The sequence below is a fragment of the Ambystoma mexicanum genome, chromosome 11, assembly GCF_040938575.1.
Source record: "Ambystoma mexicanum isolate Mex_15411 chromosome 11, UKY_AmexF1_1, whole genome shotgun sequence".
Lineage (NCBI taxonomy): Eukaryota > Metazoa > Chordata > Amphibia > Caudata > Ambystomatidae > Ambystoma > Ambystoma mexicanum.
In genome coordinates this window covers 1,239,033,929-1,239,178,107 of record NC_090934.1, presented here as the reverse complement: position 1 = coordinate 1,239,178,107, position 144,179 = coordinate 1,239,033,929, and the positions used below count along the sequence as shown (strand labels likewise).

General features: G+C 47.2%; 1 protein-coding gene across 2 annotated transcripts; it reads right to left on the bottom strand.

Moving 5' to 3' along the window:
• Positions 1–58,055: 58,055 nt before the first annotated feature.
• On the bottom strand, positions 58,056–121,945 carry ADPGK (ADP dependent glucokinase). Of its 2 annotated transcripts, none has more exons than XM_069624614.1 (7): positions 121,083–121,945; positions 67,620–67,845; positions 66,756–66,818; positions 65,694–65,814; positions 64,401–64,597; positions 64,201–64,299; positions 58,056–61,421 (listed from the first exon to the last, which is right to left on the bottom strand). In XM_069624614.1, exons 1-7 carry the CDS (start codon positions 121,292–121,294, stop codon positions 60,864–60,866), a joined length of 1,476 nt encoding a protein of 491 aa, XP_069480715.1. In that variant the 5' UTR covers positions 121,295–121,945; the 3' UTR covers positions 58,056–60,863. The 2 variants fall into 2 exon arrangements, with proteins under 2 accessions (XP_069480715.1, XP_069480716.1); XM_069624615.1 differs by having other exon boundaries at positions 58,056–61,418; positions 121,083–121,944.
• Between the last annotated feature and the right edge of the window lie 22,234 nt (positions 121,946–144,179).

Genomic DNA, 144,179 nt, shown 5'->3' with positions numbered 1-144,179 from the left:
TCCTTTGAACCTTCGTAACCTGATTGGTTTTACAGGTTTACTTGGGGGAGTAACCGGTGGTGTATTTTTTCCCATATTGTTTTGAGCTATTTTCAATTTTTTTGGGAGTGGACCGTCTTCTATTTGAGCTATCGGTGGACTTGAAAAAGGGTGTTGGCTCGAGTCCTCACTCACTTTATTTTGGTGTTTTTCATTTGAGCCAGATGTTTCGCCTGGTATGTTTCTCGTTTTGCCCCCAAAATCAGGGGCTTCATCCAGGTTTTTCGGCAATTCACGAGCCTCGTAGTCCTCACGCAGCTCGCAACTTGGGAAGCCCTCCTGGGCGTCCGCCCCAGGGGAATCGGCAGCACTCTCCATCACCTTCGGTCCATGGGTCTCCACCAGAGGGCGCACGGCTACCTCTGGGTCCCAACCAGTCGCCTGGCTCTCGCCTTCTCTCGCTCGCTCCCGCAAGTCCGCCCCTCCCGTCTCCCCCGGAACCGACACCGACCGTCCTCCGACGGGCGGCAAAGGGTCCGCGGTCGACCGGGGGCCGCTCTGCGTGTGAGAGGCGACACCCGCGCCACCTCCCACCGGCGAGCCGATGTCTCCCGTGCGGGAAGAGCACTCAACGCCCCCCGACGCCACTATAGCTTCGCTCAGCCGAAAAGAAGCCTTCACGTCAGAAGGGTCATGGATATCCTCCAGCACAGGCAAGTTGGTATTTCTGTGCTCCGTCTTACGATGTGCGGCCAGTGTGACCATAATTGTCTCGCCCCTTGAGTCCTCGCCTCTGGCGCTAATAATATTAGTCTGGGCGCCCTGAGCGGGGGAAGGCGTATTCTCCGACATCAGCACCTGTTCCTTGACCCAAATAGTTTTCGGACACGAGCCTCCCAGGCTCCCAGTGCCTACAATTTGGTCGTCGTCGACATCATGGTCATCGTGGCCATGGCAAAGTGTTTCCTCAATGGTGCGTTTCTTTGCCAATATTTCCTTGTTGTTAGTCAAGTTTGTGTGTTTTGAATGAGTTAACACTTTCCCAATACTCAGAGGCAGAAATTTGCCCTCTTCAGCTCGAGTACGGGAACGGGAGCTCCGTTGGTGCAAGTCTTTACCGCACTCCGGTGAGTGAATCATGGGGCACAAAGTAGCGTCCACGGCGTCCATGACTGCCAAGACTGCTACTCTGCCGCTACTCCGCGGCCGCTCCGCGGAGTCAGGAGGGTTTTAACTGGTCTGGTCCGGTTTGCACTGTAGACACTGTAGACAGACTGTAAAGAAAAGAGCAGCCTGCAGTCACTGCCAAGACTGCTACTCTGCCGCTACTCCGCGGCCGCTCCGCGGAGTCAGGAGGGTTTTAACTGGTCTGGTCCGGTTTGCACTGTAGACACTGTAGACAGACTGTAAAGAAAAGAGCAGCCTGCAGTCACTGCCAAGACTGCTACTCTGCTGCTACTCCGCGGCCGCTCTGCGGAGTCAGGAGGGTTTTAACTGGTCTGGTCCGGTTTGCACTGTAGACACTGTAGACAGACTGTAATGAAAAGAGCAGCCTGCAGTCACTGCCAAGACTGCTACTCTGCTGCTACTCCGCGGCCGCTCCGCGGAGTCAGGAGGGTTTTAACTGGTCTGGTCCGGTTTGCACTGTAGACACTGTAGACAGACTGTAAAGAAAAGAGCAGCCTGCAGTCACTGCCAAGACTGCTACTCTGCTGCTACTCCGCGGCCGCTCCGCGGAGTCAGGAGGGTTTTAACTGGTCTGGTCCGGTTTGCACTGTAGACACTGTAGACAGACTGTAAAGAAAAGAGCAGCCTGCAGTCACTGCCAAGACTGCTACTCTGCCCCTACTCCGCGGCCGCTCCGCGGAGTCAGAAGGGTTTTAACTGGTCTGGTCTGGTCCGGTTTGCACTGTAGACACTGTAGACAGACTGTAAAGAAAAGAGCAGCCTGCAGTCACTGCCAAGACTGCTACTCTGCCGCTACTCCGCGGCCACTCCGCGGAGTCAGGAGGGTTTTAACTGGTCTGGTCCGGTTTGCACTGTAGACACTGTAGACAGACTGTAATGAAAAGAGCAGCCTGCAGTCACTGCCAAGACTGCTACTCTGCCGCTACTCCGCGGCCGATCCGCGGAGTCAGGAGGGTTTTAACTGGTCTGGTCCGGTTTGCACTGTAGACACTGTAGACAGACTGTAAAGAAAAGAGCTGCCTGCAGTCACTGCCAAGACTGCTACTCTGCCGCTACTCTGCGGCCGCTCCGTGGAGTCAGGAGGGTTTTAACTGGTCTGGTCCGGTTTGCACTGTAGTCAGATTGTAAAGAAAAGAGCAGCCTGCAGTCACTGCCAAGACTGCTACTCTGCCGCTACTCCGCGGCCGCTCCGCGGAGTCAGGAGGGTTTTAACTGGTCTGGTCCGGTTTGCACTGTAGACACTGTAGACAGACTGTAAAGAAAAGAGCAGCCTGCAGTCACTGCCAAGACTGCTACTCTGCCGCTACTCTGCGGCCGCTCCGTGGAGTCAGGAGGGTTTTAACTGGTCTGGTCCGGTTTGCACTGTAGTCAGATTGTAAAGAAAAGAGCAGCCTGCAGTCACTGCCAAGACTGCTACTCTGCCGCTACTCCGCGGCCGCTCCGCGGAGTCAGGAGGGTTTTAACTGGTCTGGTCCGGTTTGCACTGTAGACACTGTAGACAGACTGTAAAGAAAAGATCAGCCTGCAGTCACTGCCAAGACTGCTACTCTGCCGCTAATCCGTAGCAAATGGGGATTTGCGGGCAGAATGGCACACAAATTCCCGTTTTTTGGGTCAAATAATTCCATGAATCAGCCCCTCGGCCTTTTGTCTGCAAGCATCACACTTTTTCATTTGGGAGATTTTTTGTAGCTGGCTATGACATCATCTGGAGGGGGCACTGACTTGCAGGTGTTTTTAACAATTAATCATTCTTCAGTTATTCTCAATACAAATATAGTTATTTGTGTACATTCTTCCTGAACTCTAGACAATTGTGACAACTAAGCTATCTGTCTTCCCACATTGTTCCAGAAGAGTCAACAATTCGCAGAGGCTCTTTCCAAATGAGATGTAAAAAATATGTTTGACTTTGTTGTTAATAGAAAACATTTGAATCATTAAATCGGACTGCTAATCACTTTTGGAAGTCTGCACCTGGTATCAGTGTTTCTATATGCGTAATGCGTACATAACGTCCAAAGGGCATACATTCCCATCTGGTGAAAGCTAAGCAGCCTTGGGGAATTTGTAAATTAGCCAATCTGTTCTTCCCACTATTTTTGGTTAACTTTGCTTGAACTGACATTCATATCCCATTTCTTCTGGAATACTTCTGATTCTTCGCAAGATTATGAAGAAAGGGGGAGGACAGTGGGAGAAGGTAAGCTATGCTTCATAGTGACTACTTCATGAACCTTTTGAGCCCCACTCCCATGCATGACCAGCGAGCATCCCTGTATGGGATGAGGTACACTATCCCATGAAGTGGGGCACATTTGAAACATCACATAGCCAGTGTTTCAGGCTGCTGGCTGTTAGCCTACATGAGCTACTGCACAAGATGGGATCCTGGACCGGGAAGGGATAGGATACAGACGGCTTAATAGAAAGAACATGTCCAAGGAATAGTTCTGGTTTTGAAAGCCGGGGCTTATTTAAATATGTATTTATCTATCGGCTTAGCACCCTCATGCAGAAAGCTGCACTGAGCTATGCTAAATGTTACACAGGAACCTAGCAGCGGAAGCGAACTACCACTAAGTACTAGATGACGAATGAGACCTGTCATTAGGAATACATCTGACAGTAGCAGATGTGATTATTTACAGAGCAAACAGTGTTATTGCATCAGCCATTTAGGTTTAAAGGTAGTTTGCTCTACATGCATTAAAGGCTGGAGAGTTATGAATGTGCACATGGCGCACACAGCGTCAGCCATAGTGGCATATGCAGGGTCGTTCTGTGATAGAGGGAGATTTTGAACATGCTCAGGAAGTGGCAAGCAGAGGGTGTCCCAATGGATGGGTGTACAGATAAAGCAGAACATGACTCTGGAGGGATTTGAGTCTTGTTACACATATATATATATATATATATATTTGCATTTATAAAGCGCACAACAGCCCTTGGGAATCGTGGCGCTGTTACAGAAGGCTTACTTAGTTACATCAGTGCTTGCTTAAACGTACATGTTGCCTAACCCGATTGTGCAGGGCAGCAGCAGCATACAAATGCAGAAAGTCAGTTTAGGTGGCACAAACATGTTCCCCATCCCCATGTTGCATGGTGGCAGCAGCATACAAATGCAGAAAGTCAGTTTACGTGACACAAACATGTTCCCCAACCCCATGTTGCATGGCGGCAGCAGCATACAAATGCAGAAAATCAGTTTAGGTGACACAAACATGTTCCCCAACCCCATGTTGCATGGTGGCAGCAGCATACAAATGCAGAAAGTCAGTTTAGGTGGCAGAAACATGTTCCCCAACCCCATGTTGCTGCCGTCAGCATTACAAATGCAGAAGTCAGTTTAGATGGCACAAACATGTTCCCCATCCCCATGTTGCATGGTGGCAGCAGCATACAAATGCAGAAAGTCAGTTTAGGTGACACAAACATGTTCCCCAACCCCATGTTGCATGGCGGCAGCAGCATACAAATGCAGAAAGTCAGTTTAGGTGACACAAACATGTTCCCCAACCCCATGTTGCATGGCGGCAGCAGCATACAAATGCAGACAGTCAGTTTAGGTGGCACAAACATGTTCCCCAACCCCATGTTGCTGCCGTCAGCATTACAAATGCAGAAGTCAGTTTAGATGGCACAAACATGTTCCCCAACCCCATGTTGCATGGTGGCAGCAGCATACAAATGCAGAAAGTCTGTTTAGGTGGCACAAACATGTCCCCCAACCCCATGTTGCATGGCGGCAGCAGCATACAAATGCAGAAAGTCTGTTAAGTGGCACAAACATGTTCCCCAACCCCATGTTGCATGGTGGCAGCAGCATACAAATGCAGAAAGTCTGTTTAGGTGGCACAAACAAGTTCCCCAACCCCATGTTGCCTGGCGGCAGCAGCATACAAATGCAGAGTCAAATAGGCGGGCATAGCTTTGAAGAGAGGGAAAAGGGGAGGGGGGGGGCACACACAACATCACAGGCGACCATGGGGGCACACACAACATCACGGGTGGCCATGGGAGTGCTGGGGGACCCACACAACATCACAGGCAACCATGGGAGGGTGCTGAGGGCCACACACAACATCACAGGCGACCATGGGGGGGCACACACAACATCATATGATGAGGTGTTAGTCAGCACAAGGAGCAATCAGCGATGTAAGTTTGAAGACAGGCAGAATAAGGATGTGTATGCTAATGTGACATGAACATTAATAACCCTAGGGATACTTCTTAGTCCTGGACCTGTGATTTTAATTGAACTTATCTCATGAATGACAAAGTTCCCTGTCTGACGTTTGGAATAGAGGGTGTGCAGTTAGCTCCTGGAGCAGCACAGAGAGGATCCCCTGGCCTGCCCCCATGCCCTGATAGACAGGGGGGTGTCAACGGAAGCTATGACAGGCCCCTGCCCCCTTTTAGGGGAGCCCAAGCTGGGGCAGTGTAGCCAACCTCAGGCAACTTTAGGGGGCATCCATTTCCAAAGTGGCACATGAGGCTTAGTACACAAACCCCATGCAGTACCAGGCTTCCCAGAACAAGATGGAATGGTCAAGCCTTCAAATATTCCCAAGGCGCGATGTGCATCAAAGCAGGTATGTGGCAAGTAAAATACAGGCACCCGTGTGGTGTGACTGTGCAAATTACAATGAGCGGTCCTGCAACAAACCTCATTGTTCTTGCTCAGGGAGTCTCAGCCGCGCTGCTGGCAGCTGCAGGAGAGGAAGCGCAGGGGAGACCAGAGCGAGGCAGCATCTGTGTGGGCCGTCTGTTCTGTGACATATCAGCTGGAAACCAAGAATCCAAGATGGTAACCAGTGGACTATAGGCTCGGCCTGCCAAAACAGCCAATCCTTAAGCTGGGGTGATACCTCTAAGGTCAAATCAGAGGACAAATCCCAATGGAAAAATAAGAATGTCGCACTGCATGGTTTCTTATACAGAGGGGGACATCTCAGAGCAGGATTTGAGGCCAAGTATGGGGGTTTGGAGGTGGAGTAATCGTGGTGTAGGAGAGATTTGGAGGTGAAAGGAAAAGGTGGTGGAGGTCCAAGAGAAGTAGTCCGAAGTAGGGTTGCAAAAGTGAAGGTTAACAAGTAGGTGGAAAAAACGATCAGGAGGTGGTGAAGGGGAACATGGGGATGGAGAGGAGTATCAGCAGGAGGAACTCAGACATGGCCCGAAAGGAGGAAGGCAAACAAGAGGTGGCTGGAGGAGATAGCGGGAGAGGCGAGAAGTAGCTTGAAGTTGACGATCAAAGGGTAGTAAGGAAGAAGCAGACACTCCTTAACGTTGAGGGGTATGAGTGGAGGATGGATGGAGGGAAGAGCATGTGGCAGGGCAGTGGGTGTGAAAAAGCCATTCTGGTACATCAAAGAGGTACACAAGGATGCGTATTGGGAACTGGAGTCAGGACCCCAAAAGAAGGTGAGAGAAAGCAAACCAGCCCAACCTGTGTAGAAGCTCAGCTGACCAGCCTTGTGAAGGAAGCTCTGGGGCTCCTTTTCACCTCACCCCGCACACCACTGCTACCCATGCTAGATGTGCAGGCACATGCAGTTCCCTGAGTCTCGGGCAACGCAGTTCTCCCAGGAGTCGAGGAAGAGATGCAGAGGATCTGAACCTACAGGGCAAAGCACCAAAAAAGAAGCGCATGGACACACAAACCCACAAGACTGTGAATGCCTGACAAAGAAGAATATACATCCCAGGAAGACACCTAGAGATTTTATTGTTTGCACTTCAAGGCACATAAATATGCCCTGCTGTTGAGTTGTATTGTTATTAGTTGGTTCCTTTGTGGAAAGATTCCTCATACATTAGTACATTTAAGCCTATTTCCCAATGTCCACCTTACATTCATCCTACACGGCTTCTAGACACCCATCTAAATCGAGTGCCTCATAAATGGCATAACTTCAGGGACAGCTTTGCTGCCTAAAGCTTGAACTTACCAGACCTACCAGAACTGTGTGATCTAACAGATAGCTCTATAGTCTAAGCCAGAATATAGATGGATGTAGCTTGATGACTAGATCTGCTGTGTATGGATTGGGTGTTGAAGCAAATGAACTATACATGTTTTCTGCTGCCGTGGGCATACTTGACAAATTTCCCTATCCTTCTGAAGGGAGCTCCTTTTTTTATGCCGAAAATGGTTGATATTTTCCGGAATTCTATTTACTTTACATTTTCCTGCTGTCTCTTTGTAGTATGACTGGATCCCACCTCCAGTCTTCTCTTAAAGGAGGATAGACGCAGGCGAGTCCATGTCACTCCGACACCACTTTTCCCTTCTTGAGGTACAAGCCAATACATCTATATAACAGGCTAAGGATGTTTAAGCAAACTCTCACCACTAGGCTTAGTATGGCTCGTCACATGACATCTACGCCCCTGCGTCATGCACCACGATCAACAAATGGCATCATAGAAAACACACACCAATGGATTGCAGCAGAAAACAAGGGATTGAAACGCATGGACAGCAGTGTGATGTCACGTGCACAACGGGAGACCGGGGTCACGTGACGGGGCGGGGACATTGAATAAAAGAATCACCGGAACTGGGGTTCAGCCCGGGTTTACGCAGTTTATCAGCCTGTTGTGTCTCTTTTTGCTGCACTGCGCGCTGAGGCCCGGGCAGGCCCGTTAATGCGACGAGGGGATCTCCTCAAGTCCAGTGCTGATACCCGCTCACTACCGTCTCATTTCAGCAGCTGCCCACCAAACCATTCCAATAAGGGCCACAGAGTACTAACATCTAGGTGCATCCACCAGAAAGGCACGATTCATGCACAATCGAACTGATAATTTTGGCATGCACTCGCCCACACGTGCCACGTACTGCACGCTGAAGTCGAAAGAGGCGAGTCACCGCTCGACATAGCACAACATGTCGAGCCCAAATGCAAGCCCAGCGAGTCCCGGGAGCAGCACTGCTGACAGGAGAAGCAATCCATTTAACATGGAAAGACAAGATCCCGCTCAAACCACACTTCTGGGGCCATTTGACCCCTACACCATAGGAGCAGCACTCCAGTGGGGCATATCGCTACAGCAGTTTGAGCTGCAACTAGAGGCGAGAGACGTCATGGAGGACAAGAAAAAGCACACACTCCTCAGGCTCAAGATTGTAGCAGCAGCACTACGCCTGTTTAACATGCTCCCCAACAACAGTACCGCTGATGATTACAATGCAGCTAAACTAGCACTAACCAGGAAGTTCAAACCAGATCTCAACCCTGACTATGAGAGATTCCATTTCTGCATGGTCAGACAACATGAGAAAGAAACCATGGACAACTCCCATGCAAGACTAAGAACTAGCCGCAGGGTGCGAATTCCCCGACAAAGAATTTGCAATCCGCCTCCAAGTCCTAAACGGGCTATCGTCAGAGAAGCTGCAGAGAGCCATATTGTCAGAGAAGAACATTTCGCTGTCTCGCATTCTCGAGATGAGACGGCTTAGAGAACGTACGGATGACCAAGTTGCAGTAATAGAAGCCGCGCTTCAACGCCTACCACTAGACAGCTCCCAACAAGGTGAAGAAATCGCAGCCATAAAAAGGCGGCAAGCCTATCGAGAACAAGAAGACAAACGCTCAGACTACTCGAGACCCCCCATGCCCACAAATGCGGAATGACACATGCAAGTGGTGTGGCGGCCCATAGCACAGAGGTAAACTGTGCCCAGCATGGAGTGTCACATGCCGAAAATGCAAACGCTTAAACCATTTTACGGTCATGTGCCTACACCACCCTAGCTCGAAGGAAATGGACCGAAACAGCATGACCACCACAGACGTTTCACTTGGCAAGTGCAATCCCGCCAATCAAGAGGAAGAGGAAGGGCGAGAGCAGTCGACAGCTCACAAAGATCACCCAGCAGCAGCGAAAGTGAAGAAAGTGTCTCACCAGACAGACGCAGCAAGGAAAGGCAGAAAATACCAAGCAAGAAAGAACATCGGGTACACATGATAGCCGCAGTAAAACCTCACAGAACAAATCATGGAAAAACCAAGGGACAGAGGAAAACGACCTTCCTGCACAATCATATGTGATGGAAACCCCACGAGGGTAGTAATTGACAAGGGAGCAACTGTCAATGTGATGCCCACTCACGCATTCAACAAACACAACCCTAGACCGGAAGGAAGACAGGAAGGTGCAACTGTTTGCATATAGCTGCAAGAATCCGCTAACGGTGAGAGGGTCGTTCCGGTCGAACCTGTCCTATGACAAAATCTCCTGCCGAACAAGAATCTACATTGTAGATGCAGGCTTAGAGACGCTCCCTAAGCTGCCGAACACCAGAGCAGCTACACCTGATCCAATTTGCCTTCAGCGTACAGCCGACAGAGATCGACCACCTTCTCAAAAAGCACCATTGTGTATTCCAGGGCATCGGATGTCTCGGGGGCAGGACCATCAAGCTGCATATCGATCCAACGGTAGAGTCAAAAAGCAGTTTGGCATTGCCGGGTCCCTTTTCATATGAGGGTGGCAGTCGGAAAGGAGCTTGAAAAGGTTGGAAAAATCTGGCATCATTGAAAAAACATCAGGCCTGACCCGATGGGTTTCACTGATGGTAGTTGCACAAAAACCAAGACAGCCCAACGCTGTAAGGATCTGCATAGATATGAGACTGCATAATGTTGCCGGAAGAGAGCGGCAGGTTACACCAACCATTGACGAGCTGATTGTCGACCTGACAGGGGCAAAGATCTTCATCAAATTGGTCCTCAGGTCAGGATACCACCAAATGCGACTTGCGAAAGAGTCAAGAGACCTAATGAAGTTCTCTTTCCATCTCGGCCTCAGAAGGTATAAACGTTTGAATTTTGGAATATCCTCGGCAGCCGAGGTATTCCAGAATGAGATCCGCAAGGATCTGAATGGACTCGAGGGAACCACAAACATAAGCAATGACATCATTGTTTGTGGGACCAACACCAGCGAACACCACGACCGATTTGCAGCAGTCTTACAGCGGCTAGAAGAAGCCGGACTCATGCTAAATGTAGAAAAGTGTGAGTTCTGCAAAGAAGAACTCTGTTTCTTTGGGTACTTCTTCAACTCGGAAGGAGTGCCGCCAGACCCAGCAAAAGTAAGCCTCAGAAAGAACGCCAATGGCCCCACCTGAGCCACCGAAGTGAGGAGCTTCATGGGAATGGCAAAGTACTGCGCAAGATTCATTCCCGATCTTGCCACCCTTGCAAGCCCCTTTGCGAGAACTAACACAAAAAGACAAGAAGTGGGAGTGGACGACCCAGCACCAACAAACATTCCAACAAATTGAAGACTCAATGTACAGCACCACAACCATGGCGTTTTTCAGCGTAGAGCGAACAACTGAACTTTTAGTAGACGCCAGCCCCTTGGGACTAGGAGCTGTTCTTACTCCGGCAGATAGAGACGACAACATACGCCCTATAGCCTTCGCCAGCCGCGTACTGACCAAGAAAGAGCAAAATTATGCATACATCGAAAAGGAGGCACTGACGATCCTTTGGGGGCTGCCGCCACTTCAAATTCTACTTGTTAGCAAAATCGGCCAAAGTTTCCACCGACCATATCCCACTCATCCCCATTTTCAAAGGTTCTGCGTCACATCCCCCTAGGAGGATCGAAAAGTGGATGTTACAGCTATAACCCTTCAACATCGAAGTGGAGTACAGAGCCAGCGCAGACAACCCGGCAGATTATCTCTCCCGCCATCCGCGCCCCCGCCACAGTGCTCGAAAAACAACATGCATCAGAAACAGAAGAGCATGTGCGCCATGTCGCATGAGCCCGACCACAATCTCTCACTTTGCAAGGAATAGCGGACGAAATAAGAACAGATGCCTCACACGCACCATACAAGCAGTCCAGACCGGGGACTGGAAGAATTACCTGACAGCAGTAGCGCAACGGACACAAGCAGCCCAAGAAAAACTGCGGGCACTGTTTGGGATCCACCACAAATTCACTATATCAAATGAAGGGGTGCTGTTAAAGAGACACAGCATCATTCTACCAACCACGTAAGAGGAGAGAGTGCTGAAATTAGTACACAGCGGACACCAAGGCATAGGGAAGATGCAATCCTACTTAAAATCCAGGATGTGGAAGACGCGCATGCAGCAACGCGTGCTGAGCATGGTCGAAGCATGCACAGCATGTCAATTCCCAAGGAGGCTGGCGGCCCCGGAGCTGATAACTAGTGCCCCATGAAGCAATACACAATGGGAATCGATAAGCAAGGACTTCTGCACCATAGCTGGTGAAGGATATTTTTTATTCCGAGTTTAGCCACTCCCCAGAAGTAGAACATGTAAAATCCACAAATGCTGAATCGGTAATCACAGCACTTGAGAAAGTATTTGCAATACACGGCATTCCCGCCAAACTGAAGAGCGACAACGGCCCACCGTTTACCAGCCAAGAGCTAAAACAATTTCTCAGAGACCTGAGCATCAAGCACAAGAAAATCACACCCTACTGGCCGTAGGCCAATGGTGACGCGGAAAGTATCATGGGGTCCCTGAACAAAGTCATACGTATTGCCAAGGAAAACAACCACCCATGGTTAGCAGCCATATACCGGTTCCTGCGAACCCACCACCAGACTCCCCACATGTCAACCGGTGTGAGCCCCGCTGCCCTCATGTTTGGGGTACCGATCCAAACAGAGCTCCCCATGCACCTGAGATGGATATCCCCAGATCCTGACATACTCCTTATCGAGGACAGGAGGGTCTGGAGAAACGACCAAGAAAGTGAAACACGCCATGCCCGACACAGAGAGCTACAGCCGGGAGACACTGAACAAGTAAAGAACAGGGCGCCCTAAAAAGAAAATGACATTAAACTTCGAGACATGCCCGTTGACTTTTCGTGATGCCAAACACAGCATGATAACAGCTACCCGTGGAGAGGAAGTAGTGACCAGGAATGTGTCCCACTTCAGGAAGGTCCCAGAGACAATGCGGAAGGAACATCCAGGACACCAGGCGACAAGGGATGATCCGCCCGCGCAGCCTGAGGCGGTGGAGCAGACAGCGGAGGAACCGTCGTCCCAGGAGGCAAGTGATGCACCTCGCCTCCAAGACACTACTAGCCCAAGTTTCCCCAGAGCAGCAGAGACTGAGAGGGTTCACCCTCGCTACCAACTGAGGGAGAGGCCAAAGCCGTCCTCCCGTCTCCATGGGTATGTCCGCCAAGGGATATACTGCAGAAGAAGAGAGGCAGGACTGCGCCAGTAGAAGACTTCAGGTTCGGACACATGTTGTTTCAACATTCCAAGTTTGGGAGGAATGTGATGTCACGTGCACAAAGGGAGACTGGGCTCACGTGACGGGGTGGAGACGTTTAATAAAGGAATCACAGGACCTGGGTTTCAGTACGGGTTTATGCATTTTATCAGCGTGTTGGGTCTCTTTTTGCTAGGTGCCAAGGCCCAGGCAGGCCTGTTAATGCGACCCTGCTCTCCCGCCAAACCGGAGAGCTGCCCCAATCCCTAAACAGAACAAACAACAGCAGATGGCAGCATGCACACACACACACAACGTGGCATGATGCACAAAGACTCCACAACAGCTGACGGCGACACAAACCACAAGAATATAAAGGAAGCACACACAGACACCAACAACAGATGTCAGCACATACACCACTATAACAAAAGATGACCACAAGCACACACCAACGAGGGATGGCAGCATGTATGCGCAAACACCAACACTCACAGATGGCAACTCACACACCATACCTACAAGGGATGGCAGCACATGAAACACAGTGACAGGTGGCAGCACACACACCTAACAGAAAATGTCAGTGGGCACCCCAACTGAGGCTGACAGCAACATGGCCCAAGGACCACACACAAAACACCCTCCGAAGACCGGAAGCCAGATAGGAATACTCAACCATGTCCAGTTCCACAACTGGCCACACCCAGCTAGATTGGCGTATCCTTGGGTCTGCACACATTGCCTCCGGATGAAATGCAGTAATCTAGCCCTCATTTCCTCTGCCATTGGTGCTCTCTCAGAGGACTTCGAATGTATGCTGGTTACGTTTTTACGCACATAATACAACCAGGGACGGGGGGTGCTGCCTCGTGTGCCAGCTGGAAGTGCAATGTGGCTACGCGGTCTGCTGCACCACATGCGATGGAATACTGGATTTGTAGAACTGTACTGATACATGTGTCGAGTGCAGTAGCCTGTTCTTCCTTACGCAGATGGTGCTAAAGACGAGCACCGCACTAACACTGTTTGTCTAAGGATGTTGGGCAATTTCTAAACGAGATGTCAACATTTGTAGACCAGGCAAACATTTGTAGACTATTTGCACGTCTCATTTAAAATAAAGGAATAAGACACGACTCACACATAAAGCTGGCCACACCCTGGGTAAATCGAAGCTCGTTTCAAGTGTAACACATTTCTTCCTGGTCCGTGCATATCTCAGCCCTCTGCATATTTTATGAAAGGGCAAGCCAGTCCTTCGTAGGCCTTTGAAGGCTTTCAGCAAATCCCCTTTTTGTGGTCACTGTTTAACTCCTTTAGGACGTTTTATTTCTTGCTATAACTATTCTGCAAATAGGATTCCATCATCTTGAATGACTCGGCCTAATGCAGGGTCTGTGGGGAAAACATCTTAAATGATCATGATTAATCTATGTTGTGCACCACCACGTGCTCACACCCTTGCCTTCTCCAGAACGAGATCTCAAGAACTGCAGTTGTATCTGTGTGTCTTTCTAATTGTGGTTCGTATCAACACGAGTGCAGTTTGTAGGTGGGCCACCATTGATTGCGAGAGGAAAAAGTGTGTTTAATGCACACTGTGTGATTTCAAGCACTCTGTCCATAAATAATTCAGACATATGTCCCCTCTTGAATGAAACCTCATCATGCCCTTACATCCCCTTCATCCTTCTGGAGGATCAAGCTATGAATTTCAGACTGAGGCAAAGTTTGAGAGTTCCACCGCTGCCCTTCAAAGTGCCTTATGGACATCACGGCTGCAGGGAAGTATACAAATTCTGTATCTTATTACCCTTATATGCTACTCACCACCATGTTATTTTCAGAGCTGGCTGTGCCACCCTGACTCTTACTAGCTAATCTGCAGCTTATTCTCGACACAATGTTTTCTGCCATATCCATTTTAGCCAAGGAAAATGGTTGCCACCCCAACAAAGGGGATATCGATAAGAATCAATAAAGTAATTAAGTAATTTCATGGTACAATATTGGCTTCGTTAATCAACCCACTCCATTCTTAATGAATTGCCACTTAGTGGGCAGAATTGCAAAGTGATAGCAAATACTTATATATCCTCTTGTGCGCCCCGTGACTCCGCATAAATCTCCTATACCCATCACCCACTTTGCTCTTGTTATCTCCATACTGAAACCGGTTAGTAACAGTCCTGTGCATTAGGCATCTGGACACCCTTTTAATCGGAATGCATGGAACAATAAAGACCTAGCATGTGAGGTAGTTCTTTATCCTGTGTGTTCTCAGGAATTACAAAGCCTTTGCCAAAGATAGAGGAGAGCCCTTGGTCTTGTCTCGGTACCTGGCTAGATAGTGGTTTTGCTTGCTTACCCATCCGTTTCCATTCTGGATCAATTGCTGTCCATGTTGTTATCTGCTCCCCTCAGCCCTTGCATTCAAAAATATATATCGGAGACCTCTAAGGGGCTTTGGAAAATGGCGGCTTGCTCTCCAGCTTCCCTCTTCCCGACTTTCGAGAGATGAGAAAGAGCAGACACAGGTAGTCCTTTTGCATAAAAAGTAAAGAACCGTGGCGGAAAGGGTCCTGAGCAACCTATCTGACCCTGAGACAACAGGACAGCTGAAAAGCAGCGCAGTGCATAATCAGCCGTCCCGTCCCTCACTGCCTAATCTGCGGCTGCAGAACCACACTCTGCATCGGTGGGGTGACCATCGTGTGCAGTTGCCTATGCCAGACAAGATACGTAGGGGGCACAACCACCACGAGCCCACCTGTGAGCTCCACACCCCATGGAAGAGCCACTACAGTGCATTGGACGCTCTTCGACTGGCAGAGGAGATCTGCATGCGTCCCTAGTCGATCTAACAGGGTGAATGGGTGCAGTCGAGAATAAAGTAGAACACCTGGAAAATAAGCAGCTAAATGCGGACTTAATAGAGATGCACCTAGACGTCCAGGTGACAGAATTAAAATTGAGGGGAGAAGTGACACTAAAGATGGATGACATAGAGTACAGAGGAAGGAGAAATAACATCTGCATCCTAGGCTTCTGGGAGTCGGGGGGTCAAGGGGGAAGGCCCGACCCAAGAGGAGCGAAAAGTGCAGGATATTGTTAACCTGCTGTTTGAAGTAAAAGGGAGCAAAGAGATGCAACTGCAGCGGGCACAAAGAGGGGACAAGCCATATGGTTCAGCGCCCCGATAAAGACAAGGCCAAAGTGCTCACGAAGACACAGATAAAACAGGCCATTGAGTATGAAGGCTCACGCGTCAAAGTGCACCAAGATCTATCCAAACTGACACTGTCCCGAAGACGAGATTGCCAGCCACTCACAAAGTGGCTAAATGAAAAGGGTATCTGATATCGCTGGGCATTCCCCTTTGCCCTGCAGTTTGAGATGGAAGGGGTAGAGTACCGAATTACCTCAGCCGAAGAGGCAGAACAGGCTATGCGCCACCTAACTTCGGACCTAGAGATGGAAGAAGAATGACAGTCAACCCCGGTAAAGAAGAAGGACAAGTGATACCCACCAGACAGGCTCTTCCTGCTGAAATGCACAACATCCCTCACTTTCTCTCCTTCTGCAAACGTCTAAAAACCTTTTTATTCTAGTGTCCCTGGGAGCTCCTTTCCTCTCGTCTTTCTAGCACCTTGATGCCTTAACTGGTCTTGTTCATGCTTTATTAAGTCGCTGTAGAATACAATACAAGATATTGTAGACAGGGAACAATACATGCATGCAGAGGGGTAGTATGGAGATGAGCTACTTGAAGGGATATGGAAAAAGAGGGCAGAGCTTAAGGCACTTCAGATGGGCGAGACCCTGGGCAAGCTACGGTACCTCCGTCAGAAGTATTATGAAAAGTGGGAAAAAGCAGACACGCTGTGGCCGCACGACTACAGGCTCAAAGAGCAGACAGATGGGTGGTGCGACTGGAAGATGAACTGGGTCAAGCTGTAAACGCCCCCACCGATATAGCGGAACAATTTGCCATATACTAAGAAGGGTTGTACACACCGGTAGAAGTGGCCCCCCAGAGAAACTCCTGATGAGTACCTCATGGGGGGGGGGGGTGGAAATGGAGACCCTAATAGGCCTGGAAATCGAGTCCCAGGAGAGCCCCATAACTAGGGAAGAAGTATCAGCTGCGATGAAACGGCTCCCCAGTGGGAAGGAGGAGGAGTATACAATAGGGTTCTATAAACAATTTGCAGGCATCCTACTGACACATATGACCAGGCTGTATAACTCTATTCTGGAGACCGGGGTCACTCCAGCCTCCATTAGTAATGCACTCATAACAGTGCTCCCCACGGAGGGTAGATATCATACGCTGTGCCTCTCCTACTGTCATATATCCCTGCTTAACGCTGATGAAAAAATCTTCACGTGTATTCTGGCGTCCCGCCTAGAAGCTGTGCTCCCGTGGTTGATACACCCAGACCAAGTAGGGTTTATTGCAGGGAGGCAAGATACAGATGCCATCAGAAAGACCCTAGACCTCATAGAACACGTATCGGCCATTCCAGGGGAATATGCTCTCCTCAGCCTGGACGCTGAAAAGGCCTTCGACCGAGTAGAGTGGAACATTCTTTTTGCCGTACTTTGTAAAATGGGGTTTGGAGAAAGGATGAGGCAGGCAATAGGTGCCATATATGCAGCCCCAAAGGCACAGGTGGTGGTAAATGCAAGGTTCTCCCAGCCATTCCCCTGGGCAGGGGCACGAGGCAGGGTTGTACGCTATCGCCCCTCTTTGCCCTTTCAATGGAGCCGGTTAGTACACAGCTGAGGCGATATGAACAGCTAACGGATATCAGAGTAGGTTCAGTAGAGCACAAACTCAGCCTATACGTGGATGATATACCCCTTTACCCCTCTAATGTCCTCACATTGGGGAGGGCGGTACTTCAGCTATTGACAGACTATGGGTGTGTAGCAGGGTTCAAGGTCAGTCTCAGTAAGTTGGTCCTGTTGCCACTGGGATGCGTGGGGTGAGAGGTCAGCAGGGAATGGGAAGAGCTGGGGTTCCCGTTAGAACAGGCTAGTTTGAAGTACCTTAGAGTACGAATACCTAGAGAGCTAGACGACCTCTATGTGACCAATTATCCTCCTCTGCTGGGCCATCTATTCGAAGACCTATAGAGGTGGTCTAGCCTTACGGTATTCTAGATGGGAAAGCTGAACGCTATAAAGATGACGGGTTTACCCAAATTATTATATTTCTATTAGGCGTTGCCCATTGCAATACCAGATGCCCACTTTGACGAAACTAAACGTAGACTCGATAAATTTGTTCGGCAGGGCCTAAAGCAGAGAGTGCCATACAATTGCTTATTCAGCCAAAGGTCAAGGGAGGAGTGGGACTTCCAGACCACTGCCTATACAGGGCTGCGCAGTTTCACGCCCTGGTCCCACACCTACGGCAGGAGGAGCAAAAACTATGGGTGGAAATGGAGAAATACATGCTCTGCCGGGTCACCAGAGGTGAGTGGGTGTGGGCCCCCCGTGTAGCAGTTCCAAAACTGATGCATCAGCACAGTGTACTGGGCCCATAATGGGTCCTATGGTGGGACAAGAAATAAATGAGAGGGGTAACCACGTGGCCTTCCCCAATGAGCCATATATGGGCACCCCCAATCTGGGAAAACATCCTATAACACCCCAGATTTCAGGACTGGTTTGAGGCAGGACTGGAAAGAGTAGGTGAGGTGGTGAAGGCCAAGGGATTCATAGGCATACAGGAGTTGGAAGAAGGGCTGGGTCTGGGGACGCTCTCAGTGTTCAGATATGTCCAACTCAGGGGAGCCCTGACATCCCCAGAGTAGAAGGAGACCCTACAGGGGGAGCCAACAGCAACAGAAAGCATATTGGGAACTGCAGCCTCCTCGAAGAGCCTGATCTCAAAACTGTACCAGGCCTTACTGGAAGCCAGGGGATATGATAATGAGATGCACAAGAGGTGGTGGGAAAAGGATAGGTGGACAGAAATTACCACCCGGCAATGGTCCACGCTATTTAGAAATGTGCACAGGACATCAATAGCCTGCCAATACAAAATGCATGGAATCAAGTTACTATGTAGGTGGTAATGGGACCCAGTGAGGTTATCCAAAATGTACAAGCGCGCAGACCCCAGGTGCTGGTGCGGTTGCGACATAAGGGCCGATTACTGGCACATGTGGTGGAGTTGTGAAAAGGTGCAAGGCTACTGGAAGGAGGTCCTGGGGTGGATAAAAAGCCTTGATGGGGTAGAAAGGTGCCTCGACACCTGGCTGATTTTGTTTGGGTTAGAAATACATGAAGGGTGGGGGTCCAGACTGCTGCACATGGTGCACTTCCTCCTCCTGGCAGCGCGTGCATGCGTGGCAGGGGGCTGGAAAACAGTCAAGCTCCCCACGAAGAAGCAATGGGCTCTGAAGGCAAAAGACATCTATGAAATTGAGTTATTAACAGAGCAGCTACGCAACCAAACCTCCACCTCAGCAATGGAATGGGCCCCCTTGAATGATAAATACAACCCTGCCCAAGCCACTCAAGGAGCAGGAACTGACGTGTGAAGGCTTAGCTAGAGGTTATACGACCAGTAAACATGAAGGAACAAAGGCCAAGGCCAACCTCACATTCTAACAACCACAGGCGTCCTGCCAGCATTATTCACGAGGAGAAATGTGCACAGTTGCAGACTAAAGAGAATTAAGGTGCAGACATTTCCAGTTATCCCAACGGGAGGGTGGGGGGGATGGGGTACTGGGAGGGTTCAGTTTAGGGAAAGGAGGGGGAACTCAGTTTAGTGAGCGGGCAGACGCCTTACTTTTGCTTAGGCTTTTTTCTCCTCTTTCTCTCTTCTTTTTTTTTTCCTTTGCTTTATGTATTCAAAAATAGTAAAAGACTAAATTGCAGGCAAATGCCAGACCTGTCATTGACTATGCTCTGTTTCTCAATTTGCATATATCCAACTGTGCATTGCAATTTTATGCCAATAAAAAAATATATTTAAAGAACAAATATATCCCTGGGACGGAAACTTTCTAACAAGCACTGTTGTGTGATTCCATGTAGCGGAAAGAGGTAGCCATACCATATTGCTTACACTCACCATTAGCCCTGGGTGTAACACTTCTGTGATCCAAGGTCCAGAGTGATCACTTACCATGTCCATGCATTCTTAAACTAATCCTTGCTTTCATTGGACAGAATCAGATTTATCTTGTAATCAATCCATTAAATCAGGAGTACACATTTGATTTACAACTAGCACTTTGCTTATGATAATGAGTACAATATCCAGAGTGAACCATCCATGCACCTGCAGGTTCCTAGATCCTTGTTGCACGCTGTATTTAATGTATCTGTTTGGGAGAGAAAAAAAGACTAACAGTAGCAAAGAGAGTGAAATGGGAGCTTTCTGCAGAGGCCGGTAGTAAGAGTGCTATATAGCTTGGTATAGTTGCCCTATGTAAGTACAAAAAAATAAGAATATATAAAATGATGTTTGTACAGGCCCAACTGTAGTCCCTCACTCTAGTGACGAAGGATAACATCTTAAAAGTGTGATTCAAAGAGGTTCCCAATAGTCTGACATTTTAACAATCTATAATCTGACATTTTAGAGATCCAAAAGTAGATGCTAACAACATAGCATCATCCAGAGACATTTACACATCGGCAGAACACTTTTGAACAGCCAGCAGCCCCAACGGGCCATCGCGAAAATTCCTACTTTCCGTGCTTTAAACACGTGGCAAAAACAACCAAACCCTAGCCTTGAAAAGGACCCTGAGGGGTCGAAACATGTGTCGGCTGACCACTTGTAATATAAAATAAAATGAAGTAAAACCAAATGTGTAGATATGAAATCTTTCTAAAGTCAGCGCAAAGTATCCAGGTACAGACTAGCTTCACTCCCAAGAAGAGGTGTGGGCAGCACCTCTACCAACCCGTGACCGTGCAGCTAGTAAGTCTAGGCACCAGTAGACAGTAAGACAAATAAATATATAAAAACTTAAACTGATAGAGTGAAGGGCATGTGGAGACTATGATTTTGTGCCCAACCTTCCTTTCCATATCAACATAGTATACTGATGAGCAATGGAAGTGTGACAAGTTTGAAATGTGCATAATTTGGCAATGAGGAAGGGTTATAAAAAAAGTCAACATCCTCCAAACAGGTCAGACAAACTATATTGTTATAGAGAATTTAACACAGAGTCCATAAGCACAAACCATATTCCTTTATCTCACAGTAAATTGTACCATTCCATTCCACTCACACCAGACCACATGCAAGTATGGCACACCGAGGGGCGGTTGTTAGGGAGAATTTTCATTTCTGTGCTAATTCCCTTCCATCTTAGAGACCCACAGCTCTTTTGCTGGACTTGGGACTTTTTAATTTTAACTCCTGAGTGAGTGGGCCCTTTTGATCCCTCCCTCCTCTGTTTTTCCAGGACTAGGATTTTATGTTTTCTCTGTTTTTGGACTCTGACAAACTCCATAGGAATCTGCCTTTTGTATAGTGACACACAGCACCCTCAGTGCAGTGTCACTGAGAGATCCCTTGGATTTATCTTAAGGTTTAAATACCTTTTCTTGGGTAAACTACTGTTCCCAAGAATAGTAAAGTGAAATCGATCTTACTTACCATTTTACTTTGTAGGTCCAGCAGCCCCTTATTGTACTTCCTCGTGTAAAATGTTTTGTTACACTTACTACTTTAAATGGCTGGTGGAAGTGGTTTACTTTTTACTACCAGTGTGCATTTTTACTGCATGCTGAACACTCAGCTGCAGTACTGCAGTACAGCACCCATGGGTGACCATTTTGTCAAAATTGCCCCTCTCCTCTTTTTTCGCCATTTTCTTTTTGTAAGGTCTTCCTTGGCTTTTACTCTGTAAATTGAGACAGGTTTGAGCCCTTTGTGCAGCAATCTCCTGGACCTCGAAGTGACCGGTGAAGCCCTGCTGCTGTGCTGACCTCCTTTTTCAAATTGACAGAGAAGCTCCGGACAGAACAACTTCTCCCCTTGGGCTGTTGAGACCAACTAGCCCCGAGACAAACTTCACTTTGGCGCAACCTCCGACTTGCTGTGCCTCTGCCATGCTGCAGAAGCCCAATGCCAGGGGTCGAGTGTCCATCATAGAGTGCAACGTCTTCCTCAGACCGAATCCACACAAAAGCTCCAGGAGCCTCATAAGGACCCCATAGAAGCAGGAAATCCCGATCCAGAGTCCCTTCACCAGAGTCCAGGACTGAGGGAGCAAGGAAAGTCCAACAGGGGACATTCGTTCTGCATCAGTGCTGTTTGAAAGGTGCTGAAACCACGAAGAGCTGCTGAATCTAAGAAAATCCATAGCGGACGAAGTCCTCTCCCGAGTCCTGCCACAGGAGCTCACCAGACGTCCTCCTTCTTGTCCCCACGACTGAGGCCCAGGAACAAAGGTCTGCTTGGCTGTAGCAAGGCAGAATCCAGCTGGAACACTTTCTTCAAACCAGGGGTACTGTGGGGGATTGGGTTACTTACCTTATTGCTATAAATTATGCTTTATCACTTGAGAAGTGCACTGGCTTAACTTTTGGAGTTGATCTCAACTCCCCTTGCACCGGCTTAACAGCTTGTGTTCCTCCAGTGATTTTCTTGAACTATCTGACTTTGTGGAAGACTTTATCCAAGAAGAAGAGCATCAGAACTATTCACTTAGTCCATTTGACTTTGGCTGTCCGGGCTCCTTAAAGACACCATTCTACATCTATTGACTTTGGCATTGCTTGTCCCCTCGTAGGTTGTACTTTGTTGAACACTTTCACTGCTGCCAAAGGCTTACCTAGATTTCATTAGACGATTCAAACTGTCTTCACATTATAAGAAAGTGTGTTCTAACCTTTCTATTTCCTTAACGCTTCTTTCCCGAAACCCACAGTCTAAAAAGTATATTGGTGTTTAAGATAAATGCAATACTATGCTTGTTATTGAAGTCAATTTGGGGTGAAGGAGAAATGTATTAGCATGACCAAAGAGTATTCACCAACTTTGTTGACTTAGTAAAGCGATTCCAACATTTTCTTGAGTGTTACAAACAATTGCCTCTTTTTAAAGAATGCTTAACTAAAAGTAATGTGCAAATAAATAAATAAATAAATAAATAAATAAATAAATAAGTAAGTAAGTAAGTAAGTATAACTGGAACCTTAAGAGTGTAAGTTTACTTGGTTACTTGTATTGACTGATTTCCTCTGTACAGCTCTTCAGCTCACAGTTACCTCTCTTAAGATAGGTCTGGCTGCTCAGTCACACTACCAACTTGTGTAGTACAGACCTTTACCAAAAGGTGGGTTACCTAATATCAAGCAGATAAGTCTTGTGTAGTCTCACCCATTGTGAATGCACCATTATGTAAAGCAAGGGGCCTGCCTCTGAAAGGAAGAAAAAGTGAAGTTCTTGCAAGGTTGTTAAATCACCAAAGTATGGAAAGTAGGCCTGCAACACCTACTAACCAAAACGATATGGAAGGGAATGATGAAGATGATAGTTTAGAGTTAAACTCCGATCTGCCAGAAGAGTCAGATGGGCGTGGGGGGGGGGGGCTCAAGAAGTGAGCAACCCTATTCCTGCCTCAATGCCTCAGCCACTTCCTATCCTGACCCCACGAGGTCCAAATCTAAGCCAATAATACATATCACTTGAAAGACTAAGATTAGAGCTTGAATTAAAAAAAAAAACTGAAGTACACTCTGAAAGCAAAAATCAGGAGGTGAAACTCAGAAAGAGAAATACAGAATGACATGGAAATGAAAATGATGTCCCTTTATTCTGCTTCCTTTTCAGGGTCTTCTGGGTCTACTAGTCCCAAGAGACTTCACCTACCCAAAGAAGCTGTAAGTATGTATGATCCTAAACTTGATGTGTTGGATTTGTTGAGTACGTTTGAATACACCTATAGTTTACAAGAGACAAGAGGGAATGATTTGATTGCATGGCACATGTCTAGGCTCCCCCAGAATGGTTTTGATGCTGTTATGGAGTTGAGTGCCAGTGACAGAAAAGACTATGGGCCTCATTACACGGTAGGCGGTGGACCAAGGTGCTGTTAGCACCTTGGTCCATGCCGGTAAATTACCGGCACCGCCTTGGCGGAAAGGGGAATTACCGCCCTACTCCAAGGTTGGTGGGGCGGTAATTCCCCCTTCCACCATTGCCCTTCCCCATTCCCATTTTTGCCCCATAGGGCATAATGGGAATGGGGAAGGTGCTAATTACGGTACCGCAAATTTGCGGTGCCGTAATTAGCACCAAGGTCCCTTTGCGGGTTGGGTTTTAACGCCTGCAAAAAGCAGGCGTTAAATTCCCCAACCCGCAAAGGGACCTCGTAGTACGGCAGTAAGGGTTAACGGTCACCGTTACCATTAACGGTGACCGTTAACCCTTACCGCCGTCCATGTAATGAGGCCCTACGAGTTAGTTAAGGTGGCATTAATAGCCAGATTTGGGAAGACTCCTTCCCAGTACCTTAAGAGGTTTAGGACCTTCAAAAGACTGATGGTACCCCTTGGGCTACCTGGGTATGTGGATGTGTGAAAAACGTAGATGGTTGGGTTAAGGGTTACAGAGCGAACTCCTTTGAAGGAATGAGAAACCTTTTTGTTACTTGAGACTATTTTTGATGCCTGCTCTCCTGAGCTGAGACAACACTTGGCTGACTAAGGCAATTGATCCTAAGTAACTAGCACACGCTGCTGACTTATGGGAAGCTAACAGGGTCACTCCTAAGTATTCTGGGGCTACTCACAAGGAGGAGGGAAGACAGCACAAAAAAGAGGGTAAAGAAATGTATAATTCCATCCACCCAAAAGAGGGCCACAAACATTATAAGGGTAGATCCCATCGGAAGCCTGTCAGGTCTACTGAACCCTCAGTTGCCAAACCAGAGGGATATCAACAGATACCCCCATTCTCAAGAGCATTTGGTAAATGTTGTGTATGTGGGTCTGTGGATCATGTGAAAGGGGATCCCAGATGCAAGGGTAAATCTTCAGGGGTCCACACTGCCTCCTTAACCTCCATCCCTGAGGGAGAAGCACAAATGGCTAGTGCAAACTTGTACCTACTGGCCGAAGAACGCATTGAAGTTCAAGTAAGTGTATCTTTAGTGTGCTTGGGTCTGTGGGAACAACAGAATGTGGATGTTTATAACACCATCCCAAATAACACCAAAGAGTATTATAAGGACAGTGTACGTGTAGATGGTCAGGAGACTCCTGCCATTAGAGAGACTGGGGCAAGCATAAGTAGTGCTGGCTTCTATGCTTCCTAAATGTAACACTTTTTTCCTTCAAATGTGTATCTCCATTTTGTGTATGCATTGGTCAGGGAGTAGATGCTGTTAGCTTTCACATGGTGCTTGCAGGATCAGACCATTGCTCTGTTTCGCTGTCCTGGCTTGGAACATTCCTGGTTCATCTGGACCATTGTGGCACTTCATCCTTGTGATCCCTCTCTCTTAGGATCTATCAATGGAAGGGAGAGTTTGGTGGAAATTCTCATTTTGATTGAACATCTTTCATCAGCAACACAAAAGGTACATGTAAAAGCTTTGTTTTTCAGGACACCCTTTCAAGGTGACTCGTTCCCTGCTACTCACTGGACCGGGAAGCATTTCTCAAATACGGCTTCTACTACCATTGATGCTAAGGATCTGCCACAGCCTAATAATTGTAGCAATCCTGAGGGCTAGCTTTGTCAGTCTCCTTCTTACCCCTGAGCTGAGGTGCCTGATGACCTAAAGAGAGGGTTGTGAACCCACTCAGGCATTGCATGGAGGGTTGTTAAAACCTATGCATACGCCACTTCCCTTGTACAGGTCACGGGAGAATATTCCATCAGATTCCTTGGGGAAGATCCACTCTACTACAGCAGAGGCGGTGACCACAGCAACCTCTGAGGCCAGTGTGGTAGCATCTGACACACAACACAACCCTCCTTCCACTTTCTTCTGGCCCTTACCAAAGTCCCACAATCTGGAGGATAGATCCTTTTGGAACACCCGGAGACACTGTTTTCTGCCCTGCCAGCTACCATGGAAGATGTGCAACAGAAAGCTTTCTTGGGGTCTATCCCTTCCACAAGGTTGCCCTAGCACGCCTTTCAGGGTTGAAAAATTGATGCCTCCAAATCGCAAAGATTATTCCTCCAGCACTGCAGCAACCACTCTTTTCCCCCACTGCTCCCTGCTTCTCACAACCACCAAACAACTCAGCTGCCTTGCGGGCACTGCCCCCACCCCATATATCTACCAACTAGGGCTGTGAAGTCTTTGCAGTCATTTTAACAGAGTAACGGTACACCGAAGGAGGAGAAATTGAAGTCCCTGGAACCAGAAATGGCAGGAACAAGAATCCCATCATTGGGGGCAGGCAGAAGAGGACAGTAATACCTTTTCAACCTGATGTTATAAGGGAGGCCAAGAAGATATGGGAAACCCTCACTCAATCCTCCTGGCCAACAGAAAGACAGATGCCAAACACACTATCATTGCACAAACTCTTCGGAGGGATTGAACCTGTCCACTCATGGTTCTTTAGCACCACCTGCCAAGTTTGAAATGTGGTCTTCATCTCCTGCAGTCCACTCTTCTATTCTCCTGGGCCTGCTTAAGGAAGAGAAAAGTTGTGGATCCCATGGGGAAACAGAGTGTTTGAACATTGCGTTTCAGCTATGTCGTGCCAACTCATATGCCGTCTTGGAAGCCGGCAACATTAGTCTCTGGAATGATATTGCAGAGTTTGCTTTGGACCTCCCCAAGTCAATAAAGGCTTTTTTGGTTGGGATTGCAGGAACCAAGAGTTGCGATTGTGATAAGGCCAAGCAGGGGTTTGTCTAAATCCCTATAGAAAATGGAGGAGTATCTAGAAATAATAAGGATGTTCCCACAGCAGACTGTCAGAGATGGGCTAATACGAAGTAAGATCATTCTACCCAACTCCCCCAAGGATTAGTGGCCAAATCATATGACCTTTAACATATTCTTAAAGTCCTTGTCCCTCCAAGGGCACCCTAGTCTACAAAGTAAAAGGTCAAAGATGCATGCCAAAAGAAAGTTCCAAATCAAATCTTAAAGAGTCCTTAGCCACCTGGCTACTCTAACCTATGACATGAAGTTCTAGGTTGTGGCCAGCTAAAATGTTCACACATCCTATTAGCAAATGTTCAACCCTAATCTAGCACAACTAAAAAGAAAGGTTCTCACGAGATAATCCATCTAGGGTTATTGAGTTTAAACTCTTTAATTCTTCCTACTTTCTCAATATCCCTTGAGACATCTCCCAGGCTCCACAGGTTTGCTTCTTCAGTTCTAGCTCACCCTTCCAATATTAGCTTTCAGGTCTCCACCAGATCTTGTTTTTAATTTGGTTAACTCTCCCTACACCCTGTTCTCAGCATTCACTTGGTTAGGTCTCTCAATGACGTGGTTCACAGCACCATCAATATTTCTCACCCCCCTCATGCAGGGCCCTCTCTAGCCAGCTGATATTTGCACCCGCCTGCCAGGGGTTCTTCTCAGATATTAGCAGGATCAAACCTGGTCTTAGGTTCCATGCTTTCACCAACAGCCCTGCTGGCGAGGCAGTAGTGCGTCTGGCAGAGTTTAGACTATGTTAGTCTCAACAATCCAACATGGCTTCCCAGATGGCAGCGTCTGGTTCAGCCCTTATGCTTCATTCCAGTATTTGCCCCTTTCAGTAATGCTTTATAACCCTTTTCTCGGGATTGCTACTCTCTCTGAGTGGGATGCATTGGATCCTGTGATTGGTTTATTCTCTTTTGAATTTTCCATGTTCTTGTAATCATATTTCCCTTAGGTATTTCACAGTGGTCAGGATATGATTGCCTAAAATTAGATTCTGTAGTTGGGCCCGAGAATTTCTCAGCGAGGGCTGGTCAGCGCCATTTTGGAATAGTGTAGGTTCAGTTCACAGCTTAGCTGCAACCCACTTTCATCTCCTAAGTGGGGTAAAGCTTCCTACTGGTTCACGAGTTAACCGCAAGCACCCTTAGTCTGCAAGTATGTTATTTATTCAGCATGCCCAAAAACCTCTGTGCTTCGATGTTTTTGTTTCTTGAACGCTTGAGGGTACAGTGAGCCATGCTTCATGCTTCTCATAATCATACAGTTGTATGTTGGTTGCCCCAGGGGTTGCAAGTTCTCTCAGGCTATTTCCTGTGCCTCAATGAATGCTGGGACTTGAAGTACTGTGCCTAATTTTGCAGGATTGATTTTTCCATGTACAGTGTGTCTGTGGGATGGGCGGGCCTGCAAGATTCCACTCCCTGGGAGACAAACCGATAGCAGCCTTTTCAGACCGGTCACTAGCAACTCGCCCCCCTCATACAGCAAGAGGGGGAGTACGCTCACCTAACCACCTATGTACATTTTGGAATTCATAGCCGTCCATGTCGATACGGCTGCTTTTGGAAATGTACACGTCGCAGATGCACAAAAGAAAGTCGGTGCTCTTCCCCCTGGAAGGAAAACCACCTTTCCATGCATCAACTGTTTATGAACGCAACCAAGAGAAAGCCAACTTGGAATGCACCATTCGAGCTCTGTGCCCTTCCCATGTGATATACAACACAACCTTTACAGGATCTTTCCACCCTCCCCACTACGGACTGACCCGACACCAAGTACCCATGTGACTTGTTCCAGTTCCTTGGCAACAAAGCCCGCCTTCAATGAGGGTTTTGAGCTGGGAATCTGCACGTACCTGTGCTCTGGGCAGAGCCCGACGTAACATACGCATAGACTTATGGCCTTCTGTGTCTGCCAATCCAAATGGCTTGCTCTCCGCCGCCCCCCCTCGCTCCCTCCCCGCCGCCCCTGTAACATGGCTCATCAGCAGTCATGGCTCTGGCTTCACTCTGTCCTGGTCTCGTGTACATTCATAGCTCGTGCAGACATAAAATGCTCCCGGCTTGAACAGTTCCTTTATGCGTTTTCTCTCTTCATGTTGTGAAATTATTTCACAACCTGACTTGCAACCGCACTGCTGCCTGATCAGCTGATACTGGTACTCTAATCTAGTGGCTCTTGATCGAACACCCCCCACTGCTTCTGCTCACTCTTAGGAATCACTTGTCATCCATCTCCTCCATCAACATCCTTTGCAGTCTGGTCAAGGACACACGGGCACCTCTGGCTTTCAAAAGCAACCCGGACATCCTGAATGCGGCCACAAAGTACTGCATTAGTAATCAGTACTTCAGCAAACCGGTTTCTGTACAGGTAACCAAATGCGTTACCCTTCTCACCGGACTCTGCCCTTACCTTATACTTAGGCAAAACTAGGCATCAACTAAAACCTCTGCCCTACCCAACTTTCAGCTCTGACTCGACAGAAGGGTCACTTGATGTTTCATGATCCCATTGCTGAAGCATTTAAATGGCGCCAGGAAGTTGTTTCCACAGCTGCGGCATCCGCATCCATCGTGGGATCTCGATATAATACTCTCGTCCTTTGCTCACAAGCCTTTTGCACCATTGGCGTCTGTGGCTATGAGGTTGGTTACCATGAAGACAGCGTTTATGGTGAGGGCCCGGGTCACCTCAGCAAGCAGGCTCAGTGAACTGCAGCTGTTTTGCTAGGACAGTCCCTTCCTTATTTCCCCCCCCCCCCCCCAAGGACAGGGCAGACTTCATTTGGACACAGAAAGTACTCTGCACTATCTGAATGTCAGCATATCATAATATTAAAAAGACAAAGAAATGTTGTTCCTCCAAGCACCGCTTTGTCACCTACAGTGGTTCCACACCAGGGCAGAGAACATCAAATCCTTTCTTGCCTTCTGGGTGCTGTGTGTTTGAAATGGTACTTGCTCTAGAACATGATCTGCCCCTCTCCCGCAAGGGGACTTGACAGTCACCTGGTCATGGCGAAAGCATCCTAAGTGGTTTTCCCGAGGAATGCTCCTCTAAAGGTAATTTGCAAAGCAGCTGCATGGGCATGGACCACCCCACAAACCTTCTAGGAACATTACTTCTTGGATTCCAACTCTATCCATGTGTTCAGTTTTGGCAGATTATTTTTAGTAACATGCTAGGATGTGCTTGCCCTACTCCACATAACACGCTTTCTGGATAAAGGAATTCCAATAGTGTCGAAGGCTAATGCCTCTTCTTGACCCGAGCTTGATATAACATCTATCCACCGGAGTTGCAACTAGGGTTCTTGACTGGTCAATGATGTGCCACCCAGTGGTGAATGAAGCCTGGGCTGGCTGAAACTTTCTTATGGACCCTTCCGTGTTCTTCTTGAAACCATGCCCCCAGCCCCTCTACAACCAAGGTTTTGTTATTGAGCTAGTAACCATAGGGCTGGACACAACCACACATGGTATTGAACCAGTTCATTGCTCCGTCTGAAGCCTGCACTGCACCAACAAAGCATAGAATTAGAAGATACGTTAAAACCAATGCTGCCCTCTCATACCAGACTGCTCAGCAGCAGCATGCCTCATCCTTTCTCAATTGAACTGCCCCCTCCCCATTGCTCCTTCTAAGAGGGATTTCCCTGCCTCAAACAAAAGGATGTCGTCAGAATCTTCGCCAAAAACAAGTAGTCCACTGTCCTATGTCCCAAACCTATTTCTGTCCCTTAAACTTCAAAAGAAAACTATAAAGTAGGGTACACCCTGATTCCAAAAGTGTGGCTCCCTCCTTCGAGATGATTTTTAGGCAGTTTGTGAATGCTGGGGAAGTAGATTTCCCCTAGCCGTCACTAGGCTTTTCTGTATTGTTCCACACAGATGGGAAGGAGGTCTCTCTCCCCCAGACCTTCTCAGGCGATTTGCCTATAGTTCCAAACACAAGATTGGGAAGGTATCTCTTCCCCAAGCCTTTCTCAGGCTCTCTATCAACAGTATCAATATTGTCTGGATATCTACCAAAGGATTGATCTTCCTTCCTCTGGTCTTCTCATAACTTGTGCTAAAGGATCTCCTTCTCTTCCCCTGGTCTTCACTGGACTTTGATTAGAGAATCTTTCTCTCTTCGTTTGTTCTTCTTCAGTCTTTTGCCAAAGGATACCTTTTTCACCCCTTGTTCTTCTCTTCTGGTTATATGTCTCGCAATTAAGACCAGTTGATTATTCTGCCAGGCATTATCTTGCATGTGCAACTCTCAGCTTCTCAGTGTTTGCATCCCAGACCCCCTTCTGAAGTTTATAGTGTCTTTCGATCAGGCTGGTTCACTATCCTTTGGGTCTCTCTGGGGTTTCCCCTCACCCAATATGTCCTTTTTGATCGCTCTGCTTGGTCCCACTGGGGCAAGGACGTTCTGCACTTCCCCCAACCACCATCTCTGGGGTCTCCCAGCGCCTTCCTGGTCCTCCGCGTAGCTTCCAACTTGGTCCAGTAGGGTTCCAGTCCTCTGCAACACTGGTAAGCTTTGCCGGCTTCCCAAGGGCTATCACCGTCTGATCTCGTTGTTCAGTGGCTCCGCCACAATGGTTTCTCTCTGCAAGTCGGGTCCCGCCTGGACCACTCGGATGGCTGCCTTCTTGTCACCGGATGCCAGGTTACCCAGCCTTTGGGTAAGTCTTGGCTCTTCCCCGCCTTCTTGGTCCCTGCCTTCCCTCTCCAGGCGTACGGGTTTGCCGCGAGTCCTCTCTGTGCTGCTTCACTCCCCGTCTCAATGCACCTCATGGAAGATTGGCTCTGGAGTCTCAGATAGCTAGCATGTTTGTCTTTGTTTCGCGAAGGGCTCTTCATTGCCTTGCTCTTCCCCATGTCAGTACTTTTGTAGTCATCCATACTCACTCTTCCACATCACAGTATTGTCTACCTGATAGACAGGGCTGCTATGAATGAGGTAACTAACAGAAGAAAGAGGAAACAGGGAGGGTGGGGTTGCTTGGGCCCTGAACATGTTGTGTGAGCAATGCCTAGCGGCATGGTGGTTAACATACCACATGCTCCCTCAATGGTCTTCACCTCTCCCACAGAGGGGGTGCCCTGCTAAGGGATCCCCTCGCTGATTACCACCCCCAGGGCTACTATCGGGTGGTAGTCTCCCCTCCCTGGCCCCATGAGAAGGGTCCCCCTCTGGGGGAGAACTGACAGCATCAAGGGATTCATCACACAAAACTATTCCTTATTTTCTCTCCCTTCCCGCTACTCTGCTTTCTCATCCTCCCAATTTCTTGTACACCAACATGCCACTATCTCATCAGATACCTACATCTCCCAGCGCACCCACCTTGCACTGCATAGCCCTCAGTGCACCTACGCTCCTTCGGCTGTTAACCCACTTTACTTGCCAGTTGGCACACCTGTTCCCTTTCACATTTACTCTTGCTCATACGCAAGGCGCAACATCCGGTGTTGCATAGTTTCAACAGGTAGAGTCCTTGTAATGATCAAGGAGTGCCAAAATGACCACAGTCAACAGCAACTGACCTGGCACGAAGAGGATAAGTTACAGGAAGGTACAACTCCTGCAAGATTACCAGGCAGGTAGTTGGACTTGGGTCCACTATTTCTTAAAGAGTAAGGAAATCTTTTCCATCTATGTACCAAATGCAGTATTTATATCATCATCGAATGCTTGCCTTGGCCCACACTTTTAGTCAGTGTAACAAGGGCCTGCCTACCATTGGCCCACAACTTACTTACATTCCTATCCCGCAACCGCCTATTCTCCCATAGGGCTATTGCACTATTCATCTGCACAAACATCCAAAACAAGTAACTTGCCTAGACAACTATATGCCACCCCCCTGTAAACATTCACATTACTGCACCATTGCTTTACTGACAGACCCCCAGTTAAGAGATAGACCATTATGTTCCTGCTACTTTATTCAACTGATCATGTATGGTCTTGTGGATACCTGTGTAACCCAGGCACGCAGAGGATTACATGCAAATCCGTCTCCAGTGAACATATGACGTGAAATTAGTTATATTACATTAGATCCTAAACCGCTGGAAATTAAGATCAGTGCAGAACTGCACTTTGTGACAATCCCTGGTGCTAAGTAACAAAACATATTACTCCCCCCACCCCCCAGATCTAGAATTGACCAATTTGTTATTTATATTCCCAAATAATCAAGACATTGTTTTCTTGACAGTGAGAACTAATTTTGACAAGAGGAATCAATCTCTAAATGATTCCTATCACTGTATTTTTCATTTTGATATACTTGGCTACAATTCTGGGATGTTCAAAAATGAACTGTTCAAAATGTGGTTTAAGGTTGATTCCAAGATGGACACTGATAGGAGAGCTATGCGAAGGGGGGGCGGGATCTCCTTACTACCGGGGCCTTAAGCATTTCATTCCTTATCAATAAAGCTCTGCAGGCGTAGGAGAGAAGAGAAGGAGAGGTGACCTCCCGAGCGGTGCCCACAAGTCAGCTTAAAACTAACCGGAGAGGGGCCAGGAGGTCGGTGAGTCAGAGGAGATTTTGGCATGTATCGAAGGGCAGACTGCAGTGTGAGTGAATCGGCACTCAAAGGGGGAGAGGCAGAGGCGGTGGAGCCGGCGTTGTGTCCAGATGGAGGTGATCAGAGCAACAACGAGAAGGGCGAGGTCGGGGGGTGGAGGAGTAAGATCAGAGGAGTCACTGCAGGGTAGTCGGCCCGGCAGAGCTAGAGACCGTGAGGGGCTGCGGATCCCGCTGAGGCCACAGGAGATCACTTCCCCCTTCCCTACCGGTCTGGACACTCTTGCTGGAGAGGAAGGCACTGGCGACAGAGAGGAGTCGGCTGAGCAGCGCTGACCCTCACTTTTGGGGAACTTGAAGCCGGCCCCTGGCGGGTCGGCGGCCAGCCTGCGAGCTGGCAAGGCGCCTCATATTTACAAGGAGATAATGTCTGGGAGGACCTGGTTGCGGCCCCCCTGGCGGTCCTGAGGAGCCCAGTGGCAGCCAGAGCAGCGGGACCTGGTGCCCGCTACCTGGAGGGGACAGCCAGGGACTGGCAAGGTGAGACCTGGGCTGAGGCCAGGTGTGTGAGGCCAGGTGTTTTTCCTCCGTCCGGACCTCTGGTTGGTCCTCGGCAGCCCGGGCGTGTTGACAACAGCGGGAGGGCAGCATCACCGCGAGAGCGAGCAAAACCACATGCAAGTATAACCAGGCCATAACACCCCACGAGGCAGACTCGCCAACAAAGTCTGTGGTTCATACAGGCAGACAGCATATCCAGCAAAGTTTGACCCTCAGCAAGAGGTGCAAGGCGCCTCAAAGGAGTGCAGGGCCATGACCAGTGCTACCCAGGCCAGAGCAGTGCCAGACGCAGAACGCTAGGGAGGACCTGGAGGAGAGCCTGTGGCCCCTTTCTCCCGGACAGCCCCAACCTACAGATAGGGACCAAAGGGGAGCGTTGGTAACCGGGAGGGCACAGATCTGGAGCGCCCCCCCACCCTCATAAGAAGCAGCTCATGGGAGATGATCAAGCTATCAAGGGAGCGCAGACCATCAGCCCGGGGTAAGGGGCGCAGGACAGGGAGCAAGTTACTTACCTGTAACTGTTGTTCTCCACCATGGGTCTGGCATGGATTCACATGAAGATTCCCCTTCATCAGGCAGGGAATCCCTGGTAAAAGCAAAACAAAACAGTTTCACTTTCGTTTACAAACTGTCTTTCTCCTATACACCAATGACTGAGCTCTGGGTCATACTGCCCCCAGCCAATGAATGCCCTCTCCATAAGCCCCTCCTCTGGTAGCCATCTTCAGATTTGGTAGCACATAAAGTGGCAGTATGACCAAGAAGATCCTCAGAGGGGCAGGAGGGAGGGTTCGCATGTGAATCCATGCCAGAGCCACGCTGGAGGACAGTTGGAGGTACTTGTTCCTTCTCCAGCATGGGGTCTGGCATGGATTCACATACTCATGAATAAAGAATATATAGCAGAAAATATATACACAACCACGGGAGGTGGCAAGGCTCAACAGAAGCAATTACTCTTAACTCCTCACGAAGCTCGCCTTCAAGCAAACAGGTTGCGTAGCACTGTTTGACCGACTCTGGACTCCTCTCTGGAATCCCGGTCGATGCAGTAGAATTTCATGAAGGTGCACATAGACCTCCATGTAGCAGCCTTGCAGATGTCCAGCAGCGCCAGACCAGACAGGAACGCTGTTGTAGCAGTGATCGCTCTGCTAGAATGGGCTCACAGACGGCCAGGCAGTGGTCGGTTCGCCAACTCGTGACAATGAGTGATGCAGCTGGAGAGCCACCTGGAGATGGAAGCCTTGGATAAGGCTTTCCCATGGTTCACAGGACCAAAGTTCACAAAAAGCTGAGAAGTTTTCCGGAATCTCTTTGTGCATGCCACACAAAACATCAGCGCTCGAGCCACATCCAGCGAGTCTAAGCCCTTTAAGCTGGCGATGAAAACACAGGCAACACCAAGGGTTAGTTGGGCATGAATGAGGGGTGCGTCCACAGCACCACCAGTGTATTGTGGAAAGTCATATAGGGCCGCTTACAGGACAGGGCCTGGAACTCACCCACTCACCTGGCAGAGGCGATGGCCATGAAGAAAGCAGTCTTCAAAGAAAGAAACTTGAGAGGAGCTTGATGCATAGGCTTGAAGGGAGCCCCCCTGCCTAGTCAACACCACGTTGAGTTCCCACGCTGGCGCAGGCGCCTTCACTGGCGGGAACGATCAGAGTTCTTTATCAAACTCCTTCACTAGACTGTGTGACCACAGCGAAGACCGTCCTGGAGATCTGGTGTAGTGGGAGATAGCTGCCAGATGCACTTTGATGAAGGTGTGCGCCAGCCCCAACTTAGCCAGCGACAAGTACGGAAGGACTTGGGGGGGCTGTTACCCTCAGAAGGTTAATCTTCTGTGACCGGCACCAAGTTGCAAAGCACTTCCATTTGTGCCCGTAGCACTTAAGATTTGACGACACCCTGGCAAGGATTTCCCTGCAGCCTGCCAGCAGCTCGTACCCACCAAACTTTAATGCCGCAGGAGCCAGGCCTTCAGGTTAAGCAATCCTGGGTCGTGGTGCAGGTTTGCACCTCCTTCCCTGGCGAGCAGATCCACGACCACTGGTAGCTTGACTGTAGGTGCTGCTGACATAACGAGAAGGTCCGGGTACCAGATCTGCCTTGTGTACTGTCTGAGTTGACGGAGGACTCATAGTAGTAAAGGCAACAGAGGGCACGCGTACAAGAACAGGCTTTCCCACGGGAAGGAGAATGCGTGCCCCATGCTCCCCCCTTGCTGGGGGAACCTGCTGGTGAACCTCTGGCACTTGGTGTTTGTCAATGTTGCAAATAGATCGATCTGGGGTCTGCCCCACCTGAGGAAGAGGCTGTCCACTTGCTCCTACCGAAGCTCCTACTCATGGCAAGAGCACAGCTCCATGCTGAGAGAGTCAGCGACAGTGTTTTTCACTCCCGCAAGGTGGAAAGGAATGAGAAACATCCCCTCGGTGACCGCCCAGTGCCACAGCTCCTGTGTCTCCCTGGAGAGCACCGGGGATCTGGTGCTGCCCTGGTTTCTGATGTAAGACATTGTGGTGCTATTGTCCGTGAAAACCCTCACCACTTTGTCTTTGAGAGATGGAAGACATTACTTGAGAGCCCAAAACACTGCCTGCAGCTCCAGTACTTAGATGTGGAGCTCCTTCTCTTCCGGCAGCCACAAGCCCCTGGCGTGGAGACATCCGGTGTGGGCTCCCCAGCCGTCTCCTGGTACCGGGGGCTCTGGAAGTCCGTGCCTCCAGCGATGTTGTAGTGCACACCTCACCACCTTATCACTCAACGGAACTACTCGTCGAGAACAATCCTGTCTTTGAAGCTTCCAGGGTCCTGGATCCAACGGGCATCCAGGAATTCCTGGAGTGGTCACATCTGCAACCGGCAGAGCCAGATCAGGTAGATACATGACATGCCGAGCAGCGACTTGATGGTCCTCACCATGGCGATCTTCAGTGCTAACAGCCGTTGCACCTTTCCCAAAATGGCTGCTATCCTCTCCTCCGAAGGAGCCGCCAGGCAGGACACTGTTGAGCCTGGCCCCCAGGAATAGCATGTTCTGCGATGGAGTCAAGCAGGACTTTGCATAGTCCACAGAGCACCCCAGATCCGTCAGAAACCGGACGGTCCTCTCCGTATGCTCGACGGCAACATCGTCCCTTACCCTGGCCCGGATGAGCCAGTCATCGAGGTACGTGTGCACGTGTATCCCCCATAGGCGTAGATAGGCCACCACCGGAGCCTGGCACTTTGTAAAGACTCTGGGCACCGACTTCAGTCCGAAGGGGAGAGCCTTGAACTGGTAGTGCTTCCCTTGTACGACGAAGCGCAGGACCTTACAATGTTTTTCATAAATGGGGACGTGGAAGTACACGTCCTCTAGAACCAACGACGACAAAGTCTCCCTCGTCCAGTTGGCCGAGCACTTGCTACAACGTGACCATCCTGAATTTTTGGGACTTGATGTACTGTTGAATCGTCGTAGATCGAGAATGGGCCTCCAGCCCCCGGTCTTCTTTCTCACTAGAAAGTATCTTGAGTAAACTCCACAGCCCCCGAGTCGCCTCGGAACCAGCTTTATCATCCCTTTTTTTTGGCTTTTTTTTTGGCTTCTGCCTCCAACAGCAGCTGTTGTGTTGTTCCTGCCAGGCCACCAGTGGTATTCGCTGAAACTCCAAAGTGTGTCCGTGGGCGAGAACGTCCAGCACCCATCGATCGGTGGAGATGTTTTCCCACACGCTGACAAAGTTCACCAGCTGGCCTCCCAGCGGGGTGCAGGGGTGGGGGCCCCATGTCTTGGCCGGTTCAGTCTTGCTTGGAGGCTGGCGCGCCACCTTGGGAGCCTTAACGACGATGGTGGCCACCTCCGAAGGCCTGTCAGTGACCCCGTAGGCTTCCTGGATCGTGGAACAGGAAGGCTGCGGTAAGAGGATGATCCGCTGCCGAAACCCTTTGAAGATCTGCCCGACTTCCCTCCTGAGGAACAAAAGGACAGAGCTGTTGCAGCCTGCCCAGGGCACGGCCCGTCTCTGTGTCTGTCTTGATGGCCCGAAGAGATTCTTCAACAGCCTTTCTGAAGTGATTGGCTCCATTGAACGGCATGTCCAGGATCCTCGTCTGAATCTCCTGCCTAAAATTGGTGGCCTTCAGCCAATCATGACAATGGAGGCAAACCCTGTTGCTCATTTGGCGGGACCCCGTGTCCGCAATATCCAGGGCCACAGTAATGGCGTGGTCCGACACCGCCTCGCCCTCTTGAAGGATCTCATCACCTCGACCCACTTGTCCTCGGGGAGGAAATCCGGGATCTGAGCCATCTTGTATCATAGCTCCCGGTCGTACCTGGCCAGGATAGCTAAAGCATTGGCTGCCTTGACCGTTGTCGTCGCCGCAGAGTAGATGACCTTTCTACCCACAGCATCTAACTTCTTCCCCTCGCTGTCCGGAGGGATGGAGGCTGAAGATGACAGGATGGGCGAGTTCTTCCTCGCAGCAGCCGAGACTACGGAGTCCGGTGATGGCTGTGGCCGCAAACACTTGGGTGCAGACTCCAGAACACAGAATTTCTTTTCAAGCCGGTCCCTTTTTGCCAGGGCTGAGGAGGGGTTCTTCAGAAGCGCCAGCCCCTCTTCCCAGACGTCGTCCAGGAGGGGCACTGCCAAAATGGTCTTTTTGCCTCCCGCCGTTGATACAGGAAGCCCTCCTCCTTCATCTCCACCGGTGTGAGTTGGAAGAGTTCCAGCGCGTGGGCGATCATTGAGTGGAAGGAACGCACTTCATCTGGGGAAGAAGCCATTGGCTGAGAGATGCTGCTGTCGTTATTGGTGTGTCATTGTTGTGTCCGTCCAGGTATCCCTATGGGGGGGATACTAGCAGTTGGAGCAGAGCTGTAGGGTTCCTTTCCTTCGGCAGTGTTGGCCCCATTGTCAACGGCATCCTCTTCTGAATCTCTGACACCAGTGTGTGGAGGGTCAAGAGAATATCATGCAACAGATCTCTTGGAGGTGCCTGAGGAGTATGGTCGCTGGACCCAGCGCCTATGTCGTTGTCCCCGCTGACATAGTCATCACTTCCGGCGGGTACCACCTCAACATTCCCGTCGTCATCGTTCCAAACGTCTTCAGGGATGGTGTCGATGGAACTCTCGTCCTCTATGTCAGAAGAAGAAATATCCGTGCCTTGGAGTTCTTCCACTCCCCTGACCCCCTTTTTTGGGTCCTGAGGGGACGGCCTCGGGCTAAGGGGCGGCATCATCTTCTCTGGGGTCCTTAACGCTGGTCTGGCCGATGCCTCCCGTCTGGGAGGAAGAGAAACCCTTGTCGCCGCAGGGGCACACTGGACCGGGTCAGCTCCTTTCAGGATGGCCGCTAGCAGCTCGATAGATGCAGACAATTTAGCCTGTCTCACCTGGGCCTTACGGGCAGGTCGGCCACCTTTTCCTGTTGCATGGCCTTCTCTGGTTTCTCCCGTTGCTTCCCTGGGATAGCTGACTTCCTCTTCGACGAAGAGTTGGAGCGATGGCTGAGGCCGTCGGTGATGATGATGATGAACGCCCCTTGGCCATCTCAGGACCCACTTGCGCAGCGACCCCGACGGAACCGGACTCGCTGTGCTTGGTCTTGTCTTGGACCCCGACGGATGGAGCGCTCTCAAAGGACTTAGAAGACTGCTCTTGCTGGACCCGGAGGAGGCATGCCCCTGTGAATGACACGAGGCAAGGGCCTTGGATTTGAGCCATGCCGCAAGCCTGTTGTCCCGATCCTTCATCGTTCGCTTGGTAAAGCCACGGCAGATCTCGCAATCTTCCTCCTTGGCTGTTGGGTGAAGACAATAAAGGCCCTGGGAATTCTTGTCCTCCATGAAAAAATTCCGTAAACCGCAGCTGGTGCAGTGCCTGAAGAGGGAAGCCCCGTCCTCCTCCTCCGACATGGTCTGGCGTGCTGTGTAGGCCCTTCTGGAAGCTTCAAAGTAGAAACACTCGACGATCCCGCCCTTGAGGGGCGATGAAAGATGCCGAAAAACTGATCCCCGTTAGTCGGGTGAAGAAACTATAGAACACATGTGCTCGATCAAGCAAAAATATAGATTTTCTAGCCAAAAAAGCGCAAAAAAACACAGAAAGCTCTAGGACTCCCAACACTTGGACATGTGCTAAACATCTGAAGATGGCTGCCAGAGAAGGGGCTTAGGGAGAGGGCAGTCATTGGCTGGGGGCAGCTTGACCCAGAGGTCAGTGATTGGTCTATAGGAGAAAAACAGTTTGTAAATGAAAGTGAAACAGTTTTTTTGTTTTTACTGAGGATTCCCGACCCGACGACAGGGAAGATTCATGAGCATGTGAATCCATGCCAGACCCCATGCTGGAGAAGATTACTTCTGTCTGCTAGGTCATACCGACCCCCCGCCCATGGGGCAATCGGCATTCTCCACTCAGCTAGCGAGGCGACAGACCTCAGTGGTCTCAGGTGAGCAGGATGTCTAAAAACAAAGGGAAGGCAACCCAAACCTCTTCAAAAGTCAATAGGAAATCTCAAAAGGGCAATAGCCCGAAACTGTGGCACGAGGAAGGGGAATGGAGGGAACGCAGGACATAGAGGAGCTCTGAGGCAAGATTTCCAGCAACCAGATGGTCACTCAGGAAGTCCTCTAGCAGTGATTTGTGGATTTTTGGGACAAAATTGCAAATACTATACAGGCACAAATGAACAAAATGAGAGATTTGTTGGCTGCTCTGCAGGAGGTGAAGGGGGATATAAACAAGTTAGAAGAGACAGTAGATGCCACAGAGACCACGCTGCAGGAGGTCACTGAGGACATGCAGAAAATTGAGTATTTGGTGGAGCACCTGTCAAGAGTGACGCAGAATTTAAAGATACAAAGCGAAGAACTCGAGAACCGATCAAGGTGGTCTAATAAGCATAAAGGGACTGGCAGAAGTTGTGGGGGGACAAAAATATTCGCGAAATGGGCAAACAAGTGTCTGCAGAACTGCTTGAGCCAGAGGAGGGTCTTAAATAAAAGTGGATCGCGTGCACAGAGTGGGTCCAAAGAGAAACGAACCAGGGGCAAGACCCAGAGATGTTCTAGTCGCCCTACGCAACTTCGAGCAAAAAGAGCGTTGGCAGTGGCGAGAAGAGCCGGAAAGATCACTTACAATGGGTCCAAACTACTGTTTCAAGATCTGGCACAGAGCACATTGGCAAAGAGACGAATGATGGGGCCGGTGGTAAGAGCTCTAAGGAAAACGGAAATACATTATAGATGGACCTTTCCGTTTGGTCTCTTGTACGACTGGGAGGGGCATGAATGCCAGATCATCACCTGTGAGGAAGGGCTGAGAATCCTACATATCGAGGAGGAGGAAGAACATAGGTGGTCCCCAAAGCCTGCAAAGAAACCGATGGAAGATGGAAGCTGTGGGAATGGTCCAAATACACACTGAAAAATCATAATAAAAAATGTGCACCAAGTTGCCCAGTAAGGGCCCCAGAGGAAGGATCGGGGGGTGAGGGGTGAGACCCCCCTCATCATTGGGGTCCCAAATGTAACGCTGAAGAGATGACAAAGGGGTCAGTGGAGCCTGCCTGCGGCACACCTGGGGATGGTGGTCTGAAAGGACGTACCAGCGGAGGGTTATGGGGAAACGTCTGTGTTGGAATCTTTCATGGGTCTGGCTGGACATGCATGGGATTATGCTGGGTGGTTGCAAGGGCGCAATTCCTGAGTTGGAAGTTCAGGGGGCGGGGGAATATAGAGGCTGGATTAGCCTGTCCAGGGAGGGGGAGGGAGGAAGGCGAGGAGGGGTGAGGGGAAGTTTGGGGTGGGGAGGATTGGGGGGGGGCCCAGTGGTAGTCCATGGAACATCGAAAATCCCCCAGGGGCATACTGAGACCATGTTTAAGAGAGACAGGTTGAGGGTCATCTCCCTGAACATTAGGGGGCATAACTCGCTGGTAAAAAAAGAAAGACGGCGAGCACTTCCTAGAGTGCGAGGGGCCGGGCATAATTGCCCTTCAAGAAATGCACTTCCGAAACCAAGACAAACACAAAGTGAGGCTAAGGGGTTATTGCCAAATCTACCAATCTAATGCACAGGGAAAGAAGGGGGGGGTGTTGATAGTTCTGCACAACTCCCTCAACCTCCGGGTCATCCCAACTGAGGGAGGCAGAGGGACAGTATTTAGCTATCACCTTGCAGGGTGTGGGGGGGGAATGTACACGCTGGCAACTGTTTATGCCCCCAACGTGGGTCAGGACAAGTTTCTATGGTTGGAAACTACATAGACTGGCGGTCTTTGCAAGAGGGCAAATCATTTTGGTGGGGGATTTCAACTTGGTGTGGGACCCCAGTGAGGATAGGGGCGCACCGGTCTTCACCACCCACGGTAAACCCTTGGCAGTGCTAAAAGACAAAATGGCTCTTCTCTCGCTGGTGGATGGGTGGAGGGAGATGCCAGGGAAGACAAAGAAATACATCTTTTAATCCCACGTCCACAGAACTTTTTCTAGGATAGATCGCGCCTGGGTGTCGAGGTTCTTACTGGGAAGAGTTTCAGTCATGGAGGGGCGATCAACCTGGCAGACCATGCTCCCATCACTATTACCCCACAGATGGGGGGGCAGCTTGCGTGGGTTGTGGAGTTGGCGATGTCCGGCACACATCCTTAAAGATGAGATCCTACGGGGATAAGTAAAGGGAAAAAATAGTGGAATACTTCCAAGTCAATAGGTCAGGAAGGACAAGTCCCCACTAGTGTGGGGTGCATTCTAAGCTACTCTGAGGGGGACACTCATAGCGCTGCAGGCTAGCAGGGACAGGGAGAGAAGGTTGTTGAAAAGACAGCTGGAGGCCAAGCGACAACAAATAATGATCCGTATGGCAGAGGGGGCAGGAAGTTGTGTTGGGATGGAGTTCGGGGATCAGGGGCCAACTGGAAGTCTTGCAATCGCAAGCGGCCAAATGGTTGTTGCTCTTTCTCAAACAGAAGTATTACATTAAAGCTAACAAAGCAAGCCATCTGCTAGCAAGGATGGTAAGGAAGAGAGAAATGCCCAGAACTATACTAAAAAAATCAGGACTGAGGGGGCGAAGTTAGTTCAGCTCTGCCAGACATCTAGACATTCACAGCTTCCTACTCCTCCTTGTACAAATTGGACAGTCCAAAAGAGCAGGCCTTAAATAACTATCTCGAGGGGTGCCCGCTACCTAGTATTACCAGCCTGGAACGGGAATAGCTGGAAAGCGATATCACGCCTGAGGAAGTACGGGTGGGTGGAGATAACAACTCTCCAGAGGGGGGCGGGGGTTAGGGGAGGCGACAGGCCCAGGCAGATACTCGGCAGACTTCTATAAAAACCTTTAGAGAAACTCTGATACTGCATTTGGTGCCTATTTTTAACTCCTTTGGGGGGCCAGGTGGAATGACGCCGTCAATGGAGGAGGCCAAGGTGGTGTTGCTGCCGAAACCAGGAAAAGACAGTACCCATTGTGGATCTTACAGACCGATCGCACTTATTAAAATTTACACCAATCTTTACACGAAAGTCCTGGCAAATCGTTTGGAGAGGTTCCTCCCAAAGCTCATCAACCCGGACCAGTCCAGGTTCACAAAAGGCAGACAGACCCATAATAACATTCGGAGGGTTAGCCATCTGGTTGAAAAAGCCAACAAGGCCGGGATTCCGGCACTAATCCTAGCCTTAAAGATGCCGAAAACACACTTGATAGGGATGAGTGGCACTTTCTCTTCCACACCATGGAGAAGATGGGCTAAATTTCTGTCCTGGGTAAAAGCTAACTATTGTAATCCCTCGCTACACCTGGCTATCAACAGGCATTTGTCCGAGGGATCCCGTTCTCGAGAGGTACTAAGCAGGGGTGTCCTCTGTCCCCACTGCTCTATGCCATTCATTTGCAGCCACTACTGGCCACCAATAGTGCCTCTGGGGAAATAGAAGGGGTACCGTTCGGAGGGGAGGAGCACAAAGTTTCTGCCTTTGCTGACGATTTGCTGTTAACGATTACGAATCTGGAGAGGACATTTGGGGGGGGATTGATCGGGTGTTGAGGCAGTTTGGAGGGGTGGCGGGTCCGAGAATAAATGCCCACAAATCGGATGTGTTGAATCGAACGGTTTCGCCTGATAAGGCACAGGTGCTGAAGGAGGCCCTCCCATATAAATGGGCAAGTAAAGCTATAAAATACCTGGGAGTGTTGATTACCAAGTCGCTGGACACGTCCTAAAATGCCAATTATCAGCCCTTGCTAGAGAAGGTTCGAAAGATGATGTCAAGAGTGGGGAACCTTATCGATATTGTGGCTGGGGAGCGTCAATGTTTTGAAAACAATTTTTTTCTAAACTACTCCATTATTTTATGCCACTGCCAATAGCGGTGCCCCACTGGTTCCTCGGATCCCTACAAAAATATATGGGGGCATTCATCTGGCATAATAAAAAACAAAGGGTGAAGAGGGACGATATTAGGGCCCTCGGGAGCCCGATTTCGGGGTCTAATATCTAGCATTGCAAATCAAAATGGTTAGAGACTGGTTCAGGGGCGATCAGGGGAAGGTGTGGAGATCCACGCATAGGGCAGTAGTGAGGGCCCTGCTGGAGGAGGTGCTGTGGCATCCAAGGGAAGATAGGCCTGCAAACATGTATTCAAGTGGCATCGGATGCTAGTGAGAGAACCATGGCATGAGTCGGTGAGAAGGGAGGGATTGACCACCTTCCCCTCCTCGCTAACAACCCTGTTTAGAAACGCTCAATTCACACTTGGGAGGAAGGGAAGAGGGGTGGTGCAGTAGTTTTGGGACATGTTCTGCGGCCAGAAGTTGAACTCTTTTAGCCAATGCAAACAGGACTTTAGTCTGTGGGAAGTGGGGAAGAGATTTTACTACTTCCAGTTAAGGCACTGGCTGTTGCACCCAGAGGTTAGGAGGGCGGCCACCAGGGATCTTACCCCTTTTGAAAAGTTTGTAGTGACTGAATCAGGGTATAAACACATTATGGGGGCTATACATGGCCTCATTAAGGAAGGGGACGTGAGGGGGACATGGCGCTATATTGAGCAGTGGGAGGGATCAGTGGGACACCTGATTGAGTTGGATCACTGGTCCTCAATGTGGGAGCAAATCCCCAGGTTGGCTAAGGCCATCCAAATCCACAAAATGTGGGTTAAGATGATGGTCCAGTGGCATCTCACGCTGGAGAAGCAGCATAAATACTATCAAACTGTTCCAAAATCTTTCTGGAGTGACTGCAGGGAAAGTGGAGATGTGGAAACATGTCTGGTGGGAGTGCCAACTAACTGTACTGGGCCATGATTCAGGCATCGATGAAGAAGATATTAGGGGTCCACATGACGGGAGCTGGGGGTTAGCCATCCTGGGACTGAGAGGGGTACTGGAGGGGTTGCCGACAAAGCCACAAGGAAAGGCGTATGATATCTTGATGATGGCAGGTGTACTGGTGATTGCCCAGAGATGGAAGAATAAGGGCACCCCCAAAGAGCACGAATGGGTGGGGAAAATCTGGAACTTTGCTGCATTGGAGTGGGTTATATACTCTATCCAGGGGGACCATCAACGCTTCCTGTTGGGCTGGGCCTTAACTCAGAAATGTCTTCAGTGAGACTCCAGGGGGGCGTAGTGCCGGAGGAAAATGAGACTGCTGGGGGTGATTTGAATGTGATGTTTAGGGTGGGCTCCCGATGGCCAGGGGAGTTGGGAATGGGGCAGTGCTAGTCTGTTGAGCCGCGGGGCACAGGAGGCGGCCGCCGGAGGGGTAGCGCAAGTCGGATGTGGTGGGATCCAGAATGGACTAACCTGGACGATGGACACTGGAAGCACAGGGGAGGGAGTGCGGGGGGGGGGGAGAGAACAGGAGTGGTTCATGGGGAAGGGGACACAGCTGGGATAGGGCAGGGGGTGCTAGGAGGGAGGTGAAGGGGAGTTGCCAATTGTTCATGTTTGAAAATGCCAATAAAAATCTACTTGAATAAAAAAATGTGGTTTAAAGAATTCTTGTTTGTGGATGTTCAAACCATGTCAGATGCAGAGGGAAGAATGTTTAAATTACAATATTCGGCCATATAAACATCTAATCCACTAGCCTAAAAGTGGTCTCTGCCTCCATTAAAGTTGAGCAGGGGAGTAAGAACCCCACTCCCTTTTCTTTGTAGGGACTGATTCAGTCAGTTCACTATCGTGGCTACATCTGATGGCAGCTCTTATCCGTTTTGGCGAAATAAAGGTGAGCTCAAATCAGAGTTATATAAAGATGTGTTATTGTTAGAATGTATAGAACTGTGCATCGACTGCCACAGTGATAAATCTCTGGTGGTTCATCGCTCATAATGATGCATGGTCTTTGACAACAATTTACAAAATGCAACAGACCTACTGCTTTAAGAAATATCTACCTTCTTTACCAACACATTTCTACCATTAACCACATGTTGCCCACAGAGCCTGCTTCCAAGCTTTTTCCTGAACCATTCAACGTCACAAAGCTAGTTCTCCATCTCCTAACCTCCAACCGGAACAGCAGCTCGTCGCCAAAATAAATGTCAACCATCAATCATTATAGAGATTTCAACCACTTTCACTGACCCATGCCTTCTTTGCACTCCTTCCGGAAAAGAAACCTCTTATCGATTCCACAATGCCGAAACACTACTGCCTCATCTTACATTCCCAAACACCTTGCAATTCGTCATATGTCATCTCCAGTCTTTCGAGGAGAACAGCAGCCTGACTGTCAGCCCCGTCATCTTGCGACTATGGGCTGTGCCCAATGGCTCTTTTGGTAACAGTCATTTGCTGAGCATGTTCTATAAATGTTGGCACACATTTCAAACCTTCAGGACACATTCTAGAATCCCTGTCCAGAATTGTACAGAGCCTGGATAATGCATTGTGGTCGTTGTAGCCATCATTCTGTGAAGTCATTGGAACATCTGCATTCCCAATGGCTGTCCTGATTTCTGGCTTCAGCCGGTTCTGCTCATACACTGTACACTACTGAGGGTACTTGTTAACATACCCCTCAGTGATTTATAGCACCAAACTCCAATCCTCAGTCTCTGTTGGGCATTGCCTGCCCTAAACGTACACAGCCATATCAAGGAGGTGGCATCTGAAGAACGTGTAGCTGCGCCAACAGTATTTTTTTTCACCGTTAACCTGCCTTTATAAGCTCTACGAGTTTGGAGCTCACGGCTCCTGCAACTGCTGTTCCACCTGAATTATTGACACCCTGAACCAAAGCCTATCCATCTTTGGGTGTGTCCCAGGAACCCTGACCATAACAGTCTTAAACAAGAGACTAAAGAAGAAAGTGTTTGAATTCTGGCACTACCAGAATACGATCAATCTAGCATTGAAAGCCTATAGTGGATGCTACTTAGATGAGTATTTGACCAGAATCATGTTTCCTAAGTATATTGAAGCCTATCCAAGCACAAGCACTTTTCGTTCCTATCTACTGATGAAATTCCACATTACAGAAGCATTGGAGACAAAAGGCGCTAGAATGGGAATTCCATGTACTTCTAGGAACTGTCGCCTATGTGGTGTAATTGTTGTTGAGTCACTTTATCATCTTATTATGTGCTGTGAAAGTTTAAACAATCTGAGAACTAGGTATTTTTTTTTCCAAGATATACATTTTATTCAATATTGATCAATAACAGTAACAAAACAAAAAGGAAGGAAACAAATCAAACAATCAGACAGCAGAATTAGCACAAGATTGTGACGACACAGTTCATTACAGTGGAAGAGAGGAAATTAAAAGATGAAGTTTAGTATGCAGCTCATTCATAGCGGTATTCTGATAGGGAGGCGATAGTGGAGGAGAATGTCTCCATATTGGGCTGGGTTGCAGCCGTGCGAAGTTCAGTTCAGCCAGCGGACACTGGGCGGCTTTAGTGTGAGGGCAGGGTAACGGTTTGCATAGTCCATAAAAGGGGCCCAAGTGTTCAGGAAGGGATTAAGGTTACCCAGGCGGGATGCAGTGACTCTTTCCACAACGACAATGTCCCAACACTTAGCAACAAAGATGCTGCATTAGGTGCTACTGCTCCCCCCGGGGTAGGTGTAGGCTTATGGGCCCTCCAGGCGGGCCCCCGTGGTTCCCCGGGGCGATGGATAGAGGGCACCAGCGGAGGTATTAGAGTTCAGTAGGGAGGTAGGAGCAGCAGGGCCGCCTCAGTGCTAGGCGAATCTTGTGTTAGTGAGCTCCCGAGCCCCCGAATTATAGTCTGCCAGGGAAGGGGCTAGGCGCACGGAGAGATAGAGATGCTGCACTTAGGACTCGTTGATGCGTGAGAGATGGAGGCTAATCGCGGGTGGGCGCCCCCCACTGCGAGTGCTGTGCCGATCCAGAGCAGGTGATCTCCCCAAATGAGCCCGGTCCCCGCTCGGCTGAGTGCAGAGGCTGGAGGCGCAGCGATGGGAACACACCGCAAGAGCTCGGGGCCGCTGCAGCGCTGCGCCTCGGGTCCTGTTGGTTGCCCCCTGGGGTTCGTGATGGGGGTGGAAACACTCCTGGTGCCTCACCTGGGGAGTCAATGTCGGCATGCTCCCAGGCCCACGGGCCGAGCGGGGCGCCAAAGATGAAAGCGGAGAAGCGCCCCCCCCACACCGGGGCCCCGAGCGCCACGGGGGCCCGCAGGTCAGCGACTCATCAGGTTGTGATGGGGACCTCGGCTGGGGGGGTCCTGCAGAGTTTCTCCTGAAGCCCCGCAAGGGGGTCCGATGTGGACGTTCGGCCAGGCCCGCGGGCCGTGCGAGGCACCGAAGGAGAGAGCGGAGGAGTGCCCCTCCCCCACCGGGGCCCCCGGCGCCCCGGGAGTCTGCAGGCCGGAGCGCCTCCGGGCTACTGTCACAAATCCAGCCGAAGGGCCCTGCAGAGCGTCTCCCGGCACCTCATGAGGCGGCAGATGTCAGTGTTCCCCCAGGCCTGCGGGCCGCGCGGAGAGCCGAAGGCGAGAGCGGAGGAGCGCCCCTCCCCCACCGGGGCCTTGGATGCTACGGGGGCCTCCGAAGCTACGGGCGCCCGCCCGCCATCTTAGGTCTTCTAGCACGGGTTTCGGCGGGAACAAACTCGGCTCGCAGAGCTCAGCGGCTGCACATAAACTCTGCCGGCCCCGCTCGGTTGATGCAGCAGGGTTTCATAGTGCCGCAGGGTTAACGGCCAGTCCGGCGAGAGTCTCAGTCTGCAGGGATTTCACCTCAACGACGGGGCCATCCAGGAGCACTTAAGGAGCCATGCTGCACGGTCGGCTCCCAGCCACCCCCCCCCCCCAGAACTAGGTATTTTAAATCCTATAACAATGGAATTGAAATGACAGATATTTGATCTGTGGATGATTTTTATGAGAGGTAATGATATTAATCTTATGTATTTTATTGTAGTATTTTACTTAAAGATTGCGGTGATTTTAAAATGTATTGAATGATGTATTTTGGAAATATAAATGATTTTAGATATTTGTATTAATGTTGTATGTCTATGTGTTATACAAAGCCTTTTGGCTAGATATATATCTAATAAATAAATATATATGTTACTCCCGATTCATGATCAATTGAGCAGCTACACTCCTTTCCAGTCTGAAGCATTGTTTGCAAGCTCCCTTTCCAGCTTGAAGTGGGGGTTACAAGCTTCCAGTTCCTAGTTTGGCTTGTGAGCACCAAGTTTGCAGCCTAACGCCTTTGCTTGTAGATTTCTTCCTTATCTAATGCACAACCAATTTCACCTTTCTAGTTTATAGCTTTTCCCTGTGGTTGTTCATGAAACCCTACAGTCCATTTACTTCAACAGCATTTTTTGTAATTGTCTCCTTCCTCCCACAGATTCTTCATCTTAGACATATCCTTCAGGTGGCTATTGACATTTTTCAGCCCCAGGGGTGTGGTTGGCGGGCGGGCACTACAGCTTTGCATCAGCTCCCCTCTGCGTCGTTGACATCCATCCGTACATACCACTTCCATCTATATGAGCAGGCAACAGCCCATGATCTTAGTTCCTTTTTTCATGTGCTCAGACATTTCTTTGGACCACCACCACTTCCTTATATGTTAGCCTTCATCATATCTTCCCCTGAAGGCCTCTGGCTTTAAGCTTTGCAAAGATTGTGGAGATCTTGATCAAAGTGGCACTGTATATGGCGCCTGGGGCTTCATTACGACACACATGTGTGTGGCTCTTGTCAATCAGTGGACCCTAAGACGTTTATGGAGAATTTACAGAAGGTATTTCAAACTATTTCTAAGTGCACAAACACAACTACCAAGCTCCATCAGAGCTTTTGGCCACTGAGCAAGAGAAGTCCCACTCAATAGCCTAGGTAATGGAGGAGTTCCAGCCAGAGGAGGAGGCCAAGAAAAAGTAAAACAGCACAGGAGGTCTTGTCCTTCAATGAATCTTCTGCCAGACACCACTATTTTGTCTTCCAAGAAGTAGCACAGCCACTTGCGCTCCAGAGAGTAGCGTTGGCCTCTCTGACTCAGAGAAATCCCCACCTGCAATAGTTTAGGTATCATTTGCCACTAGCTCCTCTACTCTGGAACAGTTTAAGGAATTCCAACTTAAGTTGTAAGGCATGTATGCCCTGGTGGTGGAGCAAGGGTCTGCTGAGCTTTCTGAGGCTTGTAGAGTTCACTCGTCTATCAACCTGTGAGCTTGGTACACTCTGAACTGTGCCCCTATATCAGACTGTGTATCCACATATTTCAATGAGGAAGGATACCCCAAGCCCTTTTGGGCTTGTGTCCCCTGGAGGAGGGTGAACTCCGCAAATTATGTGAGCAATTCTATGTGCAAGATGTGAATTTGGTCAACTTGGCATGCAACATTTGGCATACCACCGGCCTGGACATAGTCCCAGAGTTAGATTTTACAAAGGCTGGCTGTTCAGGTGCGTTTACCTTTTCCAAAAACATTGCTATATTAGCGTAATGCCTGGTCTCTGAATTGCATCATGGCCTAACATACATCCTTTAGCAAGGCCCTGCCAAGGAGACCCTCCTGCCTATTACCGTGGCAATCTCAAAATCTGTCGTCTGTCTAGATGAAGCCTTCTTCGGCTATGGCTGAAGACAAGAGATTTGGGCTTGGAAGCAACGAGCACAGCCCTCCAACCCAGTGTTCTTTTCCATACACCCTACGCTTTAGATTCTGGTGATTCGGGCATTACTGTATGGGCTGATGATGCAACCATCCCCAACATGCTCCTTGTACAGGAAGAGTATAAAACTAGGCGTCTTCTGACCCCCAGCGTTTTGCCTCTTAATTTGACCCAGACGACCGCGAATGCCTCCTGTACACTCACCAGCTACTTCCACACGTTATGGGACATGGTTAAAAAGGCAGCTAGCAACTTTCTGCCTGAAGTGCAAAGGGCATTTACTGGGTTGGTCATTGGTGGCACCTACCACATTCTGCAGGTGGGCTTGGATAATCAGACCGTATGGCACACTCAAATTAGCTCCATTGCAGTGGTTAGGAGGCATTCCTAAATGCACACTTATTGTTTTACACCCAATGTTCCAAATTATTAGATGGGACTTTTGAATGGGCCATACTCTTTATTCAAGTCCTCCAAGGTAATAATTCACTCATGCTGGTGGTTCAAGTCCTTTCCTTAGTTTGCACACTGGGTTACCGGTCAAACGCCTTAAGGCAAGCAGCACAACTCGCCCGAGTATTTGAAGCGGTGCTGCCAAGGACTGCATTTCAGCCTCCTCAGTTGCTTCTTCCTCCACCATTCCTCAAAATCTCTTAAATTTGCCCTTTGATCACTCTTCCTGGTCTAGGGGGAGATGGGAAAAGAGGCGTACCATGCTTGTCCCAAAATGTATTAACACTGCTTTAGACATATGGGCCTTGCAGGTAGTTTTCTCTGGGATAATGCCTCCCTTTCCTCAAGAATCCCTCCAATAAGCTTCCCTCCCAGCCCCTGGTGACAGCTGCAATAAAACATGTGCATGCTTTGTAGGGGGAAGCAAGGGTACTCCCATTATTTTTGGTGCCAGAGAAGCATGGCAGTCTGCGAACCATCGTCGACCTCCGATTGCAGATCTTGTATGTGCACAAGTGGTGGTCAACCCCACACAGATCCTTCAATCCATGGACCTTCTGGGACTAGCTCAAGTCGCTGGGCCTTCAGCATGCGTGCTTCCACATGCTCATGCATCTGAAGCACAGGACAGCTCTGTGGTTGGTCTTTGCCATCATTTTCTATCGATTTACAGCCCTGCCTTCGACTAGTCCTCAGCTCAGGTCACTTCACTGGCTGCTTAACTGTCAAGTCTTTTCAACATCGCTATGACTGACCACTTGCAGGTCTCGCCTGTGCAGCCTTTTCGGCAATATTGGCCTCAATTTAGTAACACACGCCTCGATGAAGGGCTGGGATGCTCACCCCGATAATCACAAAGGTATTGGCCTGTGGTTCCCTGTAGGAGCAAGAGCGATAACTATCCTTCAGCCCTTCAGCTGTGGTTCATCAGACTGGCCCTTGTTGCTTTTTGTCCCTTGGTGCTGGGCAGATGTGTCCAGACTATGACAGTGTTCTTGCTTTATCACCAAAACAGTATCAGGAGAGAGCGATGTTGTAGGAGAAAATGGCTGCCGCTGTGCACGGAGGCTATGGAACTGTGGTTCTGGGCTTTGTAGAGCAATTGTAATCTACTGCCAGATTTCCTGTGCTACCAAATCGATCTAATCCTGCAGGTGGCATACATCATCTGATTAGTATCAAAGGAAGGCTCTGGTTACCCAGAGTTAATAAAACCTCTCCTTTTCTTGGCCAATGTGGCCCTTCAGATTGGTACTGTTAAAGGACAGTTGGTCACTATTTCGGTCTTTAAACAGACTCCCGAGTAGGGTTCCTTTTTTTCCCTAGCCCTACTTAGTTTTTGAGACAGTTGACTAAATCAGTTTCCAGCACTCCAGTTTGTTGTCCCTGCGTGGGATTTGAACCTGGCTGAGCATTCGGTAGCCCCGAGGCTTTGCATTCATGTCTTTTGCTGTTGCTCATGCTTTAAGTAATTTTCTTAGTCGCCATCACCTCTGCTAAGCAGATGAGTGAGCTCAAGCGTTTTTCTGTCAAACCACCTCACCATGTCTTCTCCAAGGAAAAACTAACTTTGTGGATGAGACGGTCCTTCCCAAAGCAATTTCTTCTTTCCATCTTTCCTGGGGGATACATATTGCAGTGGTCTTCCCTCTGCAGGTTCTTTTGGAGACAGAAGTGAGGTTTCATTATCTGGACCCCAAGAGTGCCTTGTTCCTAGATCGTCCAGACAAGGGACTTCAGAAAGGATGACCAGTTGTAGTCCACTTTGCCGACGCTCAGGGAGGTAGGGTAGTTACCAAACAGACCATGTCCAATTATTCTCTGCATCTCTGACTGCTACAATCTGTCCACCAAGAAAGTGCCTGGGGCTCATAGTTCTCATTCTACTAAAGGTCTGGGAGCTAATTGATTTGCAGAGGTTATACCTATTGTTGTCATTGGTCAGAAAATCACATGAACGTCCCTGAGCGTTTGCCAAGCATTATTGCCTGGGTTTCTTATCTGGATAGGACAACCACTTTGGTAGCACAGTGCTCCAGTTTTCTGGTATAGGCGATTGTTCCTCGCTGTCCTCCCTCCTGCAGATTCTGTACTGTTTTGGGAGTCTTAAGATCATGAATCTGTGGGATAAACCAACGGTTTACCTTTGGTCATGTTCTTTATGATTACTTATTCCTCCCCCACAGATTCCTCCTCGCAGTCCCACCTACCACTCATTAGGGAAATCTTGTACACTGTGGCAGGTCTGCAATTTTGCAGCAAAACATGGGCTGAACAGAGGTTGTGGGGCACAGCCAGTTCCATATATACCACCCATGATGTTGCACCCAGATTCAAGAGTGTCAACATTGTCAAGGGGAGCTGCAGTGCTCCCCTGGTAGCAGAAAATAAATCTGAATTCAGGCTTGCAAATGAAGGACATTTCTCATTTGAGGAATCTTTGGGAGGAAACACTAATCCATCAAAACAGACATTACCAAAGATACGCAATTTGTTTGCATTTTCCTTGGCCATTACAAATACCCTTATTTCATGGTAGACTGCCATCACTGTGTATTGTTACTTCTTATAAAGGTCTTGGTCCCAGAGTCTAGTATAAGGCTTCCAGTTTGATCGTGTTTATTATGGAGGGATTTCTGCAGTTTCAATTTGTTTCATGCCTATTCTTCCTTTCCTTCTCCAGTCCTGTTTTTCCAGCCGATTTAGTTTAAATTGTCCCAGTGACTTACTAAAAGATCCAGTCCACCTTTTCCTTTGAATATTGTCATGGATCTGCTTCTTGAGACTTTTCCAAGCAATGTTCTCCATTTATTTGCCATGTGAGCAAACGCATAGACACTCTATGGTGGAGAGAAATCCTTAGCTCATTGTCCCCATAGGAACGCTGAAATCCTGCGTAAGAGTAAACGGGTGCAATATGACTTCACAATCTATCCAATTACAAGGCTTGGTTGTTGTCATGCAGGCAGTAAACACACATTTCTTCCTTGATGGTTTGTTTCATGTTTTCCTCATAATTCCCCCCCACCCCCCCTCTATGGTCTTTTTCCTTTACCCTGATCGCCTGCTTTGGTTTTTGGCTTCGGTCCGTCTTTAGTCTTTATATCAAGCTGCCATTGAACAGTTACATGCTTGTCTATTCTGTGTGTGCTCTCTTCATTGCCAGTTCCAGTCACATACTCCGGTCCGGTTCTTAGCTCAGTGCAGCCAACTGGTATTGTCCAGTCTTATTAAACCATCTTGCCCACTGCATTATTGCTCTGTCACAAATGAACTCAGTCTGCTGTATGAAGAACATTCCTTACACAGCAATTTCGTTTTTCCGATGCTTGTATCCGTTTAGAAATCAAATGGTATGCCTATTTCGTTTAGTGGATGATCAGGATGACAGGAGGTTTACTTCAAAGCAAAAATATGCTTCGACAGTGGCGTTCCCATCATTTGGTTCAGTATGGTCTGGTCTGTGGGTCCCCAGTACGGTCATCAGCATCCAACCCAATATCCATATTCCTATCCTGTCGCAGCTCCACTTGTGTGCTGGGCTCAGACACTTCTCATTACTTCACTCTCCCCTCTTTCCAAATCCAATCTACGACCGTCTTCTGCTCATTTTAAGTTCCCTTGCAAAGGCTGCCCAAACCCTGATTAAAATGAGTGACAGCTGAAGAGGACGAAAGACCACCCCCCCCCCCCAAACATATACTAGCATTTACCTCTTCCTGACACCTCAGGAGCAGAGTGACCTCGCCACCGCCCCCAGGGTTCAAACAGTGACATGGTCCGACCAGGAGATGGTCACGGGGAGTGGAAATGACAGGGGGATAGGGGGGGTGCTCCAGTGGTGTTGTAATGATGGCCTCATGCAGGATCCAACTTTCAGGGAATTTATGAGGGAGGCAATGCAGTGCTTCTTTCGAACAAACACTAGCAGGGATACACGGATGAAGTATGTGTGGGAGGCAGCAAAAGCTATTTTCAGGGGCCTCTTGATAGCGGAAGGGGAGCACAAGAAAAGGGAGAGGGCATTGACGGAGCAATGGATAAGGGGGGGGGGGAATATTTGAAACATGCAGGCCCGACTGACAAATGAGGACTGAACGGGAAGTGCTCCTGAAAGATGTGAGGGACAAGAGGCAGGAAGGTGGTTAAGAGGCTACGGTATGCTAAGCAAAAGGTACTAAGAGAAGGGAGACTGCCCCTCTTGGCAAATAGGATAAGGGAGGCCAAAGTGGAGAGGAGGGTGGACCAGATCAAGGACGGGAGGGGACAAATGGTAACGGCAAGGGAAAATATACAAGAATGCTTTGCGGAATAGTAAGAGGGCCTCTACGCGCGATCCCATAGAGAAGATGACAGGAGGGTAAAGGCATACTGGGACCGGCTCCCCATGTCACGGTTGACAGTCGAGGAGAGATCAATTCTAGAAGGCGACATCATGGCCAGGGAGATGCAGGAGGCAATAGGCAGTCTCAACCCAGATAAAGCCCCGGGAGAAGATGGGTATACCTCAGATTTTAACAAGCAATTCCAGGAACTCCTCGCAGAGCCGCTGGCCCAGGTCTTTTAACTCCATTGAGGGAGCGGGAACTATACCACCCACGTTCCTGGAAGCATTGATAGCGGTCATCCCCAAGCCAGACAAGGACAGGGAACAGTGCTCTTCATATCGACCCATCTCACTGCTGAACGCAGACACCAAGAATTCTGCCAGAATATTGGCAACCAGATTGGAAGCTTACATCTCCAAGCTGGTCCACCCAGATCAAACTGGATTCGTGCGCAACAGGCAAGGATCAGATAACTTACACAAGACCTTACTTATGACTGCACCAGATGTGAGGCACAGTGGGGCCTGCTTCTGGCGCTTGATGCAGAAAAGGCCTTCAACCGGGTCAGCTGGTCTTTCAATATGGGGTTCTAGAGAAAGTTGGTATGGGACCCAAATGACATACTGAATAGCCTATGAAGCAATCAGAAGTCCTACTGAAATGACAGATCACACCTCCACCCCACCCTAACAGAACTTATGTACACGTGTCATTTGTAGTCACAGGAACACATTTGGCTGTTGGAAATAACTGGTTATGTCCTAATGAAGGGTGCGATTGGCAGGAGCACTATCTGATGCTCTTTAGAATGCCGAAACACACCGTGCCGACTTCTAAGAAGCAATCAAGACAATGCAAATGAGGGGCAGGTCAAGAGGAAAAGAAGGACTAGCAAGACGGTGTCCCCTGGTGCGCCAGGGGTTTCCTTGCACTTTATACATAAATGTTTGGTCCTCTTTGTCTGGGATTTATGTTGAACACTTATGTTTTTGTGTCTGTGTAATTGAGTAGATTTCTACCTATGCAATACGTGTTAACTGTCCATGTATTGTTTTTGACATATGTATGCCACAATGAACAATGTTTTGACCTTTTTGATATACAAATAAAATAATATATTTTTGATAGAAAAGCAGAGAGATTAGGGTAAATGGGCTGGGGACCGTGTGACATGGAGGCCATGATCACTTTTTTTGTTAATGCTGATTATAGCCTGGAAGATTAAGGCCTAACAGGCACCCTACATGTATAGGCAACAAGAACACTAGGCAATGGTTATCAAAAGAAAGCCTAGACACGTGCTTCTGCCTGGTCAAGTATTATTGGTGAGGTATTACCCTTAATAAATTAGGGTGAAACTCCCAAGTATTTCAACATTAGAGCCCCTCTATGGGGCACAAACGCAGCGTTAAAAGCCAGTTCTGTTGGAAGATGCCGACTCAGAGGGGATTTACAATCACAATTTAGCCCACTGCAACTAACCAGAGAAGAAAACCATTTGTGTATCATTCTAGTCCCACCCACAAAGCTAGCCCAGGATTGATACGCTAGTCAGTTTCTGGCATTGAAGCTGGTATCCAGAGAAGACTTTCATAGCATGTTGGTGCTAGAATATCCTTGTAGGCGGGACCAGACTGATTAGCTAAAATATGGTTGTATACCGATTTGAGTGGGAACCACCCCAGAGATCATGATTTTGGCCAGTTTAGTTCTCATGAGAGGGGTTCCCACAATGATTGTAAATTACTAATGCTAGGGGTTTCACTAATTTAGTAAGGGTAATCCAGACATGGATCCTTGCTCTGCATCTAGATATCCACACCTCACAGACGTCATCCAATAAGGCAGAGAAGTGTATGGCTTTGAGGTGGTAGGTGCTCTTGTTAAAATGAGATTTGTTTAGCGTTTCAGTGCTGAACGGTCCTGTGAGAGGGGCTAACATATGCCAATGGATATTTCCCCTCTGTGAAAGGTACAGTGAGCTAAAATGTAATTGTAGACCGAGAGTGGGAACCATCCAAGAAAACAGGATATTTGCCACTGTTCGTTCTCACTGGATAGAGTGCCACGATTTCAGCAAGTCGGCAAATAACCAGTGTCTGAGAGATTCTTTCCAACCATGATGACCAGCCTCAGTAAAAGGCCGATATGTGCATCTGCCTGCCATTCACAGCTGGATGGCTTCAGAAGGTAGAAGACAGGGTTATAGTATGCAAAAATGATGCAGATTATCACACCTTTTAACAGTGAGGATGATGCCTTAAGGCAGGATTGTGGGCGACTCTTGTTCTTGAACCCATGCAGCACTTAGAAGCTCTCTCCCGAGTGCAGTCAATCTGCTACAGTAAGAGGAGAATACAAACTTGGAAAAAATAGGAAAGGCCGTTGAACGTCCGTCTGTTGGGCCACACTCAGTCTGCTGTGCTCAAAGGATTTGGAGTCTGGTTATGAAAAACCAACAGAGGAAAGAGTAGAAAGAAAAAGAACACCTTTTGTGTTAGATTTACAGCAGGTTTGGGAGTGCTGCACCAAAAACAATTTAGGCATTATAGCTAAAGGCTAGTAGAAAAATATGGTAATCTTTCAGAGATGTGGTGTGCAAAAAGAGCTAAACGAAGAGAATACAAGTGTCAGCAAGGAAGGAAGTTAGGGAATGAAATCAGACAAAGCAGGGCAAGACAGGTTTAACAGTCTCATCACAAAGAAAACACCAATAAAGAAGCAGACCACTATCTTTAATACACTGTTTTTATAAAGAAAGCAAAAATAAAATAAAAGCAAAGTAACATCATATACAATATTTTATCCTACAGAGTTGTCCTTGATGGAAGTAAAACACCTGTTGGGACTTGCCCAAACCTGAGACTCCATTTTATGGCTGGGATACAAATGTTCTTAGTAAAGGATGAAGACTCTCTGGCTTGGATGAGACCAGCCATAGTCCTGTATTCTAGAGCCGATGACCGCTTCCTCAACACCAATGACATCTTATGGGCATGACCTCTCCAAGCAGCGGTGACGGGAATAGAAACCTCATTCTCATATCAAGGAAAGCCACAGTATTCTTCTTCTTCTGGAACAGCAAAGATGTGCAGCCACCTGGCTTCCTCTGGTTCTGAAATGCAAGATTTGGGCACATTTTGTCCATGGATTCCACAGCCCTCGGTAGCTGGTTTTGGCTGTAAGACCCATAACCACATATATCCTAGCAGGGCATACACAACCTGTAACCATTGAACAAACAGAGTATCAAGAACGAAACAGAAAAAAGGAAGGAAGGAAGGATCATCCACCACAAGGTCTGCTCCTACTGCGGCTATAACAAAAAGCTGTTTGCAATGCTGCGAGAACAACGATTTCCAAAGGTCAGTAACATTTCTTTAGGTTTCTTCTGCCGCAATGAGTGGGATTTTGGAAGGGTTTTATAATCTTGATTGGTTAAACAAGGTCAGCGTGTTAACGCGGATGGCTATCATTGTTCCCTGTTCAGAGAGGCGTGCCAAGATGTAGGGAAGAAGGGCATCCCAGTTTTACAGGAATGCTACTGAAATTATGCCCCAGAGCGGGGCTTCCAGCGTAAGAAAGGATGGGCACACATCAAAGTAAGGGGCATCTCTGCTTAAATCCTGACTGTGGGTGCCCAGTCGTAGGGAGGGTCAGCATTTGCCCTGCAAATGGTTTGAAAGCCCATGCCCCAAAAGGGGGCCCAGTTTCTAAGGAAGGGTGGAGACAACATGTTAATGAAGGTGCTGTTCATTGTCTAAATTAAATGGGCACCTAGTCCTAGATAAGATGGGTGCCTAAATTATCATCAGGTGGTTGGGTGTCCCAAGAGGAGTGGCCAGCTATAGGAAGGATTGGCGCCCTGCAAATTAACGAGGCAGGGCATTGCAGGTTGTGTCCATGAGGAGTACCCATCCTCAGGAACCGAGAAAACTCCAGCGAAAAAGCATATGCATAATAAAGTTTCCAAACCAGACTAAGACGCTACGCCGGAGGCAATACAGCAGTAATGACAAAAGAAAATGGCTGGAAGACATTGAAAGGTTGTTCATATGTACAGCAGTGTGGGTTTCCCACCGCTTCTGGAGATTGCAGCAAATGATTATTTGTTCCAGGCCATCTTCTAAAGTTCTCCTGGCACACCACAGCAAAGAAACCATCTAGCGCCAAGATCGTCCACGTATGGTATGGTGCTGAGGTTGCACACTGAAGAAGGGTGCTCTGCTTTCAGGACCATGATTTCCAAACGCAAACTATCTACTCCCTTAAGACATTACAAAGTTGCCCAAAAGGCTCAAGGAGGTCATTCCTTTTTCCTGGATACCAGGCTAGAAAATATAGGCTGCTCTGCCCCTCTGCCCATTCATTACTTGAGATCCAGCAGCATGAGTAACATACCTCATTAGCGCACTGAACTAACAAGGTGTTGGGGAGAAGGGTAACAAAATATTTTTGGTCTCTTCATTTGAAGCAAACTGTTTTACACATTACAAAAAACCGTTACCGCTAGATGAGAAAAAAAATATGCACTCCTCCTTAAAAAACACTAACACATCCATACTCGATTAAATTTTATAAATAAGAAAACAAAAAGAAGATTTGAGGGGGGGGGGGGGGGGGGAGTCTCTCGGTATAAAACACTGGTCGTCGGAGAATAAAGATAAGCCATAATCTCTTTAGTGCAAGTTTCCAATTCAGAAGGATTACCCTACTTTGGAGGAATACAACATCAAGGGTAAAAAAAAAAAAAACTAAAAAAAAAAGTAGTCTTGTTAACATTCCACCAACTTTTAAAATATTCCCCAATTAGGAGTTCAGGTGGCATGGGATATTTACTTCATGGGTAAATAACTATTAACCCCATACAGTCCCCATTTAAAATTGGGGAATTTAAAAATGAAGGAGCCATTTAAAACACTACTCGTTTTTACGGTTGCCATTATATTCCAGAAGGACACTGTAAGAGTACGGTTCGCATACTACGCCAACTGCACCCATGAACAGAATTTATCTAAGGTGGGTTGAGGGATTTCGAATTTGCCCTGTCTGATGTGCAGGCCTAACTGACCACTATCAAGCCTTTGATATGCAAGTGTTGGGGATCACTTCACAAATCTTTGCTGGTGGAGATGGTAGTGCTGTGCATTGCCGAGTTCCCTGCCGCAGGGAGGCCACAGACTACATACAACCCATAACTATTCCTGAAGCACAGGGTAGGCTCCATTAAATGAGCAAAACTATCCCCCATGCCCGAGTGGCAGAGATGGAGACCACTATACCACTTCCACCGCAGCATAATTTGCAAGACGCAACACTCCTCACTCACAAACAATAGAGACATTAATTAGGCTGCAGAAGACCTCTTCATGTGCAGGGTGCATTTACACCAGTCATGTCTAAACGATAATCTCTTAATTCTGGAGTGTTTTTGAAAGTTCCTTCCACCAGCTCCCCCTTCGAGAGAATGTCTACCCTGCCTGAAAAGGAAGGGTTGCCTGAAGTCTCAACGCACACTTGCTCCAGGAAGAGGAAATTACCCTTACTGTTGTGCCATCTCAGAAAATAAGAGTCCTTGAGCAGAAATAGCATCTCCAAGTCCCACAGTCCGGACAGGATCCTTGCAGATTAAGACAGGGGTGTAATGGAAGGTGACAGTACCCCTCTTCCAGAGTGACACAGGCTCAAGTGGATTGAATGATATCTTTGTGACATGGTCATCAGACCCAGACGTTGTAAACTCCATAGGTGCCTTCAAAACAACACGACTCATATCAATATCTTCAGTGGCACAAGCTTGCGTTGCAGCTACACGGGCACCAGCAGCCACAGCCGCCACCTGATTGGCCCAATAGCCATCCACAGTGGCCAGCACATGGTAGGTCAAAGTGTGGAAGTGAACTCGTGTGAGATCTGAGCCCCTGCCGTCTTCTGTCCTTCCATTTTCCTGCAGGATCCAATAGATTATGTCGCTGACCACGCCAACATCTGGTATGCCATTCCAGGAGGCCAGGGAGGAGTGCGGACCGGAGGAAGACTGGGTGAGGAACAGCAGCTCCTGCTCATTCAGGCCAAGGGAGTTCAACAAGGGAAACACCTGCTAACAGAAACAGATGAATGAAACTGCAGCACTCAATGACCAAGAATGAACAATTAGAGCAATGCCTTTCCAAAAGGAGTGCCATTTTCAGGTTTCTACTGTCCCACATCCCTCTGCACATTACCACCCACGTATTCAAGCTATGTAAAAGCACCAGAAAATGGGACTGTATGACTGTTCTCTGTACGGTACTTATGGTTGCAGTGCCACACTTAGTAAATAATCTGTTAAAAAGTAGGAGCTGGCTCCATCTCCTCCGCAAGTCTGCGCTGCACCTTCTCTCCGTGGGATCATTTATTTGTATTGAAAGATTTTCTCAATACTGCAATTGCCTTCTCAAATGTGGTTTTGCTGTGTTTAGATCTCTAAAGTAAACCATGTTGCTTGGATAATATTGGGTGTATGCCCTTTAGGGCTCAGTGTTGTAGGCATGCTTTTAATTCTTCTCTAACACTCTACTCGACTCGACTCTACTCTACTCTACTCTCCCCTTAATCACCCATTTTTCAGACAGGAAGCCTTTAAAACTCAAACTCGCCTTTAGTACGCGGCTGTGTCTCGAAATTGCTGTTGGTAGAATTTTCCCCAAACTATTTGAAATTTCTCCCGAATGTCTATAAAGTGATTTAACGGGGCACGCCTACCCATATATCCAACCCACTGCCCCAATCTTGCCCCTACATGATACCCCATGCGTTGCCTGGTTCCCAAGTAATTATCTTGAAAGGGAGTTAGCAGTGGAGCCCTCTCCTCCCCAAATTCTATTGTATTTATCCATTCCTGCAACCGGTCTCCCTGCAGAAGGGTGGGGGTTTATAGTATGCATAATTTTAGTTTGCAATGAAGAATTTTTACTGCCATTCATAACCCCTTTCCAGTCAAATCCCCAGCCTGTTCCTACTGGCAGTACTACTTCTGAAGGTCTAGACCTACCATCCGACGTACATCTGCATGAGGTTTTCAAGGCAATCCTAGCAATTCCAATTTTGCTCCCAACCGTTTTTTCAAATCCCACGTTCCACACTACTGTTTAGGTATTTTATATGGCATCAACTACACATTATAGAGGAATGACACTAATTACCCTAAAATAACTCACTCCACCTCCCCCCAAAAAAGACAGAACCCTTCCGATTAGGCGGAGAGGCAGCAGCAGCAATCGTTAACATCCACCAGGAATCTATGGAGGAGAGGATCCCAAGGAAATCAGCTCTATTTGACATCACTTCTGTACAACAGGAGATCATCCACATATAAAGACACCATATTCTCTGTGCTCTTGGGCTACTGGAAAACCACCAGTGCAGGGTCCCTTCTGAGCCATTCTGCAAAGGGTTCAACTACTATGACAAAAAGTAGAAGGGGTAGCCTTGTCTTATACTAAGACTCAGAAAGCATCCTGGAGTTATGACCTTTGACCTTAACTAAAGCCAGTGGGGCTGTATAAAACACTCCCACCCAGCTCAAAAAGATTGGGCCAAAGCCCATCCTTTCCAACAGAGCCCAAATAAACGCCCATGCCACAGAGTCACAGGCAATCCGAGCCCCTCAATAAGAGCACCAATGGTTGGGCTCTGGGGTCCCCTGATAAGGCCATATAGTCTCCCAAAATTCATTTCAGCACATCTCCCGCGCATAAAGCTGCAATGATCCAGATGAAGCAGGGATGCAATCACCTTCGCTAATCTATTTGCCAGCATCTTGGCCAAAACCTTGGTTTCCCCATTTAATAACAAGATGGGGAAGTGGGATTCACAAGAAGCCGGCAGTTTACCCTCCCCATGTATCACAATTATTAATGTCATTCTCAGTTACAGTGGGTGGATTCCACAGCCTCTACTTTCCATCAACATACTAAAAATGTGTTAAATCACCTCTTAACCAACTGATTTCCACCATTTGCTTGGGGAAACCTCAGTTTTGTTTGCTTTAAAGCAGTGATTTGGTGTTTGGGTGCACAGTAATTATCACACAAAGGGAATCCTACCATAAACTACAGAATAGGATAATGAACTCATCTAATAAGAGGGATTATCAAATCCCCAAGATTTGATTTTCCAGGCGAGTGCCCAAAAATCCATATCAGAGAATACCAGCGAAGGAAACCACACGGAACAACGCTAGAACATGCTCCTCAGTTAACCTCCAAAATTTGGGCGTGTAACCTAAAGGCTCAGTTCGCTAGCAAGCAGTGATGATTTCAGCCCTTTCCTTGTGTATGTTTAACTCGTCACACGATTTTAAAAATACTTTCATGACGCAGGTGGGCCCCTCTGTAGGCAATGTAAACATAAGCTGAAAGCAGGGGCACTACCACTTTACAATAATTCCCACAAGCCATCACACTTTTGGGTACCCAATAGCAGTTCTTCTAATCGGTCCTTTCCATCCCGGATGCATGGTGAACATCTATGTGAGCACCAAAAGTAGATGGAGACCTGCTTGTAAAGCATTCCTTAAAGCAAATATATGCTTTAAGTTGTTTAGGCACTGCTCACTCATCCGTTAGTCAAATAGCTGCTATCTCCTTAGAAGTGGAGAAGGCGTTTTATCTTCGCTCTCTACCTGGCCCACAGACATTTTTCTTTTTTTTTTTTTAAGACTGCTCTACCTATATTTTTTACAGCTAAATAATGTCTTCTTCAATTAACAGAGGACATCCAATGATGGGATAGGCACAAAGAGGACGGGAAAGGAATAAGCAGGAATGGGAAATGGTTGGGGACAAAAGTTGAAAGCTCAGGGGATGGCAGAGACACGGTGGGAGCGTGCTGGTTACCTGATGCATAATATTGTTCATAAGATCACGGTCAACCATGCTGGCCAGTTCCAAGTGCACAGGAATATCACTGGGGATATCAGAGATCGAAGCAGCAGCCTACAGGACATAAGTGATGCAGTTAGTACAGGAGTATAATCACATCAGAAATGGGTCTAAGGTGTAGACACTATACAACCCAAGGCTGGAGAGTAGCTCACCTCTCGCAGTCTGCTTTCCCGGGTCTCTGGGCTCTGTCCTTCCATCATATGCAAGCCAGACAGAACCACCAAGTCTGGCTGGAATTCCTCCAGGCTTGCCACAAAAACCTCTAGCATGTTCATGGCCCCATTGGACACATCGTGGGAGAAAATGAAGCGACTGGCGCTGGGAGCGCGGCTCCGACCCCACTCTTCTCCTAGTGATGGAGAAAGAATAAAGCAAGGTCACAGCAGCAGTGATAGTTCATAATCCTAGTGGGGACTGGGGTGCCATCAGTCTCTCAGTCACCCATTACTGGATAATGAATTACTCCATTCAAAAAGAAACTGAAGACACAACTTCACTAAATATACTACTGTGGGTCCCATTTTCAGTATCCTAGTTCCGATAGCATGCTACTAGATGTAAGATTTCTTCACCGTTCAGGACAGATCTTAAAACTAATAATAAAATAACTTACCAAATTCTTATTTTACTGAACACTCTTCAAGGCCAGTTCCTATAACTCCTTGTCCTTTCAATTGGACTTTGTTAAACTCTTTCTATATCCATAAATACCCCTAATCAATCTGTCAATTAACGCCATTTAAGGATTCTTATCCAGAAAGCCATTCACCCCTTCCCCACCCCCAATAGGCCTCATGAATCCTGTCATTAGTACCACTCCTCCACATCCAATTGACTTGCTAGTATCCTCCAATATTGTCGCCTGAATATCCAAACAAACAAATTATTATACTACATAACATCATTTCCATGTAGCAAACAAGTGCATCTGATTAGGGGCGATCAAATATTTCGATGCATTTTGGCATTTATTGGCAGTCTAACTGCTTTGTCATGAAACCCATCTGAAATCATGGTGCTAGAGAAGCGAGAGCTTATAGCCTGACCCACTGTGGTCTTTGGTGTCCCCTTAAACACCATACAAATAAAGTGATCCGTAATGATCCGCGATGTACATGAGTGTTTTGGAGCAGTAAAAAAAAAAAAATTCTGAAGAAATCACACATTTGATAACCATTTCGAAAACGTAGTTCTGTGGACGGTGCCAATTTATTGTCCATAGTTTGGAGCAAAAGATTAAAACAAATAGGCACCTTGCCAAGTACGATCAAATCCGTGGCTTCATGTTACACTAACCTTGTAAACGTGATCAACAATAACATTTCTTTTGTTTATTAAAAACGAAATGTAAGCAGCACAGCATGTTGCCATCCGCATACAGGTATTAGGTGTGAAGTTATTGATTGAAAGGACTGCTACTAAATTTACCCCAGCTCACACATTACCTGCTTTAAACTCCAAGATCAGGTGGAACTCATCAACCTCCTGGAGAGACTCTGGTGGGACTGCAATCTGTTCATCAAGTAGTTCGTGCAGCTTCGGGCCGATGGGGCCACAAAGAAGAACCTACAAAGAGAAAAAAGGTAAGTGGAGCCCTACCATCCATGCACGATGTGTCCCAGAGGAACATATGTGACTTGAGGAAACCAATCTAAAATGTTACCAACTCCAAGATAGAAGCAGAAGCATGATAAGAAGAAAACAGGGCCCCATTGTGGTAGAAGAATCACACAGAACACACAAGTCCACTTCTATTCAACCCACGAGGGCAGGAATCAAGGGTCTCTAGACCGAAACTTACATCAGAGCCTAGTGATGGACAGGTGGACGTAGCTGGAGCAGAAAAAACACATGGCAAAAATATCCGTAATGTGCACGAAAAAAAACCCACAAATGGGGCCCAAGATTAACCAGATAGATGTAAAATAAAGAGTGGTTCTTTGCTGGGGGATCATTGAATCAGAGGGTCCAAAGGTTCAGGTAGCCCATGGAAAGTGGGAATTTGAGAGACACCTGCACATATCCAATGAATGGGTCCTGGTGCAAAAACACCCATAGAAAGAGACTACACCTTTGGCAGAAAAACATTTGAAGAGCACTCTCTGCCCTTAAATTGGGGCAGAGACAACATAAACATAGCAGGTTAGTGTGGCAGAAAGCTTTGCGGGTCTGCCCGTGAAGAAAGCACATGGAAATTCGGGGTCCCAGGACAGGAGGACCTCGATTAACGGGTACTGCAGAAGAAGCATTTACCAATGAAACCCATGTTGCCGAAACCCACCATGCTGCTTCTAGCACAGAAATGCATGGACCTAAAGAATAAAAAAATTAAAAAAACATGGAATGTGGGAGACTATGAGCAGAAAAAAAACACACGGAAAGGAGACCTGTGGGACACACAGAACAAGGGGACCCTTGGAGCAGAGCACACCTGGGGGAGGAAACAAGAGCAGTAAATAGAACTAGGACAAGTGATATGGAGTGTGCAATTGCCTCATCGGCCTTACTGTAAGGTTGGGATTAGATGCCAGTTTCTGACCAATCAGAGCAGCATTTCCGCCTACATAGATCTGGAACAAAACAAACAAAAACAAAAATGGAAGACTTCCTCAAAAAGATGGTGTCACAACATACAGGTTTCATGAGGTACAAAGGCTGGACTGTTTTCTCTTTTACACTTGTTGCCTAATCACATACAACCAACTTCAGCAGGGTGCAAACCGTAGGTGACCATTGAATGGCAAGCTACCTGGGTGAAAAAACCCTTAGTAACCTACAGATATAGCCGCCACCATCACTGCAACTTTCATCTAGTCCTATGAGGGGTGTTACAGCCAGCAAGGCTAGTGGCCATCCCAGACCTGCAAAGCCGGTCACATTCATTCGAGCAAATATCTCCCAGCCCTGCAAGCCGTCACCTTCCATAAGGATCCATCTTGGAGTCCTGTAGTGCAGGGTACATCTAAACAAAAGAGCAAGCATCTCCTTATTCAGAAGTGCAGAGGAAGAGTGGAGATCAGTCAGACCCTGCATTCCAAATTACAGACTGTCATACCAGTGACCACTGCCTAGTTCACACATGTGTGGAGTCATCTTCTAGGACTGTAGAGCATATGACCAAGAGTCTTGAGAAGAACAGCAACCTATTAAGGCCGATTATGCTCCGTCATTAATGGAGTTTCCTCCATGTTTGGGATGCTTTGCACAATGACAGTACTGCTTCCTTTAGACATCTACACCTCACCCTGCTCATGGTCATGGCTTTTTACCTGATAGAGGTCTTTCCTCTTCAATGGTTCAAAGACTGACCCAAATATCTTTACAAGCCCATGATGAAAATACAACTCTGAAGCAAACCCTGGCAGCTCTACCTGTGCTCCCGGATACTCAGAGGCAGCCCGGGCAATGGCCTGAAAGGCCTCCTTGTCACTGAAAAACCGCTCTGCAGCTGCCCCCTTCTCCATGAAGTGAACAAAAGCTTCCTTCAGGTCTGCCCTGGAGCGCAGCACTTCATGGTCTCTGCCGTCACCGGGATTCAGGCCCAAAGCTTGAAGCAGCTTTACACCAGAGAGCACCACATCCACACAGGCATTCACCCTGCGGAAAAAAATATATAGGATTAACACCCACCACAAGATCATCCTCAAAGCGTTACACTTCTTGATACGTGACAATTCCTTAACCAACAATCACATTATGCGATGCTAAACCTATAGCATGCATATAAATAACATGTATATCACAACTTCCTACCAACCCAGTCTTGCAAATCCATTTAATCTTAAATTTACAATTCTAAACAGCTGTATCAGGAACCACCTTCCTTGCTTTTTTCTAGAAAACACAACATAAATTAAAATCCCGGTAGCCTGCATGGCTAGTACAGAGGAGGGTAAGGGATAGATATATCGAGATCCATTTTCCTTTAAATGAACAGAATGTGGGAAATGTGTTGGTATCCAAAAGAAATCTGTCAAGAAACCACAATTGTTCACAATGTTTGTTCTAAAAAATAGACCATAATGCCTAAACAGATTTTGGCATACACATATGAAACAGAGAAGCTTCCGTTGCACCTGAGAAAATAAGGAACACTAAACTGTTATCTCCTATATAGCACATCTCCTGACAATAAAAAGGAAGAAGGGCCTCCCTGTAAGGAAGGCAGCAGCATTCTGGACTGAGCAGGGTGTTGGAGGAGGGAGTGGGGGGTACTGGGTGAACGCTGGGTAGATGCTCCTTATCCACCTCCAAGGGGTTGCATCCCATCTACAGCAGCCGACTTCCATAGCCTCCTCTACTCGTCCCGTCCCTCTACAGGATTCCCCCCACCATTAGTTTTAGCTCTGTTCTTATAATATTAATAAGTAGTACATGAATTATATACTAAATAGGATTGGATGCTTAAAAGCCCCACTCACCCTACTTTTAACATCATCTTTACGCATCAAAGCAAAAGGATTTAGTAGGGACTTAATATCATCCTGTCCCATAATCTTCTAGTATAAGGAGCTCTGTGCTATCCTCCAATGTGTGTGTCACAAGGGAGTTACCTGCTAATTCACAACACAGAACTTCTCCAGGAACACATTTAGGGAATCCCAGTTTACTTCTCCAGATTTTCCTCTCCAATTGTTGGAGCCACCGAACCTCTTTCACCAAATACTTACTTCCAGGTCCTACAATATGCATGGGGTAATGCTGGTTTTATAGATTGCTAGAGGTCCCTCAATGGAGTAACCTCCTCTAGAAGTAATAAAGCCCTTTATTAAGTGTATTTTCTTCATGATTTCAGGAACCACGTAGTCGGTTGTTTGCAAGACTAGAGCTAATAACACTTGGTTACACATACTCATCAAGTATTTCCACAAGTAGGTTCCCAATTTTCCACACACATTTTGATTTTTGTCCTTTGTGTTCCCCAATTACCATAACCTTGGTCATAGACACACTTATAGCCAATTCATTGTCCTTGGCCAATTCCACCAGAGCTTGAAGACTTTGTTTTAATCCTAGGGGTCCCATCTAATAGGGTGGTGTGTGTCGTCAGCATAAAAGAGTCAAGGGAGCGGGCAAGCTCCAATACAAGGGGAAGATGTCTGCATGCTGTAAGATTACTATCCATATCCACCACACAAGGATTGTAAAGTAGAAGAACCAGCATGCATCCCTGTTTTTGTTTTCATAACATTTTAATAGGTTTCACAAGTATGCATTATACACAACCATGTATATTAGAGAAGAGTACACACCATCAACAAAAGTGCAATGTTCATTAGTAATGCCGAAACAGTAATACAATTTGCGCCATAGGATAATCTTGATCGTGTGGCTGGGGCCTCGTTTCTATTTGTTCATGGCCAATCATTTCACAAAGTTAGAGACTGGAGGTCTTTACGTGTAGTGTTTTCCTTCCTGTGGCTTGGGTTTATTATGCCCCCTTGAAGCCATCTGGTTAGCGGAGGCCTTCCAGTGAGGGCTGCGTATTTTGCTGCGTAGTCCAAGAATGGGGCCCAGATGTTTAGAGCTTTGTTCAGGAAGCCTGTCCAGATTGCTGTAACCTTTTCGCAACTGCTATGTCCCAACATTTGGACCACCATAGTGCTACTGAGGGGGCCTTCTTCATTTTTCCATAGCAGGGCCATCGCGACTTTTGCTGCCAGGAGGAGGTGCGTGCACAGGCCAAGTATAGTGCCAGAGATCGGGAACACCCCTCCCAATTTCGCCCAAGAGGATTATACCCGGGTCCCAGGGGATGGATAGTCCTGTGATTTCCTTAATATGGTTCAATACTTCCTTCCAGTATGCCTCTGCTATCGGGCAGGCCCATATCAAGTGGAACAGGGAGCCGGAGGATGTGCATCCTCGCCAGCAAGATGCAGGTATGTCCGGGGTGGCTCCATTTAATTGAACTGGGGTGACGTAATATCTGTAGCATAGTTTGTAGCCCCCTACGCTGTTCATAATGCACTGAGTGCTCTTATGTAGTCTAGTCCATATTTTCTCCCACTCCTCGACGTCCATCTCTCGGCCTAGGTTTTTCTCCCATTTGAGCATATACCTTTCTTTTTTGGAGGGGTCCGACCTGTCCAGTAGTCGGTAGAGAGCCAAGGTTCGGCCTCGCAGAGTTGGGGATGTTAAGGAGAGTTCTAGGGCTGTCAGCTCCTTGGCGCTTCTCCTCTTAACGTCTCTGTGGGATATCCAGTGCCGGATTTGGGCGTAGTGGAACCAAGCCCGCTCGTCCACTCCAAACTTTGTCTTACATCTCTCGAACGATATGGGGATTCCTTCTTCCAGAAAGTCACTGGTTTTTAATAGTCCTCCCTCTTTCCATGGTTCCAAGCCCAGTGGGGGGTTGCCTGGTGAGAAGATGAGATTGTTCCAGATGGGGGTGAGAAGGCCCAACGTACCCCGGACACCCCATTTCCGGGCTGCGGCTTTCCAACTACGGACGTTTGTGTTTGTCGCGGAGAGGGGGCAGCTGTTCGATTGGAGTTTTATGTTTGGTAGGTGTGGGAGCTCTGATGGAGCAACCAGGCACCAGGCCTCCTCAAGCTGGATGCACACTGGCTGATCCGTTGTTTGGGCCCAAGTGTATGCATGTGATAATTGCGCCGCTAAGGCATATCTAGCCACATCGGGCACTCTGTCCCCCCTGCGCCTTCCCCCGCATCATGATTCTCCTACCAATTCGGGGTTCTCTTCCCCCCCAGCCCCCACATACGAATTCCTGTACCTTCTTTTGCAAAGAGGCCACGATGGACCCCGGAATGCGAGTTGGCAGTGCTGTGCAGTAGTACAGCCACCTGGGGATTATGTTCATTTTTATGGCTGTAATCCGCCCAAACCAGGAGATTTCATGGGACTTCCAGCGCTTTAGATCGCTATGGAATTCGTTAATTAGCTGTGGGAAGTTTGAGTACAGGAGAGATGGGTCTTCAGTGATCTTAACCCAGAGGTAGTCCAGCGCCCCTTTCACCCATGGGATTGGCATTGGTGGGATAAGGCTGTTTTTTTTCCCCCTCTTAGAGAGATTAATTGCTAGGGCTGAGGATTTGTCCAGATTCACCCTAAACCCTGACATTGACCCAAATTCTGTGAGATGCCGCCAGGTTACTAGGACATCGTCCACGTATAGCGCGATTTTGTATTCATGATTTCCCATTGTGATCCCCTTTATTTTCGTGTTCTGCCTGTCTCTCGCCGCAAAGGGTTCCATGCATAAGGCGAAAATCAGCGGCGAGAGTGGGCAGCCCTGCCTAGTGCCCTTGGATATATGTATTGCCTCCGACCTGGTGCCATTAATCCGTAACTGTGTAGTGGGGGTTTGGTAGTGGCCATTACCCATGTTATAAAGTTAGGGCCAAAGCTGTAATGCTCTAGTACCCTCCGGATATACCCGCAATCCACCAAGTCGAAAGCTTTATGAGCGTCTAAGGATATGACTGCCATTCCCACGCTCATCCTGTGAGCACTTTCAATGATGTTTATTGTTCGCCTTTTGTTGTCATGGGTCCCCCTCCCTGGGATGAAACCTGTTTGATCCCGGTCTATTAGAATCGGAAGTGTCGCCCCCAGTCTGTATGCTAGGATCTTGGGAAATATTTTCCCGTCGTTGTTCAGTAATGTAATAGGTCGATAGGATGCGGCTAGCTCGGGTTCTTTCCCAGTTTTATGCAGCAGTACTGTGAGCGACTCTGCCATTGATTTGGTGACCGACTTGGAGGATAGGAAGGAATTGAACAGGGCGGACATTTGTGGTGCTAATATGCTTGCTTATTTTTTATAGAAGTTTGGGGTTAGGCCGTCCGGACCCGGCGTTCTTGAGGGACTTAATGACGTTGGTTTCTTCAGGGGCAATAGGGGATTCCAGGGTAGCTAGTTGGTCTTTGGTTTGGGGACTGATGGGCTGCTGCAGGAATTTTGGCAGGTTGCCGAACGGTGTGGGCAACCCAGACATTATAGCTTTGTGGTGTCGCACCAGTTCACTAATTTTGTCTGCCTCTGAGTAGTGGACCTTGCCGTCGTCTTCCACCAATTTCAGAATATTATTCCTACTGTGGATCTTTTTTAATTTCTGCGCTAGTACTCTATTCGCCTTATTCTCTTTGCTAGAATAGAAATGTCTAGTGTAAGCTAGTGATTTGGCGGTTCGATTGGCCCAGTGCATTTCTAGTGCTATTTTGGCTTTCCTCAGGGCTCTCGGTTTTCCTGGAGCTTCGGATTTTCAACTCTGCATCCCACTGCTTGACCTTTTCCTGCAGTTTGGCTGCAGCAAGTGTTCGAGATCCGCCTCTGTTCCGCTTCTAGTCCAATCAAGGACCCTCTGACCACTGCTTTCATAGCATCCCATACGATGTCGACGGGAGTGTCGACAGTTGTATTCTCCTTGAAGTAGTTGGTTAATGTTTCATCGATTTCCTGCCCAATGCACTCATCTAGCAGTAGGGAGTCGTTCAGTTTCCAATGTCTCTGAATGGGCAGCCTTCGGCCAGATATGCTGAGATTCCCCGAAACTCGGGCGTGGTCAAAAATCATGCATGCATGTATCTCTGCTTTATTTAAACATGGGTATAGTACTCCGGAGATTAGTAGGTCTATTCTTGAGAACCCTTTGTGTGGGCATGAGTAGTGGGTATAGTCCCTTGACAATCCGTTGAATAACCTCCAAGCGTCGACCGATTCAGTTTCCCTGAGCAGCTTTGCCATGGATAGTGCTTGTGCAAAGTCAGCATTCGTGGGCAGGAGCGTTTTGTCCACTTGAGGGTTTGGCATTGTGTTGAAATCCACGCCCATGATCAGGTGCGCCTCCTGAAAGGTAAGGATGGTCTGGATTAGGTCAGAGGTGAATTTACTTTGGGACATGTTTGGGCTGTAGATGGAGATGATTGTGATAGGCAGTTCCTCGAACAGTCCCTTGAGCAGGAGGAAACGGCCTCCTGGGTCTCTTCTCGCCATGATCTTGGATAGGGGGAACCTCATCACTTAACTGTATTGCCACCCCTCTTTTCTTCTCTCCAGATGTGGCAAAGTAGGCTTTCTTATACCTCCTAAATCTAATCCAGTGCTCGTCTGCCTGCAATAAATGGGTTTCCTGGAGGAAAACAGTGTCCCCGGATAATTGCCCCAACCTGTGTTCCACTGATCTACGCTTCCTTGGGGAGTTCAGGCCCTGGACGTTCCAGGAGAGAATCACCACCTCATTTGTGTCAGACATTTCCCAGCTTTTTGACAATGGCTATGATGTGTTCTGTGTCCCCAGCTGGTTTCAGCCCTTTTGCATATGAGGCGGAAATGTTGTATTGGAATGTTGCAGGTGATGATGATGCTGTGACTTGTATCGTTGGCTGAGAAGGGGTGGGTTGTACGCCCCTCCTCGTTGCGTGTTGAATTTGTCCTTCCGTGTCCCTCTCCAACCCCCCTCCCCATCAAGGCATAGTATGGAAAACCTAATCCTACTGCCACTGGGAAACTGGTGGCGCGACTGCACCGAAAATGGCCAACTGAGTCGTCGGAACTGGCTAAGCTTGAGCACGAACACTGCCCGCGAAATAGCAACTTTGTCGGTAAGCTTCCTTTGCAAGGAATTAGAATAGGCTTGCCTCCGAACATTGTTTCTGGGAGAGTTCTTGCTCCCCGCTCCTGATCCTGCATCGGGATTCAGTAGGCCGACAGTAACGCTTCTGATCAGCCTGGGTTAGGCTCTTTCCGGGACGGACCTCGGAGCCTGAATCTTCTACTTGCTTTTGTCCAGGCTGCTTACGGTTGTTTTCTGGAGGCTGCACGGCCTGCTCCCTCGGGTTCCGATTCCTCCTCTCCCACGCTGATGCCCATGAATTTGTTCACCTCCTTCAATGAGTGGATTTGTTTCTGGGCCCCCTCCCAGGTGAATCTCACGGAGGTCGGGAACCCCCAGTGGTATGGGATCTTCCTTTCGTGCAGCCATTCCGTAAAAACTCTTAGCTTTTCGTTTTTGAAGAGTGGAATTCGCTAAATCCTGGTAGAGGGTTATGGTGGAACCTTGGAAGGTGATTTGGTGCATCTGTCTTGCTTCTCGCATGATTTCCTCCTTTACTTGATAGAAGTGGACCTTAATCAGGACGTCCGTAGGAAAAGGCGATGCCTGCTTCTGGGACACTGTGGACACGATCCAGCCCTAGTGGTGAGTTGTCGGGGAGGGGGATTATGAACCTGAACAGTTCCCACACATAGCTCCTTAGGTCCAGGTCTGGGATTGAGGTCGGGATCCCCCGCAAGTGGATATTATTCCTTCGGGACCGGTTCTCTGCATCTTCCTGTTTTGCCTCCAAGAGGTCACACCTCGCTTCTAGGACAGCGATTCTGTCCCAGCCTTGCTTGCACTCGAATCTTTGGTAGCAGATCTCGGTCTCGATTTCAGCAGTTCGGTTTTCCACAGATTCCACCCTCTTGTCGAGGCAGTTAATCTTTTACATAACCTCTTCCGTGCTTTTCTGGATTTCCCTTGTTAATGCGGAGAGTAACTCTTGGAGGTCCGTTTTTGTGACCATCTGTGGTGTGCTGTGGTCCGTCAAACTATGGCTATTGCTGGTGGCTGGGAACTCCGGCGGGTCCCCTCTCTTGGATTTTTACCCAGGCGTGCTGCTCATCAGAACGGCAATGTCTATTTGCCTAGTTATTTTCCCGCTTTTTGACATTTTGCTTTTGCTTGGTGTGTTCTCGGCCTGGGATGTGGAGTGCTTCTGGCACTTCTCCCGAGTTTGAGTCAGCTGGCTTATGTCGGGGTCAGCCGGTGTGTGTTGGTGTTCCACCTTCTGGGTCTTGGCTTCCTTTACAGGGCTGTCCTTGGCTGGGGCTGACAATAGGATGCATTGGAGAGTGGGGAGGTGAGCCCAGTGAGTCTGTCTGAGGTTGGGGGTCAATGTCGCCAGATCTTGCGCTTTAGCCAGGCTGCAGGAGCCCCTCCAATGAGCGAGGGAACATTCGTAGGTCCAAGGACCAGGGAGCGGGGGGAACCTGTGCTGCTGTGGGCTGAGTTCCTGAGTGGACTGGTGTGCCCTTTGAAGGGAAGCAATGTGTTAACCCCACCTGGTGAATGTAGAATGGTTGCGGGGGAAGAGCTTGTGGGTGGAGGGAAAAGAGGCTTGCCACCATGACTAACCAGGCGGGAAATGATGTCCGCTTTATTTGGGTTGCGGGAGGTGGTCCGCCAGTCTCTCTAAGAGCCCCGGAGTGCAATATGGGCCATAGCCAGGTTCGAGGTGAGGGAGGTTTTACTGCTGGATGGTAATGTCCTCTTTATTTGTGAGGAGGAAGGAGGGGTGGGGAGGACCAGAGCTGGTGCAGGAGGATAACCCTGGTTCCATGTGGGCCGCAACAGCGTAGCCCCGCCTACCCACCTTGTTTGATCCGGTAATGCCTCCGCCTGTGCCCTCGCTCCTCAAGTGGCTGCCAATGGCAGATCTCAGGATCTGGAGATGTGGGGATCAACGAGACAGAGTTGGAGAAGGCGGGGAACAGGGGTGCCCCGGCCCGGGTTGCGGAGGTTGGTCCGACGGTGTCTCTGGGGGCTCCGGGGTACGGGACGGGCCTCTGCTGGTCCCCAGGTGGTAGGGGCGGGGAGGGACCGTCTTCACGCCGATTTTGCTGCAGCGCGTCCTCCAGGCCCCCCCTCAGAAGTGCTGCCAGCAGTTTGTTTGGTGCAGCTGGGCACTGGGTGGGTCCCAGCTCGCGGAGCGGGAGCCAGCAGTGAAAGGAGCGCAGGGCGCGCAGATGAGGCCTCGGAGAGACACCCGGAATCCTGCCGGGTTTACCAGTGCTGAAGCTCAGGACGGGGCAGGCCACACATCTGCGAGCGATACGGTCTCCAGACTTACGCGTTCACCGGGCCACAGTGCAGGCTGGAGGGAACAGGAGCATGTTCTAGAGCACTGGGCATAGTGCGAGTGGAAATGGGTCCGGTGGCGAGGGCTGCTATCTTAGCCTGCACCTCCCCCTCGAGGCAGTTATGCAGGATAGAGTATGGCGGCCGCCATTTTTTGGGGTTCACCCAACGTTCCCTAGAGTTGCAGCTGAAAACGGGGTGCAGAACAGGATATTTTCCGACACGGTGCACCGTGCCAAGCAGGAGCTCCTAGGAAGTCATGCCGATCGCGGAAGCTCAGAGCCACGCCCTCCATGCATCCCTGTTTTACTCCATGATTGTTTTGTTATATTTGCTGATGTCCGCCCATCCCATATCAAGTCTTATGGACACAGATGTATCCCGATACAGTTGTACAAGGAAGTTGAGCAGTCTAGGATCCCACTCCAACGTTTTTTGTTTCTTCCACAGCCTAGGCCTTGAAACAGAATCAAATGCTACAGTGTAATCAAACAAATATACAATTTTGAACCTTTATCAGCAAGAGTGTTATGGGTCCCATATCCCTCCATCAAGAATACAAAATCTCGAAGATTTTAGAAATGGTATCCATCAGTGACATAGACGATCAGTTTTTTGGGTCACCTCTATACCCTTTTTTTAAAATTGGAACTAAATTAGCTTTCTTCGACCTGTCTGGTCTAACACCTGAATACACAATTTTCCTAAAGAGACCGTATAGCACGTTAGCCCAATAGACTGGGGAGGCTTTCAAAATTACATTGGGTATACCATCTGGCCCAGGAGCTTTAGAGGACTTTAAATGTACAATTATGTCTAATAGGTCCTCAGCATCAAAAGGTATACCACTCCTTTGTGGAATCGAGGTAATCCTTGGCTGCTTCCATCCACTCGTGGTCACCAGTCCGCTCCTTAAAATATAATGCCCCAATATAGTCCAGAATGCTTCCTAGATGGGATTGGCTTCCGCGTTATTTTTGCTCTTCATGTGTTCGTTAACATAATGCTAACATTTTCGACCGTCCCCATCTACAAAGCAGTGAACACCATTTGCCACTTAACATATTTTATAATGAGCTTGTGTATCAACAGTAGATGGATTACCCATTTTCTGAAATATCCGATGTTGGCACCAAATATCCTTTTCCTAGCAGCAATAGCTGCATCAAAGACTCTTCCAGATTTGATCTTGGAATCAACAATTTTATTTTGAGCATTGCCAGAACACATAGTTCAGCTTTAAACAGCCTCCAAAATCTCATTCACTTCACAATTATCAACTTTATAAGAGCCACTCTCTGTTCGCACACCCAAATCAATAGTTTCTGCTATTGCTCTAATGAAGAAAAATGTGCAGTATAACATACAATAAGGAATTGGATACATAGTATAGATAGGTGAAAATATGCTCTTTACAGTTTAGGCAGGAGAAACGTGCCGACTATTACTATCAAGTTAAGTTGAGTAGACTTTGTAGGCCACAGAAGTCACCAAGCGTTCAGCATTCACTTCTCCAATTCAAATGCAGTGTTTCGAAAAATGTGAACAACTCAATATTTCCCAGCAGTACAAAACCAAGCAGAAAGCTCTGCACTAGCACCTAAGCAGAGTGCTCCCAAGTTTTTCATAATTGGCATAAGACATGGCTTGGGATAGCTTTCGACTTTGCCACACTACTGGCCTATGCTGCGATAGGAGCTAGATGCGAGCGGAAAGCATAATGGTTGTTTATAGTGAAAAGCCGAGGTTCAATGACAAAAGGTGCAGGTTACACCTAGCCAAGGAGGACTCATGAACCCTGGACCGTCACTGAAGGGCTAAAATATTAACCAGATCCTGTGGTATGTAGCAGCTACTTCTCTATGTGGGATTGCAGTCTAGGTGTACAAAGTGATGCAGGCGGTGGTCCGGCAGTTCAATGAAGGTAAGTTGTCGTCTTGAGTCATGGATCCTACCTACTGCAGTCCTTTGCAGGAAATTCCAAATACGAGGAAAGCCGTGCAGAATCCAACAGGCGCTAGTCAATAGAACCAGGAGTCCTGGTGGAGACAAATAAATACAAAGCACAGGTGTGGTTTCCTCTGGTTGTGGGTAAGGAAGCAGTACCTCATCTTTGGATTTTACTGCCCGAGCAGATTACTCGGGCTACACCACGTTCACATTTCCCCAAGCTGGATGTGGATGCACCAGTGAAGCGTAGACGCACATTCATATATCCAGTTAGATACAGCCATGGTTACTCAGAGCACCGAAACCTGTACTGTGCCCTTTTCTGGCTACTCAGTCACTTCAATGCATTCTGGGTAAAGACAGCCTCATGATGGTGTTCCACAGGACTTCTAAATCCAGGATGCCATTTTAACGGCTGCCTGAAGGAACAAGCCTTTCCGTTACACTAACAGTTGTTACGAGCCAGTGAGCTACATTAGGAGCCGAGCAGGTTATCCTGGTGGGGAACTAATCTGTTGGCTAGCTTTGGGTTACCCAGCCCTGGGACCCCCAAGGACTCCTACGGACACGTTACAGAGAGGTACATTGCCAGCGATGCTGTGGATGAAGGGGCTCACTGGTGGAAAATACGCTTGGCGACTCGTGAGGCCTTTATATTTTTAAACCAGAAAATCGGAGGGCTTGCTTAAGGACACAGGATAAGCCATTAGCCGCAACAAGGACTAATTTGCAACTAGATCAACAATCCAGGTAATTTTATGAATGGGTGTATTCATATGAAACAAGTGGGTCGCCTAATACAGCCGACAATGGGGTGCTGCCTGGGTGATTTGCGGCACCTGAGACAATGAAGGCTATGGTGAATAGGGCGGAGGTTCTCAAAATGTACATGATCAAGAAAACAGGATTTTAAAAAAATAAATAAATAAATAAATAAATGAATAAGGGGCTCCCACTCCACCCATCAACAAAAAGCATCACTGAATAACCCTGCACTGTGGTGCAGATCACAGCATTTGACGTAATTCATCTCAACCCTAATAAAAAACACAAATGGACTCCAGGATGGGAATTTGTGGAATAAAAAGGCTGCAGGATTTATTAAGATGTTACATCACCATTGTTACTAAACGTTTGCGGAAAAGGAATTACGTAAGCAACCAACTGACAAGAATGATCTTTTGAGGCTCTCCCCTCCTCGCTCGATTGGGTACGGGGGATTACTGTCCACCTCCCACATATTCAGAGTCTGCCCCTTCTCTTTGCTTTGCCTAGGCTACAACTCCTTGGTCATGTGCATATCTGTGCGAGTATACCCGTAGTCTGGGCTACAAACGGTTGAATTCAGTTGCTACTGAAAAAGGGAGAGGCGGGGGGGCAGCCTTTTTTAAATTCCCAAAGTCCCACCGGCCGTTAAGCATCTAGAGGGTGCTTCCCTTTGTTGCAGGAGGGCGCTTCTCACATAAAAAACTTTTTAAACTGTTTGTGTAAACACCACACCACTAAAAAGGTGGGTGTTCCGCCTACTTGTCGTTTGCATCTTTTTTGTACTTGACCTGCTGGCCTAGCGAACGTTAAGCTGATCCAAAGATATGCAGGAAAAAAAAACATCCCTGCATATGACAGATGCACTCCTCTTTTGCATAAAAAACAGGTTTATCAATCCACGCCTTACACGGAGCACTCTCAACCCTTGGAGAATATATGCATTGCCTTGTTCACCTTGCACAATGTCTCTCTCCTCTGTCCAATGAGACAAGGCACCACACCATGTGGCCAACGGCACCAGCTCAGAAGACATCAATCCTGCAGTATCCCAGCCTCCACAAACAGCCCATCATGGGCCCCAGCTAGTCACCCCTGCCCAATGTCCTAAGACATTTCCTCATAGGTGAATAACCAAGATGTCTGGTCTGTCCTTCCTCTGCACCAGTGCTGCAACCCATCCTTCCAATTCTGGCCATCACACACCAGGCTTCCCAAACCGTTCAAATCCTGGTCATGCACCACATTTGTCTTGTCCTCTGGTGACGTACTTCCATCCTAAGCGTGGCCGACCATCCATACGGTTCATGGCCTGACACCCTAGTTTGCTGCCAAGGAAATTGAAAAGATATTATCTATTCATTTAAATACTCTACCTTAATACGTCACACCTTATTGATCCTCATCTCATAAATCAAACGGTGGCCAGTCTATCCAGTCTCCTAATCCCCTAATCAACCATCCCTCCCAGGGTGGCGGATGTGGCTGCTGACCAGTGTTCCAGACAAGATTTTGAAGCAGGAATATTTTACTTCCTCATTTTTTAAAGCTGGGAGTAACATGATTTTATAAGGAGTAAAAAAGTAAATTCCACTCCTAATAGGGTACTTTTTTGGAGGGAGGTAAAATGTTTGAACTAAAACAGACATGTTTTTGCAGTAAAGATTTCTTTGTACATAGTTGTTCATACACAACAAAAAATGCTTTTTTACCTCCAAGGATCAAGCACTAATAATACTCTCCAATTGTCTCTGCCATAGAAATTGGATGGCTCCGCACGCTCGGATGTTAAAACTCTACGAAAACACAGGTGCTCTTCTTCCCTGCAAAATACTCTCATCTGTTCCTCTACCTATTGAGTTCCCAGCTGACACTCTCCCCTACTCTTCTTCAGTTAGAAACCTCAGTCTCATCTATGAGCCTTCTCACACATTCTCCAATTTTATCTTGAAAACTGAAATGGCAGCTCACCTCAACCCTCTAAATGTTAGGAAAATCTGGCACCTCCTTCCTTTCAACACTGCCAAGCATCTCTTAACCACTCTTGTATTCTCTAAATCGAACTACTGAGTCAGCATCCTCTTTAGTCTCCCTAACTATGCCTTCTGTCATCTAGACAAGATCATTAACTTTGCTACCAGGACGCGCTTTGAACTACCTGACTTCTCACCTAGTTCGTTGTACCGTCACAAGGCTGGGTGGCCGACTATGTGAAAAACAGGCCAGATTTAAATTACTGCTCCTGGTTCACATATCTATCCACCGAAAGGATCAATCCTCATCTAACTCTACAAGCCTTTTAATAATCTCTGCTCTGCCTCCTGGAATACCCTTGTGGCTCCTGGACATCCACGTGCTTCCTCTCGCTTCCGCTTGTTCGCTCTTCTGGCTCCACTATGGAATTCTCTCCCCCTGGATATTCGAGAAACAGTCCACAACAATTTGTTCAAAACTAAACGCCTACCTCCTTGCCTTCAAAACCCTCTTAACCTACCTCTCATCTGCCTTCTAGCTAATCTTTTTCCCTTGTCTCTACCCTGTCCCTCACTTTCTACTGCCTCCACTCTAGCACTTCATCCATTATGGTCACATCCCTAACACAGGTGGCCAACCCGCACTTAAAAGTGTCTAATGTTGGTTGTCCTTAATCTACGACTGTCCACCCATGTATTGTCCCCAGTGATTGTTCCATTTACTGCCCCCCCCCCCAAAACCTGGTCAGAATGACATTCAAACTCACCCCATTGTAAGCTCACTGCTTCCCATCAAATCTGATTTCTTATCTTTTGTACATCCTTTTGTGATCAAAAGAGCATGGCTCCTCTCTGCATAAATAAATGGCTCTTCCTGTGGTACAACATGTGCTGCTGTTCCAAATATATCTGTGGAGCTGTATGGGTGAAGGTAGGAGGGAGAGGAACCTAATGTGGCAGTTTCCTTTGGGGGGGGGGTTTGGGGGGTGGCAACAATGCGAGTACACCTGGGAATGAAGCAAACACCTGGGCCACTGTACTTCTAACCCCTCACGTGGGTTAATACTTATATTAGCATCGCACTTGGTTTTGAATTCCATAGAGCAACCTGTACTACACCAGTCCTTTTGCCCAATGAGCCTTCATGCTTATTAGCTGCATGCCCGGGCCTCTGGCTTAATGAGAGACACTCCCTTTGTCATTGACACCTGTCCCAGACATCTGTCACGATAGCCTGGAGCCTTCTAGCCCAGGCGGTGCTTCCCCCACGGACAGCCAAGAGACAAGCAACACTGGATTACAGTCACGTACGCGACAAGGCAGTTACCATGGTTATGGCTTTTGGGTGTCTCTTCCATACACATAACCACTACCATGTGATTTTGCATGCAGCCGTTCCCATGGCTACAGCTTCTCCACATTTCCTTTTTTACTTTTGGAACACCGAGCCGATTCGCATTGCTTTCCTACAACGCGAGTTACATGCAGGCTTATTTGGAACAAGGCCTTCATGCGTTTTCAGCTCTTTGAAAGATCCTCTCCTCCATAGAAGGTAAGGTGCATATGTCCCCTGTCTGTATGGCCTTCGATTCCATTTTCTTCTTATTATTATTATTATTATTATTATTATTATTTTATTTATTTTTTTTTTTTAAATCTCTGCCACAATCACTTGTTTACTACATACAGCATTAGTAGTCCAGCCTAGAGTGAACCAGGGATCTGGAAACGTTGGGCTTCTGGGGGGGAAGGTCAGGAAAGGTAGAATGCCCCAGAGGAGATGGAGCTGAAAGTTGAACTTCTTTGCAAGGTCTGTGATGTGTGGAGATTGGATTCAAAGATGATTCCAAGGTTTTTTGCCTCACAAGTGGGTGAGGGGGGGGCGGGGGCCCCCCCAAGGAGGCTAGCCAGAGAGTGGGGGGATAGCAAGCGTCGCAATGAGAAAAATCTCCATATTACTGGCATTAAGGCAGAGATCATTGGCAGAGCCTGAATAGCAGTCTCATAGGGGGACGAGATAGAGGACGGCAGCTTGAAGAAGAGCTGTGTCATCTGCATAACACTGGAAATGAGGGGAGAAGGTGGAGATCAGGTGGGCCAGATGGGCCAGGTAGATGTTGAAAAGCCATGGCGATAGGATAGGATAGGCCCCGAGGGACGCCACAGCTAGAGCTTGAGGTGGATAGAGCCGAGAGGGACGCCACAGGTAGAGAGTGAGCTAGAGGAGAGAAAAAGGACCCATTTGTACTTGGGAAGATATGTTAGAAAGGAAAGTGGTAAGCCACGCCAGTGCCCTGTCCGTGATGCCTAGGGTATCATGGAAACAGGTTATGAAGATGGCGTGGTGGACTGTGTCAAACGGCACAAGAAAGATCAAGGAGGATCAGAACGGAGGCAACCGAAAACCCCAGCTGATCTTCTCTGCTAGATGCGCGGGCGCATTGTCAAAAATGCATCGTATGACCCTTTGAAGTAGGCCCGCCCCTGCAGGATCAACACAAATGTAAAATCTCTTCTGCTGTATTGGATTGAGCTCACTTAGATGTCAGTGAAGACAATCCCATGTTAAATAAAAAAATAAAAAACATGTTTTTGAAATGTCAAGACAAACATCAAATAACAATATCAAATATGACCCCCACATATATAAATGTAGTGTTTTAGAATTTCATAACATCATTCCAAAATGCACTCATACATTCAATCCGAATAGCAAACAATCAAAACACATCTCATATGTGCGCAGTGGCCATGGTGCCACAGGGACAGCACACACGGCTATCTGTATCAAAATAACTGAAAACAAGTCCAAATAATAATCATTCCAAAAGAACAGTAGAGACAGGCGAAAATACAAACCATCATGAATAACTGCAATCCACTGGCAGTATTTAATCTGCCTATCTTGGAAAAGTGCAACAAGATGCCTAGGAATTTTAGAAGGCTGTTTGGCAGAGAAAAGCTGCCTCGTTCTGACACAAATTAATGCTGGATCTTATTATAGCAATTCCTGATTGTAGAGTGACCTACTCGAGTTTCGGCTGGTGTGGCTCTGTCTGTGAGCCTAGCCTTTTTCAGGGCCAGAGCGTCTGCTTGCATTGTAAGTGATGTGGACTACCTGATACAATACTCCAAGGGTTGTCCTATTGATGGGGCAGGCCTGACGGTGTCTGTAGCAGACCAGAGACTGCCGGGGGGGCCGGTTAAGGAAGCCTCCATCAATCTTAGGTTTATATAGTACTAATGTGCCAAGTACCTATCGATTAGGCCAGCTCTGGTCTTTCTATTGGTCTACACGTAATGATCCAATTAGAGGAAGGCTGGGGAAAGGCTTCCATTATGGTTGCATGTCTTTAGTGAAGAAACTCCATTTCCTTTTAAGCACACTCATATGTGCCATCTGTGGTGATTAATATATCCATGTTGTAACCATAAGATTGGTTCCGTTTTCACACAGTGTTTAATTTTCCAACAATCTCTTTACGATGCGGGCGATGTACTCACGATTGTCCTCTTCACTCTTCGCAGGATGGTGGGTCATGGCCATGCTCGAAAGCTGTGGTATGACGCTGCAGCCACACACGGCTCACACCCTCATCACAATATGTGTACGGGACTCATACACTCAAACCATCAATTGTGTTGACAGCAATAATAACACCGACGCATAGCTGGGGTTATGCATGTCTGTATTTCGATCCTCTTCACTCTGACTCTCCGCCCCCTTCATGTCACGTGAACCTCATGCCAAGACCCAGGGCTGCCAGACAGGCATGGGACACTACATTAGTGGTAGGAATGTGGTTGTTCTTACGTGAGGTATTGTAGGTTAACTCAGAGACTGGAGGAGCCCCCGATGAATTGTGAGTTGTTGATGAGTGACTGTATTATGTCCAAGGTAGAAGCGTGGGTTGAGAGTTGGAGAGATTAGGTAAAGTGTATAGCAATCCTCAGTGTCTTTGTGGGTAGGTAATTTGAGTGTTTATAGGGGAGGTCTATCAAGAGGGTACTGTTGCATGAGAGGACATGAAGAGTAGTGTCACGATTCCTGCCCCTCATGTCCCCAGCACTCCAAGGTGTCAGGCTGGAGCCAGGCCACGATCACCTACATGGCCCTCAAGGGCCTCTCCATCCCGCCAAAGACCCACTTGGAGTCAGACTTGGCGCTTGTGGCACCAGACTCACTCACTCCCATAGGATAACATTGGGGATTGGACTTGTAGTGCATTGATGGGGACAAGATGGATGCCCCCACATATTTCGGTTCCCTCTGGGCTGAACCACACCCAAAAGACTGGACCACACATGCAGATGTGCGGTCCAGTCTTTTGGGTGTGGTTCAGCCCAGAGGCACCTGGGATGCCCAGAGACTATTTAAGCCACACCCAGGCTGAGAAACATGCTTTGCGTTTTCTGCACCTGCAGCGTGACACTCACCGTGGTCGGATCGGTCTCCAGTAGGCCTGCATCTTTCTTCTGCACTCAGCTCCTGCAAGAACAAGAACACCGTTAGGACAGCCTTACCTTGCGGCGCTTCTGCCCATCAGTCATCGCTCCTTCTGTTCTGCGGCCATCTTCGGCGGTGTCATTCCCATCCCGGCATGCCGCTTCCTAAGGAAAAGGGAAAAGAACAGAAAAAAAGGGATTAGTAAGCATTCTGCAAATCTTTGCTTATTTTTAAATACTATACGAGCTTCCAAACGCTTACCTGAATCCCAGCCGCTCTGGGGGAACTCTGTCTCCGGAACTTCTCATCCATCTGCAAGAGGGAAAAAGACATACCGCGCTTACCCTCCGCATTTGTTCTTCATAACCGGCATCCACGCTGAAAAGGTTGCGGCACCTAAAAGACACAGAAAAAGAACTCAGTTCAATGCAAATACGAAAGGGGTGCATCGCGCCCTCACTCACCTTCAGCGCAACTCATCTCAGCAGCACGCCGCCATCCCCGGATGCCGGCCATCACCTAAGGAAGGAAAGGAACGAAGTTAGAGAACTGTTCAAAAGACTCATTATACTTACCTGTCGGACTCTTGCCAGTGAAGTAACTAGGCAGCAACAAGCCCGCATCAATCAACACGCCCCTGCGCTGAAGGCAGGACGGAGAGCACACTATCTAAGAAAACAAGGTGAGCTGTGGGTCAAAGGGAAGGGTTGGACCCCGGGGAAGAAGGGGTTCAAGCAAACAGAGACAATAAGCTCTACCAATCCTGTGTTTCAGGCCCAGTCTCCAGTCGAATAGTCTCCAGGGAAGGGTTTGAGGTCGTAAGAGGTCAGAACAGGTGGAGTGACGTCCCTGTGGATACCAGGTGAGCGTTACATGTAGGCAGAAGCCACTATTTGTATGAATAGCCGATTCAAGTGCTTATAGGGTTGCAATAGTACAAGGTCGGCTGGGGATAGGGAAGACATTACCTGGTCCGTTGGGACTAGTTTAGGGCATACTTGTATGGGGTCTGGGTGGTAACGTCAGTCTAACTCCTCTTGCTGCAAGTCAGTGTTTCGGTATGGATGGATAGCCTACATGGTGAACTATTAGGGCACCTGCAAAGCCCTGAAAAGCCCAGGTGGCCGTAATTGAGTAAACACAACCAAATTTCAGGGCGAGAGGTCACACCAATCCAACATTTTGACAAATATGACAGTCAATAACGGTGCATTTTTGAACTGAATGTATTTAATAACATCTGAATCACGATAAAAGTGGGGATAGAGCACCCAAGGATATTGAAAAAACAATACAAGTGAGTATAACCCAGTAGAAGGGACTGGATTTCAATGAATAACAAACAAAAACTGCTAGTATTGGTCAATAATTTAAATGGTGCAGTAAAAAAATGAACATAAACCCAATTTTATGGACATATAACAAAAAGAACAAAAACAGTGCATGAATTGTGCACTGTTCAGATGGTGTAATCGTCGACACAACGGTGTTTCGAGAGCTGTAGGATGCAGCTTTGTAAGCAGGCCTTCATCAGGACATGTGATGGAGTGAATTGTGGTCCCGGGATCTCTATCTATAAATAACAAATGGAGTATGAGAAGTAAAGGTGGTGACCTCGAATGTAAATAAAATAATGATTCACTGAGCTCCCAAAGGATGCTTAATTAGAATAGGGGGGAGATGCTCCGTGTGAGTATGGAGCATAGTTCTTACCGAAGACTTATCCAGTGGAGGGGTAAGTGAAAATATCCATCATAGGTATAGATATCTGGATGGCATTAGATTGGCCGATGGGGAAACAAGTGTATACCTGTAACGACATGAAAGGATCTATAAGGATTCTGAACAGATCCTGGTTGCTGGCACAAAGAAATGGTGACAAAGGTAAAGTCTTACCTCAGGCGGCAAGTGGTGTCATCTATAATGGTAATGGTGGAGACACCCACTCTTGATAGCGGCTGCTAACCTAGACTGTCCATATGGGACAATACCTGTGTGTAAAAAGAGCGTATATGTGAGACTGCTGTGTTGTAAAACCATGTGCAAGAAATTAGCAAAATTTAACATATCTTGGTTACAAAGTCCGAGCCAGACACAGGAGCATGGACTGGGGGGCGTAATTAAATGCCCTGGGCTTTGTGGTACAAAGGAGCGCATTGTGAAAGACCTACTTGCATAAATTCGAATGTTTGTCTTGGGCTGCACAGTACGGCCTCTCAGGAAGCGAGAGCTGCCGAAGAGTGAAACCGTGGCCATGACGACCGCGAGTAAACATACCAGTGTGTCGTCCTGATTGGATGAGCCTAGGCGCGTCATCTGGCGAGCAACGAATGGGAGGCTGCCACGGGTGAGCTCCAAAGGGCCGCCAATGCCAGAAGCACAAAAAATGAAAAAAAAATGTGCGAAGCGAAAAAGCACAGTCGTGGTGTATGTGCTGTTTTGGGTTAAACGGGTGTGGTGACTAAGAAAAGCCTGGCTAAACGGGGCCCGGCAGTAACAATAAAGCCAGGTACACGTGACTCCAGGAGCAACGCGCAATGAACGTGTCTCGTCAGTTGCACAGTAATAAGGTATTCAATACGCGGGTGCTGCCTGGAAAAGAGGAAATAAAGTGGCCGCATATTCCAGCTATGTGCCGAGAAAACGGCCAAAATATTAAAATATCAAAATGACCGGATCAGCTGTGGGTCCTAAAGTGTGTAGTAGAGATGAAATTGAACATGAACATGAAAAAACGCTAGCCCAGCTGCTATGTTGGCGGCGTACCCCCTTCTGATTGTGTGTATGGTGACGATTGCTAGACACCATCTATAAACACATGGATTACGAACACTGTTTCATAAGGGCACAAAACATCTGAAGTGAGCACATGTGATGGTGCATGACGTGTGAGCATTTTTGAAAAACAGATGTTGATTGATACTCAGTATGTGCAAAGTGGTATACACTTCTGGTAAACATTGTAAAAATGCATATTGAAGGTACCGTTTACAAAAACAATTTGTAAAAAAAACATTGGATGTTTCCCAGTATTTTCTAAACAGGTGAACTCAACGCACAGAGAGCTATTCATGACAAAATTAAAAAAAAACGTGGTTAAAGACCCAGTTTGGTTTGAGGAAGGCTTGATTGCACATAGCGTATGACCATTTTTAAAAACAGATGTTACTTGGTCCTGCGTGTGTTCAAAACACTATAGACTTCTGATAAGCATTGCGACAATACATTTCAAAGATACAGTTTGCAAAAAACAATTTGCGAAAACCATTGGATGTTATACAGTATTTTCTAAACGGGTAAGCTCAAAAGACGGAGGGCTTTTAATGACAAAATTCAAAAGGCATGGTTAAAAACCCACGTTGGTTAATGAAAGACTGTTAATGTATATCTATTGAGGGAGTAACCAGTAGCAATAGGCTGTAGTAGTTCCTTGCCAGCCTAAAATCTCTAGTGCCGTCAGTACGTAAATTTGAGGGGTTGAAAAAGAATGTGGAGCTAATGCAGAGAAAATCTGTCCATTTTCGTTCACCGACTGTAGAAGTGTTTCCATTCCACAGAAACATTCAATCCAGTCTTCATGGCGTCCAGTTTGTGGACCAATTGTTCCAATCTCGTGAGTGCTTTGTCCCCGTCTCCTCCTCTTTTTGTTGAGTTAATTGTTGTATGATGGTCCAGGAGATATCATCGTTGGTGTGTCCTAGTCGGCTGAAGTGTTCGACCATGGGCTTGTCCGGTATTTTATTCTTAATGCAGGACCTATGTTCAGGAATCCGCTGCTTAACTGGTCTGGTGGTCTTGCCTATGTATAGCAGGTGGCACGGGCATTGTATGCCATAGATAACAAACTTGCTATTGCAGTTGGTATGGGTCTGCAGAATGTGATGGTAATCCTTATAAATCGAAAGTTTCGGTGGGGATGGTGTAGTGGCATGCCACAAAGGTACCAAATCGATAGTGTCCCACACCGCTTGGGAGGGCCCACAGTGTGCTGGGTATCTTGGTTTCTTCGATGTACGTGTGGACCAAAGTGTCCCTTACATGTTTGTTCTTTAACGCAAAAATGGGCTCTCTCTCTCCAAAGTGCCTTTGTTTTTTATCAAATGCCAGTGTTTGTTGATTGTTTGTTTGGTGAGATTGCTCACAGGGCTGTATGTTGTTACACAGACCAGTCTGTTCATTTCGTTTTTTTCCTTGGATGTCAAACATGTTGTTCTGTCCGCGTTTAAAGCCCTTTTTCTTGCCCGTTTGATGGATTTTTTGGAGTATCCCCTCTCTTTCAAACGATTCTGCAGACCGTTTGCATGTATGTCGTATATTTCTTTATCTGAACAGTTCCGTCTGATTCTAAGAAACTGGCCGCAGGGTAGATTGTATTTTAGACCCTGGGGGTGGTAACTGGAAAAATGCAGTAAGCTATTCCGATCTGTGGGTTTTCTGTAAAGTTCGGTTTTCAGGCTGTTTCCTGATCTATATATGTGCAGATCTAGAAAGTCCACTGCTTAGTAGCTCCAATCGATAGTAAACCGAATGTGGTCATTACATTAATTGAGCCATTGGTGAAAGAGGCCCAGGTCTGCTTCTGTGCCAGTCCATATGTGTAAAACATCATTGATGTGAATATGTGCGACTTGTAAGGGTTGTTGTCATTGTGTATATGGTCTGTTTCATATTGGGCCATAAACAAATTGGCCACATCTGGGGCAAAAGTTGCCCCCATACTCACACCTTTTATTTGTTGATATAGTTGGTCTTTGAATAGAAAGAAATTCTCTGACATGGCGAGTCTAACACATTCTAAGATAAAATCCGTGGGTGTTGAGGTCACATTTGTCCTTTTATTGAGGCAAGTTTTAAGAGCTTCTAGACCTTCTGCTTGTGGTATAGATGTATATAGGGCTTCGACATCCATTGTAGCCAGAATGCAGTGTTGTGGTAGTTCAAGTTCCTGTAGGATGTGTATGACGTTCGTGGAATCCTTGATGTAAAATGGCATTATGCCTACAAAGGGTTTTAGGAAGAAATCCGTGTATACGGATAAAGGCTCTAGGAGGGAGTCACAAGCCGAAACTATCGGTCTGCCCGGTGGTTGTCTTGCGTTTTTATGGATTTTGGGTAGGATGTAGAATGCAGGGGTTCTTGGGGGTGTTTTGTTTAACAAGTGACGCCCCCCCCCTCGCACATCCAACCTTCCTGTTCAGCGTGTTTGGTTAAATTGGTGATTTCCTCCTGGAGTCTAGTTGTAGGCTCCCGGCCCAAGATCTTGGATGATGTTTCATCGGCCAGGAGGCGCAGGCATTCTTTGTTGTAGTCCGCTGTATCCCGAATGACAATTCCACCTACTTTATCATCCGGTTTCAGAGTGATGGTGGGATCTTGTTGAAGGTCCGACAAAGATTTTCTTTCTTCCCGAGTTAAATTGTCTTGGTAGTAATTTTTATGGGCCAGACCTTCGGTCAATGTTTTGGTAACAAGTTTTTCAAACGTTTCGAACTCGGCCTGTATGGTGTGCGGTGGTGGCATTGAAGACTGACTTTAGCCAGTGGTGTTTTCAGGCACTTTGTTGTCGTTGGGCATGGTTTATTGATAGTCAGGTAAGTATACCTCGAAAAAGTACTTGAGTTTGATGTTGGAGATGAAGAGATTCTTCCGCATCTTGGCTTGGCTTGGAATGGATTTGCTCGAGCGGAGGGTACGAAAGACAGGCCTTTCTCCAGTAGGGTTTCTTCGGACCGTGTCAATGTTCTGGATGACAAGTTGAAGATGGGGATCTGTTGTCTCATGGTTGGTTCGAGTACCATTGCCGTGTTCTCAAGTACTGTCCTTGTTGTTGGGGTCGTCTCTTGGGGCGTCCCCGTTGTCCTCCCCAGGGGAAAAAAGGATGTTGTGATGGTGGGCCAGAGGTGTTTCCTCCAGCTAAACTGGGGTCGCTTCCACTTGAGGAGGCTGAGCTGCCAGAGAAATTTACCACTTTGTTTCGTGCAACTGATGAGACCCGTTCATTGCGCGTTGCTCCTGTAGTCACGTGTACCTGGCTTTATTGTTACTGCCGGGCCCCATTTAGCTGGGCTTTTCTTAGTCACCGCGCCCGTTTAACCCAAAACAGCACGTACACCACGACTGTGCTTGTTCGCTTCGCACATTTTTTTTCTTTTTTTGTGCTTCTGCCATTGGCGGCCCTTGGAGCTCTCCCGTGGCAGCCTCCCATTAGTTGCTCGCCAGATGACGCGCCCTGAGGGGAGCGCCTAGGCTCATCCAATCAGGACAACATGCAGGTATGTTTACTCGCGGTCGTCATGGCCACGGTTTCACTCTTCGGCAGTTCTGGCTTAGCCTACAAGCTGTCCATGGGTTTGTCTGGTTGGGCCCAATTGGGAAGGAGTGCACGAGAATGAGCCATTTCATATTATATCTGTGGTCAGTCGAGTACATTAATTTATGCAGAGTTTGGGATGATGTAATGTACAATTGTTATTCCTTAAGGCTTGTAAGGCTCCAATCTGTCCCCTTTTAAATCTGTTGGGTCAACTGCCTTCGGGTAGTACTCCTTTGACCATGACAGCATGGAGTCTAGCTAGCTTCGATGCTATTGGCTGGAGCCCACATTGGGACAATTTATGAGCTCTGAAAAAAAAAAAAATAATAATAGTCTACCGAAGTTGGCCCATTGGGACCTCTCTGCACTCAACAGTTACCACCCTTTTATCAACTCTCCCGTCACATAGCTTTATGACTGCCCAAGTATACATCAAACTGTCTCCTTCCCCAGAACTGCGCAGGTTCGGTCTTCTGTTACGTATTGGCAAACTGCCAGTACTAAACTCCATTGGCCCTGAACTTGGCATCCCTAAAGAAAAAAATAATCTGTCGATCGTGTGGTGCCATGGGTATACTTGGGACTGCACAGCACATTCCGACTGAATGCAAGGAGCACAGTCCCCTATATATAAAGATGCTTGGTCCCTTTGGGTCCGATTATAATAAACATTAAGACGGATTCTTTTTGGCTGTACGGCTTGAACTCTGGGCACAAACCCATACATGTAGCCCTAAACATCTGGAAGGCCATTCTTAGGTTGAGCAAAGTTGGGAATAATGCCGTAGGCCCCTGGTAATCTTTGTGTCGATGGTGGCCTGGTTTAAAAACACAAACTTTGTACCATAAACTTTGTCTAATCATTACTATGCACTTGAATTGTATTTTTGCACTAACAGTTACTGAATTGCTTTGATAATTAAGGAGCCTACTTTTGCTTTTGGGGATTCGTGCTAGACTAATATTGGTATTTGAACATGCAAACATAATGAATTGAATATGTGCATCTATTGATATGGCTGAATAAATGTATTTAATTAATGTTTTATCTAATTATGTGTAACTAAATTTGCCTTAAATTGTAATTGTGTTATGATAAAGCTCTTTTGATCTATGAACATAACAATAAAAACATTATCGTTATGTACAAATGGGTAATTTGCATGGGCAGTCAGATTTGGTCATGTTCGGTGTGAGGGGAGGGGATGTGGTCGTCGGGCTGTCTTATGAAGAAGGTTACACTCTTATAATATTATTCACATAGCTCTGTTCATTTGAGAAGAGCGTTTACACCATAGCTCACTTGACTGGAATCTATGCCACTACAGTTGAACTTTAAGCTATTGACGTTGCCTGGTTTACAGACATCTGCAACAAACTCAATAAAGAACTGTAACAGCCAAGGTGTTGGCTCGCATAAGAAGTCTCCGTCCATTGCACCCCCCTCATTCTGTCATCCCCCGCCGTGACTGGCGGTTGCTTTCGCATTGGAGACTGCATTGCCGTGTGGGGCCCCGAGTGCTCCATCACGTTTCCCCGAGTTCCCAGGAGTAGCGGTATAGTGGTTTTCACGTAGCGTCCGCCGGAAGGTATTTCCCCCTTCCTCCTCCCAGCGGCTACCGCGTTGCAACCCCCTTAGGATTTCTATCCGCCTCTTGGGTCCGACGCTTGTATTCTTCCTATCCTTGTGCGTTTATCTCCTGTCTTTGCAGCTACCGGTTTTTTTTCCCCCTGTGCAGAGCTTTTTCTCGTCCGCAGAGGTAGGGCGGCTTTCTCCTTTCAGCGTTTCTCGTCCTTGCGGACGTGGAACACGCTTTACTTCGTCAGTCTCCTTTCCTCTCCCCTCCCTCCTTACCTATTTGTCCCCCCTGGCGTCTCTGTTCGCTGGCTCTCCCTATCTTACTTGCCTTGCTTTGCTTTGATTCCTCTGGGAGTACCCTCGGTCGCAGGATTGCAGCCACACCATCTCGCCTTGGAGAACACCATCACTCACAATTCCTCCGGCCTGAGAAGTCAATTCTGCTGCTTACATCCGCCATCCGAGAAGGAACCAGATCTCCATCGAATAAGGGTTTTTTATGCCTGCTGGCTTTTTCCCTTATTTAAGCCCGTTCACAGGAACGGAGCCACAGGTCTGCTGTTTGACAAGCATTCACTGTGGCTTCCTTCCGTGGCAGGCAGATTCCACCGAGAAAGGAAAGACTACCTGACACGGCGGCACCTGCACTCCACGGACGTCGAATCCAACGGTTCAGGTGAAGAGGGTGACGGAGAGGGAGGTAGAGGTGCCCACAGGATCCGAATTACGACACATTCACTTTCACAACCAAGGTTTTGGCTCCCATAAGAAGTCTCCATCCGTTTCGCCCCCCTCATTCGCTTTCACAACCAAGGTGTTGGCTCGCATAAGAAGTCTCCATCCATTGCACCACCTCATTTACTTTCAAATGACGTGCAAGACGTTTAAACATTAAAAAACGAAATAACTGCAAATATTTAGACAACCATTCAAACAAAGCAAGGTAAACACGGGCAACAGGGCTTCCCTGTCGAGCTAGTAGATATTTAAAGAGAAATGTGTGAAGTGTTGGAATGTTTTTAGGGTACTAATTGTCCACACCTTCTGCAGATTGAACCCATGACCTTTCAGACACCCGGCCCCCATCCCCATCTAGGTCAGCCCTGAGATCAGAGCACAACTACTGCCTTAACCGAAGTGGCGATTGCGCCGAATAAGACAGGTGTGCTGGGCGAGTGCCCTTCCCTTCTTTCCAAGGGATGGAAATAGCTCCCGCTACACCGGTTTTCTTCCGGGAGCAAGCCCGGGCTGGTCCTTGGCTGCGACACACGATCGGATCGGTGGAGGCCTGGGAGGATACTCAAGGTTCAGTTGGGGACAAGCTGCAGTCTCTGGAACAACCTGTTGCGAAAACGCCAAATACAGCAAAAGCGTTCTGCTGCCGAGCTCAAAAGGTTACATTGCTTTTAAGGGCGGCCCAAGAAGGTCTTTCAATATTTTCTCTCGTCAATCTGGTTTCTTTTGGTGGGGTGTGGCTTCATTCATTAACGGAGGCGGGTTCCCCCATGGAATTTTGCCTCCCCGACCCAGCCGCTGTACCTATTTCTTCAAAGTTTTCAGATCTACATTATTGGAAAAGGCGCCGTTTCTTAAGGCACCGCCTGAGCCAAGGCTCTGCTGCGCGTTTGGCAGTGGCAAGGGGGAAGATGCATTTGCAAGGTCAGTCGAGTAGCCCCCAAAAGAGAAACCAACGCAGGAGAGAATGAATGCCAGATAACAAGGCTGGGAGGCTGCCACAGTGGCCCACCCATCCCTAGACTGCATACATTAATCGAACGTTTATAAACTAAAGACTTGAAAACAATCAATCCTTCTCTTTCCCTCAGCTTAGAGCACACCCAGAATCCACAACAATCATAGCGGCAGTGGAAGAGTGAAGCATTTGGATGCTCTACCACAAATACACAGTGACTGGTGCCACATTTAAAACAGTTTTGGATTTTGTAGAGGCATGGGAAAGAAGTTTGCCAAGCCCTGCCATACTGGTATTAAACGGCCATGGATGATAGCAGCTACAAAATGGGTGGAGAGAACACCTGGGCATATAGTACCAGTGCATAGCAAATCCAGAATACTAAAACAAGCATTGGCAAAGCCAACCGTTTTGGCTTGTGTGAAACAGGACTTTAGTGAAGGACAGGCATAGTACTTTTAAATTGAGTGGCTGAAGGCAGGCCTTGCGCCAATTAAGTAATTGACTCTCAGAAGACGGATTTGAAAACACTGGCAGGCTTGACGAGCACAAAGTTTGACGGCAAAGCTTGACAAAGTTAGTTTAAAGAGATTCCAGGAGGATGTTTTTTGGGCACTGAGGTGCAAGAAGTGGTTGAGAATGGCCATGGCCAGTCAGAAGGTGGGTAAAAAAAAAACAAACACCTACAAGCTTTGGGTCCCTGCTCATTTGCCATTTCTCCCTAGCTGTAGTCTAATGCAATAGTTTCGGCTTATAGGTTGCGCTTTAGCGCCACTAAATAGCCAAAACTTATGAAGGCTTGAAAGCAAAAAGTGGGTGTAGGAAAAAAGAAGCAAGGTTAAAAGAGGGAATAATGGGTGAGGTGGTTGCATGGGAGGTAGTGGAAGGTTATGCGGTGGTTGTGCCCTCAATGTTTAAAAGAAAATGTAAACTAAATATTTGAGAATATGTACAAGTGAATACGAGGGGGGCTGCTACTGTGAAAATTTGGAGAACAGAGGGAAAATTAATCTAAGAAAAAAAAAAAGATAATCAAGCAAACAAACAAAAAAACGATGCAACAATCAAAACGTACCACTGCGGGGACCACTAGGAGGTGCAGTGAAATATTGCCATTTGGTCGCAGGCTCCCGCACCTTCCAGAGGAAAGAGAAGAGTTCGAGGGGTCCCACCCTGTCCCTGCACCTGTAACGGGACGAGGACAAAAACTGGGTACGGAGCCCCCCAAACCAAGTGGCAGCACCGAGGCGCACCAGTACCTGCTGTTGTGCGCTCCCGCCGGGGTTCCGTTGGAAGAGCATGGAGAGGAGGCCGTAGGGCCGCCCACCCCCACCCCCACCCAGCCGGCATGGCTGCAGACGTTGCAAGGAAGGCTAGGCCCACCGCGTGCCCCCGCAGGGGTACAGTGCAGGTGTGCTGTGAGAGCACATCGGCAGTTGCGGGCCCCAGACCACACACGCGCTGGTGCCAGTCCTCACCTTGGGACACGTGTCAGGCGTCAGCAGTAGAACGCTCCGCCAAGGCGGGAAGGCATCTTGCGCATCGCCGGAATACCTCGTGCCCCCATCGCCCAGGCACGGATATGAATTGCCTGGATAGACGTGAAATAGGGAGATGGAGGCTTGCAGGCTTCCTGAGGCGGCTTAGTTTGTTGATGCAGAGAGCCCACTGAGAAGTGCAGGCATACACCTCGTGGAGAGACGGAGGGAGGAACCAGCCTCTGAATGTACGTGGCACGGTACTCGGGTGTGGGCCGTGTAATGATGCAGAGACTGCCTCGTGTCTGGCATTTGGGAGGGCTGTGACGCTGCTAGCTACGAGGGATACCCTCTGCACAAACGCTACTTTCCATGCTGGAGGGGCTCATGCACAGGCCCAATCAAGGCATTTGCCTGTATAGTGGCAATCAGAGTCCCAAGAGGAGGGGATATTTGAGGCATCCGAGACTGGTGCACCCCACTGCACTCACTGGTCATAGACCACAAAAAGGGATAGACCACGAGATCCTACCCAGTGCTTGTGATTGAAGAGACGCAGATAGGAATGAGCAGTGGCGTACCAAAAAACACACCAGAAGTAAAGGTGCTGACTGGCTTGGATTCGGAGCACTTTGCCTCCAAAGAGGACATTGGGGGAATCCTGGCTGAAATGAAGGTGCTCCAAGGAGTCTTAAATCATCCCTGGCAGACCTTGCAAGGAGGGTTGGCACAGTGGAAAGTAAAAATGGAAAGCCTAGAGAATAACCAGTTAAGCGCTGACATAGTTGAAATGCGGCTGTATGCTCGAATGACGGAGCTGGAAATGTGTGAGGAGGTGGCCCTGAAAATGCAGGATTTAGAGAACCAGGAGAGGAGGAATAACATTCGTACACTAGGGTTGAAGGAAACTGATGGAGAAACACTGGTAAATGTGGAACACAAGGTGCAAGCCATAGTCAACCTCCAGTTTTCAGCGTAAGGGGGTAAAGATGTGCAACTGGAGAAAGCGCATAATGGTGGCAAGCCATAGGGTAATAGACCAAGATTCATCGTCGCCAGTTTCCCCGAGGTGTAAAGATAAATCCGAGGTTCTGGCCAGAGGCAAAGTTACAGCAAGACCTGGAGTTCGATGGCTTGCACGTTACAATCTACCAAGATTTATCCAACCAGACGTTGTCCCGGAGGAGAGACTGCCCACCGCTCAAAAAAATAGCTTAAAGAGAAAGGACTTCTGCTGAGGAAGCAGAACAGGCCCTATGCCATTTGACGTCGGACACTGACACAGGGCAAGACAGGAACAGCAGGCAAGTCCTGCCAAGAGGAAGGCTAAGCCAACCCAACTGTGGGTCTCCCCTGATGAAGGAGATGACAGAACGGGCGCAACTACATGCAACTGAATGGATCATCTCTGCGGAAAGACCCACAAGAAGTTCGGAAGTAACACAGCAGACTGGGAATGATATTCTGTAATAGAAGAGACGTTTTAGTGGGCCAATGTGGTCCCGATAAGAGATCCGGAAGGGGGTCATCTCCTAAAATGTGTGGCCCTCAGCAGGACAGAGTTCATCTTTAAATCCTTTACGGCACATTGCAGGTTACAGTTTAAGTGGGGAACTCTATGGGCACCATGTGTCAATCAGAAGACTAGTTATGGGCAATACAACACTTTATTGGTTATAATGCAATGGGGATTTGTGTGCAACATGCATATGACAGAACGAGCATATCAGGGGAAGGGACGACGTGATCAAAGATGGGGAGCACAAGGTTGATCATAGGTACTTTAAATATGAAAGGACTTAACTCTCCTACCAAGAGGTGTCTATTTGCACGTCAGTTGCACAACATGGCTCTTGATGTGCTACTCCTGCAAGAGACCAGAGTGGTGGCAGGAGAGGAGAGACAGCTGTGAGGAGCAGGAATAGGAAAGACCACTGGGCATCTTGGCCCACAAAGTGTGGAGGCGTGGGAATAATATGGCATAAGCCACAGCGGCTGCAGAGAGGGGTGATGATAAGACGGTCGATGGGCGTCTGCTCGCAACACAAAGTTCACTGGATGGGATGCGGTTGGTGACGATTTATGCCGCTAACCAAGGTTAGGCTGCGTTCATCACGCAGGCTCTTGATGCAGTGATGGTGCTCACAGAATATCTTTTCATTGCTGGGGGGGGCAGGATTTTAACTCCTGGGCTGATGAGAATCAGGACGAGCAATGAAATGCCCGACTAAATCAGAGGGGGGACATTTGGGTCACAGCATGGACATTAGTGAGCTAGTGGATGTGTGTAAAGTAACACACAGAACAGATATGATACACTTTTTTCTTGGCACCCCACACCGCACACACTAGGATTGACTACTTGTTATTGAACAAAGATCAGGGATGGAGAATCATTAATTGTGCTAATTGACCAATACGATCGGCGGACCATTACATGGTACTGATGTATATAGATATAGCAGGAATTGGTAAAGCTGACACTGGAGGTGTTAACGATTCCTTGTGGAGGGATACGATCTTTGCCAAACAACTTTCTGCAGATATATCGGAATATTTTGTGATAAATGATAAATGATAGGGGGTGGGAGGGGTGGACATTAATGTGGTGTGGGACACAGAAAAGGCCACTTGGAGGGGGATCCTCATGAGAGAAGGAGTGCGTAAAAAGAGAGCGAAGATTACAGGAGGCGGCGCTCAGAAAAGATATTGCAGAGCTAGTCAAAGATAAACATGGGGGGTGGATATAAAGGAGGAACTAGGGAAAATGCAGATGAGAGCAGAATTGAAGGCACCTAGATTGGGGGGGGGGGGGAGACACTGCAAAGATACTGCAAGCCAAAATTGTATGAGAAGGAGGACAAGGCGGACACGTGGCTGGTGGCTAGGCTTAGAGCACAGAGGGCTGAAAGGTGGCTGAAAGGTGGGTTACATCTTTACACGATATGGGAGGGCAAACTAGGGACGGACTAGAGGAGATGCACTGTTGTGGCACAATTCTATGAAAACCTGTAAGATACAGAATGTCCAGATACCACCCTAGAGTCAGCAGAATATCATCGTACTCCTTGAAAGCCCAATTACAGCAGAAGTGTAGGAAGCAATTAAGACTCCCAAACGAGAAAGTCCCAGGTGAGGATGGTTAAACAACAGGTTTTTAAAAAAGGTTTGTAGGCTCCCTCTTGTGCCACATGAAAATAATTGTACAATAATATATTTGAGAGAGGCATCACACCAGTATCGTTTAGCAATGCATTAATCAGTGCTACCGAGAGAGGAGAGGGACCTGGCCCGTGTCGTCCTCACCACCCCGTATCATTGCTTAATGTTGATGAACAATATTTACGAGAATAGCTACTCGCCTAGAAACGAGGATGCTGTGCATTATGTACGCAGATCAGGTCAGCTTCAGCACCTGGCGATAGGGGGCAGACGCGAAACCTTGAACCTTACGGAATATGCATCTAAAGAAGACAGGGGTATGCACTACTTGGTCTCGATGCTGAAACCGCGTTTGACCGGGTGGAGTGAAGGTTCTTATTCACAGTGCTTTGTAAACTGGGCTTTGGGGAAAGAAGGAGAGCCATAGGGGCAATATATGCAGAACTCCCTGCACAAGTAGTTGTCAATGGGAAGACGTGCTAGGCTTCCTGTCTTAACAGGTACCAGGCAGGGGTGCCCGTTGTCCCCCCTGCTGTTTGCCCTATCCACAGAGCCACTAGGCATCACAATCATACAAGAGGAGCAGATAGAGGGCATAAGGGTGGGGGATACAGAATATAAGTGGAGTCTATATGCAGATTACTTCCTTCTCCATATTAAAAATATCATCAGCGCGGTCCAGGGTGCGCTTCAGATTCAGAGTGATTATGGACGGGTATTGGGATTGAAGGTTAATACCAATAAATCGGTCACCTTTCCCCTTTGGCCAAGAGGAGCAAGACCAGGTGGAGGATAGAAGCACATTTGGGATCCCAATGGAGAGGCAAAACATAAACTAGGTGTCCAGACCACTAAGAATCTGGATGACCTGTATGTGACCAACTACCCCCCTGAAGTTACATAAGCTCTTTTAAGACATGGAGGCGTGCTCAAGGCTTACCATGTTGTGGCTCGGTAGGCTCAATGCAGTTAAAATGAAATTGCTTCCCAAGATCTCGTCTCTAGATCAGGTACTGCCAATTGCAATGCCAGACATCCACGCTGCAGATCTGAATCGCAGGATTAATAGATTTATATGGCAGGGACCAAAGCAAAAAGGTACACTGCACAGCAGGACTCGAAATTGAGGGGAGCTGGGAGCTATTTAGCTCCTGCTTCTAGGATAGTTGAGCCTTGTTAGCTTGAGACCACAGCTACCAGGAGCTTTGGGTACTAGGGACAACTGGTGATTTCCAAACATGTAAATGCAACATTAAAACTTTGATTACAAAATGGACAAAAAGTAAGAGGAACATCTCTGGTAGCTCCTTGTTCCCCTGCGGTAGCTCCTGTATACAGGTTTATGTCTGACACCCAGGAGCTGGTTTTAGCTCCTCATCAAATCTCAATTTCGAACGAACCCAGGGAATTGGAACAACTAAAGGAGAAAGGGAGGAAAGGGGGGGGTGTGAGGGGAAATCAGGGGGAGAATATGTCAACATTCTCATACTGATGGGTGAATGTGAGTTAGCCTAGGGAAATCAAGGGCTTATTAGAACAGCGTGGTGTCCTTGTAGACGGGACTCTGGTTGATATAGGTGAAAAAACTCCCACCGTTTAGAGAAAACCACCAAGCAGTGGTACGACATGTATTTTTTTAAGCCTCTTTTTTAGCATTTCCAGTAAATAAAGACAGAAGAAAAAACACCATACAAAAACCACCACTAACAAATGGCTGCGTGCTTCTGAGGATGGACACAGAGAGTGAATATCCAGGTCTTGTGAATATCGAGGTCTTGTGCAATCTCTCTGCAAGGACCCTCAGCACCCACTTTGTCATCAATATCTCTGCTTGTGCTACATTTATAGGACTTGGTGACATTATCTCTTTGTTGTCCGGAGGGAGGGGTGGGGATGTTTGTTAGTTAAGGGTGGGGGTATGGGAATGTTTGAGTTGTGGTAAATAAGCGGTTGTGTCTGTGCGCGCCCAGATATAGACTTAAAATGTTCTGTACATTTTTTTTTTTTTTTAAGATATTACTGTTGTGCGTTATAGCTACATGTCTTGCCTACAAAAAACATTCTAATTATTATGCGACCTCCGATCAAAGAAACGTATTTGTATATTGGTCCCAAATAACTTGTGTATTGAAAACATGGGGACTCATTTCTAGTACATCGATAAGTGGTAAAAGTGGCAGTAAATCCATTACCACCACTTATACCTGTCCGCCGAATTATGCTTTCCAGATTATTGGGGCTAATTCTACGAGCAGAATTACCCCAGGCAGATTAACCACGAGACCTGGCAGAATTGGCGCCATGGCTTATTCTGCCAGCGGAATTGGCGCCAGAAACAAAAAAAAAAATGCCATTTCCACCATATTACAATTCAAAATATAGCTAAAATGCCACCAAAAAGTGGCGTCACTTCATCCAATAACACAGTGCAGTTATCGCCACCTAAAAGGTGGAGCTAAATGCATACAGGTGATGCAAATCAAGTCACAGGTGCACCCAACCCACTCCGGAGGAGTGCCCACATCCAAGCAAACTACAGCCACAACCAGACGTGAACTACGTGATCCACAATCTGCTACTATTCATCTAGCTACACCAGCATGGAAGGATTCAAGCACCACAAAGGTGCAGGAGACGTGTGCTCTGGAGGCCACCTTTACCACATAGCGGCCCATCCTTGTGGACAGACAACCAATTAGTGACACTATAGCTTGGACCGGCACACCATCACAGACATGCTGACCCCGATTGAGGCGGATCCCTAGAACGCCAGCGCCATCAGTACTGCCATCCATCATCCCCCAGTAAAGCTTTTGTCCGTACTACACTTCTGTGCCAGAGGCAGATTCCAGCATACTGTAGGGACGCTGCATGGGATGAGCCAGCCAACATTCTCGAAGGTGCAGGAGCAAGTCCTGGATGCGTTCATTAGGCCTGCCCGTCAGCATATTTCCATGCCCGGCACTCAGGTGCATGCAGCCAATGCACGTTACTACGCCAAAGCCCATTTACCCAATAATATAACGGCACTGTACTGCACACATGTGGCATTTAGTGGCCTCCTAGGAAGCAGAGCAGGCATACTAGAACAGGAAACTGTTCAATTCCATGAACATTCAGATGACATGCAATGCCGATCTCACCATCAGACACTGCTGCGCCCGATTCCTGCGTGCCACACATGATGCCACGACAATGAGGAACAGCACGCTACTAGCTAACATGGACACACAGACAGAGGGCGGCGTACTTGGTTTGTGGGTAAGTGATCAATCTGACAATAACATTGCACAGTGACACACATGAAGACTGGAATGAGAACAATTGTGAGAAAGGGCTAGTCCCGTAATACATCGCCAAGAATACAATGAATAGGCCATTACTGGCTTATTGCAGTCCACATACTGACCTCAGGTGACTCCACAGGACATGCATGGAAGCAAGACATAACATTAATCACACCAAGCAAGGCCCCTGTCTAAACCCAAAAAACATTGCCAGCCAATGCATTGTCATAGGGCAATACAAAGGCTTGCACCATCGCCATTTTGTCGACTGCAAGGGTGATGTCAGCGCATAGACAAACACATGATGAATGCTGCTGCCCACACTGAATGACTGCAAGTGCAATCTGTAGGCCAATGCTCCTCCACCCCAAAGGTGCGTCATTCATATGCACAGATGAGTACACATAGGCCCCAGCACAATAGGACATCATACATGTACCTTGGCCGACAAACGGTCATGTCACTGTGCATCCTACTACAAGTATGTGACTCAGGCTATCCGCAGTTAACCTGGTTGACGACACCTGTGAGGAACCCTGGTACACGGTAGGAATTAGCCTATAATGTGGTACACAGGAGGCCCAGGACATGCATTGAGCACACATTTGGACTGCTAATGGCAAGATTCAGGTGCATCCACCAGACAGGTGGAGCACTCATGAACAGCCCTGTTAAATTGTTAAAATCTTCAGGATATGCGCTATGCTGCACAACATGTGCATACGACAGAACATTCAAATGCCTCCAGATGAGGACCATTGCCCCCCCCCCACACCCCTGCTCCGACGATTGTGACAACAGGGAACCTCTGGGCATACGTGGGGAGGTAAGGACGCATCATCCGCCAGGACCTCGTGGACACCTATTTTTGATCCACACGTGTGCACCTCTCGTTACTGCGATCCTTTTCTGAATGCACATACATCCCTACCATTTAATACCCTCTGTAAACATTGGCTTAACTGAACAGTGATTTAATCTAAATTGAAACACCTTCAGTGCCATCACCACCCCACACCCTCATCCCCCAGTGCCATCACTGACCCTGTGTTTTAATAGTCCATCCCATGTGAGTCCACTATCTCTTCCTCTTGTCCCCTTTTTTGCATGGGAGCACAAGTCGTGTGATGCTAGGGGCGCCTTGGCAGCGTGCTGGCCACTGATCCCTCAATAGTGGTGGCCAACACAGAACTTAGTCTCACTGCCCCAGATGTGTTGCATTGTCATATTTATGGCCCTGGCCATGGTCTCCTGTGGGGCAGAGATTTGTTCCGCTAGCTCCCTCACCCTCTGACTGACAAGGGTGTTACCGACAGTTGACTCAACTGCACGCCGGCACAGACCATCAAGGGAAGTGGCCACCCACCTGGAGGCTCCCAGAATCGCATTGCCTGTGAATGGCCCAATTGCTCCTGTGCGATGGAGTGCATTTCTGCCTGCCGTTGCTCAAACCTGTCAAGGTGCTCTTCCATATGGCATGCAAGGTCGGGCCCTGCACTGGCCCAGGAGATGGGTAGGGGCTCATTCCCTCTTTGCCGGATGCCCAGGCTGCTTGCTCCCTGTGGTCATCTGGTCAATTCTCCTGGGTTATGAAGTCCTACAACTTTGGAACTCTTCCACGGGTAGGCATCGCAGTGGCTCATCATTCTCCTCCATCTACATTTCACAAGGGCCTCATTACGAGTGAGCCAATCCATAATTAAGGTACTGGTAACAAAGTTACGGGCACCTTTTCCAGACCGGCTCACTCAGAGTCTGCCGGTAGGTGCTGTGAATAACCAGCAGTTCAGACCCCTACCGGCAGAAAAATCACTGAAGTAACGTTGGCAGTGCTTCAGTGTTCCCATTTCCATGCGAATGGAAACTTACCATTCTGCCTCCAGCCACAATTGACCAGAATTACTTGGATATCGGGTAGCTGAAATGGTAAGCCGAGGGTGCAGATAGGCTGCCGGTACTACCGACAGGCAGCCTACCAGCACTCTTGCAATGAGGGCAATAGTCTGTATAAAGGCCAACCTCCAACCTCTACACCATCCCTTATAGCCTGCAGTATTGTTCCCATTGCCTGCTGCTTTTCCTTCACTGGTGCCCCTTGGGGAATGGGAACTCTTGCGACTGCCATATTGCATCATATTTCCCAGCACCTTACCTAAACCAGAAGCCACTCCATTCCTCATGGGATCACCTGCTTTAAATAAACTAGCTTTTAAAAAAAAGATTAACACACCTCACCTTTTCAAATATGTCTGCTTCGCTGCCTAAAAAGGGAGAACATTTAGCATGGGATGCTAGCCATGACGGATGCCCTAACAAACCAGTACCAGCTCCCATTCCCATCATGGGTTTATAGCTGCATTTTCCCCAGTATCCGTGGCCTGCCACCATTTCACATGACACATCACACTTACTGCTCTGCCTCTTAGCACTGATCCTACGACTTACTGTCCTGACTTCTTCTCTTATTACCTTGACCTCATGCTCCTATACTGTCTACCCAAAGATCTGAACGACCTACATCAGTCCACCTTCCCTTCAGTCTCCCTCCCTTCCTCTTGGGGCGCTACCATACTGCATGTATGTAAGGCTTATACATTCAACAATAAGCAGCCATTCCCTCTTCTCTGAAAGCATGATCAGGAAACACTACAGTGCCTTCTAGCAAGCTGCAAACTAGCTGTTCAATACAATGTTTCCCCATGTCCTTACAGCAACGCTGCTGCGCGTTCAGCCCCAATGCATTCTCTTTCAGGAGACCTTTTACATCCATCTCACACACTATTTTTTAATGAATACATTCTTTTAAAGAACAATAGCTTTGACTTATAACTGTGGCATTGTTGTGGTCAGAAACACGCAGCCTTCTTGCTCTACCCTTGAAGTAGATCTGTGTTGTTTTCCAACATACTCCACAGCCACCAGAAACTTTACTGAAAAGTGTGTTCTGTACATTTTTTGCAGAGCGGTGTACGAATTAGCTTTGCTTGCAGTATTCAGTCCGAAGGAGAGCATACAGTTTATCTATGCCAGCTTTATTAGGACTAAAAGGCGAGTGCTTGCATTGTGCTTTGAAAAAGACCACAAAACTTGCATTTGGCATTTGTGAGTATTAAATCGTGTGCTTTGTGGACAAGAGGCATTAATGCCATGGGATGAGTGACTTCTGCCTAGCTAGTATTTTGCAACCTGCTCTGCAAGGTCTGAAGTGGTATGCACGGTTTATCTATGCTGGCTCTAAAGCAAGGAGCCTGGTTTATCTGTGCCAGGTTATACTTGCTCCGACAGATCTAAAGCAGGTGTCTGATTTACATATTCTGCGTTGCAAGATCGGGGTGCCATGTTCTTTTTTTTTTTGTAACTTTTTAAAATGAATTTTCAAGTCCAAGCAGTCGGACATAAAACCAAAAGCATTGCATTCATAACACAATATATGTTGTCACTCGTTATCCCCCGTCCCCCAGGATTCCAAACATTCTTCTCATGCTACTCATCAGGTAAACACTCCTACTCCTCCCTACAAGGTCTAGAAGTCAAAGTCTTTGAGGGCACCATTGCTGAACATAATTGTCCTTTAGGAAGAACAATACCTTTTCCCAATCTTGACTATAGGAAGCCAGGTCATTCCGAAGTGAATAGGACATCCACTCAAGGGTGAAATATTCCCGTAACATTTCCACCCAAGTGTAATGGTACTCTTCAAGTTTTGTGCTATGAGGAACCATGCAACCACCAGGAAGATCCCCACAGCTTTCCTATCCTCATTCAAGAATTGCGGGTACACCGGGAACCATATTGCTAGCAGGTAAAAGGTGATTGTGTTCGGACACGGGAATCCTAGTACTTTTTGCAGTGTGTTCCCTACAGTCCCCCAAAACTCGTGAATCTTTGGGCAGGTCCACCAAATGTTTTGCCAGTCCCCCTGTGAACCACATCCCCTGCCCCCCCACACCCACAATAGCTAGAAGGCGTGCTAGCATTCATGGCATGTAGCCTAGTAGAGGTACTATACCATTGTATCATCATTGTGTACCATATTTTTCTGATTTGGATGGCTTTAGCCAATTTAGAGATGCATTTCCATAACTCCTCCCACTGCTCAACTACCCCAGCCGCAGCGTTAGATTCCCACTTAGTGATATACTGCAAGTCTACATCCTAGGAAGCCCCCACTATCGCATTATAAAGAGATGAAATGAGATGTTTAGAGCCCGAATGAGTTAAGCTAGATCTCTCCAATGTGGTGAAGTCCTTGTTCCCGCCACCTTGATGGTTGGATTAGAGACCCAATGCCTAAATTGAATGCATCTATGCTGCTCCCTTTCTGTTAGATGGAAAACTGCTTTACAATCCACGAAGGAATGTATAGATGATCCCCCCCCTTCTCTCATCTGACAATTGCCCGATCTTCCAGCCCTAGAGTAGATTGCGGGTTTCTGAATAGAGGAGTGAATGGTGAGGGAAAATGAGAGCTTTTCCTGATCAGATCGTCCCAGATATTCCCCACCAGCCCAGTAATCTGGTTGAGGTACACGTTTTGCCGTCCCTCCCCTTTGGCAAGCCATAGCAACTCATCCAGTGATGACCCCACTACTGCCCTATTCATTTTAACCCATGGCTTAGTGGGACCGGGGAGAGCCGTTAATTTTAACAGCTCCTTGGAAAAACGATGTTGGGAGTGGAGTTGGAAGAGCCTGAAAGTAGTAGAGAAGCCTGGAGAAGATGGACATCTTAATGGTTGGTATTGGGCCTAACACAGAAATATATTGAGGGGACAACACCTGAAGAGATCCCTTCTAAGCTCCTTGATTAGAGGCTGGTAGTTGAGAGCTTAAAGAGAATCCAAAGTTTTAGAGATTCCCAGGTATCCGATTCCATCCTTAGGCCACTTAAAGGGGGAGCTCTCCTTCGCCGCTTGAAGGTTTTGTCCTTGGGGGTTCAAATTAAGAATGTTGGATTTATCCAAATTAATCTTTAAGCCAGCCACTGCCTGGAACCATTCCAATTCATACCCTCAAGGAGGAAGGTGGATCCGTGAGGGCAAGAAGCAGGTTGTCCACAGATACCATAGTTTTGTGTTCCCTCACGCCAAAAGGTATACCCCTCATTTCCTTTGTTTCCCTCAGTCAACTCAACAGAGGTTGCAGGAATATCTGTTTAGTAGCTCTTTGAAGTTCAATCCACTCTGAAATGGATTAACTACCAACCGGCTAGAAGGTGCCACATAGTTCCCAACTGTTGCTAAAAGAAATGACCATTGAACCCTGTCGAAGGCCTTTTTCGGCATCAAGTGAGACAAGAATTGCCTGGATATTCGTTTTACTAGATTTCTCGATGTTTGAAACCCGGTGGATATTATCAAACGTTTGTCAGCCGCTCGCTCGAAGCCTGCTTGATCCTCCCCGAGGAGTCACAGCAGTAGGCCCTACAATGTATTTGCCAATATGTTTGTGTACGTTTTAGTGTCAATGTTGATCATTGCTAGGGGTCAGTATGATCCACATTTGGAAGGATCTTTGCGCCATTGAGAGAGATATGCATCCCTGTTTTGCAAACAATGTGACCATGACGGCAGCCAGGGTCGTTTTAAAGGTTTTGTAAAAATACAGCCGGAAAGCCGTCCTGGCCCAGAGATTTGTGCAGGGGGAAGTTGTGTCATCTTGATTAACTCTTGTTGGGAGATGTCGGCTTCCAACATTCTAATATCGTCAGCAGCCATCTGTGGGAGAGGCAGGGAGTTTAAGTAGACCAACTGAACTACACTGCTAGGGGGATCCAAAGTATATAGTGTGGAGTAGTACGTGGCAAATGTGTTTTGAATTGTCTCTCTGGGAGACCCCCTTACCCTCTACCTCATTTATTACCCTCAAAGCCCTCAAAGCCTGCTGTTCCTGCAGAGCCCTGGCCAGCAACCTCCCTGGTTTGTTCCCCTCTGTGTAGTACAGCCGTTTAGTACCCAGAAGGGCCTTCTCAGCCTTTTTGGTTAGCAGAATCTTGCACTGACCGAGCAATCCCCTAAAATGCTCATAGGTTAGCTCTAATGTGTTGTTCTGCCAATTCTCCTTCGTTATTTTTCAACTCTGTATACAGGGGCTGTTCCAACCGCCCCAATGCTTAACCCTCTGTGCCTTTAATGCAATCAGATCCCCCCTAATCACTGCCTTCAATACGTGTCTTGCTCCCCCCCCCCCCCCCAGTAGTACTACTGTCAAAGGTCAAGGTGCACATTTCTTCTCTAATCTCATTAGTTAGCAGTGGGTCTAGGAGAAGCACCCCTGGGAAATTCCATTCCAAAGCCTGCTACCGCTAGTCGGGATGCCAAGAGTAGTGTGGACCAGTGCGTGGTCCGAAACTGTAATGCTCTCTATGTCCGGTACGATTACCCTGCCTGTTAAGATCTGTGTCATCTAGATATAGTCGATTCTGGAGAAAGAGGTGTATTGCCGCTCTTGTCCGTGCATCACTCTCCAAGATTCCCTGAGATCCAGTCTGTCCATCACTGCAATCAGGTGTTTTGACGCAGTCCCTAGCCCCCTAATCTAGGTGCACTTTATCTAAATCTTCCAACCATACAAGGTTAAAATCCCCCATGAGAACCACCTCCTCTTCTGCGAAATATGGCAATTCACCCGGTACTCTAATCACAAATCCATTCTGCCACACATTAGGGGAGAACAGTGTTGCAATGGTAAGAGTCATCTGACACAGACGCCCACAAATAAATAGAAATCACCTCCCTTTATCCTCCCTCAGTTTTAACAACGTGAAATCTACTGTGTCCTTATGGGCATTCAACACCCTGTTGTCTTGTTAGCTGTTTAAGCCTGGAAACTCTAGAATAGCTTCTCAGTCTCATTCTCTATCTCTTTTGCTAAGGTTTGTATCCTGGAGTTATGATGTCGATGGTGGTGTTCTAACTTTTTCCTCTTAACAGGAGAGTCTAGGCCCCTAATATTAGGATCATTACTTTGAGACCACCACATGAGGCCATTTCTTCAGGCAGGCCTAGGCTCAACAACCCATTCCCTTGCCTCTGGATAGCTGCCTCCCCAATGCCCCGATCTGGACCCTTCTTAGTGTGCAAGTGTTAACTTGGAATCCTTGGTCCCCCTCTCCCTGACCATCCCCTTCCCAGCCCACAACTCAACCAAAATGCAAAGCAACAACTGACTACTCATGGTATAACCACTTTGGTTCCCTGCGCAACTAACGCTCAAGGCCCAACCAACTGGCCTTACACAAACCTGTGGGCGCCCTAAAGCCCAACAATGGATTAAAAACAAAACCCTGCCTCTCCATTCTTTGAGGGAAAACGAGACCTTCTTACCTCAATTCCTCCAACCCCCTCCGGATGACCCCATCCATGCTCCCACCTCTTAATAGAAGAAGACCCTCTTTCCTCCCATTACTTACCGCCTGCCACTGAGGCCGCTGAACCACTTTGTCAATCCACCCTCATGTCGAGAGACCCCCTCCACGCACCCCACGCCACCACCCCCGGGAAACCTCTTCCACCACCCGAGTTCCCTTGAATTTCTGCGACCATTACCTTGAATAGGTCTTCCGTTTCCTTTGCAAATTGGCCTCTGTTGGTGTCCAGATCTTATTCGCTTCAGTGCAGCAGAGTCAGTGCCTCCCTCACTGATGTAATGTGGTGTTGCACTCTGGAGTTGAAATAGCAGACCAAATGAAGGCCCAACTGTATTTCTATATCCCTTCTGTCGAGTTCTTTCGTCACAGGGCTCATCTCCCTGCGTTTTTGAAGGGTGGCCAAGGCCAAGTCCTGGCATAGCTGGATTTTCCACCCCCTTCACATGAAGAGGACCAATCCTTCTTGTGGAGGCCATTATCGCTTCTTTTTGAGGGTAGTCTGCCAAGACTGTGACTAAGCCTCAAGGTCTGGGGCTGGGTCCCCACCCTCTTCTCTGACCTGTGCGGTGGAACCTATCCAACTTGATGTCCCCCAGCAAGTCACTGAAATCTTTCTGGATGCACGTTTAAGGTCCCCCTCACCCACTTTCTCATGTAGATTTTGTATATGGATGGAAGTGCCTGAATCGGATCTCAAGGTCTTCACAATGCAGCTCCAGGTTAATAAATATTCTGTGTAGATTCTCCAGTAGTTCCCTGCTAGATCGGACATCCTCAGATAGATCCTGAATAGCCCTTTCGTTAGTGTCTGTTCTCTGCCCTATTTGGTTTAAGTCTACCTTTATCTCCCCGATGGATTGCTGTAGTTCCTCCCTGGGGGAGCCAAATTGCCCCAGGAAAGATTTCATAAATTTGTCTTGAAAGGATTTTAAGCATTGTAGGTTTATTTAGGTGGTCAGTGCTGTTCATCCTCACAGGGTTCCCCGTGTCCTCCATGCTTCCACCATTATTAGACGATGCAACCCAACTCCAGCAATGCAGCAGGCTACCTTTGTCCCCCAGGGAGAGTACCACTCTCCTTTGTCTTGGGCGTAGGCATGCAGAAGCCTCTCGGGCACACCGCTGGGTGTGGACATCTGTCCCACCACTTCATTGCTGCACTAGTCTCCTGATGGTCACTGAGGCAAAGTTAACAAAATCTTGGTGGCAGCACTCAAATGTAGGGACCCCGTCCTGCAGAGTTTTGATGGCAGAGGTACTAGATAGGGTCCCCATCTTGGCTTAAAGCTACCTCAAGTGGGTATTACAGCCTCAGCTCGTCTTCCAAAAGGGATCGGGTGGACTTCCTCTGCCACACTCGGCTACCACGGTCCTCGGCTCCTTCAGGCCACCTTCAATCTCTGGGCCTTTGGATGCAACCCAGCAAGCACAACGTCCTTTCCCTCACTCTCGTGTGGGATGCTGCACTCACTGTTGTCTTTGTGGCTTCACACTCCCTGTCCCAGCGTCTCCTCTGGCTGGAAGGGTTTCTCGCGTTTCGCTTCCTTGCGAGAAAGGAGCGTGTCCTCTGCTTCCCCCCCAATTGGTCCACCTCTTCCTTTCAGCCTGCCAGGGCAACGCTTCTCACCGAGTCTCCGGAGGTTAGCAGGAGAAGCCAGCCCCCAATTCCAAGTTCAGCCCTGTGCGAACCTCGCTTCTCTCCTCCCGCAGGTCCTTCGATCAGTCCGCAGCACCTTACCCATCCGCTTTGGCTCCACGCGCCCAACCACCACCAAGACGTACCCAAGCCAGGAGATGTCCTCCGTTGGCAGTCACACCTGTCCCTTGGCTCAGGGGTCCATCGTTCTGGGTCCCGATAACTCAAATCAACTCCCAGTTATTTGGGAGTGTCCATGGTGGAAATCACAGAGCTGCCGCGTAGGGAGGGAGGAAAGCTGCTTCGCAGCAAATTCCCCTGCGGAGCGTACCAACCAATGTCCGTCCGTCCTACAGTCTGTGCCATTTTGAATGCCCAGGGGTTTCAAATTTTAAAGTTGCCAAGCACTCTGGGGCGAAAGTTATGGAGCAACCTCTGGCCCAGGTGATGTCACAGGAAGTGAAATCATTTGTAATGACCTCACAGGTGTCTGTGCGCAACGCAGTGGCAATGCATTTCTTTTTTATTATTATTATTTTTTTAAGTGGCACTTTGCTTTCCACCAAAACTAAAAAGCGATGAATAGAAGGTTTAAAATTAAACATAAGTAGCAGCATTCCTCTGGGCAACTTTATATACCGCAAATTGGTGATGGACCAAGAATGGGTTGCAGTTGGCAGGTCCACTTCAGTCATGGGGCAAACAGTCACAAAAAACATTTAAGAAAACGTACAGAAGGCTGGCCCCAGCAATGACAGGTTATGATTAATTCAAAGCCTTGGTTCCATCTGTAGTGCCAAGAGGTTTCCTTAATGGCAGAAGTTTTACTATACAAAACCTACTTGCGTTACTCTTCGATTTTACTTCACTTTCCCTAAAGAATTACAGTTAGTTTACCTACCATGAATCAGGAAATATATATAGAAGATATTAATGATTACGTTCTCGGTTGGTTGATGCACCTACTGTACCGATCGTTGTGCACGCTGCAGGACACGTGTCTCCTGCATGAGCCAGCAAACCCTGTGGGTGAGGGAAGGAGCAAGAACCAGAGCCATTAACGCGGCTCTCCCCAGTCCTCCAGAAGCAGCCCCCACGTCATCATGGATATTGGGAAGGGGGGAGAAAAACTAAAAGCAATGCGTAGAAGGTAGCAAGCGTAAGGATTAGACAAGTATTCCCCATACTCAAAACTGACCACCCAGTCCCCCTGCCCACCACATCCAAAACATTAATTGAATGTTTAAACGGCTGGTAAATTGCAAGAGCTCGAAAGCCGAGAAAACGGCGGCAGCGGCCACTTTTCTAATCTTATGTTTGACTTGTGAAAGACAGATGAGGCGGTTTTCAGCACATACAGTGGACATAGGGGAGACGTAGACGTTAAGCCAGCTCCCTTAATTAGCTGGCCTAGAGGGTTACAAGTTTACAAACGTCAACCTTCTCAGCGAATGGAAGCCGCAGGCACGGAACTCCGGCTGAATTGTGGTTTTTGCCAGGCCCGAGGGTAGCGAGAGCAAGTTTGCGCTTGTTATTTTCAAGGAACCGACTGTTTGCCCTTGAGCTCGACATTCTTGGGCGGTTGGCTCCTATGGTTTTGGATACTCGGCCTGCAGCATTTTACGTGTGTGTGAACGCCTGATGGCTCTTTCCCTGTGCCAAAACCTAGCTTTTAAAAGTAAAGAATCGAGGACGAGTTTTTCCCCTCAAAGTAAAAGAGCATGTCAAGTGCCAGCCAGGAAGTTGACTTAACTTCTCGGGACAGCCTATGGCCCGCATCCCACCACCTCAAATACCCAACAGCAGGCCAGTGTGTGTTCCGCTATGGCTGGAAGTCAAAACCACATGCTTATTGATGCGAAGCAAGAGTAAAGTAATCAAGAAAGCAAGATATCAACAGACATTTAATGTTTCCTTTTCCAAAATGGGAGTCATGTATAAATGGCACAACTTAAGTAAAATACATTCGTTTTGGATTCTGTATATGTTTCACGAGCTCCGACACAAAGGGCAGTTACCTCAGACAAAAGTGTATTGTTCGTTGGAGCACGAAGTCTGTTTTTCAAACCTTGTAAACCTTGGGAACCAGGAAGTTGACGAGCAAAATAATTACCATTTCATATTGCAGCGATTCACCCTCGAGACATTGTGAACCAAGCTACACACAGAGTACATCCACGGGTACACTACCTAAACAAAACCAAAAAATCCATGAAGAAAAATGTAAAAAAACAAAAACCGCTGTACAAAAACAACAACAAAAAAACACTCAAAAGTGATAGTAGCGGTAGAGTTTGGAGGAATCCATTCGCCCCCACCCCGATACACACCCAACCCCTCACAAAACGTTGTTGGTGCCTTTTTCTACAATGGGCGATTGAATTCCAACCTATTTACGGAAGTCACAAAAGAGATCTTACACGCCTAAGAATGAATTACTTTGCTGCCTGACTCACAGCGTGATCGCATTGCATGCCCCTTTCCTGTGGATTCTTCACGGTCACGCCATTAAAAAACAAAACACTGCGTAAGAGTCTTTTCTTTACCCAAGACCACACTCCAGGGTCTCTCTCTAAACTAGTTTCACATGTCCGAGATAGACCTCCGGGAATATACTGGCCATTCCCTCTCCAAGAAAGGGAGCTCAACACTGCTGTTAGTTTAGCTTGCAGCCCACGAGGACCTTGTAAACTCATCGCCAACTGCTACAAGTGGCTAATTCAGACTAGACAGCCCAAATGGTGCCATACCCATGTGCCATCCATGTTGTGTGTTACTTTCCACAGACATGGGACTAAAATGCAATGTTGACAACCGGGAGAACTAAGAACGAGACCTTAATTTCCGTTTTTTAAATGTATAGAAAGCACACTACACTCATACTCGTTTTCTTCTCTTCACTACTTCCTGTGTGACTGTAACAACAGTTAGAAACCTCTCACGTTCTGGTGGTTCATGGCAGGTCCAGCAGGTTTACGGTACAGTGCTTTACTCATGGGGGATTACCCTAACAACTTACCGACCCTAATATTCTTTTCAATTTCCCTACTACAGCTCCTGACCCAGGATGCCAGGAACCATTCTGGATGTGCATCAGATAAGCCACCTCTACTCATTAAGACAGATTCCCTGGTTCAGCGTTCCACCTTTTCAGGGAGAGGTTTAGGGCATTTTCTTTTGTGGCTCCCAGAAGTATTCCACCGATCCGTGGTAAGTCTGAGGGAATAGAACCAGGTCTTAACAGTCTGCCAAACCTTTCCTTTCCATCCACGTACCCCATATGTCTTACCCCTCAAATAGCCAGTAGCAACCGCTCCCACCCCTGTAAACTGCTGTGCCCAAAAATGAAATCGCCCTTTATACACAGGCTACCCCAACTCCCACCGTACACTCAAATGTCCAAATCCCACCACTGGACCTCAACTCGGGTGATGGGCAACAAGCCTGCGAGGAGTGAGTGCACTACAACCCAATCCATGCAGCCTTTATGCAAAACACTTGCACATAATCAAGTTTATCTTTGTCCCCATATCCCCCCAAAAGGGCACCAAAATAGTACCTTCCTCACCCACCTACCCAACAGACCGAAACATGTCTCCACTGCAATATTTGGCCTCCCTAATCCATCTGCTCACCCCATTGTTTCTTGTCTAAATAAAATGAATGTCCTCATTATTGTTTCAAGCCAAATGAGTCCCCATAAGGGGTGCTGCAACTTTGTAAACAAAAAGCTGGATAATAAAAGGGTCTGAAAAAAGGCTGAAGTGAGCTAAATACATATTCAAAGGCATTTGTATGACAGAGTGAACAAAAATACCTTTTCACATAGATTGAAAAAAAGTTGTTGAGCCTGATCAAACCACCTCCTGAATATCTGGCATTACAAAGTTTAAAAAAAAAAAAAAGAGCTACCTCTGGGGTAAGAGGATATAGTAGCTAGCAAGTTACACATCGCAAACTATAACCGTTTATCAATTATATATTGCCCATTATGGTTTAAATATCTTCTAGATGCTCCTTTGGGCACATTTCATAACACCCACATTTAAAGTAACATTGGTATGTTTGAATGGCACCAGTCGACCTAGGAATTCAAAGGAACATTCCTGGCAGCTGTTGGCGAAGTAACCCATCTCATAGCAATTCAGAATCCGTCTTTCAGGTAACATTCCTACACAGGGTGAAGATATTCAAGTTTCTAGATATTAGCGGGCATAAGTTACTTGTCCTATGGTGCAATGCCCGTTCTTCTCATGCACATAGCACACTATTATTCACCAAGAAAAAAATCCAAAATATAGTTGCCCGCCCGCTGCACAAAAGGTTCAAAACTGGAGTGCTGCAGGTTACTACAAGATCATCCTTACTAAATACTCTCACTCACTCATCATTCAAAATTCGCCTAATACACGCCCCACTCTTCAGCGTCCAATGCTCTAAAAACAGGGTGGGCTAGGTCTTCTGTGTTACTTTGAAAAGGTTCAAATTAGAATCCAGATGTTGTCTTGATTAAAAAGGAAGTTTTAACTGGAAACAAAAATAAATCTTCAAATTGATAATAAGACCCACGAGATGGTACTTTTCTCTTTGCTGGAAAAAAGAAAGGCTTCGTAGAAAAAAACCGAGAGGCATCAGAAGGTGCAACTTTCTGGACTGCTACATAATCAGTTTCATATCATTACGGAGCCAATTGCCCCCTGAATGCATCCCATTCCCCCAATAAAATGATGCTACCCTTTTCCCGTGGCGCTTCCCCCTTTTATTCGGTCCATGCCAACTCTTCTTTTTCGATGGCGGGAGTCCCCTAATCCCTCCATCCACGGTCTACTCTCCACCCCTGGAAAATTCCTCATGACAAGGATTTCGATCGGGCGACACACACCGAACCAGGACACTTGCCTTAGCCTTAGAAGTAGCGTACAATTGGAATGCTTTCTCTTTATTTTCTGCGAATTCAATTTGAGATGGCACATTACCCGTCTCACACCCCCCTTTACAAATACCCCGGGTCACAATGGACCATGAACCAGGCCGGTTTATGGGAATGAAACATTTATTTTAAAATTCAAAGAAATCACACACGTTTTAATATTGGGCAGCAATCAACAATGGGGTGATAATTACAATGAAAACCACTGAAATGCACTTGGTTAACCTTCTACAAGAACATATCCAAAGCACAAATTGATAGGAGCAGTTTTAAAATACGGGTAGATCGCACCCGAGTTAAGATTTCCTGCTGCAATGCTCTCCCAAACCCCAATGAATCGAATTTGGAGTGGATAGAAAAAGGCAGCAGGGAGTTAGGGATATGAGATAGCAAACTGAATCAAAATCCAACCTTCCCTCACAAAATAAGATTTTAAAGCCCTTTGCAATGGCATGAAACGACACTCGGAATTTGACAAATAATTAATGTGCAGTTAAATCAATGAGGCAAATATGATTTCTCACAATGTCAGGAATGTATAAACACTAGCAACCACAAGGCAAGGTATCAACAAAAGGCATACAGGTCAAAAAGCAAGTTGAAAGTAAGAACACGATGCAGCCGAATCACATGTTGGAAAGCTGCATATTTCTCAAATGCAGTTTTGAAGAAAAACGGGTGAAATACTCGAAATCGGAATGCGGCTTTTGAGCTAGGGAATAGATGCACAAAACAGGGCCAATATAGAAGTGAAATGATGGCTATAGCTGAAGAACTGGATTAGATTTGCAAGATTAAAGGAGGTTCAGTTTTGGAAAAATAAAGCCGTTAAAGAGGGAAAATCGGTTTGGAAAGGAAAAAGACAAAAAGTTTACTTATACTAGATTATCAAGAAGATAGCGCTGCCCATGAAACAGGTTAAGCATTAACCTGCACCACGTCGCATTTCTCTTTATGTAGAAATTACTTTAATTATTCAAAATATTACTAAGGAGTTACAAGATGGGGTGAATGAAAGAATGGCGCGAGCACTAGGAATCAAGGACAGGATGCACAAAGAATTCTGACAGTTGAGCACATTACCAACGCATGGATAGGATTGTTTAAAGAGTAGAGTAAAGACAAAGTATCAAGCTGGGGGAGGCTTTGTGTTGCTATGGGGTTGGGAAATACTCACAGTCCACGCTTGAGTTTGGGATTTTGGGACAGTGAACTGGGTTCTGGTAACTACACGGCCGGTGCCCCTTACAGAAACAGCTGGGCAAGTCTGGTCACTGGATGACAAAGGTACAGCTGGATGGCAGGGGTACGGCAGGCATGCAGTTAGTGGGCAAAAAGCCGGTTTGAATGGCACCAGTCGACCTGGGATTCAAAGGAAAATTCCTGGCAGCTGTTGGCGAAGTAACTCATCTCCTGGCAATTCAGAATCCGTTATTTTCAGGTAACATTCCTGAACAGGGTGAAGATGTTCAAGTTGCTAGCTATTAGCGGGACATAAGTTACCTGTCATATGCCATTGCCATTATTTCTTTATTTTATTTTGAATCAGAAGAAAGCCTGTTGAATAAAAAAAAATCCCTTATGTTTCCCAGAAAAACCCCCTTTACATTACTACGCAAGGACACGTTTTTATTCAACATTGTATTTTTAAAACAGACATTTATTTTTTTGGTTTGCAAAAGTCCATTTTGGACACATGGTGAATGCTGCTGGGATTTCTTTTTCAAATTTAGTTTTTCTCTTCCATCTGAATTCTCACATTGTTTTGCAGCCACAGCCAGTTTCGTTTAGACAGCAATTTGTTCAAGGAATAGTTCCACTGAATTTGACATATGCTCATACAGATGATTTTTGACATTTTGTAACACAAAAGACAAGCGTTTTCCTGTTCGGCTGAAGTAAAGCTTCTGTTAATTTCCCAGTTCTGGCCTGACACAGCCTGTCATGCAGGGATAATGCTTTCTTCTGCTACAGCACAATCTGGATATGGATGGGCATGGGAGGGCCTCGGTGATAAAAGCAATGTGATGTTGAATATATGAAAATAGCATCAGAGATGCATCCTTTTCAATATAAAATATTCCCTTTTCAATGGGAATTTTTTGCAAGCAGCAGAGCAGTGCTTCTTTTCAATTCACTTCTTTTGGTGCACACAAGAGCACATACTGGCAACCTTTCTCAGTGTGCCCTCTGTTCCAACTTGCCCAATAGTTGTTTGGCAAGATGGTGCAGCCATCATTCTGTAGCTGCAAAACACAGTTTTGCTCATGGATGGGAATTCTGCTGAGTGGGTCAATGTACCCCACAAATACCATCTCAATTAATTGGGACCCAGTGTTCTAAGTTTAACTGCAGTGTTTTACATCAAAGACATCGACACAATTTGCATGTTCCATTTGCTGTCTCGTTTGTTGGTCCCGATGGATCTCTGAACAGCGCTCATAGGGACGTTCACCTAGTATAGGTGTGTCCCATACGAGCAATGGTATCAGCACTCCTAAAAATATAAGATTCACAGCACCCAAATGGTGGCAAGATATCCACATGTTCAATATAATGACGGATGTTACATACTACAGTGTGACATATGCCCAGCTCCATTATCTTACCCCAGGTGATTGGTCAATGCCCTGCCAGTTTTACACTGAATGCCAGCCCAAGCGTTGGTCAATGCAGCCACAAAAAGCTGTACTGTCGCCGTGTGTTCCTACTTGACAGAGTCTGGGATAGAAAATATCTGTGCATATTGTAAAAGCTGCATGCAAATACAGCAGCAGGCAAACAAGGACATCAAGCTAATTGAACAAAGTGTGGGTAACGCTGAGATTTTCGGGTGTCCTGTAGGCACGGATACTGTACATGGTATGCAGTGCTATTCAGCTTACACATACAAAAAGACCTGTGGAAAATCAAAACCTGAAATGTGCACTGTTGGGCCAGTTGGAAGGTATAACCAAGACACATTGTGTGATCAAGGTCTTTCCAAGCCCTGGCTATCGCTCTTTGTCCCACTATGCGCAATACCCCATCTATATTAAAAAATAAATAAGTAGGAATCACCTATACAAATGATACACAGATCCGGCTTCCCCTCATTGGGAATTATGCCACTGACTCTTGTAATCTTCTCCTTCTACCACTGCATCCAGGTGTGGATGGCCTCCCACCAACTCGGTCTTCATGACGAAAAGACAGAAATCCTGCCGGTCGACCCCCACACCACGCTAAAGAAGCACACCCCTGCCTACAAATCCTTTACCATCAAAGGCATCTGCATCCAGGTCTCCAATAGCATTAGGAGCTTAGGTATCCAGCTGGACATTACTCTCTTCCTCTCAAGACTCTCAAGACAGGTCTGTAGCGGAGTAGGTAGATGCTATCTTGCCATTTCACGGACCTCTCAACGCCGTCATACTGGAACAGTAGGTGAAAAGCAATACATGGGACCCCCTGTATAGTTCCCACACTGCATCGAGTGTATGAGAGATGTTATGCACTCACCCATACAGAATGTACCCTCGCACAAAGGTGGGGAAGGATGTTGTATGAAGATGTCGCCTGTCAAGATGTCAGAATACATCAATGAATACTATGGATGGACGTTAAAGTGAAATCTGATGAGGACAAACTGATGTCATAAAGAAGATATATATAAATCTATGCTGAAACTATATGAAAATACTTAGAAGTAACAATGTAACTGAAGCAGCACTAAGAGTAACATGTACCCAAAGCTAAAGTAATCATGGATCTAAAGAAGATTAAGTAACTTACTGACCAATAACTGTAGAAAGCCACAACATATAAACAAGCCACTGTGAGCCTAGCCAAGTGCCTAACAGAGAGGGTGCACCCCAATCTACCATAGGGGTCATAATGACCCTCAAGGCAGAGCACAAATGTGCTTAAACTTGCCCAAGAAGGAGCAGTCTGTGATAGAATGCATAATCCCCCTCGTTTGTATTGTGAGAGGTTTAGATTCCATTAATGACAGTGGCGAGTGTTATCCCTCCCAGTACATTCCATCAACTGTATCCTTTGACAGTTAACTTCAATATATGTTGGACAAGGTTAATTGCTCGCAACACCGCTGTATGCCCATTCAAGAGAGCAAGTAGGACACGCTCGCTCAGACTAGAGTGGTAGTCCATTTCGTAGGGTCATGCCCCAAAGTTAAAGAAGAGGTTTCTTCCTTGTTGAAAAGATTGTATTAACATAATAAAAAACATGCTTTTGAAAAAATGCTGGCAGAGTTTCAACCTTGGACATCACACATGTTGGTCTCTGGTGCACCATAACAGAAACAGGGTCAGCTTAAAACCCGGCTCCCAAAGCCTCTGTCGGCTCAGCCACACACCATAAGACACGTAGCCTGTACGCTGCGGCTTACCCAACTGCTACTTTAGTCCATTGCTTGACTGGTGGAACGATGACAGCATCCCAGGCCGCTGCCAGCCTTTGCTCGACGGAGGTTGTACCCCGCAGGTCACGCAGCGACTCAGACAAGTAGTCCACTGCAGCCCCAGGCAGGCCTGCATCAAAGTGATAGATATAACCCACGGCGAGCGCCAACACTGCCACGCAGAGCGCTTTCTTCCACATGGTAAAGGATGACTTTGCGGGGAAGTGCCTGAGCTCTTTTGGAGGGACCTCTAGAGGAAAAAGAAAACAAGGAGGAAAAGCTAAGGGAAAGTGGGGTCGGGGGTGAAGATGAATAAGGGAACACACGAGGTGCTGGACATACAGAATCGAAGGGGGTTGGAGGTGCAAAAGAACGGAGTACCGGTAGAAGGAAGGAAGGGATGGGTGGGGCTGAATAGGTTAAACAAAATGAGGAAGCAGGGTTACAAATGGAAGACAGGAGGCAGAGGACTAGAGGGACCAGCAGGAGAAAAAGGAGCAGACGGGGAAAGGGCAGGACACTTTAAGGAAATGGGTTGGGGTAGTGAAGGGTGGGAGTGGGTGAAAGGGGCAGAGCTGCGTAAGAATGACAAGCAGGCAAGGGAGGTGAAGGGGTGAGCTACAGGGGAAGAAGAGGGGGATGCTAAGCGGAGAGATATAGGGAAAGGGTATAGCGAACACCTCAAATAAAAAAAGTGCAGACAGGAGATTCTTAGAAGAAACGGAGGAGCCTTCGGTTACAGATTGCACCCGGAGTTACGGGACAAAATGTGCAAGATCTCGTAGGCGGTAATCCCTCAGTGCCCGGCACTGGATCTAGCAGGGTGAATGAATGCAGTGACAGCGAGTCACCGCTCAACCAATCAATGGCGAGTACGACTTTCAAAGGAGGCGGGGCGGCGCCTCAGAAAGAGGCATGAGAAGCAATTAAAGGCAGAGCCTAGAGCGCTAGTGAAAGTCAAGGTATGTGCCAACCAGGGACGCCATGCTGAGGGTTAACACAACAACAGAATCCCTCTCTTTGCTGTGCACCAAGCATTGTTTGCAGGGGGATTGGGATGGGGTGGACATCGGAGCTGCTCCGAACTGATGCAATTAGAGAATAAGGACGACCTAACAAAAATTACGTTTGTGTCAGCCAAATTATTATTCGTTTAGGTCAGTGTTGCAAATTAAATAGTTTTCTGGTCGGCCTAGCTTGTTTTAAAACGAAAACGACCTTAAATGTTGTGCTTTCGGTTAACTGCAAGTGGCGTTCTAGCTTATAAAACAGCACACATTTAAATAGGTTGCAATTGTAGACAATTGTCTGTTTTATTTTAAGATCTGTGCTACTGTGCATTACATGTTACAAACAAATTAGAAGTGATTAGTAAACTGAAAAGTGTGGAATGGTGTTACAGTGTGTGTGCAGGTGATCTTGAAATTACAGAAAAAGAGAATTCAGATTTTCCATACATTACAGAAAGTCATAATCCTATTAAAGATGCGGAGGTGAAGGATTATGCTTTCTCATAACTTTACTGGTGAGCAGCATCATTAAAACAATAACTCAGAAAAGTGAAACTACAAGTCCCAAAAGTTTAGAGTCTTTCTGTAGTTCATCTCTTATTGGACTTTAAAACATGTGACCTTAACTACCAATCATCATAGCCCATAGTCCATCCCTATAAATTCAGTCCTCCGTGATGATTCCTCCTTTTTCTTTGTCTGGTCTTTTGTAAACTGCCTGACATCGTGTTCCTGTTGATTTATTATCCGCCATAGAACCTGAAACGCAAATCATATTTCAGAATTCTGTTCCAAGGGTGGGTCATCGACATGAGTAGAAAAAAACATTCCATATTTGTTTTGATACCATATCATTTAACATTATTGTCATCATAGAAGACATTTCATTAACAATTTATAAGATTGATTACTGGGTGGGATAATCCTTTGCCTCCATGTCTTTAATAGAGTTATGACTTTCTGTAATGTATGTACGGAAAATCTGAATTCTATGTCAAGACACGGAGGCTCGTATTATGCTTGTTGAAAGCTCACCTACCACCAGCGTTGCCACTTTTTCCCATGGCTTAAAAAAAATGTTTTACATGTTGATTCTTTCGACCAGTCTGCTGCCTTCATGATGTCTTTTAATCTGGCCCCTGCCTGAAATTGCCTTGAGGCCATTTTTCCTCTCACTTTGTGTGCTCCATAGAAAATCTGCATATACTCCTGCTTGGGCCATAACCCATCTAATCCATCTAGCTAGTGTGGCTGTCGCTACTGCCCCAAAAGGCTTCCTTATGGCTATAAATAGCTGATTCACCCCCTGGGGTCTAATTTCCCTAGTCATGGACTCATAGGTTGCAATGCATCTCACTGGACATAATTTAGGTTGATCTGGAAAATGCTTGATAAGATATTGATCTCAACTAAGTTTTGGTTCTTTTCACAATATTAAACATTACTCTGTGAGGGGATAGTGTCTTCCTATTGATCTCTAGTGCTCTGAAGTCTGAGACCCCCTTTCACGACAATAAACATAAGAGCATAGCTAACTTGTCTGATAACGCCTTCCTTATCAGTTCGCCATTATCTGCCCATGCTATAAACCTTCTCAGGACTTTAGCTACGTTCCAAACCTGATCATATTTCTCTTTTGGTGGTATAATTATTCTAACTCCTTTCAAAAGTCTGCAGATCAGAGGCTGTTCTCTCACTGTTATCTCTCTATTCTCAGATGTCCCGCAGAAATAGCTGCGCTGGCTGCATTGATTGTCCTGTATGCTTTGCCCTGAGCCGCTAACTGTACCAGATAATTGGCTATGTGAACTACATCTGTTCCAGTGGAATGTACGTTCCATTCCACACACCAATTGTACCAGCCTGATCAGGCTGTTCTGTATGCCTTCCTGGTCCCAGGCATCCAGGCTTCATCGATAATCTGTTCAGCCTCTTCCGATAATCCTGGCCTAGCCCAGTATCCCCTGAAATTGCCCATGCAATGTAATTGAGGCTACCTGTCCTCACCAGCGAATGCCCCCCACGCCTCTATGGGATCTCTCACTATTAACTCTAGCCTGGGTAGTGCTATTGGGTTGTTGTATAAAATCTCCAGCAGGTCCGGGAACCAAATTGGACCCCTCCAATCTGGGGTAATGAACACCATGGAAACTCACAGTCTCTTCACTTGCGCCAGAGTCCTTGCGATCATCGCGATTGGAGGAAAGGCATATTCCTTGCTCGGACTGCACTGTTGCAGGAATGTGTCTATTGCTTCCGCTTCGGAGTCTGGTCTCCAACTGAAGGAACAAGCGATCTGCCTGTCCAACCTCGATGCAAAGAGGTCTGTCTTGCATGGACCCCATCTCCCCATCAGTGTCTGAAAGACCCTTCCGTCCTGCTTCCAATCGCTGGCATCCCTGAGGAATCTGGAGTTATAGTCTACTACCTTGTTCTGACGTCCTGGTAAGTGTTCTGCCGTCACTGATATCCCTCTCTGTAGGCAAAGATGCCAACATTCTTTTGCTAGCACCGCTAACATCCTTAACTTCGTGCCTCCTAGTCTGTTTAATGGACTGCTGACACGTTATCTATCTAGAGGAGCACACAGCATTGTGCTCTCTCTTGTGTCCAACATTTCACCGCAAAGGATCCTGCCAGGAGTTCTAGGCAGTTTATGTGAAGATTCAATTCTTCTTCGGACCCTCTGCCCCCTTTTGACAGATCTCCACATCTGGCTCCCCATCCCCACCTGCTGGCATCGGATTCGATCACTAGGTCCGGGGATGAGCCAAATATTGCCCTTCCATTTCAGGCATCCATGTGGTGTAACCACCATTCTAGTTCTTCCTTCGCTTTTATATAGAGGGGTATCCTTTGTCTATAGGATGCGCCCTTCTTGAGATGTTGTATTTTTAATCTTCGAAGGGCCCTGTAATGTAGTGGACCCAAGAAGATCGCCTGAATTGATATGCTATGGCATTTATAACACACCTATACACAAGTGTTTCAAGGTGTGACAAGGCAAGGGAGGGGGAACAGAGGGAAGACAAAGACAACGATCTTTCTGGGCCAGGGGACATTGAGATCGCCAAGTACAGGGTAGGGGGGAAATGGTAAGTGTAGTGTGGGCGGGAGAGAGGGTTCAGTGCAATACATAGGATCAACAGTAAAGAATAAATAAAATAAATAAACAATAGGTAAAATTGCGGGCAGCAACTGGCAAGTACATGAGTAAGTGCAGACAATAAGTGTCAAGAGCTGGAGGGGACTGGAGGGATACAGAAATAGCCCCCAAGTGCAGGGGTTGCCAGGGAGGCAGTGCAGGAGTGCAGCTGGTGGGGGAGGGGACCTGGGCCCGAGATCAGAGGGTAGCCAGATAACCAGTGCAGTTTCAGTCAGGAGTTCAGCAGGGGAGAGGAGGAGGGAAAGCAGAAGCAAAGAGGAAGGTCTTGAGGTGCTTCCAAAACCGGAGATGGTTCTCCTCACGTTTCAGAGAGGCAGTGAGGCTGTTCCAGAGGGAGGCCCCAGCCGAACAAAGAGATCTACCACCAATTCGTTTTTGGAGAAGCGACTGACCCTGAGGGAGTTGGAGACGAATGAGCGAAGAGCTCGAGAAGGAAGATATTTAGGAAGAGAGAGTTAGAGGTATCGAGGCCCCAGGCCCCAGAAGGCCTTGTGGACAATGCAGAGGGTTTTGAACTTAATCCTCGCAGCCACTGGGAGCCAGTGCAGAGGTTTAAGTCCTGGAGAGATATGATCCCTGGGCTTGAGGCCAAGGATAAGTCTTGCAGTCCTGTTCTGGATGAGTTGCAGAGGGCGGAGAGTAGAAACAGGTAGATTTAGAAAGAGGCTGTTGCAGTAGTCCAGCCTAGAGAGAACCAGAGCTCTGGAGACAGTGAGCATCTGGAGGAAGGAGAGGAAGTGAAGAATACCTCTGAGGAGATGCAGTTGGTAGTGTGACTTTTTAGAGATGTCAGAGATGTGAGGAGAGAAGGAGAGAGTGGAGTCGAAGATGACCCCAAGGTTTTTAACCTTGCAGATGGGAGAAGGAAGAGGGCCAAGAGAGGCCAGCCAGAGAGCGACAGGAACGGAGGGAGAAGGGGTGCTGATGAGGAGAATTTCAGTCTTACTGGCATTAAGGTAGAGATCGTTGGCCGGAAACCGCTCCTGGATAGCAGACAGACAGTCGAAGATGAGAGAGAGAGAGAAGAGGTGGCGGAAGGGAGCCTGAAAATGAGCTGAGTGTTGTCCGCATTGCACTGAAAGTTAGGCCAGAGACTGGCAATGCAGTGGGCAAGAAGTGCCAGTTATTGGTTGAATAGCCAGGAAGTTAGACCCCTGGGGAACAGCACAGGTAGAGATAGAGGAGAGTAAGGACCCAAGTTGGGCCTGGGAGGGTCGATCAGAGAGGAAAGAGGTCAGCCAGGCCAGGGCCTGATCAGTGATATCCAGATTATCACAGAGATGTTTGAGCAGGATGGCATGGTTGATCGTGTCAAAGGAAAAAGAGAGATCAAGTAAGATGAGGACACAGGGGGTACTGGAATCAAGGTCGGAGAGCAGGTCTTCATGGATGTTCAGGAGAGCAGTTTCTGTGCTTCTGGGAGCTCTGAAGCCAGACTGATGGTCATGGAGACAACCAACCAATTCAGTGTGAAGATTAAGCCAGGAGATGGCCAGCTTTTCCAGGTGTTTGCCCAGCAAAGGAGTGATGGAGATTGGTGGTAATTAGCAGGGCAGGAGGGTTGGCGGAGGGTTTCTTAAGAGGAGGGTGCACAAGGGAGTGCTTCAAGGGGGAAGGGAAGACACCAGTGGCAAAGGAGTGGTTGCAGAAGTCAGCCAAAGCAGGAGCCAGGGTGTTAATGTGGTCCTTGATGGTTTTAGAGGAACAGGGGAGAACCTGTTTTGACAAGACTTTCATAGATCAGACTTGTCTAGAAACCTTGTCAGGGGAGAACAGGGGAAAGGCAGAGAAGGAGGGAGGAGAGGTGGCCACAGAAGGGCCAGAGGAAGAGAGGGGAGTAGAGGGAGGAGGAAGAGAGGGGGAAAGAGAGAGAGAGAGGACGAGAGAGAGGACGAGAGAGAGAGGACAGGATGTCCTGACGTTTAGAGATGAAATGAGAAGTCAGGGCCGTGCAAAGGGCCTGGGAGGGGACAGGAGAGGTAGAGACTGCAGAAGGATTGGCCAGCTCCTTGCAGATTTTAAAGAGTTCGGCCGAGTTGTTGGATGCTTCAGAGACGCGGGCTTGGATGAAGGCTCCCTGTGGACAGAGAGCCGGTATTGCCTTTGGAGCAGGCGGCAGGCCAGTTTGTCAGAGGATGTACAGGAAGCATGCCATTTCCTCTCAGCCACCCTATACTTGTGTTTAAGGGTGACGAGGTCTGAGTCATACCAGGAGGTGCACTTAGCTTTGGGCTTCAAGTGGATCCTCGTGACGGGGCAAGAACATCAAGAGTATCAGATATGGCTGAGGGGGGCATAGAAAGGGCTGTGTCAGGGTGTGAGTCAGCCAAAGGGGAAGAGGGGGTGAGAAAGTTGCAGTGAAAGCCTCAACTGACACACGCTTCATGGGTTGGATAACCGAGAAGGTAGGTGGCAGTGCTGGAGTTGGCTTGGCCTGAGGGGTGGAGAGGGTGAGCTGGGAGGAAAGGAGAAAGTGATCACTTCAGGAGAGAGGAGTGGTAAGAGAGATAGAAAGGGAAAGGTCTGAAGGGATCAGAACATCCAGAGTGTGCCCTTCAGAGTGCGTTGGACCAGAGGGGAGAATAGAGTGAGAGAGAGTGGCAGAGGTCACAAAAGAGTCAGGAGGAAGGACAGGAAGCATCCAGGTGAATGTTAAAGTCTCCAAGAAGGAGTAGTTGAGTGGTTGAGACCAGGAGGGAAGAGGAGAGGTCTGCCCACTCAGAGAGGAAGAAGGAGATCTGACCAGGTGGCCGATAGATGGTAGCCACAGTAAGGGAATAGCTAGGAGAGAGAGAGAGAGAGAGAGAGCCTGCAGACGAGGCATTCGAAAGTGGAGTAGGCTTGCATAGGAATGACAGAGACAGGAATCCACTCAGGGAAGATCATGACTACACCCCCTTGTGAACGATTGGACCTGGGCGCAGAGCGGATCTTGTAGTTGTCAGGGAGGAGAGTGTCAAAGCTTGTGACAGAGCTGGCCGTGAACCATGTCCCAGTTAGACTGAGGACATCTTGGTCAAGTTCTTCAAGGAGGCAGCAGATATCAGAGGAGTGTTTGACAGCTGAGCGAGAGTTTAGAGTGGCAATATGGAGAAAGTTGCCATCCTTGAAAGACTTCCAGGGAGGGGTACAAATCAGAGGGATGCCCTGCAGAGGTGTAGAAGAAGCCCGAAGAGGGGCAAGGAGGAAGGAGGAGAGGGCAAGGTAGCAAAGGAAGGGACAACAGGGGGAGGCAAGGAAGCCATAGAGGGAAGAGAGGGGACAAGAGAAGAAAGGAAATTGATGAGGTGCGGGAAGCATCTATCAAAGAGGAGAAGGTTGGCTTGAGGGCCTTGGACCAAGACGGTACCAATCAAGTAAACATTAATAATGACCTTAGAGGAGTGAAAGGAGGCCATGAGGGCCTCCCAACGGGTACCACCATTAGTGGGCGAAGAAGAGAAAGGAGAAAGCACAAAGACCATATGAAGAGTCCATAGGTCTGGCGGGGGAACGACAAAGAGGATGTCGGTGAGGGTTTGCCTGAAGAAGACACTGGTATAGGGATCAGCGATAGGGAGGCCTGGGTTGGAGACCAGGTTGTCCTTAATACATTTCATCATACCAGATTTAGTGAGGAGAGCAGGCTAGTCAATAGAGAAGCAGTTCGAAAAGATAGGAGAGACAGAGGGCACCATAGAGTAGGTATCGAGAGGCTAGAAAAAGAAGGGGGTCGGGGCAGGGAGGGGTTCAAGCAGACAATACAAAGACAGATGGGACAAAAGTAGACAATTGGACAGGAGCTCAGACAATAGTAGAACCGTTTGCTAGAAGAATGCTTTGCTAAGAAGGCAAAACCAAAGAACAGCACTACTTTCTCAATGTGGTTTAAACACCGAAGAAAATAACATACCTAAGTCTGAGAGTCATGTATAGTGGGGAAAAGGCATAGGTTTCACAATGCAATTTAAATACTTTCACAAGGCAATTTAAATGCAGGAGAAAAAGCACACCTAAGACTGAGAGTCCTGTATAGTGGGGAAAAAGGCCTAGGTTTCACAATGCAATTTAAATACTTTCACAATGTAATTTAAATACTTTCACAAGGCAATTTAAATGCAGGAGAAAAAACACACCTAAGTCTGAGAGTCCTGTATTGTGGGGGAAAAGGCCTAGGTTTCACAATGCAATTTAAATACTTTCACAATGCAATTTAAATGCCGGAGAAAAAGCACACCTAAGTCTGAGAGTCCTGTATAGTGGGGAAAAAGGTCTAGGTTTCACAATGCAGTGTAAATACCTTCACAAAGGTCACTGTGCTCATTTGGCGTGCCACAGGCTAATAGTCACAGTATTAATATAGTATAGGTAAGGTTGCTATGTGGCAGAGTTTTCAGGTTAGAGTGAAGGCTCTATTCCTAACCCGGGCCACTCCTACCTTACTAGTCGCTGCTGGTTGACAGCTGGCCACTGGCTTCCCCTGCTGACACCTGCAGATACTAGCTGGAGCCGCCACTGTGGGAGCTGCTCTTTGCCTTGAGGCCCTTAGCCGCAGGGGCTGCACGGGCAGATGGCTGCCCTGGGAAGGAGGGTTAAAGCACTGATATGGCCTATTGGGGGGAGGTTGGCGGACTGGGAGGCGGGAGGGAGAAGGATGCAGGAAATGGGAATGGGTCGGGAAGCGGGGCACAGCGCCGGATAGGCGGCCCAACAAATTAACAAAATAGGTCCAAAACAGAGGCCCAGGAGGGTCACCTCCAAACAACACTCACCCGTGGAGGCAGGAGCAGGAAGGGTGAACGCGGCAAACAGCTGTGAACTAGGCCAAAGGAGCTGGCGAAAAGTGGCCTATCAGGGGATTTGGGTGGGCTGGGAGGCAGGAGGGAGAAGGATGCATGAAGTGGGAACGGGCCGGGAAGCGGGGCACAGCGCCAGGCAGGCGGCCCAAAAAGTTTTCAAAATAGGTCCCAAACAGAGGCCCAGGAGGGTCACCTCCAAACAAAACTCACCCATGGTGGCAAGAGCAGGAAGGATGCGAGGCGTCCCACTAATCTCGATAACTCTCTCAGAGACATTGTCTCTGATGTTAATCTGTTCCATATCTCTTTCTTGATATCGTTCACTTTGCTCAGCTGCAGATTGAACGTTCCCCTTACTGTGTCTAACCTGAAGCCCAGGAATTCCATGCTCTGTTCCACCTGTAGGCTTGATTTTTCCCAGTTTATTATAAACCCTACCTGTTGAAGGAGGTCTAAAGTGACTTCCACTTGTTCCTTGATCATCAAATTGTCCTGGCACATTATACAAATGTCGTCCAGGTAAATGATCACTCTTAACCCCCTTTCTCTGAGAAATGTCACTAATGCTTTCATCACTTTCGTGAAACACCATGGTGCTGTTGCTAGCCCGAAAGGAAGGCAAGTAAACTCCTACATTTTTCCTTGCCATCGAAGTCTCAGAAATGTTTGCTGCTCTACTGCCATATGTATGGTCAGATGAACATCCTTGAGATCTATCCTCGCTAACCAATCCCCTTGTTGTATGTCTGTGAGGAGGTGAATGCCCTCCATCTTGAAATGTCTGTATATAATAAAGGCATATAGTTCTCTTAAATTTATAATGGGTCTCGTTTTGTGACGCCCTCTTACTAAGAACATGTTTCTTATAAAGCTGTCTCTCATATCTGTAACTTGCCTTTTAGCGTCTTTCCGTGCTATTTCTCCTATTTCTGTGTCTAGTAACTCTTTGTCTGTTGTGCTGAGCACTAGTGCCTTTGGCCATCTCTCTTGATGTGGCGAACTTTGCCAATCTATGTGAAAACCCTGTATGGTGTCTAACACCTAAGCGTCTGTAGAAATCATTTGCCATTTTTCTATAAACTTCGCTACTCTCCCCCCTACTGCGGGAATCTGATTCTGTGTTCTCTGCGCTTGCACACTCATTCTCACCTGCATTTGGTTGATGTTGGTTATCTGTGTGTCTCCAGCCTCGTCCTCTTTCTCTTCCCCTTGAAGGGAAAGACGGGTTAGGTTTCCTTTCCTCTTGCTTCCAGTGATATCTGTCGGCTTGGAACCTGTTGTTTTGCGAAGCGGCTGGCAGAGCGGCCCCTGCCTCTTCCAGCTCTGCCAAAAACCTCTCTGCCAAAAACTCTTTTTAATGAAGCCGGGGCTTTATCAATCAGTGCATATAAATTTGCTAATTTTGTCAATTCCTTTATAAACGCATCTGCAAAGAGTTTCCCTCTTGCGGATGCTACCGCCTCTGATGTGGACAGCTCGGTGAGCTTGGGATCGATCTTGATCAAGATTGATCTTCTTCTTTCCGCCATGATGGCACTATTGGCATTGCCCAGTAGACAGATTGCTTTCTGAACCCAACCAGATAGTATATTTGGATCTATCATTCTTTTCTTTTGCCTCGTCTGCCGTCTCCATTAGTTTCGTAATAGGCCCAATCAAATCTTGCATTTTGTCCAGTGCCAGGACCTATCTAGACCTTTTTTAATATCTTTGACGTACCTCCCCATGAATGTGACCATGCGGTTGTCAATGTCTGGGGTCTCTGCAATGCCTTCCGGCAGATGTGGTCTCGGGCACTCTGGGCTCAGTTTATTTTTATTTCTGGCTTCTTTTGCCAGCAGCATTTGAAGCCTTTTCCTTATGTATGTCGCTATCTTGGCGGTTCCCATTCTGAGGAACGTAGATGTATCAGGGCATCTGGGTCAAATTCGTCCCCGGCTTCCTCTTCCTATCTTCCGTTTTCTTTTTCTTGGACGCTCTATTTGTTTCCTCTTCTTCCGAGGATATAATCTCGACCTCTTCCTATGATGATTGAGTGCCCCAATCATTCCCATCATATCCCTCTGAACTATCAGAGGTTTCATCTCGCCATTGGCGCTCTTTGTGTTTTTGGCTTGCCGCCTTTCTCTTGGCCTTTCTTTTCAGTGGCGAGCCCGGGTGGTTCCTGGCCTTTTTGGCCTTGCAAGCTTTCTTTCTTCCCCTTTCTCAATTCCTTGAGCACCTGTTCCTCTAAGCTCCTCCATCCCTTTGGAAAACTTGATCCATTCTTCCATGATCACCAACTGTTGCGAGCTGTGCCCCATACACTGACAAGGGCCTGATGTAATATTCCCCCCATGCCGGGTTGTATTCTCTTCTGGCTCACTTGAGCTCTCCCCTCTTCATTTGGGCTGGACATTATTTTATTTGAGTGGATGCAGGTGTGCCACTGTTATATAAACCAGGTATCTTGGGCCCGTACCCATCTTCTGTATATTTTTAGGGCAGATATATAATTATTTTAGCCCTCTGGAGGTTTGTATACCTGTAAAACCTCTCTTTTTGGCTGCTTTGCCTTTTTGGCCACTTGTTGGCACTGTTCTCTGATCAGCATTAGCTAGTGCTTGTTTTGTGCTGTCAGGGAATCCCTGCACGCTCTGAGCGTTCGTTCTTGTAGTCGTTGATCTCCTCAGTGATCGATCAATGAGTAGATTAACTATTCTTTATCTGATATACTTTATTTTATTAGTACAAGCCGTACGCTCCGAGTTACTGGCACTGAAACATCATGGAAGTTGTAAACGAGGAGCACAGGAATTTTAATAAGTCACTTTCGTGACTGTAGTGCCCCCTCTTGGCTTATGCGGTCGACGGACAATCAGTACCGTTGCTCCCGCACAGATAAACTTAGAACAACATGAGATCTTTAAGATTCTGCAGATGTTCCGCCAGAGTAAATAAATGCTGTGCGCACCCGCTTACCTCCTGCCTGCCATTTACAATAAAAACATATACATTCTACCATCCGTAAAGAAAGTAGTATTGAAAGGTACTTAACTGGCTGCCCAAGCAGCAAAGAAAGAGGAATCATCATGGAGGACTGGATTTATAGTGATGGTCTATGGGCTATGATGATTGATAGTTATGGTCACATGTTTTTAAAGTCCAATAACAGATGAACTACAGAAAGACTATAAACTGTTGGGACTTGTAGTTTTGCTTTTCTGAGTTATTGTTATTGTTATAATGATGCTGCTCGAACAGTAAAGTTATGAGAAAGCATAATACGAGCCTCCGTTTCTTGACATAGAAATGCAATTAACATGGTGTGATGACGTGAAGCCACAACCCTCATCACGTGACACTGAGGAATAAAGACGTGTTGATCTCCAGCTCTGTGTCTGCGCCTGATTCTTGGGTGGTGGTGTGAGGTTGCAAGAGTGTCGTTTAGCTGGGCATCCCTCCCCCAACTCGCCTTCACAATACTGGTGATGAAGGGGTAGACCCGCTCTGATCTATTGGTGGTTGGTGTAACAGCAGATATCCCGCTTGGCGCAATCCGAGAGGCGATGCTCTGCACATCGTGCAGCGAAGAAGGCGAACAACGGAGGCACGCGTATCTCCCAGGAGGTTGTATCGGTTGGCAGACGTGCACAAGCGAGCTGGCAATCTGCGTTGCACAGGTAGCTGCCTGCAAAGTGTGCCAGTGGCACACAAAACGGAGCAAGACATCAACGTAGTGACTTTTGAAGGTGAGAGGGGCAGGGCTCAGACAGAGCCAGTTCAGAAGGAAAGAAGGGGGGCCACAAATATCAGCGCTCCCAGGAGACATTGGGGCGGCACTCCACAGCCAAACCAGCAAAGCCCAAATTGGATAGGGGACAGCACCCATCACCCACACACGAATCACCATCCCGGATGCTGAGAACCTCACAGGGCAGTTTACGCCATGGGGGATGGGGGCTACTGCCATATCTGCAAGAGAACCTGGCAATGCAACTACCTCACCTTTTTGACATTACGGAGACCAGCAACCTGGGTCCAAGGTGGGGCAGGGACTTTGTATACATCAGAGCCATAAGCCCACTGGATGACGATAAGAAAAAAAGCCTACTTTCCCTGGCCATAGAGCCAAATGTACAAGATATTGTTGATGAATTCCCAGAAGACACTATAGACTCGTAACACTGTGACTTCAATAACTATTCTAACAAGGAGGCCTTACAGTCCCAGATCATAGCAGGATGCGAATCCACAGCATTTCGCAAATGCTTACTTGCAAACCCTGATCATTGTAAGAAATCCTACAGCTGGCGCGCTCTGACGCTACAGTGGAGATGCAGGTTGAAGCCATGAGCAACATAAAGGTATCCAGCCCGCACTCAGAGTTGATAAATAAAATAGCAATGACCCCAGCACACCAGGGTAATGGGGGCCCATTCTGCTACAGGTGTAGCAGAACGAAACGAAAAAAACCAATGAGTTCCCACATGACGGCACCTGCCTCGCCCTTGTCCAACAATATGCGGCATGCTGGGGGGAGAATCATTTTAAAGCAGTATGCCGAATGACACGTAGTCCAGCACAGGGTGAAGGTGTGAGTATGAAAAAAGAAAAGGATTCAACCTAGGAATCCTCCTGTCCCTGCACACTTTTGAGTGTTTGGATCAAGTCCAATACTGTTATTTTTATACATCAACAGAATGTTTAAGGAGTAATACTTCATAAAAAGAAATGTCAATAGACAAAATTATACAAATTTATTTTTTATATCACAAGTAATGTGATTCAATTCTTTCGACATGAAATTTACAACATAAAGAAGCACAAATGGTATCAAAAGATCACATCAAGTTTGGAGAGAAAAAAAAAGAAAAGCGAAAAAGGATTTTTTCTGAAGAAAGAGATGTATACATATGGAGTCCAATTCACTTGGCGACGCGTTTCAAGGATACTTTCCTCTTCTTCATATGGCCCAAATTGGATTCTTAACACAAAGAGAAAACATTCATTCAGTTACTTGTAAAAAACAAAAACTATTATTCAATTTCATTGAATTATACAGTTACATAATGTACATATGTAATACTCCATGACTTTTGATAATACTGAATCTCCTCGTTAACCGAAATTCAAAATTACATAACTTATTCTTATATAGTGATTAGGTTAGTATAATGTTGTTCATGAAAACATGAACATTGGCTGGGTACTCATCATTCTGTGGGACTGGCAACAGAGTCATTCAATTGCTGTTTTCAGGGTCACCGGTTTTAAGTAACCGTGGGTTGCGATAGAAGCATGAATATTGAATAGAGTAAGGAATGATAAAAAAGAAATATAAAGAAGAAATATATAATTAACCGTGTATATTACTGGTTCCAATCTCAAGCAAACAAAGTGTTAAGAGGGGATGACTATTGTCGATATTCAGAAAGCCACGCACAATGCGCTATGTCTGAAAATAAATCAAAAGAAGGGGGGAAAAAGGGGGTTGTATAAAACGAAAAACTAATGAGCAAATCTATTAACTGGAAACTAAACGAATAGACGCACCAAAAAATGAAATGTGATGAAATAAACAAGAGGAAAACACCCATCAACATTAAGAATCATCAACTAGATTTAATAGACAAGCTTGCCAAGAGCGAAGAGATCACTATCAAACCGGCTGACAAGGGCGGGGCAATTGTGATTATGGATACAGCATTCCATCTAAAAAGATGCACTTAACTTCTCAGTGACACTGACACTTATGCAATACTTGATAGGGATCCACTACCAGAAATCAGAATACTAATTAATAAGACTTTATTGAAAGCAAAGGAGAATGAATGGATTAGTGACAAAACATATCAATTCCTCATTAACTCTCATCCGATTACACCAGTCTTTTATGGGCTCCCTAAGATTCACAAGGACAAACTGAATCCGCCACTTAGACTCATCGTAGCTGGTACCAAGAGCGTGTTTGATCCTCTTGCTATCTACATTGACAAACTACTACAACCAGTTATATACGCTACGTCCACCTATTTAAAGGACACAACAGATTTCCTGAACGGTCTTAAAGATTTTTCAGTCATCAGTTCCGACTGTATACTCTTCAGTCTAGATGAATGCAGCCTATATACTTCAATCCCCCGCAGTGAGGGTATGGAGTCTTTTGAATGGTTATTCCTCAACAATCCTGAGATTAAAGGGAATCCACAATTTATCTTAGAACTACTTGGCTTGATCCTCTACAACAGTTACTTCAGATTCCAGGGCAAATACTTTTTGCAGACCTCAGGTAAATCGATGGGCTCATCGATGGCACCCGTCTATGCGAATACTTTTATGTTTCAGTTTGAAAGTCAACACGTACTGGAACACCCAATCTGGTCACCTTACATCATAACATGGAAGAAGTTTATTGACAATACTTTTTGTATCTGGTGTGGCACACAGGAAGAACTAAATAGGTTCTTTGAATACATCAACCTTGTGCATCCAAGAATCAAGTTTACCATTGAAATTGGTAACCCTTACCTACACTTTCTGGATGTAAATTTGAACATCATTAACAATAAAATTGCTACATCTATCTACCATAAGCCAACTGATGCCAATAATTTGTTGCACTATTCAAGCTTCCATCCAAGAGCTATGCTTCAAAGCCTACCATATAGTCAAATCTTGAGACTTAAAAGAATTATCTCGGATCCAGAAGACCTGGACAAAGAATCTACAAACCTTGTCAGCAAATTTCAAAATAGAGGATATCCCCCAGAGATCCTAGAAGAAGCCAAAAACAGAGCCGCAGAAATTACACGTACTGACCTACTAAGAACTAAATCAAATGCGAAAGACATTCCACTTTTGTTTATATCCAAATTCTCCAGACAAAGCTTTCAGATCTCAAGATGTATAAAAAATAAAAAAAATTGGAACATATTACACAACGATCAAACTTTGCAAAAACTATTTCCTACTCCACCGATGATGTGTTTTAAAAGAGGAAAGAACATCAGAGATAAGCTTGTGAAAGCAGAAAAAATCCTCAAGGACAATCAACAATTTTTAACTACTAAAAAGTTGTGAACCTTCCCCTGCTTTGGATGCACACACTGCAACAACGTGATTAAAGGTGATGTAGTGACTCATCCGAGAAATGGACAAAAGATTAAGCTTAGACATTACTCCACCTGCCTTTCATCTGGAGTGATCTGCCTATTAAAATGCCCTTATGGAAAAGTCTATGTAGGCCAGAGTACACGACCAATCAAACTGAGATTGACAGAACATAAGTCGAATATCAGATGAAATAACCAGTACTCACCAGTGGCTTCCCACTTCAATTCACAAAAGCACTCTATTGCACAATTAGAATTTCAGGTACTTGAAGTCGTCAAACGACCCACAAGAGGAAGTGATTACCAGTCCTTCCTATTACAAAGAGAGGCATACTGGATCGATAAAATTGGCTCCTTGCAGCCTTGGGGTTTGAACGAGGACTTTACCTTAAATTTCTTCCTGTGATCTAGTAGCAATACAACACTAGTGACAGACCTGTAATATTGGGAATTAGAACCAAATGTGTTTATTTAAGTCTATAAATTACTATGTAATTGGGTTATATAGTATTTTTTACTGTTTCACATTGACAAACTGTATGTCTGAATTTATGTAGATACTTAACTGAGTACTGCTGGACTATGTCCAACAAAGGTTACATATGTTGCAGAAATTAGGTACATAGTATGATGAATTGTGCTCTAACTTATCTAAATTGAACTTTGAATCAGCCACAATTTTGATTCATGATTGGCTTGACTACTCACCGTTCTGACGGCTTGACAACACTATTAGATCTATCATTTTCCTATTTCCCCCACCGCCTCTACTTACGGGAGGGGACATATTTTTATCATTTTTATCAGCCTTATATTACTTTTTTAACATTTTGGATGACCATTTCTTCTTTCATTTTGACTTCCTTTTATGACCATTTGGTCTATACAGTAATTTATCTTTGCCACTCTTCAGTGAGTATAGCTCCATTCTTTTTTGACCATTTTAAAATGGCCGTACTTTTATCTAGTAATTTTAGTCCTTTCTCTACTGACTTTACAGTTATCCCAGTCCTTTCTTTACTGACACTAACCATGATCCTCCATGGCGCATGGCGTTTCCATGGCTGCTATGGAAGGACGCAGAACCGTGAATCCGATTCAGCTCCGAAAATAGATCCCGTACAGATCGTTCTTTCCTGCACTCTAGGTAAGCGTCTCCACATTTTCACTTATGCTAGACACGTAGCCGTCTCTAGGATATTTCACTTTTTAAACCACATCCCCTTACTCTGCAGGCGCCCTTGCACGCTTGTTGCAGCGCTCACTGTGACCTGGACTTGCCGTCTCTACAGCAATACTGCTGAATTGATATTCCTCCACCTGTCTACTGAGCTAGACGCACCATTGAGGTACTTGTTATAGCAACTTCTTATTTATTTACCAGAACTGTCTGTGCCAGTTTCATTCACTGACCTCTTGTTCCATTTCCTAAACCCATATACATAGGTTGGACTTCTGAATGCTGCCACCATTCGCTGGCATGATATTGAGTTATACCGTGACCCTTTCACCGCTCATCTTTATTTCATCACGTTTCATTTTTTGGTACGTCTATTCGTTTAGTTTCCAGTTAATAGATTTGCTCATTAGTTTTTCGTTTTATACAACCCCTTTTCCCCCCTTCTTTTGATTTATTTTCAGACATAGCGCATTGTGCGCGGCTTTCTGAATATCGACAATAGTCATCCCCACTTAACACTTTGTTTGCTTGAGATTGGAACCAGTAATATACACGGTTAATTATACATTTCTTCTTTATATTTCTTTTTTATCATCCCTTACTCTATTCAATATTCATGCTTCTATTACAACCCACGGTTACTTAAAACCGGTGACCCTGAAAACAGCAATTGAATGACTCTGTTGCCAGTCCCACAGAATGATGAGTACCCAACCAATGTTCATGTTTTCATGAACAACATTATACTAACCTAATCACTATATAAGAATAAGTTATGTAATTTTGAATTTCGGTTAACGAGGAGATTCAGTATTATCAAAAGTCATGGAGTATTACATATGTACATTATGTAACTGTATAATTCACTGAAATTGAATAATAGTTTTTGTTTTTTACAAGCAACTGAATGAATGTTTTCTCTTTGTGTTAAGAATCCAATTTGGGCCACATGAAGAAGAGGAAAGTATCCTCGAAACGCGTCGCCGAGTGAATTGGACTCCATATGTATACATCTCTTTCTTCAGAAAAAATCCTTTTTCGCTTTTCATTTTTTTCTCTCCATACTTGATGTGATCTTTTGATACCATTTGTGCTTCTTTATGTTGTAAATTTCATGTCGAAAGAATTGAATCACATTATTTGTGATATAAAAAAATGTTTTTGTATAATTTTGTCTATTGGCATTTCTTTTTATGAAGTATTACTCCTTAAACATTCTGTTGACGTATAAAAATAACAGTATTGGACTTGATCCAAACACTCAAAAGTGTGCAGGGGACAGGAGGATTCCTAGGTTGAATCCTTTTCTTTTTCGTTTTATGTGTCGGGTTTTCAGCCATGACTCCAGTTCCTCCCCAGCACCTAAAATTATCTGAATATAACTTCAAATTACCTAACAATCTTTATTGAACCAGAGGTGTGCACCTATACTCAACCTTCCTCTGAAGGTGTGAGTACCACAGCACCAATGATAAAAGAGAAATTAGGCCCCTACCCAGCTGGTTATCACAACACTACAAACACCCTCACCGATGTCACAAGGAGAGGAAGGTAGAAGGGAGACAAAACGAAAGACCAATGCCCGATTGGCGTTCTCACCACTCGTCACTCGTCAACGTCTCAGCCACAGAGACGAACAAAAAGACATATTTGCTACTTAGTGGAACAATCCCTGTCAGTGGCTCCAGTTACTCATCACAGGAGCAAGGAAGAAAGTCTATCTGTATGCCCTGGGAAACCCCACAGAGAAAGCGCAAAGCCCCACTCTTCTGCTACACGTAAATGAACTACAGAATTCCTGGTAGACACAGGGGCGACAGTGAATATCATCAGCAAAGAAATATACAACATTCCACATGCCCCTGTACTCAAACTGGCAGAAGTGGACATTTACCCCTATGGGTCAAAAACACCATTAACATGCACAGGGTTCTTCATGGCAGAGTGCAAACACAAGCCAAGAAGCTACAAATCTACGTATTGGAAGCAGCGGCAGAAAGAGGCTGCATTCTGAGTATCAAAGCAGCACTAGATATGGGACTGATCTACGTACTCTATTGACACTTGGCTCAAAAGTACACAGGTTGAACCGCGAAAATTGAACAACTTTTCCCAATGCTCTTTAGAGGTCTAGGAAAATTGAAAAATAGATCAAATTACATATTTACATGTTGGGGCTCCCATTTGTGCAACATTACAGGGGAATACCTGTGAACATCCAACGACAGGTAGAGGAAGAGTTACACAAACTGCTCGAACATGACATCAATGAGCCAGCGGTAGGACACACACCATGGGTCTAACCCATAGTGCCCGTCCCCAAAAAGGGATCCAACTCCATTTGATTATGCGGCGCTCTGCACAGACCAAATGAGGCAATACTGAGGGAAAGACACCAGGCCCCCCGGATTACGGACATGATCCATCTTCTCAACAGGGCACAAGTCTTCTCCAAATTGGACTTGAACAAAGGGTGCAACCAGCTGGAGCTTTGTGAGGAATCCAGGTACATAACGACTTTCATTACCCATGTAGGGCTCTTCATATACAAACGACTCAGCTTCGGAGCCTCCTCTGCCGCTGAGATTTTCCAAGCAGAAATGAATAATGTTATAAAGCATATCCCTAACTGTCTCAATTGCAGTGACAATATCTTAGTATCTTGTAAAGACCAGGATCAACATGACAACACTCTAGTGAGAGTGTGCATGGCACTAGAGGCCACCCACCTCACGCTCAACAAGAAGTGCGAATTTCAGAAGGGCACATTTTGTTTTTTCAGACATTTTTCTCAGCATAAGGCATGACACCAGACCCAGAGAAGGTAGCAGCTCTCATAAACACTCCTCCACCCACCAACCTATCAGATTTGCGCTAATTTCTAGGATTGGCATAATACATCCAGGACTTTGCTTCCGTGAGTGAACCGCTAAGAGCACTTACAAAAAAGCATGTCCCATTCCAATGATCAGAGTCGTAATAAGAGGCGTTGGAAATCATATAACAGCACATCTCGTCAACTGACAATATGGCCTACTTTGACCCCACAAGAGAGACAGAATTTACTGTTGATGCCAGCCCAGTGGGAGTTGGTGTCATTCTGGTGCCAGTGGACCCGGAGTGACCTAAGAAAAGGCACATTGGCCCTCATTACAACTGAGGTGCTAAGTGCACCAAATTTACCACCATGGTGTAAACTACTTTTACACCATGGTGGATGGCGGATTTACTGCCCCACTACAAGGTGAGTGGGGCGGTAAATCCCCATTTCCCATTTTCCCTTCCCCATTCCCATTTTTGCCCCATAGGGCATAATGGGAGTGGGGAAGGCGCTAATTACGGCACCGTAAATTACGGTGCCGTAATTAGCACCAAGGTGCCTTAGCACCATGGAACTTAACGCCTGCAAAAAGCAGGCGTTAAGGTGGGAATCAGGCGTTAAGGGTTAACGGTGGCGTTAACCCTTAACGCCTGAGTTGTAATGAGGGCCATTGTTTCCTATGCGGGCAGTAGCCTCTCCAAGATGCCACAGGCCTACTCACAGACAGAGAAGGAAGGACTAGCAATAGTGTGGGCCTGCAAACACTTTACTCTGTTTCTATATGGCAAGCTGTTTACCATCGTAATGGATCACAAGAACATACTGTTCATGTATGGCAATTCCCAAGCCAGGATGCCGCAGAAGATTGCCAGATGGGGATTACGTTCACAGGACTACCGCTTTAGCATCATTCATCGCCCAGGGAAGGAAGAGAATCCTGCAGACTTTCGATCCCGTCACCCCATTGCCACTTCATCAGCGGGTCCAACCATAGATGACCAGTGCATCCCCTACGTGGTGCAAGCAGAAACGTCAAAGGGGGTCGATATCCTACAAATTGTTCAATAGATGGAAAACGATCAGGCCTTCCAAATCATCTTCAGGTGTTTGGAGTCGGGACGATGGAAACACGCTAGACAGATGGGGGAGAGCGCCAGTCCTGAGCTGCAAAGAGACATCAGAAGTTTGCTGCTTGTAAGGGACAAGCTAACTAAGTCAGAGGAAGGACTCCTACTAAAGGGAACCAAGATAGTTATTCCACAAACCCTGAGACAGAGGATACTAGAGCTGGCCCACGAGGGACACCGGGGCATAATGTCAACCAAACAGCTATCAAGGCAACAGGCCTGGTTCCCTCATCGGGATGCTCAGGTAGAAGCACTCCTCGAGGATTATCCCACATGCACAGTCATTAACCCACACACAAAGCCAGAACCACTGCAAATAACGGAGCTACCGGAGAAGGCATGGGATGAAATTGCCATTGATTTCTTTGGTGCTATTGAAGGAGGAGAATGCTTACTGGTTGCCATGGATGCATACTCCAGGTTTCCGGAAGTGCAACTGGTGAGATCCACCGCTGCATACCACACCATTCCAGCTCTCGATAGAATGTTCATGGCCTATGGTGTTCCACAAGTAGTCGAGATGGACAATGGCCCTCCTTTCACCAGTCGGGACTTAAGGACATTCTTATGGCTGGTTTTCCTATGATTTGTTTTCCTTCCTTCTTAATCCTTTTCTCTGAATGCATGGTGTGTGACTGCTGGTATGAGGTTATGAATGGACTGCCAGGAGAGTGACTGGAATGTGGAGTGTGAATGTGATTCCATCCAGGGCAGTTGGCGATGATGTAGCCTGGGTGGCGGTAGCCCTATGTCTGTACTTCCTATCTTCTCTATGCACCTGATGTGACCTGATTGACATTGAAACTTGATTAAAGCAACTTGAAGATCGGACTGCTGACTACATGAGTATCCTTTACATGTGATCATAACAACTGGCGACGAGGACTGGTCTCAGAGATGGACCCATGGAGAAACTAAGAGAAGCAGGTACATCCATCAATGAATGGGGAATGGATGTGACTGCTGCAAGGTGTGCAGTAATGGAACTGATGACTGCAGTGAGGAAGTGGGAGACCCTCTGCCCCCATGAGATGATTCCCACCACCCAGGGTGATGTGATGTTGAAGGAGTGAGAGGACAGAGGGCTGGAGAAGGAGAACGGTCCTGTAAATAGTCCTGCAAGTAGCTGGGAATCTGACTGGATAAGGAGAGCGGTCCTGTAAAATAGTCCTTCATGTAGCTGGGAATGTGATCCTGCAGTAGGGTCCTGTAAGCAACTGGCATGGTTAGCTCCCAGCTGATTTCTTGAAGTAGTGCCGAGGGTGAAAATAGAGGCGCCTTAAAAGGGGGAAAAGATACCCCAGACTTCCTGTGCCATCAGGCAATAACATTGTTACAAGTGGCACATCTAATGGCTGGAACATGCAGGGTGGCGTACTGACTTTCTCTTGTGCGCTGCGACATGCCATTTGCGCGCACTTACTTCGGTTTGACACTTATTTCGGCTTGGCGCTGCGAGTGAGCTGAGGTCTGTTTATGCCCTGATTCTGCTGCGCACTGGCGTGAAGTGTGAGATGGGGTCACACAAGGTCCGGCTGCATCCTATTGACTTTGGCAGCGGTTGGGTCCGGAGGGTTCTTTCCTCTGCTCAATTCCTGTTACAATGGTGATGTCATCCCACTGCTGTGTGAGTTGGTGGAACATTTATTTCAACGTTTGATGGCGAGCGAGGCTGGATACAGTGTTGCGGACTATTGGAAAAGGAATCATCAATATCAGAGAAGAGGACCTCAGTGCGTGGAAGGAACGTGACAACCTCACTCTGTTGGCATTCCTTTCACAACATGAAGTTTCTGAACTACAAGGCAATGCATGTTAATTGTTCTTAGAGGATGCTGCTTCCATTTGGTGACTAATTCCCTGGGGTTTGTGGCTGTTTAGACAAGTGAGCTGGAGTCAATGTGAAGGG

What these genes read in the sequence shown, in the direction of transcription:
- ADPGK (XM_069624614.1), bottom strand. Translation starts at nt 121,294, where the DNA reads ATGTGGAAGAAAGCGCTCTGCGTGGCAGTGTTGGCGCTCGCCGTGGGT. An exon ending in CATCTAATCCCAACCTTACA is followed by an intron (nt 65,815 to 66,755) that starts GTAAGGCCGATG and finishes TTCTCTTTGTAG; the next exon opens with GTTCTTCTTTGTGGCCCCAT. An exon ending in GATCTTGGAGTTTAAAGCAG is followed by an intron (nt 64,598 to 65,693) that starts GTAATGTGTGAG and finishes CTCCATCACTAG; the next exon opens with GAGAAGAGTGGGGTCGGAGC.